General features: G+C 39.4%; 2 protein-coding genes across 2 annotated transcripts; one reads left to right on the top strand and one right to left on the bottom strand.

The window, feature by feature from the left end:
* The first annotated feature begins 50,112 nt into the window (after positions 1-50,112).
* Positions 50,113-50,427, top strand: LOC127672383 (60S ribosomal protein L36-like). The gene has a single exon (XM_052167539.1). The coding sequence runs from the start codon at positions 50,113-50,115 to the stop codon at positions 50,425-50,427; it is 315 nt and encodes a 104-aa protein (XP_052023499.1).
* A 13,679-nt stretch (positions 50,428-64,106) lies between these two features.
* Positions 64,107-136,720, bottom strand: LOC127672289 (STAM-binding protein-like). Its single transcript, XM_052167428.1, has 6 exons — positions 136,708-136,720; positions 71,705-71,829; positions 70,817-70,954; positions 67,385-67,497; positions 66,255-66,354; positions 64,107-64,163 (listed from the first exon to the last, which is right to left on the bottom strand). The coding sequence occupies exons 1-6, from the start codon at positions 136,718-136,720 to the stop codon at positions 64,107-64,109; spliced, it is 546 nt and encodes a 181-aa protein (XP_052023388.1).
* Positions 136,721-144,179: the final 7,459 nt, after the last annotated feature.

Genomic DNA, 144,179 nt, shown 5'->3' with positions numbered 1-144,179 from the left:
AGACTGCTTTCCAGAGTGGTTGTACCAATTTGCAACCCCACCAGCAGTGGAGGAGTGTTCCTCTTTCTCCGCACCCTCTCCAACACCTGCTGTCTCCTGAATTTTTAATCTTAGCCATTCTGACTGGTGTAAGATGAAATCTTAGGGTTGTTTTGATTTGCATTTCCCTAATGACTAATGAAGTTGAGCATTTTTTAAGATGCTTCTCCGTCATCCGAAGTTCTTCAGGTGAGAATTCTTTGTTTAACTCTGTACCCCATTTTTTAATAGGGTTGTTCGGTTTTCTGGAGTCTAACTTCTTGAGTTCTTTATATATATTGGATATTAGCCCTCTATCTGATGTAGGATTGGTGAAGATCTTTTCCCAATTTGTTGGTTGCCGATCTGTCCTCTTGATGGTGTCCTTTGCCTTACAGAAACTCTGTAACCTTATGAGGTCCCATTTGTCAATTCTTGCTCTTAGAGCGTACGCTATTGGTGTTCTGTTCAGAAACTTTCTCCCTGTACCGATGTCCTCAAGGGTCTTCCCCAGTTTCTTTTCTATTAGCTTCAGAGTGTCTGGCTTTATGTGGAGGTCCTTGATCCATTTGGATTTGAGCTTAGTACAAGGAGACAAGGATGGATCAATTCGCATTCTTCTGCATGCTGACCTCCAGTTGAACCAGCACCATTTGTTGAAAAGGCTATCTTTTTTCCATTGGATGTTTTCAGCCTCTTTGTCGAGGATCAAGTGGCCATAGGTGTGTGGGTTCATTTCTGGATCTTCAATCCTGTTCCATTGATCCTCCTGCCTGTCACTGTACCAATACCATGCAGTTTTTAACACTATTGCTCTGTAGTATTGCTTGAGGTCAGGGATAATGATTCCCCCAGATTTTCTTTTGTTGCTGAGAATAGTTTTAGCTATCCTGGGTTTTTTGTTGTTCCAGATGAATTTGATAATTGCTCTTTCTAACTCTGTGAAGAATTGAGTTGGGATTTTGATGGGTATTGCATTGAATCTGTATAGTGCTTTAGGCAAAATGGCCATTTTAACTATATTGATTCTACCGATCCATGAGCATGGGAGGTTTTCCCATTTTTTGAGGTCTTCTTCCATTTCCTTCTTCAGAGTCTTGAAGTTCTTGTCATACAGATCTTTCGCATGTTTGGTAAGAGTCACCCCAAGATACTTTATACTGTTTGTGGCTATTGTGAAGGGGGTCATTTCCCTAATTTCTTTCTCAGCCTGCTTATCCTTTGAGTATAGGAAGGCCACTGATTTGCTTGAGTTGATTTTATAACCTGCCACTTTGCTGAAGTTGTTTATCAGCTGTAGGAGCTCTCTAGTGGAGTTCTTTGGGTCACTTAGGTAGATGATCATGTCGTCTGCAAATAATGATAGTTTGACTTCCTCCTTTCCAATTTGTATCCCTTTGACCTCCTTATGTTGTCGAATTGCCCGAGCTAGTACCTCAAGTACAATATTGAAAAGATAAGGAGAAAGGGGGCAGCCTTGTCTGGTCCCTGATGTTGGGAGGTATTTGAAATAATGCCTATGTGGAGGAAACTGGAGACTTATGGATCTCCCATGCCAGGGTCTTTTGAATCCTATTTTTTCCTTCTCATATTTGACCCTATATAATATGAGGAATATTTATTCTCAGTTATGCTGTCCTAAAATATATTCTTTTCAGGTCAATGGGCAGTTGACCAATTAATAATGATTCAGAAATTCAAATACTGAGAGTCAAAATAAACATTTATTACCAGTACTGTAAAAGTTTTGATATTTTAGTATAGTTTTTGAAAGGCAAATAGAAAATGGTACTCTATAATTTCTCTAAACCAATCATAACCAGCATCAAGAGGCCACCGGTATATTTAACCACACTAATTTTATATTGCCTTTCTTTGGTTGAAGAAAGCACATTGAAAATGAGTATAATTTCACACATTCTACACTAATTATATCAGAATTCAGTCTTGATTGCTGAACTCAGTACCCAGGATTTTTGATCATTTCACAGCATTTTTATCATTGGTTTAATCTAAGGATATTCTATATCAGAACTGACAAAACACTGAGTCATTGAGCTCAAATACTCATTTATATTTTTCTTACTTAAAATCCACCAATGATTTTTCCTCTCCAGACGAACACCATTTACAGTTTTACTTATTTTACAAAATGAAACAAAAGCAAAATCAAAACCATCATCAACAACAAAATAGCCCAGAGTCTCAGAATAATCCCACATTCCTATCTCATTGTAAAGGCTTCTCAAAGCCAGGTTTAAATTTTATGCCTAATTACCCTTTAGGCAATAAAAATTTCCAGGACTTTATTGTGATAGCTAGGAAGCCATGAGATATATGGTGCTATATCAGCATATAGATGGTAAGGTAGCATTTGCTTAATAGAAGAATTTCATGCAATTTTATATAAAATCCTAAAATGTTGTCCCAGAAGAGCAGCATTTGGTTCTCGGAGATTATCTAAAAGATTGAACAAAGAGGCAGTTATTTTAAAACAAGCTTACTAGATTTGTAAATATGAAGAAAGCAGACAGAGTAATTGCATCTTATGTATGGACCTCCATGAATAAAATCAAAGTAAGAATAAGCACTCGAAATATTGCTTAAAATGTTTCCCTAGATTCAGGGGGAAATGAAAAATGTACATGGAATAAAAAGATGATAGTCATAAGGATGATCCACTGTGACTCACCAAGTCATACTTCTGTTTCAGGATGTCTTCCATGTTTGTGAACAATTGAAACTTTTGTTGTCAGTCACTATTTTTAGTGAATATTTCTGGGATACATAATCTCTAATGTGTGCAAGCAAATATAACTTCTATTTTGTTGATATTGTTCACATATTTGACCACACATTACCTCTGCACTGCTGCTAAGTTCTCTTTGTCATTGATCTTTTGGGTTATAGCAAGTCACTGGTTATATAATTTAGAAGTCAGCAGACTTCCTTTAATAGTTCAAACAACGCAATGCCCATCAAAATCCCAACTCAATTCTTCATAGAGTTAGAAGGAGCAATTCTCAAATTCTTCTGGAATAACAAAAAACCCAGCACAGCTACAACTATTCTCAATAACAAAAGAAATTCTGGGGGAATAAGTATCCCTGACCTCAAGCAATACTACAGAGCAATAGTGTTAAAAACTGCATGGTATTGGTACAGTGACACACAGGTGGATCAATGGAACAGGATTAAAGATCCAGAAATGAACCCATACACCTATGGCCGCTTGATACTCGACAAAGGGGTGGAAAACATCTAATGGAAAAAAGATAGCCTTTTCAACAAATGCTGCTGGTTCAACTGGAGGTCAGCATGCAGAAGCATGCAAATTGATCCATCCTTGTCTCCTTGTACTAAGCTCAACTCCAAATGGATCAAGGACCTACACATAAAGCCAGACACTCTGAAGCTAATAGAAAAGAAACTGGGGAAGACCCTTGAGGATATCAGTACAGGGGGAAAGTTTCTGAACAGATCAGCAATAGCATATGCTATAAGATCAAGAATTGACAAATGGGACCTCATAAAATTACAAAGTTTCTGTAAGGCAAAGAACACCATCAAAGGACAAATCAGCAACCAACAAATTGGGAAAAGATCTTCACCAACCCTATATCAGATAGAGGGCTAATATCCAATATATACAAAGAACTCAAGAAGTTAGACCCCAAAGAACCAAACAACCCTATTAAAAATGGGGTACAGAGTTAAACAAAGAATTTTCACCTGAAGAACTTCGGATAGTGGAGAAGCATCTTAAAAAAGAGATAGAAGCCAATAAAGAAGAAAGGCAAAAAAATCTTAAAGAAATGCAGGAGAACTTGAGTCAACAGGCAGAAGTCATGAAAGAGGAAACACAAAAATCTCTTAAAGAATTACAGGAAAACACAAACAAACAAATGATGGAACTGAGCAAAACCATCCTGGATCTAAAAACAGAAGTAGAAACAACTAAAAAATCACAAAGGGAGGCAACTTTGGAGATAGAAAACCTTGAGAAGAAATCAGGGGCCATAGATGCAAATATAAACAACAGAATACAAGAGATGGAAGAAAGAATCTCAGATGCCGAAGATACCATAGAAACCATTGACTCAACTGTCAAAGAAAATGCAAAATGCAAAAAGCTTGTATCCCAGAACATCCAGGAAATCCAGGATACAATGAGAAGACCAAACCTAAGGATTATAGGTATAGATGAGAGTGAAGATTTACAACAGAAAGGGCCAGCAAGTATCTTCAACAAAATTATGGAAGAAAACTTTCCTAACTTAAAGAGAGAGATGCCTATGAATATACAAGAAGCCTACAGAACTCCAAACAGACTGGACCTGAGCAGAAATACCTCCCGTCACATAATAATCAAAACCCCAAATGCACTAAACAAAGAAAGAATATTAAAGGCAGTAAGAGAGAAAGGCCAAGTAACATATAAAGGAAGACCTATCAGAATCACACCAGACTTCTCACCAGAGACCATGAAAGCTAGAAGATCCTGGGCAGATCTCATGCAGACTCTAAGAGAACACAAATGTCAGCCAAGACTACTATACCCAGCAAAACTCTCATTCACCATAGATGGAGAAAGCAAGATATTCCACGACAAAAGCAAGTTTACCCAATATCTATCCACAAACCCAGCCCTACAAAGGATAATAGGAGGAAAACAGTAATACAAGGAAGGAATCTTCACCCTGGAAAAAGGAAGATAGTAGCCTTCTTTCATCAAACCCAAAAGAAGTTAACCAATCAAATTTAAAAAATGACATCAAAAATGACAGGAAGTAATAATCACTATTCCTTAATATCTCTTAATATCAATGGACTCAATGCCCCAATAAAAAGACATAGACTAACCGACTGGATACATAAACAGGACCCTACATTTTGCTGCATACAGGAAACACACCTCAGGGTCAGAGACAAACACTACCTTAGGGTAAAAGGCTGGAAGACAATTTTACAAGCAAATGGTCTCAGGAAACAAGCTGGAATAGCCATTCTAATATCAGATAACATTGACTTTCAACCCAAAGTCATCAAAAGAGACTCTGAGGGACACTTCTTGCTGGTCAAAGGAAAAATACATCAAGAAGCACTCTCAATCCTGAACATCTATGCTCCAAATGCAAGGGCACCTTCATTCATAAAAGAAACTTTATTAAAGCTCAAAGCACACATTGCACCTAACACAATAATTGTGGGTGACTTCAACACTGCACTTTCCTCAATGGACTGATCAGGAAAACAGAAACTGAACAGGGACATAATGTAACTAATTGAAGCTTTGGACCAATTAGATTTAACAGATTTATATATATATAAATAACATTCTGTCCTAAAGTAAAAGAATATACCTTTTTGTCAGCACCTCATGGTACCTTCTCCAAAATCGACCATATAATTGGTCACAAGACAAATATAACAAGATATAAGAAGATCGAACTAATCCCATGCCTCCTATCAGATCACTATGGAGTAAAAGTGGTCTTCAATAGCAACAAAAACAACAGAAAACCCACATGCACGTGGAAACTGAATAATATTCTACTCAATGATACCTTGGTCAAGGAAGAAATAAAGAAAGAAATTAAAGACTTTTTAGAACTTAATGAAAATGAAGACACAACATACCCAAATCTATGGGACACAATAAAAGCAGTGCTAAGAGGAAAACTCATAGCCCTGAGTGCCTCCAAAAAGAAAATGGAGAAAGCATACACTAACAGCTTAATGACACATCTGAAAGCCCTGGAACAAAAAGAAGCTATTTCACCCAGGAGGAGTAGAAGGCAGGAAATCATCAAACTCAAGGCAGAAATCAATCAATAGGAAACAAAGAGAACCATAAAAAGAATCAACAAAACCAGGAGCTGGTTCTTTGAGAAAATCAACAAGATAGATAAACCCTTAGCCAGACTAAACAAAGGACACAAAGACAGTATCCAGATTAACAAACTTAGAAATGAAAAGGGAGATATAACAATAGATACTGAGGAAATTCAAAAAAATCATTAGATCCTACTACAAAAGCCTATACTCAACACAACTGGAGAATCTGAAGGAAATGGACAGTTTCCTAGACAGATATCCTACACCGAAACTAAATCAGGATCAAATAGATCATCTAAACAGTCCCATAACACCCGAAGAAATAAAAAGGGTCATAGAAAGTCTCTCAACCAAAAAAACATGGGACCAGATGGCTTCAGTGCAGAATTCTATCAGACCTTCATGGAAGACCTAACACCAATACTCTTCAAACTATTCCACAAAATAGAAATAGAAGGAACTCTACCCAACTTGTTCTATGAAGCCACAATTACGCTGATACCAAAACCACACAAAGATCCAACAAAGAAAGAGGAATTCAGGCCAATTACCCTTATGAATATTGATGCAAAAATACTTAATAAAATTCTCACCAACCAAATCCAAGAACACATCAAAACGATCATCCACCATGATCAATAGGCTTAATCCCCGGGATGCAGGGATGGTTCAATATAAGGAAATCCATCAATGCTATCCACTACATAAACAAACTCAAAGAAAAAAATATGATCATCTCATTAGGTGCATAGAAAGCATTTGACAAAATCCAGTATCCTTTCATGCTAAAAGTATTGGAACGAACAGGAATTCAAGGCCCATACCTAAACATCATTAAAGCAATATACAGCAAACCGGTAGCCAACATCAAACATCCATTTAGGAGAGAAACTTGAAGCAATCCCACTAATATCAGGGTCTAGACAAGGCTGTCCTCTCTCTCCATATCTTTTCAATATAGTACTTGAAGTTCTAGCTAGAGCAATTAGACAACATAAGGAGATCAAGGGGATACAACTTGGAAAGGAAGAAGTCAAATTATCACTATTTGCAGATGACATGATAGTCTACTTAAGTGACCCAAAAACCTCCACCAGAGAACTCCTACAGCTGATAAACAACTTCAGCTAAGTGGCTGGTTATAAAATCAACACAAGCAAATCAGTTGCCTTCTATACTCAAAGGATAAGCAGGCTGAGAAAGAAGTTAGGGAAATGAAACCCTTCAAAATAGCCACAAACAATATAAAGTATTTTGGTGTGACTCTAACCAAACAAGTGAAAGGTCTATATGACAAGAACTTCAGGTCTCTGAAGAAGGAAATCGAAGAAGACCTCAGAAAATGGAAAAATCTGCCATGCTCGTGGATTGACAGGATTAATATAGTTAAAATGGCCATCTTGCCAAAAGCAATCTACAGATTCAATGCAATCCCCATCAAAATCCCAACTCATTTCTTCACAGAGTTAGAAAAAGCAATTCTCAGTTTCATCTGGAATAACAAGAAACCCAGGATAGCTAAAACTATTCTCAACAACAAAAGAAATTCTGGGGGAATCAGTATCCCTGACTTTAAGCAATACTACAGAGCAATAGTGTTAAAAACTGCATGGTATTGGCACAGTGACAGACAAGTGGACCAATGGAATAGAATTGAAGACCCAGAAATGAATCACACACCTATGGTCACTTGATCTTCGACAAAGGAGCCAAAAACATCCAGTGGAAAAAAGATAGCCTTTTCAACAAATGGTGCTGGATCAATTGGAGGTCAGCATGCAGAAGAATGCGAATTGATCCATTCTTATCTCCATGTACTAAACTTCACTCCAAGTGGATCAACGACCTCCATGTAAAACCAGACACACTGAAACTAATAGAAAAGAAACTGGGGAAGACCCTTGAGGACATGGGTACAGGGGAAAAGTTCCTGAACAGATCACCAATAGCTTATGCTTTAAGATCAAGAATTGACAAATGGGACCTCATAAAATTACAAAGTTTCTGTAAGGCAAAGGACACTGTTAAAAGGACAAAACGGCAACCATCAAATTGGGAAAGGATATTCACCAACCCCACATCTGATAGAGGGCTAATATCCAATATATACAAAGAACTCAAGAAGTTAGATCCCAGGGAACCAAATAACCCTATTAAAAATGGGGTACAGATCTAAACAAAGAATTTTCACCTGAAGGAATTTGGATGGCCAAGAGGCACCTTAAGAAGTGCTCAACATCATTAGTCATTAGGGAAATGCAGATCAAAACAACCCTGAGATTTCACCTCACACCAGTCAGAATGGCTAAGGTCAAAAACTCAAGAGACAGCAGGTGTTGGGGAGGATGTGGAGAAAGAGGAACACTCGTCTACTGCAGGTGAGGCTATAAGATGGTACAACCACTTTGGAAATCAGTCTGGAGGTTCCTCAGAAAACCGGACATGAGACTTCCAGAGGACCCTGCTATACCTCTCCTGGGCATATACCCAAAGGATTCGCTGGCATGCAATAAAGACACATGCTCCATTATGTTCACAGCAGCCTTATTTATAATAGCCAGAAGCTGGAAAGAACCCAGATGTCCCTCAAAGGAGGAATGGATACAGAAAATGTGGTATATTTACACAATGGAATACTACTCAGCAATTAGAAACAATGAATTCACAAAATTTTTAGGCAAATGGTTTGATCTGGAAAATATCATCCTAAGTGAGGTAACCCAATCAGAAAAGAATACAGATGGAATGCAATCTCTGATAAGTGGATATTAATTAGCCCAGAAGCCCTGAATACCCAAGGCACAAATCACATAACAAATGATTCCCATGAAGAAGTATGGAGAGGGTCCTGATTCTGGAAAGGATCAATCTAGCATTGGAAGGAAATATAAGGACAGAGAAAAAGGAGGGAGGTGATTGGAGAAGGGATGGAGAGAAGAAGGTTTATGGCACATATGGGGAGGGGGGATCCGGAAAAGGGGAAATCATTTGGAATGTAAACAAAGAATATAGAAAATAAAAATATTAAAAAAAAAGAAGGGTGGATTTTGTCTGTACCCCTCAACCTACACCAACACAAACACACACACACACACACACACTCACACTCATACTTGTGTGAGTGTGTGTATATATAAACATACCTATGTGCATATGTATATATAAATATGGATATATATGCATATACATATATACACATACTTTTATATACGTATATATACAAACATACATATCTGCATTTATATACATACATTATACATATATGTATATATACATGCATATGTGCACGTGTAAATACTAATCTATATGCACTTATGTGTATATGTACATATATACATACATACACATATACATATATATACATACATATACATACACACACATATATATATAACACATCACATATCACTAAAATAAAAAGTGACACAAGTGGAAACCTCACAGGTGCTTGGTGATATGTAGGGGTGGGTTCCAACACTTTGATCAGGAATCTGCATGTGAACCCTGAAGGTCCTGTTACCTAACTGGCTCTTCATCTATCAATAAAGATCCTATTGGCCAATGAGCTGGTTGGACTAGTCAGGATTTCCAGCTTCACTACAGTAAGGCTAGCAGATTCAGGGGAGGAGCAAAAGATTCACCAGCTACAGAGGGAGAAAGAGTCACCAGCCATGTGAGATCTAAGGAGTATTGGCCATTGGCTACTCCCACACCTGGTATGAGGTTGCAGGCAGGAGATTAGAAACATAATTAAGCTGAGGGTAGATTTAGGGTGCTGAGCTTGGACTAAGGTGACTGAGCACAAAAGCTGAGGGCAGATTCAGAGGTGTGAAGCTGTGGGAGAAAAGTCGGGAAGAGGAGTGAAAAGTGAGGAAGGCTTGGAAGAGCCTGGCCATTGAGCTAAGGCAGATCAACATGAGCTCATCTGAGGATCTGATGGAACCTTATCCCTTGACCTTTATCCTTATCAATCGACAATATGCCACCAGTGATGGTCTGCTACACAGACCTTCAAATACTTGAGCATTCTATGAGTAACCATTTTTATCTGTTCAATTAAATACTATTTTTATGGAAATTAGCTGGGGAGTATCAGAGGTATTTGTTAAATTTAGCTATTCTATGCAGTATTATTGGAGAAAAATCAATTTGTTTATTTTCAAAGCCTAAATAATACCAGGCATTATGGAGCAAAGAAAGTGGAGGATATGTTTTGCTTTGTTCTGTTTTGTCCACATCCTTCTTAGAAGACAATGTTCCTCCATTTGTCTTTTTGAATCTTTTGGAATCCTGATGAACATCACAGATCAAAAACTAAGGTATATCCTTAGATGTGAAATGTATGTTGTGGAAATTATAGACAAAATGGGGTCATCATAGAAGGGTAAAGTTGGAGTTGTCACCTTGTATAAAATCAAACTAAACTGGATTTTGTAAACATCCTGGTTAATTGGCTTGATCTGTGAATTAGGAAGCATTAAGTTGCCCAACAATTTCTACAGCTCTCTTCCTGTGAATACTGGTCCAGAGTGTTGGTCTTACAGAAAGGTGGCCAAAAAATTTCCAGTGGGCAGAAAAGGTTCTTGCAAGGACAGGTTTGCTTGTTTTCTGACTAGGTCCACATTATCCACAGCCCACAGGTTATCCAGTGGGATGATACATTTTATATTAAACTTGTTCTTACTCCTAGAAAAAGAATCAAGTATCTCTGTTAGTTTGATTTACATTGTAGTTGGTATTGCTGGTGGAAATAATCAGTTGCTCCTGCCCCAGAACAGAGAACTTCAGGCACAGTTCAAGCCAGGGTAGATGGAATTCAACAAAGCATGTGTGAAAGACGGTACTGGATATGAGCTTCTCAGTGCTCACAAACAGACATAGCCTGATTGTTTTCTGATTGAAGAAGGTTGAAAATGAATATACTGTGAATATGGCCATATATATATATCTATATATATATATATATATATATATATATATATATATGGCATTTTTAGAAAACTATGTATCAAGATTTCTTCCTTAAATATTGTGAATTAGTAAGCATTTTTATTTATTTCCACAATGACCATACCATAAAATATTAGTTAAAATTTTGTACTTTACTTAACCACATTAAATAATTTTTCTAAAATAAATGATATAGAAATATTGTCTAACTGGATAAAATTCATTTTCCATTGCCCTTCTTTGTATGCTAAGAAGTAACGTCAGCTCACTACAATGGCTCCTTTAGTAAACACACAAAGCATATCTCATACAAGTGTCCAAAAAGATGATTATTTATCTCAATAATTTAAACAAGTAATTAGAAATATGTCTTCCCATCAAGCATTCTGATCTTATCACGTGTTTATAAGAAACAATAATCTTGGAAGCAAATCAAATCTTGATTTCCTGCTTTCATCATTCCTTTTCTATAAAATTTGTCCTTTGTAAAATTGACATACGTAATAGTTCATAATTATTTTTTGTTGTGGTTGTTCTCTCTTTTCCCTTCTAACTTTTGACAGAATACTTCCCAGATGTGTGATGTTCTATTACTTCATGATAGGGTGAATATTACCTCTTTGTGTATGAATGTGTATATATGTGTGAGTGTGTGTGTGTTTGTGTGTGTGTGTGTGTGTGTTCACTTGGGTATATAAATCTGTATTGGACACTGTTAAGCTAATATGTTGGTCCAAATCTGAAGATACTTACTGTCTCGGATCAGGAGGCAAATGACACACTATAAACCCTGAATCAAAAATCTTGTGTATATACATATACATATATATATACATATACACATACTCTTCAAATGTGTGATATTTTTGAAACATGATGCTACAGAGAAAATTTCCCACACTATTTCATGTACCATATAACACTCAAAATACGGGAATATATAATATTTACTAAAGGATACACATGCACACTCATAAACAAACAACAAACAAATGTCAAATCAAATGAAACATTTGTACTTATATTTTCTTTTCACCTCAAGACATCTAATTGTAAACATACATATATATCTGTATATATGAACCAAAATTCAGAAGAAATACATAAAACTGAAATCTCCAATTTAAATGTCTGATAAGTAATTACCTTCCTTGCAAATGGAAATAATGATGATCATCTCCTATGAAACTAATAATGCTCTTAACATAACATGAAAGACATCCTCAAAATAATTTAACTTTTTATTCACTAGACAGCAGAATCAGGACACATATATGGTCTTTCAAGAAAAACATTCATTTTAGTTTTCTTTACTCTCAAAAATTAAAGTAAATTTCTCTTACATATACCAACTACACTTGAAAGGCACACTATGAGTATATAAACATATAAATATATATTTATATATATATTCATTCTTCATTCAAATGAGTTGATTACTATCTTCTAAAAAATGTGAGTATTTTCAAGTGTGGACTGAAAGTGAGTTGAGTAGAAATAACAAGAAGGATGACAGATTGACAGACAGCCTGGACATTCACTTATTTTGAGCCTGCATCAGTCAGACACTAACTAATATTTTCTATGCTGGGAGCTTACAGTGACTGATCAGGGGTGAAATCCAAATTTGCCCTATTATTCTCTTCTAAACATTTCATTTTTTCACAATTTTTGAAGTGGATATTCAGGAATAGTATTTATGGATGACCAGAAAATTTATCCCCCCAAACTGAAAATATTGTATCATTGATATCTGTCCTCAAAACGATTGACGAACTTATGAGAACATACCTTAAATTATTTAATTGATAATGTCAGTATCAACTTCATACCTTCTAAAATAATATGAAGGCTATGATCATGGGCAGAGGAGAATATATGTGATGTGGTCCCAGAAAATACCTCCATGGTCATAAGTTAGAGTGCAACCTTGTATACTGCTTCATTTAATCACAGCACTTTTCTCTAGTATGTGCAGAATCACCAACCAGGAAGAACTCAGTGCCTGCAGTTTCCCCTGATTAGTAGCTGCTGTTAGGAGGGACCAACTAACACCAGAGATGGACAGATGGTGAGAGGCAAAATAAGAACATTATCAACAGAAAGCAAGGCAGCATGGCAACACAACAGGAAGTCCTAGATACTCCAACCCACTTGAAAAGAAAGATTTGGATTTAAATTCACAGCTCATGATGCTGATAGAGGACTTCAAGAAGGACATAAATAACTCCCTTAAAGAATTACAGGAAAACATAACCAAACTTGAGAAGGAATTGAACAAAACCATCCAGGATATAAAAATGGAAGGAGAAACAATAAAAAAAATCACAAAGGGAAACAACTCTGGAGATACAAAACCTAGGAAAGAAATCAGGAGTCATATAAACAAGCATCACCAACAGAATAGAAGAGATAGTAGAGAGAATCTCAGGTGCAGAAGATACCATAGAAAACACTGACACAACACTCAAAGAAAATGCAAAATACAAAAATCTCCTAACCCACAACATTCAGGAAATCCAGGACACAATGAAAAGACCAAACCTAAAGATTATAGGTATAGAAGAGAATGAAGATTTCCAGCTTAAAAGGCCAGTAAATGTCTTCAACAAAATTATAGAAGAAAACTTCCCCAATCTAAAGAAAGAGATACCCATGAACATACAAGAAGCCTGCAGAACTCCAAATAGATTGGACCAGAAGAGAAATTCCTCTTGACACATAATAATCAAAACACCAAATGCACTAAAGAAAGAAATAATATTAAAAGCAGTAAGGGGAAAAGGTCAAGTAACATTTAAAGGCAGACTAATCAGAATTACACCAGACTTCTTGACAGAGACTATGAAAGCCAGAAGAACCTGAAAAGATGTCATACAAACCCTAAGGGAACACAAATGCCAAACCAGGCTGCTATACCCAGAAAAACTTTACCATAGATGGAGAAACCAAGGTATTCCATGACAAAAACAAATTTACACAGTACCTTTCCACAAATCCAGTCCTTCAAAGGATAATGAATGGAAACCTCAAAAAGGAGGGAACTGCACCCTAGAAAAAGAAAGAAAATAATCTTCTTTTAACAAACCGAAAGGAAGAAAGCCACATAAACAAAACTCCACCTTTAATAACAAAAATAACAGGAAGCAACAATCACTTTTCCTTAATATCTCTTAATATCAATTGACTCAATTCTCCAATCAAAAGACATAGACTAACAGACTGGATACGTAAACAGGACCCAACATTTTGCTGCATACAGGAATCCCACTTCAGGCACAAAAACAGATACTACCTCAGAATAAAAGGCTAGAAAACAATTTTCCAAGCAAATGTTCCAAAATAGACTTTCAACCTAAAGTAATCAAAAAATGTAAGCAAGGGTACTTCATACTCATCAAAGGAAAAAATCTACCAAGATGAACTCTCAATTCTAAACATCTATGCTCCAAATGTAAGAATACCCACATTCATAACAGAAATTTTACTAAAGTGCACATTGCACCTCACATTATAATAGGGAGAGCCTTCAAGAGCCCACTTTCATCAATGGACAGATCATGGAAATAGAAACTAAACAGAGACAGAGTGAAACTAACAGAATTTAGGAACCAAATGGATTTAACAGATATCTATAGAACATTTTGTCCTAAAACAAAAGAATATACCTTCTTCCCAGCACCTCATGGTACCTTCTCCAAAAGTAACCATATACTCGCCTTGGACACAAAACAGACCTCAACAGATATAAGAAGATTGGAATAATCCCATGCATGTACCCTATCAGATCTCCAGGGACTAAGGCTTGTCTTCAATAACAACAAAAAACAAGAGGAAGCCCACATACACATGGAAACTGAACAACATTCTACTCAATGATAACTTGATCAAGGAAGAAAGAAAGAAAGAAATTAAAGACATTTTAGAATTTAACGAAAATGAAGGCACAATATACCCAAATTTATGGGATACAATGAAAACAGTGCTAATAGGAAAACCCATAACTCTGAATGCCTCCAAAAAGAAACTGCAAAGAGCATACACTAGCAGCATGACAGCACATCCGAAGGTTCTAGAACAAAAAGAAGCAAATATACCCAAGAGCAGTAGAAGGCAGGAAATAATCAAACACATGGCTGAAATCAATCAAGTGGAAACAAAAAGAAATATACAAAGAATCAACCAAACCAGGAGCTGGTTATTTGTAAAAACCAACAAGATAGATAAACCCGTGCACAAACTCACCAGCGGTCACAGAGACAGTATCCAAATCAACAAAATCAGAAATGAAAAGGGAGACATACAACAGATACTGAGGAAATTCAAAAAAATCATCAGATCCTATTACAAAACCTATACTCAAGAAAACTGGAAAATCTAGATGAAATGTATAATTATGTAGAAACATACCATGTACCAAAGCTAAATCAGGATCAGATAAATTATCTAAACCATCCAAAACCCACTAAAGAAATAGAAGCAGTCATTCATAGTCTCCCAATCAAAAAAAAAAAAAAAAAAAAAAAGGAAAAAAGCCCAGGATCAATCAGATGGGTTTAATGCAGAGTTCTATCAGATCTTCAACAAAGACCTAATACCAATAACCTTCAATGCCACACCAACACCAGAAGAATCTGTTTGACAAGTTCCACAGACTGAGAATTCAACTTCAAAAGAAAGAGGTCTACTGGAGCCAGTTGTGGAACTCTCCCCTGGAGCAAACATACTGAGCCCTAGTTCTCATGACAACATTCCTGTTCTGTTCTCTTTCATTCCTTAGTTACAGGTTCCTGGGAGCCTAGACCATGATCCTAAGCAAGAACAATGGGTATGAAACTATCCCTTGAGATGGGATCACTAACATGACTGTATCTCCAGGTAAAGCAATGCTTTACTTTTTAAATCATTTATAAAATTATTATGATAGATGAAAACTTTCCCAATAATAAAATTTCATATGGCTACACTTATGACATTGGAGAGCACTGAACATATAGATTTATTAACCTGTTCTTGGGAATATGCCATTAGCCTTGGATGACCGTCCTATTGAATACATCCTTTTAGAATTGTTATATTTTAATGATTTATATTAATAATAATGATGTTACCTGTCCTGTTTCTGATTCACTACACTGATGTACTTTCAGAGTTGTAATGCTCAGATGATGTTTGTATTTTACTGTGCCAAATGACTTTTGTTGGTGTTAGTCATTGTTTCACTGGATATGGATTCTAAGGGTTGCTACATTTGATTTTTAATGTATAAAAACCCCTGCTTGAGAGCTGCAAAATACCCCCAGATTCAAGCTGCCTCTGTGTTTCTGTTTCTCACAGCTGAATCCTTACCCACCTGGACATCAAGGACCCTCATCCCAGGGACCCCCATACCCAGCTGGGGTGACCGTGGCACTTCAAACTATTCCACAAAATAGAAACAGCTAAATATCATAATCCTTACTTGCCCCCTCTTCTACCTCCTAGGCCTAAGAAGATGGACAAGAAAAGGACACCCCCTCAGTCCCATATTCTACAAACAGTACAGAAGGCTGGAGAACAATGGGAAAATTTGACGCTTTTCCCAATTGTAAGCATGGATGATGGAGATCCAGAATGGGAACCAATCTCCTTTAAACTTCTTAAGGAATTAAAAGACAGATAGAATAAAAGGAAGTCATCGAGTGAATGCAGCTGATTCCAACCTTCCTAAGTCTTTCTGATTCTCCTGCCTCACTTACATTTATTTATCTAGTTAGTGTATGTATGCAGGTATAGGCATTTCCCAGCTCACAAGTACAGAACACCTCTGTCCAGACTAAGGCTTCACAGACAGTGCCTAACCCAGCCATTTCACTGGTCCAATACAGCATTTTTAAGATGCAGGAATAGAAGCTGGAGAAACAGCACAACTGTAGGTTGCTTGCCTAAAGTATGCACAAAGCCCTGGGTTTGGCTTCCAGTACAGGAGAGCCAGCCATGAAGATGCAACCTATAATCTCAGCACTCACAGGCAGAGGCAGGAGGGTCAGAAACTGAAGATTATCCTTGAATAGGGAGTTCAAGGCCAGTCTGAGATATATGATCCTCTATTTCCCAACAATAAAAGGCACCGAATATTAACAAAAGCAGAACAAAACAAAACACTATTTCTCTAATCTGTAAGATAAGTGGAGTCTAGTAACTGGCAAGGAATATACTCTATAAAACTACTCTCAAGTCTTGACAAACTACTACTAAAGAGGGCATTTATACACTTCTGAAACACTGTGAACGAGATCAGTACTTACTTGATAATCATTTCTCTTAATATTTGGAACATCCATGTTGTGAGTAGAGGGACAGATATCTTCATGTTTTCTACCAGTGAAAATGTTAATTCCAACAAGGCGGATCTGACAGAGGCAAGAACAACAGGAAACATGGTTAATCTTATTTAAGTACACTGTAGCTGTCTTCAGACACTCTAAAAGAGGGAGCCAGATCTCATTATGGATGGTTGTGAACCACCACTTGGTTGCTGGGAATTGAATTCAGGACCTTAGGAAGAGCAGTCAGTGCTCTTAACTGCTGAGCCATCTCTCCAGCCCCCTTTCAACTCTTTCAAAGGCATCTTACTTTCTTTGAAAAAGTTGCAGGGGCACAGAACTGAGATTTGTTAAGTATCCAAAACCTGAACAGTTTGGTGGCATCAAAACTCAACACACTAAGTAACTCAGGACTTCAATTAACAAGAGTCCCCAAAAAGTGAAAGCCAAGTCTCTTAGAATTATAAGAACTGGATTGCCTCAACTAAACAAAATGTTTTAGACCACCAGGGCCGGCAGCCCTTCCAAGGAGGTGGGGAGGGAAGAGTTAGCAGTAGAGTGAAGGCAACACCAGCGCCTGGCCAGCAGGTCCAGTCCCCACCACCCTACTCAAGAAGAGCCCACGACCTTCCTGTGCAGGAATGCGGGGCCCGGCGCCTCCCCCTACCCCATCCCGGCTGCCAGGGCATCAGCCAGGCCGCAGGTTCAGGGAAAACTGGGACCCGAGCACAGGCAGGCTCAACCTGGCCCTCAGCAGGCCTAGGACCCGCAGCGGCGCCGCCCTGGATCCCGGTTCCGCCCAGCGGGGAAGGGCCAGAGCCGGGCGGTCCTGAGCTCTCCGCCCTCTAGTTCCTGTGCATCTCGGCTCCTCGCCTCGCCCGGACCCCAGCATCACCTCCTGCATTTCCCGCCGCCCCGCCCCCAGGCCTGGCCGCAGGACTTCACCTTCCAGCCCACACCACACCACTCTGTTGTGATCTCCAATCCCTGCGGCTGCAGCAGAACCCGTGTCCTCTGCTGGTCCAGGAGACTGGGCGGGGCCGCCAAGCTTCCCACACCCAGCTTTCAGCCCTGGCCCGCCCCCACGGGGCCGCCCCTCCCGCCGCACACACTCCAGGATAGGACCTGGAGCTCCACGGGCCCCGCCTCCAGACCTCCCATTGGCTTAAAGCTTCCTGAGGTCCCGCCCCATCAGGTGAAGCTTACCCAGGAAACCCCAAGTGCTACAGAGTAGTGCACTCTTGATATACTAAAGATTTTGTTTAAAATAGGGTTAATGTTAGAATATATATGAATAAGGTTTCAGAGTTTTGAAAAAGAAAATCAGATATACAGTCACCCCCATAATCAAGATACAGTAGAATATTTTCACATCCCGAACTGTGCCTCTTGGTCATAAACCCTGTTTCCACTCCCACTTTACACCCAGCCAGACCTTCCCAACCATTAACAGTTAAACTTTTTTAATCCTCATTTTGAATTATGGGAAAAGGCCAGGACAGTGAAGCAAGTTCCCCTGAATCATATCACTTGTAAAAGTCAGTCAGAATTAAAGTTAAAATCACTTTTTTGTCTATCACCATATTCACATAAGATTTGTTTTTAAACCAAATGACTATTTGACAAATACAGTGACTTCTGAGGTGTCTAGAACACTGAAGTAGCAAATTGTGAGCCCTTGATTCTAGGAGAGTTACAGGATTAGGTTCCTTGTGGGTCCCTGTGGCCACATTCCATGGGGAACAAGTGAATGATATGTTTATTTCTATAAGAGGCACATTACTTCATATGGATTTGCTAATTTGGGTGTGTGGCTGATAGCACTATGATGTAAGCTTGAAGGTATTTTATCTACACACTTGTCTTCTCTATTTGGCACAACAGAACCTTGTGCATAGGAACACCAGAAAACTTTTCAGCATGGTATTTGGGGGGGGCATTTCAAGCAGGGAAATCAACAGATGGCATAAGGTGCAAATCAGAAAACAAAGCTCTGAAAAACATAGTAAATAGACTGGAAAGAACATGTGTGTGCAGTTTGATAGCTGAAACCATAAAAGAGAATACTGCTGTGTTTGGCCTCAGTTAAGATCTCAGCACATGCACAGATGATACAGGAAGCACTGTTATTTGGAGATTTTCTTTTGTGTCTTTCTGTCAACCCACAAATGTAGAATCCAAAAATAGTGAGGATTGATTATTTTGTTCATTTATTTCTTATAATTTGTTGACTATTTATTTGAGCATTCCTACTTCTGGAATTTCCAGGTAGTTAGAGCCAGCTCCTTGTCCATAAGCTGCTTGCAGTCTGTCAGTCTTGTAATTTCCACAGATAAATAGTCCAGTCACAAGTACAGACCACTGACTACAGGAGCTCCTCCTGCTGAGCCTGGGTGTTGGTCAAAGGGACCCTAAGGCAGTCTGCATGTAACTTTGAGTTTTCTACAGAGAGGCTGAAAGGTTTTTTTAAAAGCTGAAATTAATTCCTATTAATATGTTTAGTTTAACTTAATATGTTGAAATGTTCTTTCACATGTAATTATAAAACTATTACTAAGCTATTGCATATGTGTGTGTTTATTTAAATTAATACTAACTTTTTACAATAACGTGTGTACTTTTTGTTTAACATCTACGTTCACAGGAACCACATTTCAGGTGCACTGTAAGCTGTATACGGCTGGTGCCTTGTCTATGAACACCACAGATTGGAAAGTATAGCTATAACTTCTCTGGAGGTGACGATCTAATTTGAGATTCGAAGTTTGCGTAGAAGCTGGCAGTAAGAAGCTGTTAAAGTTTGGATGTGCAGTTTCTCCCAAAAGAAAGACAGGCTGAGCCCTTGCGTTCTCAGCTGGTGGCACGATTTTGGGAGACTTCTAGAAACTTTAGTGGATCCTGGCTGGGGTAAGAAGACCACAAATGATGTGTATCTGACATTATCTCGTTCCTCGCATCTTTCTGTCTTCTCTGTTTCCCACCATAATGGGGAGAAGATGCTTTCTGATAGAACTCCCAGGCTGTGATGTTGTCCAAGTACCTGGGGCCAAATCATGAGTCAAAATAAGTACTTACTCTCTTCAGATGTGTATGTCAGGCATTTGGGTGACAATAAAATGTTAGCCCATAAAGTGTTTAGAAAATGCATTTAAACCAAAGGCAGCAGTATAAGAGCCCAAATGACAGAATTGTGGTTTTATCTTGCAAATAGCTTAGCATGTGCCATAAAGAGATGGGTGAATTTTTAGTTTATTCTAAGAGCAGTAAATGAAAGAGCAATGCAGTGATGAAATGATAACTATTTTTTAAATTTAGAAAGACCACCCAGTATGATACCTTTATAGGGGAGAAAACTACTAGAAGTAGGAAATTAATTATCAGCAAAATAAAGTTTATTTTTGAGAACAAGTAGTGACTGTGAAGATACAGTATCAAAAGAGTTTTAAAGGAGGAATGGAAAAGTGGTCATAATTGAATGTTGACAGTAAAGATGAGGAGGCACAGAGTGTAAAGAATTTAACTAAGACACAGGGTTTGTTTATTTTTTAAGATTTCTGTATTTATGACTTGATAGTACACTGTAGCTGTCTTCAGACAGCCCCAAAGAGGGCATCAGATCTCATTCCAGAGAGTTGTGAGCCACCATGTGTTTTCTGGAATTTGAACTCAAGACCTCCAGAAGAGCAGTCAGTGCTCTTCCCCACTGAGCCATCTCTCCAGCCCTAAGACACTGTTCCCTGGCATCGATATGCCATCTAGTGACACAGAAAATTCAGAAGAAGCAGGTTTGAAGAACTGAGTTCACTTTGGAAAAAGTGAGTGAAAATTCCTGTGGCCAGTGGGATCTCTGCCAAGGAGAGGGTTTCATTGGTGACTCATTGGTTTGCGTGTGATGGATGAAGCTTAGAGCTATAACATAGCTTGAATGATCTGGGAACAAGTAGGCACAGTTGTCTTAGTGCCTCTGAGGCTTGGCAAAACACTATGATCAAAAGCAACTGGGAGAGGAAAGGGTTTATTTCAGCTCACAGTTTGTAGTCCATCCTCAGGGAAGTCAGGGCTGAAAGTTGTCAGGGCAGGAACCTGGAAGCAGGAACTGAAGGCGAGGCAGTGGAGTAATGCTGGTTACTGGCTTCCTCTTCATGGCTTGCTCAAACTGTTTCCTAATGGTACCCAGGACCACCGTCCCAGGTGTGGCCTACATACACTTATCTGGGTTAATATCTGCTTATCAGTGGGTGCATACCATGTCTGTTCTTTTGTGATTGGGTTACCTCACTCAGGATGATATTTTCTAGTTCCATCCATTTGCATAAAAAATTTCATGAATTCATTGTTTTTAATAGCTGCGTAGTACTCCATTGTGTAATTGTACCACATTTTCTGTATCCATTCCTTTGTTGAGGGACATCTAGGTTGTTTCCAGCTTCTTGCTATTATAAATAAAGCTGCTATGAACATAGTGGAGCATGTGTCCTTATTACATCTTGGAGCATCTATGGTAGTACTGAATCCTAGTTTCTGAGGAATGGACACACTGATTTCCAGAGTGGTTTCCAGGTAGCTTTCAATCCTACCAGCAATGGAGGAGTGTTCCTCTTTCTCAACATCTGCTCCAGCATCTGCTGTTACCTGAGGTTTTGACCTTTGCCATCTGACTGGTATGAGGTGGAATCTCAAGGTTGTTTTGATTTGCATTTCCTGATGACAAAGGATGTTGAACATGACTTTAGGTGCTTCTCAGCAATTCAGTATTCCTCAGTTCAGAATTCATTGTTTAGTTCTGTACCCCATTTTTAATAGGGTTATCTGGTCCTCTGGAGTCCAGCTTCTTGAATTCTTTGTATATATTGGAGAGTAGTCCTTGAATTTAGAATTGGTAAAGATCTTTTCCCAATCCTTTGGTTGCCATTTTGACTTATTGACAGTGTCCTTTGCTTTACAGAGTCTTTGCAATTTTGTGAGGTCCCATTTGTCAATTCTTGTTCTTAGAGCATAAGCTATTGGTGTTCCATTAAAGATCGTTTCCCCTGTGTCCATGTGCTCCAGGATCTTGCCCGATTTCTTTTCTATTACTTTCAGTGTATCTGGTTTTATGTGGAGGTCCTTGATCTACTTAGACTTGAGCTTTGTACAAGGGCATAAAACTAGATCAAAATAGACTTGAAGTTCTTGTCATACAGATCTTTCACTTGTTTTGTTAGAGTCACACCAAGGTATTTTATATTATTTGTGACTATTGTGAAGAGAGTTGTTTCTCTAATTTTTTTCTCAGTCTTTTTTATCATTTGAGTAGAGGAAGGCCACTGATTTCTCTGAGTTAATTTTATATCCAGTCACTTTACTGAAGTTGTTTTTCAGGTTTAGGAGTTCTCTTGTGCAATTTTCTAAGTGAAGGTATTTCTGGGAGATCACTCTGTCCTGCTGGCAGTGCACAAAGGGAGGTGGAGCCACCTGGCTCCTTGGGGCAAAATCTTACTTATCATTACTTAATGTGGCACTTAAGTAATTTACTTGAGGTAATCCTATCATAGCTGGATGCATAAATGAGAACATGTTGCTTTCTTCCTTTGCATTTTAATATGTAATCGAAATAAATATTTGTTGACAAGAAGTTTTGTGGGTTTAATTATGCATATATCTATAGGATACTTGGTTTCAATATATATTACACAATAACAAAAATTCTACAGAAAATTGAGTCTTTACTTGTATAATGCATGAGAATATGATATAATTTATTTGTCTGAATTTCCCAATTTTGATACATTTATAATAAGTTCATATGCTTATCTCCTTAGATGCTAAAAAAGCATCTAATTCTGAAAAAAATACAACACCCCTTCTTGTTAAAAGTGTTGGAAAAATCAGGACTTCAAGTCACATACCTAAACATAATATGGCCAATATACAACAAACCCAACAGATAACCTCAAATTAAATGGAGAGATATTGAATCGACCCCACTAAAATCAGGGGCAAGACAAGGATTCTCACTGCCCCCATATCTACTCAAAATACTACTCAAAGTTCTAGCTAGAGTTCTAAGACCACAAAAGGAGATCAAGGGGATACAAATTGGCAAAAAATCTAACGTATCACTATTTACAGATGATATATAGTATACACGAGCAAACCCAATCAATCTCTCAAAGAACTTTTAAAGCTGATACACAACTTCAGCAAAGTGACTGAATATAAAATTAACTCTAACAAATCCGTAGCCTTTCTTTATACAAATGATAAATGGGCTGAGAAGGAAAATAGGAAAACAGCACCCTTCACATTAGTTAAAAATAATATAAAATACCTTTGGGTAACTGTACCCAAACAAGTGAAGTTATTTTATGATAGGACATCAAGGATTCTAGAAAGAAATCAAAGAACTCAGAAAATGGAGAGATATCCCATTATCTTGGATTGTCAAGATTAACACGGTAAAAATAGCTATCCAATCCCAAAGACAACTAGATTAAATAAAATCTCCATCAAAATTCCAAATAATTCTTTAAAGACATAAAAAGAGCAATTCTCAGTGTGTGTGTGTGTGTGTGTGTTCACAAGTGCGTGCCAGACAGAGCAAGCTCCACTAGGCAGTAATGAGGGGCAAAGGGGTATCTCCAGCAGCCGCCCCCTGTAAGGTTATGATCACTGCTGCAAGTTGGGAAACTTGATAAGAAACACACCAGCTGCCTCTCAGGCAGGATGTACTCCCCACCACCACCATCCTGAGCTGTCCAATGAGCAAGACCACAGCTTCCATATTCACCCATCCTCACCCTCTGCACCCTGCAAAATTCCCTCCCTGGAGCCCCAGAATCCCAGGCAGGGTGTTGAGGCTGAGTAGGGGGCTATAACAGCAGCAGACACTTTTCAGGGTGACTTTCCTGCATTCCCCAGTGAAAGCCTGTGCGCCCAAGCAGAAGCTGTAACCTGCTATTTAACCCCCAGGTGACACTGAGTTCTGGCCCAGCTGACCAACGGATTTTGGTCCCTTTGAGGGGTTCTTAAAAGATGCTGCAGTGACTGGGAGTGCTAAGGGGCTGCTTCTCATCCCTAATCCAAGTCACTGGCCCCTGCCTGCTTCAAAGAGGAAGTGGTCTTGGTCCTTCTGACTTGGAAGGGATGCTGGGATCGCAGCTGACTAAAGAGCACACTTTCCATGGCTATCTCCAGCCCCCCTTCAGCAACTCCTGTCCCTCACCCCCAAGCCAGGCCTCTTTCCCCTAGGCTACCTTCGGGTTCTACCTACCCCAAAGAGGAGTCAAGAAGGAGTTAGAAAATCGGGGCTTCAAAGTAAGAGTGGGTGGTGAGAGGATCATGTGGAGTCTCAGATTTGCACCAGAGCCTCAGTGAGCTCCTCTGATGCCTCTGGCAGGGCAAGGAGCCCACTTAAATCCCAGAGCCTGCTGCTAGGATGGAAGTTAAGGTTGCAACCAGCTGCTTCTAGGTGATGTGAGAACCAGAAAAACCAGAAAGCCTGTGTTTGCCCCTCTCCACCTTTGATTTTGCTTCCCTCTGGGGAGGTGATTTCTGCCCTGAGGACACCCAGTGGTTTCTGTTTGAAGACAGAAACTTTATAGGTGCGGATGTGCATATTGATGAGATAGTTGCAGCCACTCAAAACTTACTGGAAAACCCAGAGGAGAGAGAGGTGTCAGCTGCTGTTAGCAGACTGAGGTTTCCTGAGGGCAAGGATGCTCAGTTGATTATGTGGCTCAGGCAGCACCTACTCAGCAGGGAAACCCTGGGGGAAATTCTGTCACACAGGCTTTTATGATGTAAAATGTCTTCTTTGTTTATCTTCCTTGTCTTTCTCCTGCTTCCTGCTTCCTTACTTTCTAAAATGACATTTGAGGTCATTATGTGGGCATTACATTTTGCTTACATTTCCCCTTAGTATGAAAGAAGTTATTTATAAAGGTGTAGCTCTATAAAATACATGGAAGAGCAGACTACAGGGATGAATTCATGTCTCCTACGATGGGCACTAGGTGGCCCTTTTTATAGGTGTACATCTACATTTAGAGGACCTTGCTTGCACAGGACTTTTCTTAATGAGATCTGGAATCAGAATGATATCAATCTGACTTGGTTCAGAGACTCAGCCACAGAGTGGCAGCCTGATGCTGTGTTAGAGGTAGAGTTAGGAGAGGCTTAGACAAGTGGACCCTGTCAGCTGACTCAGTGTGGGAGGAAACACATTAGCTCATGTTCTTTGGGATATATTCCAGGGAAACATTGACATGAAATCACAGCAATTGATCAGTGCCTCTGGACTCAGCACACGGGCCTTAAACTCAAGCCTGTAGGAGTTGCAGTAAGTTAAAATGCTTCTTCAAGGGAAAAATGAGAGAAAGGAAGAAGGAAAGAAGGAAAGGAAACAAGGGAGCATTTTATGAGAGTTGCCCTGGTCCGCGGGGATTTTCGACAGGGGACCCTAGAAGAGAAGGGCAGAGAAACAGAGACAGGAGACGTGAAGAACGAGGTCAAGTCAAATTAACTGCTCAAGACCTAGTAAACTGTATTTTCTCAGGGAACTTATACAGGCAGGGAAAGAAGTGAGCGAGTGGGATTCTTCACGTGGAAGGAAGGAAAGAAGGGAGGGAGGAAGGAAGGAAGGAAGGATGAATTACAGTGTTAATGCTTCCATTATCCCTGAAGAAACTCTGTGATAAGATGATAAGAGAGCAAACTGGACCAGCCCTGTTGTGCTCATGGTTTATCGGTGTGTATGCAGGTGAGAGTTACTGAAAAGTATTTCTTCTTACCTGGTTGTAAACTTGCCTCTCTATAGGTGAATGATTAAATTATGAATCATAAAAGATGTGTCATCCCCCTTTCTGGATGATCTGGCTTTTCAATCATGTTTGCTGTGTGTGGCTATTATAGGAATGGAGATCAAGGGGAAATAATCATTAACCAAGGCTGCTAATTACAAGATGCATTAATAAAGTATTTTATTATGTAAAAGTTCAAAGTTCACAAGACTAGTTCAGTGGACTCCTGTCTACCTGACAGGCTGATGCTGGAGTTGTCCACTCAGGACCAATGAGTTCTTGTCTGCGGTGTAGCCAGATTCTCTGATTATCCAGTCAGGATCAGTGGGTTCTTATCTACCCCATAGCCAGATGCTATGGTTGTACAGTAAGGGCCATTTTAACTTCACCTGTAGTCTCCTGCACTTTCTAGTCTCCTTGGAGTGTGGGACCAAATGATAGAAATTATATCCAAGGAAGTGTAGCTACAAATGATGACTTACCTGGGCTGTGCTCACCGTTCTTCCCCCTTTAGTTGGTTGGTCTTGTCTCCTTCTTATCTCATGCAACAGTGGGAGTGAGGAGCAATGGTGGGCAGTGAGTCGGAATGTAATGGGGCCGTTCTGCCCTACTAGACTCCTTTATCATTTCCCACTCATTATTTCCCTGATTAAAAGTGTTGTGAGGTCCCATTGACAGAAATAATGGACAAGTGGGGTCTAAAGAGGTTGGACGTGCTGCCCAAATCAGCATTGTTAGCATTCTATAGCTCTTTCTAGAATTTTCTATGATTCTCTTATAATGATTATAGTGCATTTGTGGGTGTTTCTTTTGTTTTTTCTTTTTAAATTTAAAATTCTCTCCTTCAAGCTAGCTTAGATACTGATTAACACTTGTTGTGTGCAAGGTACTCTGCTAGGCTATGTTCTGTTTATATCAGTGAATAACAAAGATGGCTGCTTTCCCCAGGCTATCAAACACATCACACTGAAAAATTGTTCCTGTAGAAGCTTATTAATGTTATTAATATTAATGTTATTAATATTAATAAGGAGTGGCTCATTAGGTCAAGGTGCCTTATGTACAACAGTGAGGACTGACAGAGTTTGTATGCCTGGAGCCCATGTGCAAGCTAGACACATAGAGTAATTGTCTACAACCCCAACACTACTGGGGAGATGGGAGGCAGAGACTGAATCCCCAGACCCCATGGTCCAGCTAGCCTGGCATACACAGCAGAAAAATTATCATATGACCCTGCCTCCAAAATGGTGGAACATGAAGGCAGATACTCTAGGTTGTCCTGTGATTTTCAGATGCACATTGTGGCATGCACCAGCATCCACACATATGAATACACATCACACACACACACACACACACACACACACACACACGCACACACACTCACACACACACACACACTCATTCATGCAAAACACTTATGCTTATATAACCAAGAAAGACATAATTATTTTTAATATCTTGACTGAAAATATGCCACAGCAATAGTGACACAAAAGATGTGGGAGTAACTAAACAATCTGAGTTCAGGCCATGTCATATGAGATGGAACCCCCTGTACATGTTACAACAGGGATAGAAAAGTAACCTGGCAATCAGAAGGCAAGGGATTCTATAGAGTCACACAGCTCAAAAATCACACACCAAAGTTTATTTGGGAAGGAAAAACCCAGAGGGCTGTGTGGAGAGAATATCTTCTATCTGTATGGATGAGGCACCTGCCAATTAAAATCTGATGGCCTATAGCTTAGGCACAATGAAGGAGGCGGGCATACAGGAGGCAAAAAGAATTCTGGGAGAGTGCTGGGTGGAAGATGTGCCTGGGAAACTGAAAAAACAGGCCCATGTTAGCTGAACAAAGGTAAACAGACACACAGCTGAATATCAATTAGAATAAATGGATTAATTTTTGTTATGATCAAGTCAGAAATGAGCCTAACTATATGATGAGTGTATTTATAAATATATTTTGAGTTTGAGTCTTCTTCCTGGGAGAATGGGGCTGGGAGAAAGAACCGAACTTAACTTCCTCTGGTGCATCTGCCTCTGCTCAAATGCAAAGCAACAAAGAATTTAATATACGACAGGGATATAAACCTGTTCGTGGGGTTGGGCACAGAGCTTCCCAGGGTAGGGATGGCTGCGATTTCGACTTCTGTGCTTGGGCTACTCTGTAAGGATGGAGTGTAGATGGGGAGACTGAGGCCAGCCTGTAGGGCAGTTAGAGTGTTCTCTCTGTGGAACCTGGCAGTTGGAGGAGCTCAGGGGGGAGGGGCTTAGGGACCAAGGACCTCTCCTGCCACTGATGACCAACAAGGCATTCTTCTGCCACATTTTTGGCTGGAACCATGTGTACTTCTGGGTTGATGGCTTAGTCTCTGGGAGCCCTGGGGTGTGTGGTTGACCAAATCATCATTCTTCCCATGGGGCTGCAACCCTACCCCACTTCCTCCAGTCCACCCTCCAACTCCTCCATTGTGAACCTCATGCTCAGTCCAATGGATGGCTGCTAGTTTTCTCATCTGTATCTGTCAGGGCCCCTCTAGAGACAAGCATAACAGGCTCTAAATCTCATCCTAATCCCATACATTGACCAAGAGGAAACAAACAAATGCTATTTTGGACATGTCAGTCTCCTTCCTGAATGTGGTTATGTCCATAGATTAGTGCTACTTTTCCCATTGGTCACAGAAACTCCTTTTGCATCTGTTAATGTATAGATTTATTTACTCCTTATATTGTAGAGACTAAATGTTGAGTGTTTGATCCCAAATAAGTAATTTATAGAACACAGATAAACACCAGACCTCACCACTCAGAGGGTATGGTGTAACATAACCCAGAAACAGTATAATAGAAGGAGGGTGGGGAGTATTGCTGTGTTAACCTCTGTTCTGGACAGGACAAGCAATTGCATTCATAAAAGCCCAGCAGCTGTGTTTACTTCCATTCCAGCTTTAAAACGTAAAGGCTTTTCAGTATTCTATCATGCATATGAAAGAAGCTCCTGCTCTAGCCTTAGCAGAAGAGCTATTAATAGCAACTGTTTGGGGGTATGAGGTGGGATTTTGCCCAGAATTTATAGGATGTCACAAGAAGATGTGCAAGACACCCTGATTAAACAAGGCAGGTTTTTTAAATGATACAGGCCCCTTGGCTTCCAGGGAGACAGCCCTTGCAACCATGCCTGATAAGAAGAGTTTGATCTTGGGATCCCACATGATAGTAGGAAATACCTGATGCCTGAAAGTGCTCCTTAACTCCAGAGAACATCTAGCATAGGTGTTTCTCAGGATAGAAACACACAGTAAACACATATAGAGAAACAAACACTCATGTACAGAGAGGAGGAGAGAGAGGGAGGGGGAGAGAGAGAGAGAGAGAGAGAGAGAGAGAGAGAGAGAGAGAGAGAGATATGTGCATTTCTTTTTTTATATTTTTATTTTTTTATTCTTTGTTTACATTCCAAATGATTTCTCCTTTCCCAGATCCCCCCTCCCGATATGTCCCATAAACCTTCTTCTCTCCACACATTCTCCAATCACCTCCCTCCTTTTTCTCTCTCCTGATACTCCCCTCCAATGCTAGATCAATCCTTTCCAGGATCAGGGCCCTCTTTCATGGGAGTCATTTATTATGCTATTTGTGCCTTGGGTATTCAGAGCTTCTGGGCTAATTAATATCCACTTATCAGAGATTGCATTCCATGTGTATTCTTTTGTGACTGGGTTACCTCACTTAGGATGATATTTTCAAGATCAAACCATAAGAGGAGAGACTTCCTCTTTTTTTAATTGGGGAAGCATGCAAGAGGGCAGCGAGGACTAAATGTCATCAAGATACATTGTAGATCACTCTCACATGGAAATCTGTTAGTGCATAGCCTTATTTACTCTCTGAGTGTTGCAAACAAGTGCTGAGTCAATGTGAAAGGATAAATGTCAAAGTTTCCAGCCATAGTACCCAAAAAGTCTTTAATCACAGCACCTGGGAGGCAGGAACAGATGGTTTTTTTTCTAAGTTCCCTGTCAGCCTGGACAACATAAGTACTACCGGGCTTCAGGACAGACATTGTTTCACACAGAAATCCAGTCACAAGGAAAAAGAAGGGAGAAGGAAAAGGTGGAAAGGAGAGAAAAGAGAAATAAATAACCAGGACAAGGTTGTCCACCATCACCTGCCAATCCTATTTCCTGACAGTCAGGCCTCTCATTTAATGTGCTTTTGGGAAACAGGAATAGGCACAAGACTCGAGAGTTTGAATCAAAGTTAACTTTTACTATAGAATTAAAATAACTTTTTAAAGAATCTAGGAATCTCTTTGAGCATTCAATTATGTAAATAAAAGAAGGGATTCTGTGAAATTTTAGGGAAACATCAATGTGTTCTGATTAGTTTCACTTGTGCACAGGGCCAAAGTCAGAGGCATTGAAGAGAATAGTTGTCCACCCTCAGGTCATAGTGAGCTTCTTTCTGCCAGTCTGTCAGCAACAGTGAGTTTGTCGTGTCATCCCTTGTTCACGACAGTAACTTTGTGTGAGGTAGACACAAACTCTATCCTCAGTGGACAAGTCATTAGCAATTCATGGAAATCACATGCTGTAGAAAACATGTTCAGGCAAGGTCTTTACTGTCTCTAGGCCAGATAGATTTTCCTGGTATATTATGATGTGTTTTGTGGCTAGATTGGTCAGTCAGGAATATGACCATCAGGACAACTTGGTTGCAGGACTGGACAAACTGGAGCAAGTGACATGGCGTATGAGGAGTGGAGAAAGTCTTCCTTTTCCTATTTATTTTATATAAATGTAACAACTTCCTCAGGGCTGTAGTCATCTCCTCTTGTATTCCAGGGTTTGAGAGGTGGTCACTGTGTTATCAAAGTTCTTTTCACATCTATGATGAACTGCAAATTCAATATGAAGTGAAAATCAAAGTACAGCTGTCACTACTTTAATGGTATAAGCCTCAATTGGCATCCACAAAAGTGCTTCTGGGAACCTAGCAGAAACACTAGCATCTTTTCCTGGAAATACATCTTTTTCAGTTTCCCATGATGGGGTACCAGACTATAAGGAAGAGTGTCATGAGGAGAAACATCATATTATGCAGTTTGTATTAGAAACTGAATATTGGTGTAGACTCATCTCAGATTAAAGTCAACCCAAAAGAAAGTAAGTATCTCTTGAGTCAGAAAATTCTCTTAATTATTCAAAAATCAATTTGTTATTCAGGGTTACATTTTGAGTAGATGAAAAATATAGACCAATATCTGGGACCATTGAGATATGTTTCTTTGGCAGTAGGTTATTGTTGGAATTGCAATCTGTCCCATATTGACCCTGCATCAGGTAAGGCAGACTAGATTTGGGTGCACTGGAGCCTTACACGCATACTGGTGCATGGTCAAAAATTTTGTCTTAAGCTCTTAATAAATATGCTATATAAAATAATTAATTTCTAATTGCTATGAACTCGTCATATACCATTCTATCTTTAAATAAAACTTATATAGACTATATTTATATATAAAACTATATATATATATAACTATATATAACTATATATACAACTATATATAACTATATATATAACTGTATAATTATATAAGAATGTAACTATAACTATATATATATATATATATATATATATATATATATATATATATATATATATATATATATATTTCCTTCTGGGCACTGTATATGATAATAGTATGCCTTCCATTCACACCAGTGCACATAAATGACATAGATACAATATGCATGACATAGAAACAACATGCATAACACCCATTGAACAGATATTAACACTACACTACATACAAATATATAATACATTCACATATATAAAACACACAGAGACATATATAGGTGCATATGCAGACACACACAAACATACTTAAACTTTCACACACACACACTCCCACAACAGAAGGTAAGTGAGATTTGATTCATCTCAAATATGTGACAGTTACCTTGATGTTCCAGGTGGTGACATGACTGCAGTCCTGCAATTGGAGAAAAGGAAATGTTGATAAGTCATGGAAAACTCCCATTTTGAAACAACTTATACATTTTATATTATACTAAAGGAGAGTCTCATGTGATCTAGGCTACACCATATATCCTAGAGAGCACAGAAGGATCTTGGAATTATCCTCCTGACACCTGCTCTCCAGTGCTGTGTTAAAGGCAAGCAGCACCTTGGCAGATTCCAGAAGTGCTGGGAACTAGATCCAGGGCCTAAAGCTTGAAAAACAAGCACTCTCCCTACTGAGCCCTGTCCCCAACCTCTAATTAAAAAGCTCACTGTAGGGCAATAGTTCTCAGCCTAGAGAGTGTGATTGCAGTGTTGGTGGCAGCTATGGGAAAGGGTCTAGGGACCAGTACTCCTACATAGTTCTCCTTATGGTCAGAGTAGGTGTGTCACGACCACGTACCTTGGCACATTTTATCCAGAGTCACTTGCAAAATATTGCTTTATTACAAGGACCAGTAAGTGCAGTGTCATATTGGAGTCATGATATAAATCACATAGTAAAAGTTACCTAATAATTTTTGAGGGATGCTCAAATATGGCATACAGAAACGGAAGGATTAATCAGTCTATCACAGTTTGTCTATGTAGGGTCAGATAGCTTCTTACTCATGATTCACCTGCTATAGCTGCCCTGCTGCTGGCATTACAGGCATGCTTTACATTGGCCAGAACTAGAAAGGGTCTTTACAACAGAGAACCTTTGGATTGGAGTTCTCAGCATTTTTATAATCGTGCAATCTTTTTAACATCCCAGTACCTAAACATTATTGTCTCCCAAGATAGGGCTATGTAGTTTAGATCAGATCTGCAAGAAAAGTCTTTCTCACATTCAACTAAAAATCATTCTCTGCTTTTGATCCATGAGAGTACACAAAGGGAATCTGGGGAAATCTTACAGTGTGTAACAGTATCCACTGATCGTGCAGGGAAGCAAGCACTTCACAATAACCTGACTCCAGATCTAGGGCATCTGCCAAACTCTTCTCACCACAACAGGTACTGAAACCACAGATAAAGGCATAAACTAAAAATAGTATCTGTTTTCACATGTCTACACAATGATGCTACAGAAGGAAGATAATAAATGTGTCTTATAAAAGAAATCTTAAATTTTATTAGGTCTCAGTATTTTTGATAAGGAGAATAATGCAAAATGTATACACATATACATTTATAAGTATATAGAAGCACACACACACACACAGAGAGAGAGAGAGAGAGAGAGAGAGAGAGAGAGAGAGAGAGATAGTATCTTAGATTACTTTGGATCTCTATGACTGAATTTCTGGTTCTTATCTATTTCATGGGACACGTTTTGGTCCTTTCCCTATGTTGCTGCATCTCCTCTGAATCTATACTCAATGGAAGAGTCCTGGCTGATAGGCAGTAAAGAGATAGAATCTTACTATCTGGGTCTGATCGGACACGCAGAGATCTGATCATACTAAGTGTGAGATCACAGACCACAACATAGGAGAAGAAACCACCTCCCTAGATGGTGAGAACCATACACTTCTAGAAAAAATTCCAGAACAAGATTTGCATAATTTACCTTTTGTGCAAGTTTGTCCTTTGCATACAGATCTCTGACTGAAAGTTTGTAACTGACATTGATAAAGAACAAAGTAACAGGGAATAAGCATTAAATAAGCTAATGAGTTTCATACTTTGTTCTTTTCCTCATGTTACTGGGAATGGAATTCAGAGCCTCAAGCATGCTGCTCTCACACTCTGACTCTGAGGTACACACATGTCCTCTTTCCTTAATCTTTTTCTGAGAGTATTAGTATCCTCAGATATCAGGATTATGGGGCAGAAAGGAATAGCATCTCAGAGACCGTGAATGATCAGATTTCAAATATGAGAAAACGTACATTCACTAATCCCAGAATCATAGATATTTGGTTACTATGGATTTCTAAGAAGGGGGTGATGAAGCTGAACTGCCAGGAGGGTAAGGAAAAAATGATAAAAACCAATCAGCACTGTGTCCTGACTGAAAACACGGCCTTGTTTACTTGCACAAAGATACATACACAAAAGAGAGCTGTGTCCTGTCTGTGGGCATGGAGCCCACTCTGTAGATAATTGGGTATTTATTTTAATCCAGTAGGTACCAGTGTGAAAATTTCAATTCTGAAATGAGAAAAGGCAGACTCACAGTTGCACACATTTGCCTCCAAGTCCAAGTTTCCTGTCTCTCATCTCCACCTTTCTCTCCACCTTCCTCCTTTCATTCAATTTTCCATTCCTCATTCCTCTTCTCTTCTTTCTCATATGTCTCTCCCTATCTCTCCCTTTTCTCTTTCCCTTCTTATCTCTCTCTTTTCCTCCCAACTCTCGTCTCATCTTCTCTGAAAAATGTTGCCATTCTCTTAGAAACTGTGAACTTATCTTCCTTTTGCAATTCATCATTGTCATCTTTGTCCTCCTTCTAGACCTTGTCATCCCTGTCCAATCTTAATTGCCCTCTAGTTTCTTATTTTTGTCCTTTCTTGTCTTTGATTTCTTTCCCCTTCTCTTCCATCTACATTCTCTCTCTCTCTCTCTCTCTCTCTCTCTCTCTCTCTCTCTCTCTCTCTCTCTTCCTTCCTTCCTTCTTTGTATTCTTTCTCTCGATATTCATTTTCCTTCTATTTTTCATAGTCCTCCTCCTTCTCCTAATCTTCTCAATGTCCTCCACTCTGTCATCTGTGTCCTCCTTCTCTTTCCCCTGTGTGTAAAAAATTCTCTGTCTCACTGTCTCTGGATCCCTTTCTTGCACAATGAATTCTTGCCCATTGATTGTGAGGAACAAGGGACAATAATATAAAACTGGGGTTAGCTTGTTTCTTTAGGACATCAAGTGACAAAATAAAAATTAATCATATTCATTGCTTACCCAACACTACTTTGCCTGAAGAATTCAGAATACAGCCTTGGGAAGGAAGAGACATGGAACTCCCATATAGTTTTTCCTGTTGAATTTCTTCAATCTCTGCCTCTTAAAGTTACTTCTTAAAAGGTTGTCTTAAAAACCAGCAGTGGTGTCATCCTGTCTTTTAAGAGTGGTTGGTGATCATTAGAATATGCACATAAAAGGAAGGCATTCATAGCAATCAGTCAAGACATTCTGTACAAAGACAGTTTTTAAATAGTTTTGAGACATTGGTGATTTTGTATTGTAAATTCCAGACTTGAATCTCACATACTTACTATTTATACTTGGGGGCACACACCACAGCAATGGATTCAGGGAGCACCACTTGATATCCAAAATGTGTGTGCAGTTCTGCACTTGAACAGAAGGCTGTCTGGGTTGGATGGGTCTGAGAAGACAAAAGAAGCAAAGAATTCTAAGTTAGCCCAGCCAGCTATGCTTGATTCACCAAGGAAGGGAGGCACAAGGAACATTAACAATCTGTTCTCTCCTGTGATTTCCAAAATAATCCTTGAATGTAGACTGCCATCTGTCATGTGCAGCAGTAATGTGGAACCATCTTCTTTGTCCTCCTAATTCATAATGTTCAAAATGTACTGCATTTTTCTCATTTAGTGCCTTAGTTAGTGTTTTCATTCTTGTGAATCAACATCATGGTTAATCCAACACTTATAAAGGACAACATTTAATTGGGGCTGGCTTACAGGTACTGAGGTTTGGTCTGTTATCGACATAGCAGAAAGTATGATAGCATTCAGGCAAACATGGTGCCTGGTGAGCATAGAGTTCTATATCTCGTTTGAAAGGCAAAAAGGAGAAAAATGACTCCTCCTCTCTCAAGGAGGACCTCAAAGTTCATGCGCAAAGAGACACTTCCTCCAACAATGCCAATGCTAGTCCATCAAGGCCATACCCCACAATACCCTGCCTGGGACAGGAGAATTCCAACCACTACACTTACTTTTAGCTTGTCCCTCAGTTAGGACAAGGCCCTTTTGGTCATCCCTGCTTAGTTAAACCTGATGTCTAGACAGTAACTATTCCAAGTTTTGTCTTCACTTCTAACCCATCTCTGCTTCCTTCCTGACAACAGCAGACTGATTGCTTCATCAATATTTCTGATAACTTCTTCAACAATCTCTTTGATAATGCAGCTGTTTTTATTGTATCCTGCCCCTGAGACCCATGGGATTTCTCCCTATGTGAGAAGGAGCTACTTCTGTCCTTCTGATGTGGTATAGTATTACTGTCATATGATCATACTATGTCTTTTTCCATTACTTTTCTTCTTCCTTCACTGGGTCTCCATATGTAAAAACCCACCAAACAATTGCTTGCATGAATGGTGATAAATCTTGCAGATGTTAAGCCCCGCAAGCCAGTTGTAAAAGTTACATTTCTACCCATTGCAATTGAATCACTGTTAGAATGGAAGTGGTGCACATGTAAAATGGAGGAAGACATGGTGAGAGCAAGAGGGGTTTCATTCTTCGAGGGAGAAAGTGAGATTTCGAGCAGGCTTCTAGCACATTCTCGTTTCTTTCTCTAGGTTGTGTATGAACACAGAGGCTTCCCACATGAGCCATTAAACAACTGTGTTTATGTATGTATACTCACACCTAAGCTATCATTTAAAACATCAAGCTTTTGGAAATCTAAAGTGAAATCAATGAAAAAGCAAAAAATTAAAAAAAAAAAACAATAAACAAGAAGAAACCATGTCCAAACTATTTCACAGCTCCTACATGACAGTAATCTGCTAACCCATTGCCAAAGAGCAGCCTCCTCTTCAAATTCCCCTAGATTCTAGGGCCTAGATGCCAGCTTCAGTATGACAGTTATAACAGAATCCACAATGGCCAATTTCTCATCAAATGACTTTTGTTTTGAGGCACAATATTACTGTTCACTCAACGTGGCACCAAATTCACCAACTTGCACTCTATCCTTCTGAATGCTGGGGGGTCCAGGAGAGTGACAGTATAACTAGATTTTATGACATTACTGGACATTGCATTATCTGCCTTCCATGGTTTAAAATACATTAAGTCAATATCCCCAGAACTCCAGCAGGTTCCATCCTGAATTCCTGCTTCCTGTGTCCCCATCCTATGGCTTCTGTGAACCTCATATCCAGTGCCCTTTCAGCCTTGTTGTTCCTTCATCCCCACTGTGGTCCCTGATTTCCTCATTAGACATTCACCTAAGCTGCAAGGAATTGTTTCTCTTGCAGCCAGTTCTCCATATTTACCGAGTTCATGAGCCGCCTGCATGTTTAAGTGCCTCAGGTCCCTCTCTAGCCTTCTCACTTCATTCTCCCAATGTTGATGTAGTTGTAATGTCTCACATGTGCCTTCTATTACAAACTTTATAACTACATCTCACTTTCATGTTCTGTCCTCTTATACAAATCCTACTCATGTTTATGAGATGAACACTGCCCTCACCATGATCCTAACTGGAATCCTGCCCTGTCTCAGATTCCTCAAACTTTATCCCTATTACCTGGATATCTGAATTCCCCTGATCACTCCTCCACACACACACAAGACTATCACCCCCCTTATCATCATTCCATGGTATCAGCTCCCAAACCTCACCTGACTTTCCCTAACCAAGCAGCTTTGCATCTCCTTCATTTTAACTTCTAGAGTATGGCTTTGATCACACCATAATTTTGCTCAGAATAGTCCACAATGTTTTCCCTCTACTCAAAATCACCACTACTTTTCCAGTCCATCCAAGACAAGGGATGGCATGGTTCTGATGGCTGATATCAACACATATCAGGCATTCTTTTCCAATACATACCATAAATCCCAGCCAACAGAAATGCTCACTGATACAGGAGGTCAGTGTATCAATCTCCAATGCTATCCCCCTCCCCTATATACTGTTTTGGACTCCTCTTCCTAAGTTATCATAAGTTGCCTTACGTGTGGCAGTTCTTCCTCTGCAACCCACACTGGCCTATATTTTTCTCCGGCAGTATATTGTGCTTTTTGCCTCATGTGCCTTACTCATTTTCTCTATAATCTCCCTTTTGAGTCCCAAGACACAAAAGGCCAAATTTCAATTGGGCATATTATATTATTGAAGTAGGCATTGCAGTAAGAATAGATGCAATTGGATGGAAGAACACGAAGTCACAGGAGACTGCCTCACACATCAGCACTTCTCAAGGTCTGACTCCAAGATCTTACAAAACCTAAGAGCAAACCACCTTGTTGTGGCTTATATTTAGCAAGTTACAAGAATTTCAATTGTTTTGTGAGCAGCGGTCTTTGAAAATGAGATACTCATCCAAAGGACTCTCTAGGCAAATAGTGTGTTCCCTTGAAAATCAAAAGATGTATGTTCTGCATGTGCAAATACTTGTAAACCTAGCTTGTAGGATCTCTTTGGTTGGGCACAAAGGAAGTACTTCTTCATAAATACAAAACATAATCATTAGAAAGGACACTCTTGGCATACTTAAGTTTCATTTTTACATCTTTTAGGTATGTGGTCTGTACAGACTGTTTTAATACATCCTTGCAAGCAACCGTTTTTCATGCAGATTCGTATCAAGTTGGAACACTGAAGAATTACTCCGAGTAAGACATAAAATACAAGGAGCTGTAAAAGTACTAGGAAATGCTCCTTTAACTCGAACTGCTCACTATTGACTGTATATGGTCAGTGAAGAAGATCTGGAATGGATTGACTCTGTGCAGAGCACTATTTAGGCTGGCTGTTTCTAAGAGAGAGACAAGAGGTCCCCTCAGTTACCGAGTTCCATTTGCTTACATGAATCCAACCCAATGTAAGAAGACCCAGTTCTTCTTATCTGAGGAACTGATACTTCTCATTTTGTGCATAGCAAAAATCTTGGGCTCCTTTCTGGAGGGGAATGATGATGTAGGTAACACAACTCTTGGAGGACTTAGACCCATCCTCTCATACACACATGACGCAGGCCACACCAGTGCATACATCTCATTGTTCCTACTCTCTTTGTTTTTTTGGGTGCTATTGTGCTTTGTTGAGATACAGTAAAAAGGAAAATATGTTGAGTGGAACTGGAGATATTCATCCTGACACCTCCTGGTCCTAGGCTCTTTCCTGTAGCAGTCAGCAGGTCTGCTCAGGTGTCCTGAGGTGTCTTGATAATTTATACTCCAAAGCTTACCAGAGTAGGTACGAAGTCAAGGACACAAAAGCAGTTGCCTTTTCTCTTTGCAACTAGGCACCATGTCTATTCCTGCTTTATGCCTCCCTGGCTGCCTTATGCTTTCGGGCTGCCTTCTTTATCCTTTAGGTAATATGACACTCAGACTGTGGAGCTGATTTGAGTTTGTAGGAAGCCTTTGGCTTCATTTTGTGAGTGACTAGAATTACTGGCTCTAGCCCCCAACTACCATGAAAATTTCTAATTATAGTGTTCATTTCCATGGACTCTGAAAAGCAACCAAATACAGTCATCAAATTCAAGATGGCCAGTCCTTGTCACACATAGTTCCCTCTGGAGGGTGATGTGTGTGGATATATACTCTAAATATGTTCCCTGGCAGTCATGTAAAATCAAGGAGAAAGAAATGGCCCCAGATCAGAAGTGTTCATATCTTTTCCAAGGCTTCACATAATACACCACATTTCCCGATTCTTTTCTTGGTGTTTTGCCTTCCTGAGGGGAGGAATTTCTCACATAAATCCTGAGGGAGGACCAGCAGGTGCAGGTCTCTTCTGAACTGTAATGAAAAATTTAGAAAAGTCTGAGGTGAGAGGGCCTGGTATCTCTGAGCAGTACTCAGTCTGGCAGCCTGGGAGAGAAATTCAAAGTCATTGGGATTCTTTCCTTCATTCTGCTCCTCATCATGGGCGGGAAGTATTACTCTGAGTTCTGGGTATTGGTGTCTGGGAGATGGGGCCTTGGACTTTACTGTCAGCTTAAGCGGATAGAGCAATATTTTTGGTTGTGAATCTGGGCTGACTATAAAATATCTATGTGTGTGGAGGGATTCATTGGACAAAGTCTTCTAACTGAGGTATGGACCATATGTCTCCAGGGATCTAAATTGTAAGAGAATAGGAAAACTTCTGCTGTGTTTCCCCAGGCAGAGATATGTCTTCTCTATTCTTAGTTCATATCTCCAGATTTTTTGGCCTCTGGATTCTAAGATCTGGACATGTATTTTCCTGTGTCCTGCTGGGATTTTCCTTAGGCACAGTCTCACACAAGTGACTTACAAGTCTGTGACTTCCAGACATAGAGTCAAACTGCAAGTATTTCATAGAGTCCTCCTTTAAGAAGCCAGCTGTGGGCATGCTCAATCATATGGAGCATTTACACTAGAGCTGTGAGCCTATGAGAAACCCCATCAGGTATTAAGAGGCTGCACACAGCAGAAAGACAGTCTATTCTCAAGATCAGACCATCAGGGGATATCCACAATAGTACAGTATTGTAGGGAAAGAGAGACCCTTGTGGCCTCAGAACTGCAAGGCAAGCTCAGAATTTTTCTTTCTTACCATCAACTCACAGACACATCCAGAAATATTGCTAGGTCTGCACAAGCTGACAAGACAGATTGTCAGGACGGAAAAAGGCAACACTCAACACAGGAGGTTCTGTTACCAGAGGAAACTAAATTGATCCCTGATAGCAAAATATCGAACACATGGCTGGAGATTCAGTATTCTCTATGGGGTCCAGTTCTCCAGACTTGAGACACCTGTCCAGCATCTCTGCCTTACCTTACTTATGAGCTTCAGTTGCACTCATGTGTGACTGATCCAGAAGAAATTGGAACCACTTCTACACAAGACTTGTCCAAGTCAGAAACCTGTGGTGACTCACCTGGGCTTTCCAAGGTGCATGTTTCTGCAGCCTCTTTGGAAGCTGGTGATGTGGCTGGGGCTGCTTCTTCACAGTCTTCCTTTCCTGAAGACACCACTGGTGGGCTGAGGGTCCTTGTTGTTACTAAAGAAGGCTGAGCTTTCTTTGATGTTAATGGTGCTCCAGAGCCCACCTCCCCAAAGTTGTTTCCTTCAGAACCATACATTTTTCCAAATGGCTAGGAAGCCCATTTGAAAAATCCTGATGTTACTAGAATGTTTCTTATCTCCTCCCAGAAGGCTACTTTTTGGGCAAGTTCCTCTTTATTCTTCTTCTGTGGGAAGGGAAAATCATTTAGGCCACTGCTTCAAACCTTGGAAGCAAATTCTTGTCAGCCAAGATATTAACCAAATGTAGTTCTGTTAAAGTCTGACATCTCAGTGTAGGGCCTGTATCCCTGGTGTGTTGAAAATCCATTATTCTACTTTACTCATTTCCTGTTTTCAGTAAGCTAGGTCTAAGTCTTCTCAGTATGCCACTCCATTGTGTGTGTGTGTGTGTGTGTGTGTGTGTGTGTGTGTATTTGTGTGTTTGCTTCATATGCACATTGCATGTGGAGCACTTTTATTAAATAACACACTCCACTGAGACAGCACAAGAGAGTCCTGGAAACAGACTGAGTAGGTGACACAAACTTCTCCTGTCTCCATGCTTCTCATACTGACTTTCTTTGCCAAGTAGCTTAGATATTCTTCCAAGTATTCCTTTTGTAATTCCTTTTTCAGCTCCTCGTCTCTCTTAAAAACTAACTTATTTTGTCCTCTGCAATACCAAACCAAAATGGATAATTAGAACAGTTCTAATGTCAGCAAAAAGACAAAGAAAATAAGTTGGCAGGGGCATCAGTATCCCAGGCATGACTTGAACCCCATTCCCTGCCACCCTGTCCTCTGTACTGAAATCCTGAAGGAATATTTCCTTCATTCAATCTAGTATCTTCATCTGTGCCTTTTCTGTGAGTAGCCTTGTACTACTCTGTAGATTTTTGGTCCCCCACATTGAGAATGAAAACGTACCTTGAAGATATTTGATCTTCTAAAATTCTCTAAAATCTCTTAGTACTTTTTTTCTGAGGGGATTTTTTTCGACAGAGTCTTAACAGAATAGAGCAGAGAGAAAGCTGTGCAAAGAAAATTATATGTCTAAATGAGGACCTAAGGAAATCTGGCCTCTGTATACTTGGTTTCACATGTTTCTCATATTTAAAAAGGCACACGCTGACATCCCACATCCATTTCCATACCTTGGCCTGGAAAGAGAATATCCACAGTCTTCCATTAAAATGGCACATTCAGCAAACATTCAACTGTCAATGGGCATTGCTAAAGTGGCCTAGTGCCACTCTCACCTCAGCACTCAAGAGGAACCAGATGGATCCACAGAAATTTGAGGAAACTGGTTGTCCTCATAAATTTGAAACTAGAAAATAAAGACAGTGTTCACAATCTTCCATTCCCAATCACAATATGAATCTTTGTCCACATAGAAGTTTTGTATATTGCTTACCAGGAGTGCACAACCTCATTAGATGTCATTAGGTAATGACATTAGATACCGAGGGTGATTAGTTCCTGGAAGTGCTGTGCTGTTGGCACCTAGTCAGATGCTACACTGAAAGGTGCTGGTGAACTGCTTCAACCCTCAGGTCTGTCCAAGATTCAAAACAGATTCACAACCCTGCCAGAAACTCTGCTTAAGAAGAGGATAAACTCAGACTTGGAAACCTGATGTCTGGGAATTTATATGACTCCTTAGCAAGAGTGATTTATTTTTGGAAAAGAAAAGAAATAATGGGAGATTTACTATGATCTCAAGAGAATGCCTTTATTTTGCTGGAAAGCACCAGTGGAAACCCAAAAGAAACTTTGTTCTAGGAGGTATAAAACAAGGATAATGCAAACTGTGGAACCTGAGCTCATCTGTAAACCTGAGCTTTATCTTTGTAGCCAGGAAGTGTTATATCTGCTCATCACACAGGCTTCAGAAGGTCAATGAAATCATATCCATAAAACACCTCCCCAGTGTCTGAGCTCCTCAGAGTCACGTGTATCTATCTCCTTATATTCTGTTTCACCATTCAGGGCCTCTTATGGTTGGTGAGACTTTTCTACCATCCCCTTACTATAGGTAAAGCACACTTGTCATTGAGGCTGTAATAGTTATTTCCTGGTGACAGCTCTGCTTTCTACTTTTTATTCTGCCTACCCAATATGATGACCATTTTGAAAAAAGCCTAACTGTCCTTAACCACACTGACCCCAAGTAGTCCACAATTCTCTGGTGATTGTGGAGCTCTAGGAAGCCCTACTTCTCTCCCATGGAATTCACTGAGTTTGGCTACCAATCAGAGACAAGCCAGTGACTTCTTGAGAGGAGATTTGGAAATCAAAATACCTACCAGGTCAGATACACCCTGTTTTCTGGTCCCCTTTTTCTTCCACTATGATCTGGATCATGTGTGCACAGGTTCAAGAACTAAGTCTACTACCAATAATATTCCTTATTCATGATACCACCACCTTTGGTCCTCATGTCTTTGAATTACAAGAAAAAGCCTGTGTGTGAGCTGCCAGAAATCTGATAAAGAGATGGCAGCCTCAAGTTCCATAGCTGTCAGCCAAGGAGAGAACCCTTAATAGAACAGCAGGTTGAACAAGGGAAGAGTTCCAGGAAAGGAGTAGAAACCGTGGGTTCTCATGTGAGGAATTTGTGAGAGAGCACAAAGGCAGCTTCTCCTTGTCCACATTTTTCCAGTTCGGCTGCCATTTAGAAGACGTTTTTCCTCAGGCTCTTGTAAGAAGCCAACAAAGAATCGTTGTTGATTTCATTGCTCTGCTCTAGCACACTTAAGATTTGGAATCTCTCTTGTGGAGGTAGAGTGACATCATGGTGTCTGAGGATGTTCTAAGACAGAAAAAGAAAGACAGGAAAGATCAAAATCATTGGTCGGGCCTGCTGCCATTCCAGATCTCTAGCACACGTGCACATGCATGCACATAAACAGACACACACACAAACACACACACAGGTCTGTGCATCTGTATTGATGCATGTTTGTATTGGATTCACAGATCTCTTTTGCTAAAGAAATTAGAGTGAATAGAACCTCACATGTGGTGATTGAGTTTTATGAATTTGGTAAATAATCCCACCATGGGATTTCCTTATAATGGTAATCAAGTGGTAGGCTTGGGATTGGGATGTCTCTCCCCATTAAAAATGTAATGCACAAGAGTTTTTAGGGAATGTTCAACTTTAGGAGCTGTCTTACAAATAGCCTATTTATTGAAATGAGAAACAAAAAACTTCGCATAGCTATGAGTGGATTTTTTACACATAGGAGGGTAATGCATTTTCATGACCATGAGGAAGGAAAACTCAGTTTCTGCTCTCTAAGAAGTTCAGAGGAATGGATACGGAAAATGTGGTACATTTAATGGAGTACTGCTCAGCTATTAAAAACAATGAATTCATGAAATTCTTTTTTTAAATTTTTTTATTCGATATAATTTATTTACATATCAAATGATTTCCCTTTTCTAGCCCCCCCACTCCCCGAAAGTCCCGTAAGCCCCCTTCTCTTCCCCTGTCCTCCCACCCACCCCTTCCCATTTCCCCGTTCTGGTTTTGCCGAATAATGTTTCACTGAGTCTTTCCAGAACCAGGGGCCACTCCTCCTTTCTTCTTGTACCTCATTTGATGTGTGGATTATGTTTTGGGTATTCCAGTTTTCTAGGTTAATATCCACTTATTAGTGAGTGCATACCAGAATTCATGAAATTCTTAGGCAAATGGTTGGAACTAGAAAATATCACCCTGAGTGAGGTAAAGCAATCACAAAAGAAAACACACAGTAATCACTTGCTGATAAGTGGATATTAGCCCAAAAGCTCCCAATACCCAATATACAACTCACAGACCACATGAAGTTCAAGAAGAAGTAATACCAAAGTGTGGGTACATTGATCCTTCTTGAAAGGTGGATCAACACACGATGGCTTACAACCAACCAATAGACCGAGCATAGGTTCCTCAAAGGAGCAGTTGGAGAAAGGACCCAAAGAGCTGAAGAGATTTTCAGCTCCACAGGAGGAACAAGTACCAACAAGTATCCCCAGAGCTCCCAAAGACTAAAACACCAAACAAAGAGAACCCATGGCTCCAGCTACTTATGTAGCAGAGGATGGCCATTTCAGACATCAAGGAGAGGAGAGGCCATTGCTCCTATGAAGGCTCAATGCCCCAGTGTAGGGGAATTCCAGGTCAGGAAAGTGTGTGGGGGATTGTTGGTAAACGGGGAGGGGAAATGGGATAGGGTGTTTTTGGAGGGGAAACAAGGAAAGCGAATACCATTTGAAATATAAATAAAGGAAATATCTAATAAAAAATAAACAAAAAACAAACAAAAAAGTTCAGAACCTAATCCTGAAATTCCTCAGTAGGTAATAAAACCTTTGAGTAATCTGAGCACCTTGGACCTCAGCATTGTACATGACTTTCTTGGGTCAGTGTTTGAGCACAGAGTACAATGCAGGCTAAAGACTAACTGATAAGGGCATTGACCTGTGTTATCTAATACCAGTGGCAATAAAAAGAAAAAGTGATATATGACCACTTGGGTGAAAACATTTGAGGATCATTAGTATAAACACAAAAATAACATTTACATTTTTAATTTGTCTCTCATAATTCCATGTAAATTACCTTCATTTGAAACTGCATTGAGACTTACCATATTTGTTGTTCCAGTAGAGAAAGATCCTTTCTTCCCTAGACTCCCTTGGTCTGAGTGCCTAGGTATCACTAGGTTCCCACCTGTCACAAGATAAACAAGAAGCTAGGAAATTTATATTATTTAGGAAATAGTGTGTAAATTTATTTATTCATGATATTGTATCTCACTATTATTTATAATTGATAATTTTCATTTAAAATATTTTTTAAAAAATGAATATTGAAGTATGAGTACCAGAAATTCTAATTTTGTACTTTTGATACTCTAAGGTGTACCAAGCAATAATTAAAGTGTAACTGAAATATTTTAAATAAATTCTGTTAGTAGATTGGCACATTTTATTACATGTATATTGGAACATTTCATGTCCTTCAGATAATTGTCAGCTCGACCCATTCTATTTCTTGTTTCGTTGAAGCATTGCAGCAATTAACATATATGTTCAAGTATTAGTGTGGAATTACTTTGCCTTTGGGCCAGGAATTGCAGCTAATGGGAATTTCTTCCTGGGATGATTAAATTCCCTGAGTACTCTCTTTGCAAACAAAGTGGAAGAAATGTATATAATAATAAATAGACTGTTAAATGTTTTGATGGTTTATACACTTTCAAGTTGACTGAAATCATCTAGGAAATCATAGAAGCATATTTCTGGTTGTGTTAGATATTTTCCAGGTGGGATTATCAAATGGCAGGTGTTCCACTCTGAATGTGGGAAGTGTGTGTCCTTTGACCTGGAAGCTGAGGTTGAATAAACAGTAGCAAAGGAGATGGCCACCAGAAGAGTGCACCCCTTCTTCTTTGTTGCCTTTCTGCAAGGCTAAAATGCTGTGCTCCAGCATACTCTACTCCCAGCCATGATGAACAGAATCTTCTGCAGCAATGAGCACTGTTTTTGCTGGCTGAATCCCAAGCTCATGCTTAGTTGCCCAGGACCTCCTTCCAGGGAATGGTGGGCAATGTCCACAGTTGCATGGGTCCTCCCCTATCAATTAACAACCCCTCACAGACATGCCTAAAGATCATTTTCATCTTGGTGATCCATAGTTGCTACACTCTTCTCAGGTGAGGCCAAGATATCACTCAAGGTTAACTGAGATATTCTAATAAGATTATTTAACATGTGCATATTTTATTTCAGTTTTCTTCATATGATGGTCAGCTATGCTCAAACTTCTACATGACTCCTTGAAACATGACATCAATAAACACATATGTGTAAGTATATTTGTGTATTGCTGACTTAAAGTCCTTTCAGTATCATCTATACTGAGAAGTTGTATACCTGGAACAGATTTCATCTTTATTGCTAGTTTCTTCAATAACCACCATATGCATCTCCAGTCTATATCTCCACTGATCATCAGCAGTCTACTGATATTTTTCACAGATCTAGGGGGGAAAATGTAAAATTCCAATTGAAGCTCAAAATACCCTGAAAGTTAAAGTAATTTGGGGAAAAACATAGTAACTAGAAATGTGCAGCACTGAAAAATAAAAGGGAAGAATTATGAAGTTAGTGGAATCTCAGGCTCTTTTACACTCTTTAGTTCAGAGGAACTGCACACTCAGAAAGTTGTCCTTTTATTTTTATATGACTCATCAGAAAATTTTATATGATTGCACAAAATCACATTAAGTTATTTTCCACTCACTTTGTGGCAAATGACACGATCTCTCCTATATACCCATGATTATATACCTATTCAATGATCCCAGGTCCTTGTCCCCTGCTTTCTGCTGGATTTTCCATTGGGAGGGAGTGTGTAACTGAGTCTTCTGGGTTCACTTTCTACATAGTTCTCTTTTACACAGCCTCCTGAATTGTTCAGTTTATGTATTGACAACTCTTCTTGTCTCTTTCATACAGTTGATTTTTTTTACCTTTTTTCCTTAATTGTTTTTAGTTATTTTATTTACATCACAATTGTTATCCTCTTTCCTAGTTTTCCCCTCCAAAACTCCCTATCCTATCTTCACTCCTCTTGTTCCCCAACCCCTCAACACCCGCTTCCCTGTCCTGCCATTCCCCCACACTGGAGCATCCAGACTTCACAGGACCAAGAGCCTCTCCTTTCTCTGGTGTCCAACAAGGCCGTCCTCTGCTACATATGGTACTGGAGCCATGGGTCCCGCCATGTGTATTCGATTGATGGTGGTTTGGTCCCTGAGAGTTCTGGGGTTACTGGGTGGTTCATATTGTTCCTCCTCTGAGGCTGCAAACACCTATAGCTTCTTGGGTTCTTTCTCTAGATCCTCCATTAGGGTCCCTGTGCTCAGTCCATTGGTTGGCAGTTAGCATCCACTTCTGTATTTGTCAGGCACTAGCAGAGCCTCTCAGGGGACAGCTGTATCAGACTCCTGTCAGCAAGCATTTGTTGGCATCCACAATAGTGTCTGGGTTTAGTAACTGTATGTGGGATGGGCTCCAGGTATGGCAGTCTCTGAATAGCTTTTCCCTTAGTCTCTGCTCCACAATTTGTCTCTGAATCTCCCCCCATGGGCATTTTGATCCTTCTTCTAAGAGGATCAAACTATCCACACTTTGGTGTTCCTTCCTCTTGAGCTTCACACTGTCTGTGAATTGTATCTTAGGTATTCCAAGATTCTGGGCTAATATCCACTGATCAGGGAGTACATACCATGTGTGTTCTCTTGTGATTCCGTTACCTCTCTCAGGAAGACATTTTCTAGGTCCATCCATTTGCTAACAATTTCATGAATCTATTGCTTTTAATAGCTGAGTAGTACTCCATTGTGTAATTGTACAATGTTTTCTGTTTCCATTCCTCTGTTGAGGGACATCTGGGTTCTTTGTTGCTTCTGGCTATTGTGTATTCGGCTGCTATGAACCTAGTGGAGCATGTGTCCTTATTACATGTTGGAGCATCTTCTAGGTATATGCCCAGGAGTAGTATATCTGGGTCCTCAGGTAGTGCTATGTTCAATTTTCTGAGAACTGCCAAACTGAATTCTAGAGTGGTTTTACCAGATTGCAATCCCACCAACAATGGAGGAGTGTTCCTCTTTCTCCACATCCTTACCAGAATCTGCTGTCACCTGAGTTTTAGATCTTACCCATTCAGACTGGTGTGAGGTTGAATCCCAGGGTTGTTTAGATTTTCATTTCGCTGATGATTAAGGATGTTGAACATCTCTCTAGGTGCTTCTCCGCCATTCAGTATTCTTCAGTTGAGAATATTTTGTTTAGCTCTGTACCCAATTTTTATAGAGGAGACATGGAAAGGGGAAAACAGTAGAAATGTAAATTAAGAAAATATCAATAAAAAGAGGAACAAAATATTATTAAATCAAGCCTGGTGAAACATGTTCTGCATATAATAAAACTGTATGTTTGCTTTTTATATAAAATCTTAAGTTTACTGATGCCCCCCAATACACAATACAGCAGGTTTGAAATATAGTTTGTAGGTCCATTTATTCCTCAATGTTTATAAGCTTAAACATCAATTCCATAGTTCCTTTTCAAGTTGTAAGTGTCTCATCAAAGTAGACCAAGATTTACAAGGCTCTGTTACTGAGATGGCAAAATATTTTCTTTCACTATAAGTCCATAATATTCTTCATAGGAGGTATATAGTGAGGGTAACATCCAGGAGAGAGAATGTCTTAGCTTAGTGGTTTCCACAATAACATAAACTCCTTCCTTACTCTACTCTATCAAAGTAAAGAACTGTTAAACACTTTCCAATTAATGTGATTCTCTTATACTACCCTCAAGACACTATTAGAAATTATCAATTCAAAAAGCGAAAACTGGAAAAATGAGTTTACTGATTTCAACTAATTTTATCAAAGATGCTTAAATCAAGAGGGGAAATAAATCTATAAAAATTATTTTAGTTCAGCACAAAGACACATGAATAGATTTTTTTAAATGTTTCTTGAGATTTTTAGTAGTTTTAGTAATAAAAATGTAAATGTTCACTACTTTTGTTTTATATAACAGACTTTTTACTTATTTAAATGAATACGTATAATGTAACTTTTTTCCTTTGAATCATATGAAACTTTATTGGTTTGCATACAAAAACAAAAAAGTTTATGATTTCAATTTCATAATATTAATTGCAAACTATAATGTCCTCACATATAAATTAATGTAAAGTATAGCCAATTAAATGACAGTCATATTTATCTAGTGCAAAGTTTAAGATGAACCTAAATGAAATGCAGTTTAATATTGTTTTCTCTTCATTGCCCTAGAAACAAAATTGATTTAGAAGTGATATGGTGACCACCAGTGACTGTGATGTTGTTTTAGCAATTAGCCTATTTAGGCAATATGTTGTTGCACTTCATAAAAATGTTCTCTGGATTAAACACACATGTGTATCAAGATTAGAGACAAAGAAGTATAATGTCTATTTGCAATAGACTAATAAATAGAAAACCTGTTTATTTTTTCTATTGTTGTCTATGCTATATTATTTATAGAAAATAATGAAATAAACCTAGTCCTCCACAAACCATGAAGTGCACAATATATGATAAAGGTAAACGGATGGAGCCTGGATAATCGAGTAGAAGGAACTAGCAACTTCCAGGAAAGTAGGTTAGAGAATAAGCTTGAAATAACAAACTGGGCTTCCTGTCCTGGCTGTGGTAGGAGAGCAGCAGCCATGGCCCTGCGCTACCCCATGGCCATGGCCTCAACAAAGCCACAAGGTGAAGAAGAACATCAGGGAACCAAGGCACAGCCGGCCTTGGGGCACCTCACCAAGCTCACCAACTTCGCGAGGGATGCGATCCAGGAGGTGCAGGGCTTCGCTCCCCAAGCGCAGCGCGCCCTGGAGTCGCTCAGTGTCCACAGACACGCGCGCACTCTAGTTCATCAAGAAGAGGGTGGGCGCGCACATCTGGGCCACGAGAAAGCGGGAGGAGCTGGCAATATCCTGGCCGCCATGAGGAAGGCAGTCGCCAAGGAAGATTTATGAACCATCCCCCATAAAAGATAGTTCCAAAAAAAGAAAAAAAGAACAAAATGGTAGTCTGCAGAGTTTCAGCAGGTGCACATGTTATTTTCTTTCCTATCACTGCAGTTTACCTGTCTAGACAACTGTCATGGAGGTTTTTATCCTTTAAAAGAAGCAAATTCACTTGCCTAAATGGGCAGGATAATTTGTTTATAAACATTAATATTTGATTTGCCATATGTTCATTTGCTTCTTTGGGCAGGAAACCCTGTAGCACAGGGTGACATAATAAGTTATATAAGATGATACAGGATTTCTGCTCTACTTTTCACTGGATCTGGATACTGAGATTGCAAAGATTCAGCACCAGCAAGTTTTATGCAGTGCTGAGGACAAATATCAAAACTTAGTGTCTGTTAACCCAGTAATTTACCAACTGAGTTGTACTATGAATTCTGTGTATTTCATTTAATCGGAGCAAAATGCTTCTCATTATTTAAAAATGTGTGTCACAGCAGAACTGAAAAAAATTAGAATACCATAGATGCAAAGTTGTGCTGACAGATCTAGTTCAGGCCTGTGTTCAAAACTAGGAAAAGAGAGAGAAGAGAGATGAAGACACCAAGAGTGATAGAGTGAGTAGAATTTTATCTCAGAAATTAAAATAATCTGCACATGATTGGGGTCTGGGATTATGCTGGTTAATATTTTGTCTAACAGAGTCAAACAGGGTGACATTACATATATTATATTCATCTCACATAATGAAATCATGACCCCCAAACACATGTTCTTTACAGTTGCAGTTCCTAAAATTTCAGGGACAATAATATCCAGTCTCAAGGCTGAGGTGAGAAATTGTGCTCATAATGATTGCTTCGTGCTGGGGATTTGTGAGAACACATTCTCAGATACTGTAATAGGGCCTCACAAATGAAAAGAATAAGATTCCTTAACAATGAAAATAAATGTATTAGTAAGAAGCCTTTGAGATTGAACAACCCTACACTGACCTGAGCCTTCTGTTCTTTCTTTGAGCTATTTTCCAGAGCTCTGTAAAATGTAAAAAGGCCAGAGGCTGAGGCACTGATCCAGGAAGCTTTGCCCTGTAGCAAAGAGGAACTACACCTGTGACAGGGCAGATTCTAAGGTAATAAGTAAGGTTGTGTGTAAGGAAGTTTGAATGTCTGTGAATTTGTAGCACAGCAAACGTGCCCCTTATGCCACAAATACAACATTTTGTTCAGGTAGAATGTAATAGGCATTGGATTTCTGAAACCATACAGAAAACAGGATTGTAAACTACCACAGTAACTCTGCATATATGGTAATGAACAGCAGTAACACAAAGTTGTCCATAATTCTTTCTTTGTTATTAAAGAGCCTGTTATAGTAGTGAGGTAATCTGATTTCTGATGTTACGTTTACTTAGCTTTACTTGAGTTAACAAGTTTTGGATATACATGAGTTTATAGTGTGGATGCTCATATGCACTGCACATGTGTTGGCACTCACTACACATGTGTACACTTGCTAATGTTTAGGGAAGCTGAGGTTGACAAGACTCTCTTCCTTGACTCTCTGTCTTATAAATTAAGCTTGCTGCATCGTCCAGATCAGCTAGCTGCTTGCTCCTAAGTTTCTGTCTGTGCCTCTGAGAGAGAATTACAGGCCAGCTTATATGCCTAAAACTCTGTTCATCTGCAGTACATTATTTACAAGAAAGAGTAATTATGCTGTCTTCTTAGTCACTTTCCATCACAGTGCACCCTTCACATTCATCTCCACACAGTTTTGTAGTAGTGATTCCCATCAATATGTACTTGGTATGTTTTACAACAATATTCAGGAACAATATTCATTATTTTGAATTCAGTCATTTTCTTAAAGTTCTGTATTGAATCTCGAGATTACAAAGTCCTAAAAGGAAAACAATAGACAACCTTCAAATAATGTATTCAGCTATTTCTTCTCATGTGTGCTTGTAAGTTTTTTTCTTAGATCCACATATCTTTTCCTCGGATTCTTCGACTATTCTCTTTGAAAATAATTCAATTAAAGTAAATGAGTGAAATGTATTTGTTTAAGATTTATATTGCATACTATTTCTCTATAGCATACCATTGTATAAACAATATACTGTCCCATATTTTAGCATACATTTTCCTACAGAAAAAATATTCTATTTGATTTGGCATGATGAGATTAATGAGCTTACAGGTTGTTTTTTTTACTGTAACTTATGTCTGTTCTATTTATGACAACATTAGAAACCTATATTACTTGCATCACACTTACAACTTTCTATAAACATCGATCATTTTCTATATGACATGGAAATGATGTCAAGATTGTTATGGAGATAAATACAGTTTCTTTCACATGTTGTTATTTTAAATATAATGTTTATTATGCAATGTAATATGTGTTCCCCTATAAATGAAATTAATTATCTTTCCCTTTTTGCTCTTAGAGTTTGAAGATATGATTTTCAAGTCATCTTGAATTCCAGATCTTCTTGGCATAGCTGCCTAAGTGTTGGAATTAAAGGTATGTCCTATCATGCCCATGCGGTGATCCTGTTAAAAATGCAGTGGATTAACTTACTGGGACACTTAGAACATTTAAACAATAAATGTTGATTTTTGTCCACAGTTTAGACATCCAGGAGCAGGTCAGGTGTTCTGAGGCATAGAGATATTGAGGAGAAGATGGAAGTGATGGCAGTTTGTTTGCATGACTGCCTTCATATTGAGGCTTGATTGTAGCTGTAGAGTCTAAGCTTACTACAGGGATTCTTGGGAGGCCTTGATTCTTAGAGGCTTGCAGCAGAGTTCTTCCCTACCATCCCAGGCAGACATATTCCCATATTCTTTTCAACTACATGTTTCCTTTCCTACCATGAGGGTAAACTGAGGTACAGTGTCTTTCATAACCTAAAATCATCATTTTTGCCATATGCTGTCAGATACACAAGGCTGCAGTACAGTGCTGGAAGGGACTACATAATCAGTACTCAACATTCTGTCATCTGTTTCCACACTGTACAGTTTAGTTCATTATGACAAGAATCCATATCACTTGCCATACTGTGCCAGTGCCTAGGAGTCTGTCACTAACTGTGGCTTAGACCACAGCAGGAGAGTTTCATTTTGCTTAGAGTTTAAACTGACACAGCCCATCTTGGTTTAGGAGATATGGGTCAGCTAGCCACTTTACATCTACTCATGAATCAGAGAGGGATGAAGGGCAGTGCTCAGCTTATTTTTTCCTTTTTAATCTGTCAAGGATCACAGCCCCTGAGAGCATGGACCCACATTCAGGGTGTGTTTTCTCTCCCCAGATAAGCTTTCCTGAAAACATACTGAAAGATATACCTAAAGATATGTTTCTACGGTAATTTTAAATTCACTCAAGTTGATAGTTGATATTTACCATTGTAGAAGATATCGAAGAGTTACTAGTCAGTGACAATTCTGAAATTATATTTAGCCACAATTAACTACTTCGAAGAGGCTGAAATTCCACCCTTACATCTTATTACTAAGGCCTTAGGCATAGCTGTATAGAACTCTACTCTAGATGTTTCCAATATCATAAGAAAAGAAGCTACATATATTTAGCAATCATATAGCCTGCTATATTAATAAGTATGTTTGCTGTCCAAGTTATAGGGAAACGACGTCCTCTCATAATTGTGCTTCCCATTATGACACTGGCTAGATTAACTGATTAGTCATATAATCAATGTTTGCTATTTTTGAGAAGGCATTACTCTTATACATATAAATTTGAGCTACTTAAATAAAAATAATTTTCATTTTATAAAACTTTGAAGTTTGTTAGAAATAAAAATTCCTAATCAAATATGAAAAAGAAGATAATGAAAAGAAATCCTGTATGCCTGAACATGATTTTAGCCCTGCCTCTTGTAAGGCAGGAGGAGGGAGATCAACCCAGGTCTGAGACTGTCTTGACACAATAGTGAGATCATGTTGCAAAGCTAATGATATAAACTCCAAGGAAAGTGGTTAAAAAATGATTGCATATTGAAGCTCCATGTCCATAGAAAGACCTTAAAGTCTTAGAGGATGGCCATTCCATTGCAGATAGACACCATGAAATTATGGAAGGGAAAACAATATGATCCTTAACGCCTTTCCCATAAGCTACCAGTCAGCACACACTCCCTTTCCTCAACTTCAACCATTGTTGCATCTTCATTTTAAATGCATGTACAATCATAACTGGTTGTTTCTCTTTCACATTTCCTTTTTAATTAGGTGTTTTCTTTATTTACATTTCAAATGTTATCTCCTTTCCACATTTCACCTCCCCAAACGCCCTATTCTCTACCCCCTCACCCTGCTCACTAACCCACCCACTCACATTACTCTTACTACATCACCTACACTGGGGCAATGATCCATTACAGGTCCAAGTGCCTCTCCTCTCATTGATATCCAACCAGACCATCCTCTCCTTGTGTACTCTTTGGTTGGTGGTTAAATAGCTGAAAGCTCTGAGGGTACTTGTCAGTTAATATCATTGTTCCTCCTATGGGGATGCAAACCCCTACAGCTCCTTGGGACCTTTCTCTAGCTCCTGCATTGGGCACCCTTTGCTCAGTTCAATGGTTGGTTGAGAGAATCCCCCACTGTATTTGTAAGGTACTGGCAAGGCCTCTCACGAGACTGCTATATCAGGCTCCTGTCAGCTAGCACTGTTGTCATGCACAATAGTGTCTGTGTTTGGTAACTGTATATGGAATGGATTCCTATTTGGGGGCAATCTCTGTAAGGTCATTCCTTCCCTCTCTGCTCAACACTTTGTTTCTAGTCTTTGATTGCTGCTTCCTGGTATTGTTGTTGTTAAAAGTGGAGTTATGTTTATGTGGCTACCGTCTTATTGGTCTGTTAATGGAAGATTACATTATTGCTTTTTCTAGTGTAGTTTCCATCATTCTGTTGGAGTTTTCTATGTATTATTCTTTGAAGGGCTGGATTTGTGGAAAAATATTGTATAAATTTGGTTTTGTCATGGAATATCTTGATTTCTTCATTACGGTAATTGAGAATTTTGCTGGATAGAGTAGTCTAGGCTTTATTTGTGTTCTCTTAGGGTCTGAATGAGATCTGTCCTGGATGTTCTAGCTTTCATTGTGTCTGGTAAGAAGTCTGGTGTAATTCTGATAGGTCTGTATTTATTGTTTTTTTAGAATATACTTAATATTTTAATTGAGGATACATGATTAAATTACATAAAATTTGGTCTATTAACACCACAAATAAGAAAAGTAAAACAAAATATAATGTAAACAAATGCAAAACAGAACAAGGTAAATATGTAAGAAATAAAAATAATGGTACTTATTAAAACTACATTACAAGGAATTTTAAATGTGGTCACATTATTCTTTAAAAACATAAAGCTTTCCTGATCTATGAAAAAGAAAGTTCTCATAATACATTGTCTATAAGAAACATAGGCTAAAGGGTTCTGGAAGGATGTACCAAGTTGACAGTGAAAGACACAAAAATGAACTAGGGCAGCTACATCAGTTTCAGACAAAGTGGATGTCATTAATATAATAAATTGTCATTACTTAAATAGGGTTTGTAACATAAATGCTTTTCTTACATTTTGAAGGTTTACAGTTCCATGATGGAATCACTGGAAGTGTTGATTTCACGATCTCACTTATGCAAGGCAGCTTCTTGCTGTCTTTCTACAACCATGAAACAAGCTCCTTGTCCCTCTCTGCACTGTTATTGGAGGGAAAGTGACCCAGAAGTGACATCACTGCTGGAATCCCAGCTCTCTCTTGGCAGGCTGTGCTCAGAGGGCAATGAAACCACCCAGCTCCAGGGTGCAGATGTCGAGTGGAAGGATCCTTTCCCAGATGCTCTACTCATCTTATGTCCTGTGTCTCTCCCACAGTTCTTATTTTAGATTCGCTGTCTTTATCCATTTGTTACCCTATGTTCTAACAAGGAGTCTTGGAAAGGCTCCTATTCTCCCACCATTATAGTACTTTGAACTTTGAACCAGAAGTTATCTGTGATCCCAATATGAAATACCATTCTCAATATCCATTCACAAAATATTAGACAGTAGTGTGGGCCAACTGCATTTCTAATCAGACAAGTATGAAGTTTTCATTGCCTGTTGACATTTCTGGGATCTGAAGTGTTTGTCACTACTTATAGTATTACCCTTGCACTCAAAATCAGCCTGCAACTACATGTGTTCCTGAAGCAGTCTGTTCTGAACAGCCGCTCTAAAAATCAATCTGTCTATAAAAATCCAGCCTTGCTAAGGGTAATGGCAGCATTGGCATTTCTTTCCCTAGCTGAATGAGAGAACGGAGGCCTTCAGTGTCCAATTCTTTAAAGAAAGTAAATATACACATATTAGAAGCTCCAAATGCATCATTATTTATATCTTTACATTTTACATTTTTTACCATTTTAAAAGGTACAGTGAAGTCATTAATTGAATATATATTATGTTCAGGAACTTTCCCCCTGTGCCCATGTCCTCAAGGATCTTCCCCGGTTTCTCATACATCTGATGGGAAAAAATGCAAAGATAGACAATCAGACATTATGCATGCAGAGGGACTGAGATACAGAATGTCCGACAGACAGACACACACACACACACACACAGAGAAAAGAGATAGAGGCAGAAAGAGAGAGAGACAGAGAAAGAAAGAGCCAGAGACAGAGAGACAGAAAGAGAGAAAGAGCAGCACCCAACTCCATATGAGATTTCTCCATTAAATACCTCTCCTCAGAGCTCAAGGAATCCTGAAGTAGAAAAATAAGAATAAATAATATACATACCATAGGATAGACTAGACACAAGGAGAACAAAGCCTTCTAAGTCAACTGATCAAAACTTATTTGTACACATAGACGGTGAGGCAGCAGACATTGGGTGTATTGGTATGTGCAAAGTCTTCCCAAAACCTATCTTTCAGTTTAGTATTTTATAGGACTCCTGAATGTGTAAAAATATGTCTCAGTTTCTTGAGCTCTTTTCTTCTGTTGGTTTGCCAAATCTTACTTTGTTGAGCTTTTCTGTGTGGTAACCTAAGTTTCATTCTTAAATTCAATATACAGATCTAAAAGAAACCACCTTCCTGAAATTATCTGCTGACCTCCAACCATTTATCCCTTTATGATCAATATCGAACACACAAACAAACAAATGTGAAGTATCTTAGGTGAGGGTTAGATAGATGCTTTAGTGATTAAGAGCATGCACTACTCTTTCAGAAGATCCGACTGTAGTTTTTAGTACTTCATAAGCTGGCTCACAACCGTGAAAGTAGAAGGTAACATAAAGCAACATCTGAAATTGTCTTGTGACCTTCACATTTGCATGCTGTGTGCACATATCCATCCATTGTTCAGGTGACATTCCTTACTGTATATGAAGGTGCATCTCTGTATTTTCAATTGTTAAATCTGTACTGATAAAGAGCTAAGTGATGGCAGGAGTTTGATACTGTCGTTTCTGAACCATCACTGTGCTTTAGATTTTAAATTTTGCTGATTTAAAGTTTGCTGACTTTGCTCAAAACATGAATGTCATTGCCTGATGGCAATCCAAGAGATATTCTGGCACTGTCTTACTGCTAATTGCTAATTATAAATATCTGACAGCCAATAGAAAGGTCAAAACTACTGGGGTTGACCAGGGCAGGAGACAGACAGAGGGGACAAAAGCAGATGCAGGAGTATGAAAAAATACTGATGGAAGCAGAAGATAGGGAACAGAGCTGTAAACAGTGAGAACCAAATGGGTAGGTAGATTGTTGTACAACTTGAAGTAAGTTGAAATGAGCTCTCCCATCAAAATGCCTACAGCTTTGACCTAAACAGAAATCTATGTTTTATTTATGCTGTAAGCTGCTCTGTGAAAAGCCCTGTTTTCACCTATGCTCACAACAATACACACCTGCAAAACAGTATGTGATGCAGCTTCTTGGGTGTATGGATAATTAAACTGATGGACAATCTCATGGTTTCCTACACAGAGGAATCCAGAGAAGCTTCCATCCCTCTTCCAAACACAATTGACCTTCCTGCCTAACAAGTGTAGCCCAGCCTTCTCACATTTCTCTCTTGCTCACATACCCTTTGAGCCTTGGTAACAGGCTCTCAGGGCAACAATAGAGACCCTGAGAACAAAGTCTTTGATTTATTGCTTGTGCTGTATGCATAGAGGCAGAGAAGGCCCACACAGAACTAAGTACACATGTATGAATGCTCACATCTACAAGCATAATCTCTCACTCATGGAGACCCTCATCTCTGTACATACTCATGTATCACACACAATTGGAGAAACCTCCCATGACAGAGAGGCACATGTAGACACACATACTGCAGAATGGTTGTTTACAATTGTATAGCCATTTACTCTACTGTACACTTGAGAAACTGCCCTGAGTCACCATGAAACCAGACTTGTATGTTAGTTCATGATAACTGTGGCATCCACTGCTTCCTCCTTTTCCTGGACTTCCATCAACCACTGTTTAATCATGTTCTCTTTCAGATATCTCTGGATAAAATAGCTAATGGTCCTGGAATGCAAACTGTATGACCAGTGTGGTTGCCAATCTTTCAGCCTTTTACATCTATCAAGATAGCAGTGTCACAGATGGAGGTAGATGCATAGTGCTCTCACAAGGCAGAGAGGGGGGAGGCATTCAACAGAAAGCAACAGGCATGCCACTTACTTCATTCAGCTTAGAATCTCTGTCTCCTCAGTTGGCTCCAGTCAGTCTGTGGAGAACTTCATCCCTCTGCTCCCTCGGAATCTCTCTTGACCAATTAAAGGTAAGTTGTCTAAGAGACATGGCAACACAGCTTGTGAGCAATGAGTATTTCTTTATGGTCACCTGTCCCTTTGCCTAACTGTGAAGTATCTTTTAGCCTCTGGTTCCTATATTGATGATTTGTGAGGTTTGGTTCTCCAGAACTTGAGCATGCTATATTAGTAACTCAGGTCTAAATAGAACATCAACATCACTGTCACTCAAACCTCACTGAAGCTGAGGCAAGAAAATCATATGGCTAGCCTGCCTTATATGGAAATTCTACCTCAAAAAATGCATGATTGTCATTCAGAAATGTCACTGTACCTGACATCTCATAGACTACAAATGCCTCTTACTATGCTAACAGGAAAATGTCAGCAGCAAGGAGGATAAACTGCTCTTTAAGTGTGTTAATGAAATCACCTGAGAGGTTCTTTGCTTGTTGATGGAGAATCACCAAAATATCAACACATTCCTCTTCTCCTCTCTAGAATTGCCTTTACTTTCGATCAGGTCTAACTATGTAAACCAAACTACCTAGATATCTTGGTATATTTCTGTCTCTATCCCAAGAAGCAGGACTTGAGATGTCTTCTGGGTGACTTACCTGATTAAACAATAGGAAAATTGGCAAGATTTCCTATCTTCCAATATCTCCAACAGGTCTTCAACTTGTAGCCACAAGGTCTCCCCAGAAAACACATTCAGAGTCTACAACATAAATACTATTATTCTTTCTCTGGTTCAAATTAAGGAGAGCTAATGGATGAGTAGGAAGTCCTTACCCAACTGGTTAAAATGCTCCATGTTCTCCTTCTCTTGCTGTCTTGGGTTTTTCGGGGACTTTAAGCTTCCCCTAGAACTCCACACTCTCTACTTCCCCATGGGTTCTCTGCCTGATCCCCCACCCGACATCCAGGTACATGCATCAAGACTGAGGAAATCCAGGCAGGCTCTTGAGCAGGTAAATGCTTATAGAGTTCTATGTTTAAGGATTTCTATTTATTTTGTTTCTCAGAAGACTTTGTGCATGTGAATTTTTGGTCTATATGTAGGTATATGAATTCATTACTAGAGCCAAGGTTACCCAAGAAAATTAGGAATTGAGTAGAGAACTTATGAGCAAACATATGGGAGATGAGATCAAATAGGATCCATATTGAATGAGTTTTTTTGGAATGAGCCATGTCTGGATCCTCATGCACTGTCCATAAATTAATTTGTACTCTGTAGAGCATTGGAGATCAGAATGCTTTGTGTCCTCCTCATGTTTTGATCTAGGAACGTTTACAAGTGATGACCTGGCCCCTCAGCCTAGTCCTGTACTTCTAGTACCACCTCACTTACAACTCTGCACTGGCTAGCAGCAAGTCGGTCTGGGGATTGGGTTGTGTCTATGTGTACAGGGCCAGCTGTGATATGGAAAGACCTAAACTGTGTCTTCATTTAGACCAACAAGCAAGGAGAGGTGAGAATAATAGGGAAGGATCTAATAGGAGAAGTGAAGAAAAAGTGTGTGTCTGGGACAGATGTGGAATGGAATGTAAGTATTGCAAAAAGGACACTTAGAGATTCACTTTTTGTCCTCATCTAGGCACAGACATGCAAAGGGACCAGTGGTAAGACAACCTCGTGCTGTAGTGATGTAACAGTTATCAGTGTGGCATCCTTATATGATGCATTTGCTGAGTGCGGACTTGTGGAAATAATTGAGAGTTCAGTATTCTCAGATAGCAATGGTTAGTGAGACCCTGGCTGCTCTTAAGGATCCAATAGGAATCACCCTGTCCACAGGCTTCAATATCCAAGCTGGAGACCATGAATCTTAAGTTAAAGGGAGGACCCTCTGCAGTGAACACTTGCAGCTTGTTTCAGCAACTGATGATTGTGATCAAAAAATTCAGTCCCAGGAGTGAGAAACCCACCTTGTACTTTTATTCAGTGAAGCCTGAAGCTACATAAATAATATAAGCTAGTACTATTTCTCTTGGTTACATACCAGAAGTAGATGGTAAGAACCTACTGTTGAAGAAACCACAGTTCAGTTTTGGTCCATAGAGAAATGAACTGAGTCTGGCAGACATCTGACTGCTGCCTTGCATTCTCTGTGAAGTGTGGTGCTATACATGGGAGAGAAGTCATGTTCTGACTACTAGTGGATTTTATCTGCTATTATTCTAACGTGCTTGGTAGGGTATGCCTACAGATTCAATCATGACAGTCTTGCTATAACAGTAACCAAAACGGTCTGGTTAAAATTTTGGCCATTAGACAAGATGAAATCCATACCTAGATCTTTAACCTGGTCCTAAACCCACACTCTGGTACATAACAGATCATGAAAAGACATACTGCTGTCTTTTTGGACATACTTTCAAACTGCTTCCTCAATGTGTCCATGTTCATAGATTAGTGCTACTTTTCCCAAAGGTCAGAGAAACAACTTTTGCAGGGTGATGTGTTAAGGTATAGACTAATTTACTCTCATTGGTTTTTTATTATTATTACTTGTATTTGTACTACTCTAATTATCCTTATCATTACTATCATTACTACTACTATTATTATTAATATTATTATTTAGACGTATACCTATTTCCTTAATTACCTCGAGTTGCTGAGAGCAAATGTTAAGTGTTTGACCCCAAATGAGACATTTAAATCACACAAATACACACCAGATCTAACTACTCAGAGGCCATGGTATAACATGACCTAGAAACAGTATAAAAGGTGGAAAATAGGAGAAGCGCTTTGAAAACGTCTGTTCTGGACAGGATAAGCCATTGCACTCATAAAAACCCAGCAACTGTGTTTACTTGCACTATACCTTTAAAAAGTGAAGCCCTTACAGCATGCTATCATACATATTAAAGAAGCTCCTAGTCCAGCTTTATAAGAACAGCTAATAATATCAAGTGTTTTGGGTATGAGGAGTCATTTTTCTTTAGGGGTATAGAGAGAAGAATTTTTCCAGCATCCATGGGACACCACAGGGAAGACATGCAACACACCTGATTGAACACAGCAGGTTTTATGTTTTTTGTTTTTGTTTTTGTTTTTAAATGTTACATGTCCCTTGGCTTCCAGGGACAAGGACCTTAGCACCATGCCTGACAAGCAGAGTTTGATCATGGAATCTAACATAGTAGTAGAAAATACCTGATGCCTTCAAGTGCTCCTGAACTCGAGAGAACCTCTAGCATATGTCCTCTAGAAGCAAAACAATAAACACATATACAGAAACACACACACACACACACACACACATACACACACACACACAGAGAGAGAGAGTGAGAGAGAAAGAGAGAGAGAGAGAGAGACAGAGAAAGAGACACAGAGAGAAAATAAATGTACATTTAAAGGAGACATGATAGTTGGAGAGATTTTTCTTTTTAAATTGGATTCTGTGCAATATGAGGGAAACATCAATGTGTTGTGATTAGCTTCACTTCTGAACAGGACCAAAGTCAGGAGCATTGAGTAGAATAGTTGACCACCCACAGGTCATAGTGAGCTTCTTTCTGCCAGTATGCCACCAGCAGTGAGTTTGTCCTGCCATCTCTTGTTGAGGACAGTATCTTTGTGTGAGGTGAATGCAAGTACTAGTCTCATTGATTAGGTCATTAAGAATTCAGGGAAGTCACATGCTGTAGGAACCATGTTCAGGCGAGCACATTACTCTGTGTAGGTCAGACAGATTTCCCTGGTGTATTGTCTTGTGTTTTGTGGCAAGATTTTTCAGTCAGTAGTATATCCATCAGGACAACTTGGTTGTAGGACTGGACAAACTGGAGCAGGTGACATGGTGTATGAGGAGTGGAGAAAGTCTTCCTCATCTTATTTATGTTCTATAAATGTGACAAATTCCACAGGGCTGTAGTCATCTTCTCTTGTCTTCCAGGGTTTGAGAGGTGGTCACTTTGGTACCAAAGTTCTTTTCACATCTGTGATGAACTGAAGATTCAATATGCAGTGAACATCACAGTACAAAGTCAGCACTTTAATGGTGTAAGCCTGACACAGCATCATCAAAGGTTCTTCAGGGAGCCTAGCAGAAACACACATCCCTAGGATATTTTCTGGAAAATACATCTTTTTCGGTTTTCCATGATGTTGCAGTACCAGACTATAATAATCTCATGTAGGGAGACATCATATCATGCCGTTTGTACTAGAAACTCAATACCGATGGTCGACTCATTTCAGATTAAAGTCAATCCAAAAGCAATGAAGTTTTTATTGAGTCAGAAAATTCTTTTTTGTCTTCATTAATCCATTTCTCTCAGAGCAACATTCTGAGTAGATGAAAAATGTAGGCTGATGTCTGGGACCTTTGAGATGATTCCCCTCTGCAGTTGGTTAGTGAGTCTTGGAATTATAATCTGTCCCACATCTACCCTGTGACAGATGATGCAGACCAGTTTTGGGTGTACTGAATCCTTATATACAATGTATGCTCATGGTTCATGGCCAAAAATATTGTCTTAACCTCTTAATAAATATGTTTTATAACAAAATCAATTTCTAATTGTTATGAACTCCTAATACACTCTCCTAACTTTAAATAAACCTCATATAGAAAAGATAGGTTTTCTTTTGGCCACCAAGTATAACCATCCAGACTGGTACACATACATGATGTAGATTAAACATTCAAGAGATAGAAGCAACATGTATAACATATTGAACATAACAGATATGTATACCACCCTACATACATACATATAACACATTCATATGTATAAAACACTCAGAGAGAGAGACATACATGTGTACAAGTACTCATGCATACACACACACACACACACACACACACACACACACACACACTCACAACTGAAGGTGTTTGGGATTTGACTCATCTCAAATCTGTGACAGTCACCATGATGTTCCGGGTGGTGACATGACTGCAGTCCTGCAATTGGAGAAAAGGAAACGTGGATAAGTCGTGGTAAGCTCCAATTTTGAAACAACTTATACTTTTTATATTATAGCAAAGGAAAGTCTCATGTGATCTAGTCTACACTATATATCCTAGAGAGCACAGACCAATCTTGGTGTTAAACTCCTGACACCTGCTCTCCAGTACTGTATTATAGGAAAGCAGCACTTAGCAGATTCCAGAAGTGGAAATGCTGGGAACTGAATAGAGAGCCTAGAGTTTAAAACACAAGCAATCTCACTGCATAGCCCTGTCCCAATCCTCTAATGTAAAAAGCTAACTGTAGAGCAATAATTGTCATCTTAGAGGTGAGATTATCTTGTTGGTGGCAGCTATGGGAAAGGGGCTGGGACCCAGTACTCCTCCCTAGTTCTCCGCATGATCAGAGTCAGTGTGTCACCATATATCTTGGCACATATTTTTCAGAGTCACTTGCAAAATATTGCCTTATTAAAAGGATCAGTAAGTCTAGTGTATTATTGGAGTCATTGTATAAATCAGATGATAAAAGTTATCTAATAGTCTTTGAGGGATGCTTAAATATGGCATACAAAAACATGAGGAGTAATCAGTATGACTCAGTTTGGCGACATAGTGTCAGATAGCTTTAAACTCATGATTCACTTGCTATAGCTGTCCTGCTGCTGGCTTTGTCAGTATGTTTTACATTGGCCAGAAATAGAAAGTGTTGTTGCAACTTGGAACCTTGGGATTAGATTTCTAGGCATTTTTTTTATAATCATGCAATCTCTTTCAACTTTGCAATACTTAACATTGTTATATTACAAGACAGAGCTATGCAGTTTAGAACACATCTGTTTGGATCTTCTTCCTCCCATCTGACTGAAAAATGTTCTCTGCTTTTGATCCATGAGAGTACTCAACTGGGAACAAGGGAGATGATAAAATGTGCAACAGAATCCACTGATCTTATACGGAAGCAGGCACTGCACAATCACCTGACTCCAGATCTAGGACATCTGACAAACTCTTCTCAGCACTAAAGGTACTGAACCCACAGATAACAGGCTTAAAGTGAAAATGGTATCCGCTTTCACTAGTCTACACAATGATGGTACAGAAAGAAACATAGAAATATACATGTTTTACAAAAAAAATCTTAAATTTTATTAGGTCTTAATTTTTGTTATAATCAAGACTATAATGATATATATATATATATATATATATATATATATATATATACACACATGTATTATGACATATATAAAGCACACATACACAGAGAGACAGAGATAGAAAGACAGATTGACTCTTGGAATTAGCAGTCTGCTATAGGATCTTAGATTACTTTGCATCTCTGTGACTGAATTTCTGGTTCTTATATATTTTATGGGACAGGTTCTGGTCCTTTCACTATGTTGCTACATTTCCTTTGAATCTAAACTCAATGGAAGAGACCTGGCTGATATGCAATAAAGTGAAAGAATCTTGCTATCTGGGGCTGATCTGACACACAGAGATCTGATCATACTAAGTGTGTGACCAGAGAAAATAATATGGGAGAAGAAACTACCTCCCTAGAGAGTTAGAACCATACTCTTCCAGACAAAATTCCTGGTCAAAATTTGCATAATTAACATATCTTGCATATTTTCCATTTGCATTCAGATCGCTGACTGGGAGTTAGTTAATGACATTGATAAAGCATTAAATAAGCTAATGGATTTAATACTTTGTTCTTTTCCTCATGTTACTGGGGATGGAATTCAGAGCCTCAAGCATGCTGCTCTCACACTCTGACCCTGAAGTACACTCAAGTTTTGCTTCCTTAATCTTATCTTGATGTTATTAGTTACCCCAGATATCAGGTTTGAGGGACAGAAAGGACTAGCATCTCAGAGACAGTCAATGACTAGATTTCAAATATGAGAAAACTGATATCCACTGATACCTGCATCCTAGATATTTGGTTATTGTGAATTGTTAAGAAGAGGGTGGTGAAGATGAACTGCCAGGAGGGTAAGGAAAAAATGATGAACCCAATCAGCACTGTGTCCTGCTTGAAAACACGACCTTGATTACTTGTACAAAGATACATACACAGAAGAGAGCTGTGTCTTGTCTGTGGGTGTGGAACCCTCTCCGTGGACAATCAGATATTTCTTGTAGTCCAATAGGTGTCAGTGTGAAAATTCCAGTTCTGAAATGAGAAAAGGCAGACACAGTTGCACACATTTGCCTCCAAGTCCTAGTTTCCTCTGTCTCTCTTTTCTACCTTTCTCTCTACCGTTTTCTTTTGTTTGTTTTCTTTTACTCATTTCTCTCTTTTTCTTAGATGTCTCTTTTTTCTTATATGTCTCTCCCTCTTTCTCTTTTACCGTCTCATCTCTCTCAAAACCGCCTATCTCTCTTCTCGTCTTCTTTGAACAGTGTTTCCCTTCTATTTTAGTAACTGCGGACTATGTCTGCCTATTGTAATTGATCATGGTCCACACTGTCCTCCTCCTAGACCTTGACATCCATGTCCTAGTTTTAATTATCCACTAGTTTCTTAGTGTTTCTCCTTTCTTTTTTTCTTTGATGTCTTTCCCCCTGATCTTCCATCTACACTTTCTTATTTATTTATTTATTCATTCATTCATTCATTTATTCACTTTCCTTCCTTTTGTCATATATAAGCATCTCTGTCTCTCTGTCTCTGGATCCCTTTCTTGCACGATAATCTAAGTGGGCAGAGGAAGTCAACAGTAGAAATATGTAGGAAGAACAACGTAGCAATGAGTTAGGTCTGTTTAAACCAATAAATTTGAGGCAGAAGGGACAAAATTCTAAAACCAGAGCAATCTTATTCCTGTAGCACATCAAGTGTACAAAAATATTATAAAAGAAAGCAGGATGATTCATTGCTTGCCCAATACTACCTCTCCTGAAGAATTCAGAATAATACAGCATTGTGAAATAAAAGACATAAAACTCTTATACAGTGTTTTCTGTGGAATTTGTTCAATCTCTGCCTCTTGAGTAAATTTCTTGAGAGGTTGTCTTAGAAAACCAGCAGTGGTGTCATCTTATCTTTTAAGAGTGGCTGGTGATCATTAGACTATGCACCTTAAAGGAAGGCTTTCATAGCAATCAATTAAGACATTCTGTACATAGACAATTTTTAAATAGTTTGGAGCCATTGACAATTTTGTAATTCTAAATTCCAGACTTGAATCTCACATACTTACTGTTTATACTTGGGAGCACACACCACAGCTATGGATTCAGGGAGCATCGTTTGGTATGCAAAATGTGTGTGTAGATCTACACTTGACAAAAAGGCTGTCTGGGTTGGATGGGTCTGAGAAGACAAAAGAAGTCAAGAATTGTAAGTTAGCCCAGTCAGCTATGGTTGATCCAGCAAGGAAGGGAGGCCATGGATCATTAACAATCTGTTCTCTCCTGTGATTTCCAAAATCTCTCCATGCAGACCCACATCTGTCATGTGGAAAAGGAAAACTGAACCATCTGCCTGATAATACTATGACTCTTTCCTTTACTTCCCTCCCATTCTCACTGGGCCACCAGATGTAACTACCCATCAGACGAATACATTCATGAGTCCACACTTACAGATAGTAATCACATTTCTGCACAATGAACACAAAGTACTGCTAGAATTGAGGAGGTTCATATATAAAATGGAGGAAGACATGGTGAGTTCAAGAGAGGATTCAATTTCAGAGGAAGGAAGTGAGAAATTTGGAGCAGGCTTTTAGCAGATTCTCATTTCTATCTCTAAGTTGTGTATGCATATAGATGCATCCACCTTGAGATATTTAACAACTCTATTTATGTATGTACACTCACAACTATGCTATAACTTATTTTTCCCTTTTTTTATTCGATATATTTTTATTTACATTTCAAATGATTTCCCCTTTTCTGGCCCCCCAGTCCCCAGAAGTCCCATAAGCCCCCTTCCCTCCCCCTGTTCTCCCACCCTCCCCTTCCCACTTCCCTGCTCTGGTTTTGCCCTATACTGCTACACTGAGTCTTTCCAGAACCAGGGGCCACTCCTCCGTTCTTTTTGTACATCATTTTATCTGTGGATTATGGTTTTGGTATTCCAGTTTTCTAGGTTAATATCCACTTCTTAGTGAGTGAATACCATGATTGATCTTTTGAGACTGGCTTACCTCACTTAGTATATGATGTTCTCCAGCTCCATCCATTTGCCTAAGAATTTCATGAATTCATTGTTTCTAATGGCTGAATAGTACTCCATTGTGTATATATACAACATTTTTTGCATCCATTCTTCTGCTGAGGAATACCTGGGTTCTTTCCAGTTTCTGGCTATTATAAATAGGGCTGCTATGAACATAGTGGAGCATGTATCCTTATTACATGCTGGGGAATCCTCTGGGTATATACCCAGGAGTGGTATAGCAGAATCTTCCGGAAGTGATGTGCCCAGTTTTCTGAGGAACTGCCCAACTGATTTCCAGAGTTGTTGTACCAATTTGCAACCCCAACTCTTTTTACATATGTACACTCACAGCTATGCTATAATTTAAAACATCAAGCCTTTGACAACTAAAGTGAAATCAAAGAAAAATTGAAGAAAACAACAAACAAGAAGATACCATGTCCAAACCATCTCACAGGTCCTACAGGTCAGTAATCTGCTAACCCATTTCCTAAGAGCAGCCTTCTCACTTCAAATTCCCCTAGATTCTAGGTCCTAGATGCCTGCTTCAGTATGACCGTTATGACAGACTCCACACTGACCAATTCCTAATTAAGTGACTTCTTGTTTTGAGGCACAATATTACAGTTCAATCAACTTGGCACCAAATTCTCTACCTACAAGTCTTATCGTCCTGAATGCTGGGGGTCCAGGAGTGTGACAGTACAACCAGATTTTATGACATTATTGAACATTGCAATCTCTGCCCACCATGACTTAGAAGGCATTAAGTTAATATCCTCAGAGCTCCAGCAGGTCAAATCCTGACGTCATTCTTCCTGCATCCCTGTTATGCGGCTTCTGAGAACATCATATCCAGTTCTCCTTCACCCTTGTTTCTTCTTCATCCCTATATACCCTGCTTTCCTCATTAGACATTCACCTAATCAGCCAGGGAATTGTTTCTCTTGCAGCCAGTTCTCCCTATTTACCAGGTTCATGAGCCACCTGCACGTGGCTCAGGTCCCTCTCTAGGCTTCTCACAACATCCTCTCAATGTTGATGCAGTTGGAATATCTAACATGTGCCTTCAATTCCAAACAGTATAACTGAACCCTGCTGTCAAGATCTGTCCTCTTCTGCAACCCTATTCATGTTTATGAGAGGAGCACTTCTAACTCCATGAGCCCAATTGAAATCCTGCCCAGCCTGACTCCTCAGCCTCTACCCCTATTGCCTGGGTATCTGAATTACCCTGATCCCCCCTACACACACAAACAAGACTATCACCTTCTTATCCTCATTCCATGGTATAAGCTCCCAAACCACACCTGACATTCCCTTCCCAAGGAGCCCTTCAACTCCTTAATTTTAACTTCTGGAGTATGGCTTTGGTTACATCATTCTTTTGCTCAGAATAGTCCAGAGTTTTCTCTATATTCCAAATCACTCTCCATTTTTACCTCCATCCTAGACAAGGTATGCCAGGGTTCTCTTTGGTTATATATGTGAAGATCAGGCATCCGTTTCCAAAACAAACCACAAATCCTAGCCAACAGAAATGCTCACTGATATAGGATCTCAGTGTATCTCTCTCCAATGCTATCCCCTCTCCCATAAATTTTTTGGGCTCCTCCTCCCAAGTCATCATGTAACTTTACATGTGACAGCTCTTCCTCTGCAACCCTCACTGTCCTATATTTCTCACCTGAAGTATACTGTGCACTTTGTCTCATGTGACTTGGTGCTCATTTTATGTGTGATTTCCCCTTTGAGTCCCAAGCCACAAAAGGCCAATATCAGTTGGCCATAATATATTGTTGAATTTGGCACAGCAGGAAGAATTTATACAATTGGAATGAAGAGCATCAGCACTTCCCAAGGTCTGACTAGAAGTTTTTGATCTCACAAAAAACACAAGTAATACTCCTTCTTGTGGCTTATATTCATTGTTAGAATAATTTCAATAGTTTTGTGAACTTCAGTCTTTGAAAATAACAGAATCATCCAAGAGACTCTCTCGGCAAGTAAATGTGTTTTCTTGAAAGTCAAAAGATGTGTGCTATACATGTTCAAACACTTCAAAATCTTGCATGTAAGATCATTTCAGTGTACACAAAGGAAGTACTTCTTCATAAATAAAAAACACAATCATTAGAACAGACACTCTTGGCTTACTTAAGTTTCATCTCTACACCTTTTAGGTATATGGTCTATATACATTTTCTCATATATCCTGGCAAGCTACCATTCTCCACGCAGATTAACATAAAGTTGAAAGTTTGAACAATTACTCCTAGTAAACATAAAATACAAAGAGCTGTAAAAGTGCCAGGAAATGCTCCTTTGATTTGACCTGCACACTTTGGTTATATATGCTCAGAGCCGATGATCTGGAATGAATTGCCTCTGTGCACAGCAAGTTTTAGGTAGGCTGTTTTGAAGAAACAGAAAAGGAACCCTCATTCCCAGAGGTCCTTTTGCTTACATGTATCCATCCTAATGTAATAAGTCCCAGTCCTTCTTGAATAAAGAAGAGGTCCTCCTCATGCTTTGCAGAGCAATAATCTGGGCCTCCTTCCTGGACAGGAATGAGGATATGGCTGATGTGATATTCCTCTCCAACCTGCCAGGAGAAAACAACTTGTCACAACTCTTGGAGGTCTCAGACCCATTCTCTCATACACACAATAGGCCCCAGACCAGACAGTACATGAATCTCATTTTTCTTTCTCCCTTTGTGGTTTCAAATCCTTGGCTGCTCTTGTGCTTTGCTAAGATACAGCTAAAAAGGAACAGATGTTGAGTAGAAATGTAGATGTCCAGCTTGACACCTCCTGGGCTTAGGGTCTTTCCAGTAGCAGCCAGTAGGATTGCTCAGGAGTCTAGAGATGCCTAGGAAACTAGTGCTCAAAAGCTTACCAGAGTAGATACTCAGACCAGGACCTAAAAGCCATTGATTTCTGGTTACAACGAGGCAACTTGTCTGTTTCCGTGACTTATGCCTGGCTACCTGCATTTCTGCTTTCTGTTTGCATTCTTTTACCTTTAGGTAATATAGAACTCTGACGCTGAGGCTCATTTGAACTTGTAAGAAGATTCCAGCATCAGTTTTCCAGTGCCTGGAATTTCTGGCACTAGCCCCCAACTAGAATGAACATTTCTATCTATAGCATTGAACCACATTGTTCATTTCAAAAGACTCTCTAAACCAACCAAATACAAAGTCATCCAATACAAGATGGCCAACCTTGTCAACCATAGTTCCTTCTGGAAGGTTATGTGTATGGATAGAGACCCTAGATATGTTCCCTGAGAGTCATGTAAAGTCAAGGGGAAAGCAACACCCTCAAATCAGAAGTGTTTATATCTTTACCAGGGCTCCACATAGAACACCACATGTCTCTATTTTTTTCTTGGTGTTCATTCCTGCTGCAGTGAGGAATTTATCGCACAAATCATGAGGGAGGACCACCTGGCGCAGGCCTCTGCCTTTCTCAACTGTAATGGAAAAGAGAGAAAAGTATGAGGAGACAGGGCCTGGTATCCCTGAGGAGAACTCAAGTCTATCACCGTAGGAAAGTAATACAAAGTCATTGAGATCCTTTTCTTCATCCCCCTCCTCATGATAGGCAGGGAGTTTTACTCCAAGCTCTGGTTACTGGTGTCTGGGAGAAGGGGCCATGGGCTTTACTGTCTGCTTAAGTGGATGGAGCAATATTTTTGGATGTGACTCTTAGCTGATATAAAATTTCGCTGTGAAAGTCCTCATTGGACAAAGTCATCTCCTAACTGAGTAGAACACCATAAGCATTCAGGGAGCTATACTGTCAGAGAAAAGCAAAACTTCTGCTGTGTTTCTCCTGGCAGAGACAGGTATCCTTGGATCTTCATTCATATCTCCAGATTTTTTGGCATTTACGCTCTGAAGTCTAGACTTGTATTTTCCTGTGTCCACCTGGACGTTGCCTTAGATCTTGACTCACACAAATGACTTACAATCTGTGACATCCTGGCATGCATTGAGTCAAACTACACTTATTCCATAGAATCCACCTTGATGAAGCCAGCTGTGGTTATGCTCAATCATATGGAGCATTTATGATAGATCTGTGAGGCTGTGAATAAATCCTTCAGGTAATAAGAGGATGCAGAGAGCACAAATACATACACAGTATCTTATCTCAGGGTCAGACTACCACAATCTGTCCACAATCTTGCAATGTTTTAAATATGAGGGAGACCCATGTGGTTGCTGAACTGCAGGGAAAGTTCAGAAATTTTTTAACAACATCTGACAGATACATATGGAAATATTGCTCTGTCTCCACATGCTGACAAGACAGTCAGGTTGTCAAGACAGATAAAAGCAGCACTCATCTCATGAGGTTCTGTTACCACAGCATAGCCAGCAGATCCATGGAAGCAGAAGACTGAGCACATGGCAGGAGATTCAGGATTCCGTGTGGGGCCCAGTGTTCCAGACTTGAGGCACCTGTCCAGCACCTCTGCCTTACCTTACTGGTGAGCTTCAGTCTCACTCCTGTTTTCCTGACCCAGATGCAATTTGATCAACTTCTATACAAGGCTTGTCCAAGTAAGAAAACGATGATGACTCACCTGGCCATTCTAAGGTGCCAGTTTCTGCAGCCTCCTTGGCAGCTGGTGATGTTGTTTGAGCTGCTTCATCACAGGCTTCCGTTCCTGAAGGCACCACTGTTGGGCTGAAAGTTCCAGTTGTTACTGAATAAGGCTGAGCTTCCTTTGATGAAATTGGTGCTCCAGCGCCCACCTCCCACCTTGTTTATTTTTCTTGAGAACCATACCGTTTTAGAAAAGGAAAGGAAGCCCATTTTGAAATTCGTGTTCTGGTCTTCTTTTCTTCTTTCAAGAATGATGCCTTCTTGGACAGTTCTTCTTCCTTCTTCTTCTGTAGGAAAGGAAAAGAATTTAGGCCACTACTTCAAATTTTGGAAGAAACATCTTTTCAGCCCAGATATGAACAAAGTGTAGTTCCGTTAAAGTCTGACATTTCAGCCTAGGGCATGTATCCCTGGTGTTTTGGAAAATCCATTCTTCTACCTTACTCTTTTCCTGTTTTTAATAAAGTTAGGTCTCAGTCATCTTAGTATGCCATGACATTGTGTGTGTGTGTGTGTGTGTGTGTGTGTGTGTGTGTATGTGTGTGTGTATGTGTGTGTGTGTGTGAATGTTCATGTGTGTTGATTGGATTACAGAGGGAGCCCTTTCATTGACTCACACTTCAAAGACACTGCACAAGACAGTCCTGGGATCAGACTGTGTAGATGTCACACAGTCCTCCTATATCCATGCTTCCCCTCACACTGACCTTTTCTGTCAAGTAAACGAAATGTTCTTCAGAATATTCATTTAACAGGTCTCTCTTCAGCTCCTCAGCCCTTACAAAAATCTGTTTTATTGTCTGCAATACAAAACCAAAATGGATAATTAGAACAGTGCTAATGTTAGAAAAGAGAGAAAGAATAGAAGATGGCAGGGGCAGCAGTATCTCGTGCATGTCTTGAATGCAATTCCCAGCCATACCCTCTGTACAGAATTCCTGAAACAGCACTGCCCACCCCCCCATGCCCCCACCCCCCCCTTCCTTCTAGTGTCATCATCTGTGTCTTTTTGGTGAGCAGTTGTGTTCTGCTTTGGAGATTTTTGGTCAGTCACATTGAGAATGAAAACCTACCTTGAGGATATTTGATTTTTTGTAAATCTCCACAACGTCTTTGTACTTTTTATCTGCAGGGAGCTTTTCCACATAGAGTCTAAAGGAACAGAGCAGAGAGACTAAGCTGTGCAGAGAAACTAAAATGTCTAAATGAGTCCCTAAGGAATCTTGGACTCTGTAGTCACTGCTTCAGAAGTTACTGGTATTTAATAAGGCACACCCTGAGATCCCACATCAATTTCCATTACTTAGACTGGAGAAAGAATATCAAAATTCTTCCATGATACTGGCACATTCAGCAAACATTAGTTGTCAATAAGCATAGTTAAAGTGATACAGTGCCAGTTGGTCATTTCAACACCCAGGAGGCACCAGATAGACACACAATCCTTGAGGAAACAGGTTGTAATCCTGGACTTCATACTAGGAAATAAACACAGTCGTCTGAGTCTTTCATTCCCAATATTAATCTTTGCCCACATAGCACTTTTGTTTATTGCTACCTGGGAGTGTACCACCTTACCTCAGACATCACTAGGTAATGAGAGGAGATACTGAGGGTGCTCAGTTCTAGGTGGTGATGTTCCCTGGGTACCTAGTCTCATGATGCTAGTAAACTGCTTCAACCCTTATGTCTGTCCAAGATTCAAGATTCACTGCCTTGTCAAAAACTCTTCTTGAGAAGAGGATATGACCAGAAACTCAGTCTGGGAAGCTGATGTATGGGAGAACTTGTGACTTTTTGGTAAGAGAGATTTGTTATTGGAGAAGGGAAAAAATGAGAGTAGATTTTTTATGATCTCAAGAGAATGCCTTCATTTTACGGGAAACCACCAGTGGAAAACCAAGAGAAACCCTGTTGTAGTATTTGTACAACAAAGGGAATGCAAACTGTGGTACCTCAACTCATCTGTAAATCTAAGCTCTCTAGTTGTGGAACAGTAATTGATGTACCTACTAAACATTCAGTCTTCTGAAGATCAATTAAATCATGTCCAGAAAACCCCTCCCTATACTATATATATATATATATATATATATATATATATATATATATATATATATATAAGATATATATCCTTATATTCTGTTTCACAAAATTTAAGGCCAACTAGGATTAGTGAGACTTTTCCATCTTCCCCTTACTAAAGTCAAAGCACCCTTGTCACTGAGGCTGTAAGAACTATTTCATGGTGACAGCTTTACAATCTATTTTTCACTCTTCTTATGCAATACAATGAATAGTTTGGAGAAATTCCTAAGGATGGTTAACCACACTGAAGCTAGGTAGTCAACAATCCTCTGGTGACTGTGAAGCTACAGGAATGCCTACCTCTCTCCCATAGAACTCAATAAGTGTGGCCACCCATCAGAGACAAATCTGTGACTGTTTACATCAGGGGAGATTTGAAAATCAAAAATAGCTATCAGTTCAGATACACACTGATTTTCAGCCCTCTTTTCTTCCACTATGAGCTGGACCTTGTGTGCCATTATATTTCCTTATTTATAACACCACCACCTTTGTTCCTCATATCTTTGAATCACAAGAAAAAGTCTGTGTGGGCAGTTCCAGAAATCTGATGAAAAGATTACATCCTCAAGTTCTATAGCTGTCAACAAAGAAGAAAACCCTGAATAAAACAGCAGACTGAGCAAAAAAAACGAGTTCCAGAAAAGGAGTAGAAACTGCAGGTTCTCACGTGAGGTACTTGTGGTAGAGCACAAAGGCTGCTTCCTTTTGTCCACATTGATCAAGGTCAGCTGCCATTTTATAGAAGTTTTTGCTCAGGCTCACGTAAAATGCCCACGAAACATTGTTGTTTATTTCAATGTTCTGCCCAAGAGCACTTAACAGTTGGAACCTCTCTTGGGGAAGAAGAGTGGCATTATCATGCCTGGCGATGTTCTAAGACAAAAAGGAAAAGACAGGAAACATCAAAACACTTTGTCTGGCATGCTGGCATTTCAGCTCTCTAGCACATTAATGGCTTTGCCCACAGACACACACACACACACATACACACATATACACACACACACACACAATTGTGTATGTATATCTGTGTCAGATTCACAAACCTCTCTCCCTGAAGAAATTAGAGTGAATAGAACACCCCTTGTGTCAATTCAGCTTCATACATTTAGTGAATAATCCCACCTTGGGATTTCCTATTATGCTGGTAAAGTGGTAGATTTGGGATTAGGGATGCCTGTTACCATTGAAAAACATATTGCAAAGGAGCTCTGAGGGAATGTTCAACTTAAGAAGCCGGCTTACAAATAGGTTATTTATTGAAATCAGGACCAGAAGACTTCACATAGCTGTGAGTGGTTGTGTACAAATAGGAGGGTTATGCATTTGCATGATCATGAGGAATGAAAACTAAGTTCCTGATGTTTAAGAGGTTCAGAAATTAAGGCTGAGAATCTTCAGTAGGCCATACAGGCTTTGGGAACTCTGAGCACCTTGGACCATAGCATTGTACAAGGCTGTCTTGGGTTAGAATGTTTCAGAGCAGTATTCAATATAGTGTAACGACTAACTGGACAGAGCATTGACCTGTTTTCTCTGATCCCAGTGGCAATATAAAGAAAAATTGATATATGAGGAGTTGGGTGAAAACATTTGAGGATTACTAGTCTAAACACACAAAAAAGACATTGAGATTTTAAATTTGCCTCAAAGAATTCCATGCAAATTACCTTTATTTGTAACTGTGTTGAGACCACACTTGTTGTTCCTGTACACAAAGACTCGTCATTGCATAGACTCTGTTGGTCTGAGTGCCTAGGGTTCAGGAGGTTCCCACCTGTCACAAGATGAACAATAAGTTAGGAAAGGAGATACTTTGCTTCTCTGTGAATTAATGTTATATTACATTAATATATGCATTGCTAAATAAACCACTGTGCCATAGTAAGTCAATCTCCATTGAAAATTCCTGGTAATCCCCTACAATGCTGCATAAAGCCATTCCAGGACCAGGGCTCTCTTCTTCCTCTCCTAGTTTCTTCTTGGGAATGATTTGATATGTGACAGGACAGAGAAGTGGGAGGGGGTTGATTGGGGAACAGTCAAATGCAAGAGGGCTTATGGGATTATGCTGAGGGGCAAACAGAGAAAGGGAAAATCATATATAATATAAACAAAGAATATAGAAAATAACAAAAGAGAAAATTCCTATAAATGATAAGTTTCAATTTATTTCTTTTTTAATTTTTTTATTCGGTATATTTTTTATTTACATTTCAAATGATTTCCCCTTTCGTAGCCCCCCCACTCCCAAAAAGTCCTGTAAGCCCCCTTCTCTCCCCCTGTCCTCCCACCTACCCCTTCCCACTTCCCTGTTCTGGTTTTGCTGAATACGGCTTCATTGAGTCTTTAAAGAACAAGGGGCCACTCTTCCTTTCTTCTTGTACCTCATTTGATGTGTAGATTATGTTTTGGGTAATCCAGGTTTCTAGGTTAATATCCACTTATTAGTGAGTGCATACCATGATTCATCTTTTGAGTCTGGGTTACCTCAGTATGATGTTCTCTAGGTCCATCCATTTGCCTAAGAATTTTATGAATTCATTGTTTCTAATGGCTGAATAGTACTCCATTGTGTAGATATACCACATTTTTTGCATCCACTCTTCTGTTGAGGGATACCTGGGTTCTTTCCAGCATCTGGCAATTATAAATAGGGCTGCTATGAACATAGTAGAGTATGTATCCTTATTACATGGTGGGGAATCCTCTGGGTATATGCCCAGGAGTGGTATAGCAGGATCTTCTGGAAGTGAGGTGCCCAGTTTTCGGAGGAACCAACAGACTGATTTCCAGAGTGGTTGTACCAATTTGCAACCCCACCAGCAGTGGAGGAGTGTTCCTCTTTCTCCGCACCCTCTCCAACACCCGCTATCTCCGGAATTTTTAATCTTAGCCATTCTGACTGGTGTAAGGTGAAATCTCAGGGTTGTTTTGATTTGCATTTCCCTAATGACCAATGAAGTTGAGCATTTTTTAAGATGCTTCTCCGCCATCCGATGTTCTTCAGGTGAGAATTCTTTGTTTAACTCTGTACCCCATTTTTTAATAGGGTTGTTTGCTTTTCTGGTGTCTAACCTCTTGAGTTCTTTATATATATTGGATATTAGCCCTCTATCTGATGTAGGATTGATGAAGATCTTTTCCCAATTTGTTGGTTGCCGATTTGTCCTCTTGATGGTGTCCTTTGCCTTACAGAAACTTTGTAATTTTATGAGGTCCCATTTGTCAATTCTTGCTCTTAGAGCATACGCTATTGGTGTTCTGTTCAGAAACTTTCTCCCTGTACCGATGTCCTCAAGGGTCTTCCCCAGTTTCTTTTCTATTAACTTCAGAGTGTCTGGCTTTATGTGGAGGTCCTTGATCCATTTGGATTTGAGCTTGGTACAAGGAGACAAGGATGGATCAATTTGCATTCTTCTGCATGCTGCCCTCCAGTTGAACCAGCACCATTTGTTGAAAAGGCTATCTTTTTTCCATTGGATGTTTTCAGCCTCTTTGTCGAGGATCAAGTGGCCATAGGTGTGTGGGTTCATTTCTGGATCTTCAATCCTGTTCCATTGATCCTCCTGCCTGTCACTGTACCAATACCATGCAGTTTTTAACACTATTGCTCTGTAGTATTGCTTGAGGTCAGGGATACTAATTCCCCCAGAATTTCTTTTGTTGCTGAGAATAGTTTTATCTATCCTGGGTTTTTTGTTATTCCAGATGAATTTGATAATTGCTCTTTCTAACTCTGTGAAGAATTGAGTTGGGATGCCGATGGGTATTGCATTGAATCTGTAGATTACTTTTGGCAAAATGGCCATTTTAACTATATTGATTCTACCGATCCATGAGCATGGGAGGTTTTCCCATTTTTTGAGGTCTTCTTCCATTTCCTTCTTCAGAGTCTTGAAGTTTTTGTCATACAGATCTTTCACATGTTTGGTAAGAGTCACCCCAAGATACTTTATACTATTTGTGGCTATTGTGAAGGGGGTCATTTCCCTAATTTCTTTCTCAGCCTGCTTATCCTTTGAGTATAGGAAGGCCACTGATTTGCTTGTGTTGATTTTATAACCTGTCACTTTGCTGAAGTTGTTTATCAGGTGTAGGAGTTCTCTAGTGGAGTTTTTTGGGTCACTTAGGTAGACTATCATGTCATCTGCAAATAATGATAGTTTGACTTCTTCCTTTCCAATTTGTATCCTTTTGACCTCCTTATGTTGTCGAATTGCCTGAGCTAGTACCTCAAGTACAATATTGAAAAGATAAGGAGAAAGGGGGCAGCCCTGTCTAATCCCTGATTTTAGTGGGATTGCTTCAAGTTTCTCTCCATTTAGTTTGATGCTGGCTACCGGTTTGCTGTATATTGCTTTTACTATGTTTAGGTATGGGCCTTGAATTCCTGTTCTTTCCAAGACTTTAAGCATGAAAGGATTCTGAATTTTGTCAAATGCTTTTTCAGCATCCAATGAAATGACCATGTGGTTTTTTTCTTTGAGTTTGTTTATGTAGTGGATTGCACTGATAGATTTCCGTATATTGAACCAACCCTGCATTGCCAGGATAAAGCCTACTTGATCATGGTGGATGATCGTTTTTGATGTGTTCTTGGATTCGGTTGGCAAGAATTTTATTGAGTATTTTTGCATCGATGTTCATAAGGGAAATTGGTCTGAAGTTCTCTTTCTTTGTTGGATCTTTGTGTGATTTTGGTATCAGCATAATTGTGGCTTCATAGAAGGAATTGGGTAGTGTTCCTTCTGTTTCTATTTTGTGGAATAATTTGAAGAGTATTGGTGTTAACTCTTCTTTGAAAGTCTGATAGAATTCTGCACTGAAACCATCTGGTCCTGTGCTTTTTTTCGTTGGAAGACTTTCGATGACTCCTTCAATTTCTTTAGGCATTATGGGACTGTTTAAATGCTCTATTTGGTCCTGATTTAATTTTGGTATTTGGTATCTGTCAAGGAAATTGTCCATTTCCTCTAGGTTCTCCAGTTGTGTTGAGTACAGGCTCTTGTAGTAGGATCTGATGATTTTTTGGATTTCCTCAGTTTCCGTTGTTATATCTCCCTTTTCATTTCTAAGTTTGTTAATTTGGATACTTTCTCTGTGCCCTTTGGTCAGTCTGGCTAAGGGTTTAACTATCTTGTTGATTTTCTCGAAGAACCAGCTCCTTGTTTTGTTGATTCTTTGTATGGTTCTCTTTGTTTCTACTTGATTGATTTCCTGCCTTCTAATCATCTAGTTTGATGATTTCCTGCATTCTACTCCTCCTGGGTGAAATAGCTTCTTTTTGTTCCAGGGCTTTCAGGTGTGTCATTAAGCTGGCAATGTATGCTCTCTCCATTTTCTTTTTGGAGGCACTCAGGACTATGAGTTTTCCTCTTAGCACTGCTTTCATTGTGTCCCATAGATTTGGGTATGTTGTGTCTTCATTTTCATTGTGTTCTAAAAAGTCTTTAATTTCTTTATTTCTTCCTTGACCAAGGTATCATTGAGTAGAATATTGTTCAATTTCCACGTGCATGTGGGTTTTCTGTTGTTTTTGTTGCTATTGAAGACCACTTTTACTCCATAGTGATCTGACAGGAGGCATGGGATTAGTTCGATCTTTTTATATTTGTTGAGGTCTGTCTTGTGACCAATTATATGGTTGATTTTGGAGAAGGTACCATGAGGTGCTGAGAAAAAGGTATATTCTTTCGCTTTAGGATAGAATGTTCCATATATATATGTGTTAAATCTAATTGGTCCAAAGCTTCAATTAATTTCATTATGTCCCTGTTTAGTTTCTATTTTCCTGATCGGTCCATTGAGGAAAGTGCAGTGTTGAAGTCACCCACAATTATTGTGTTAGGTGCAATGTGTGCTTTGAGCTTTAATAAAGTTTCTTTTACGAATGAAGTTGCCCTTGCATTTGGAGCATAGATGTTCAGGATTGAGAGTTCTTCTTATTGTATTTTTCCTTTAACCAGCAAGAAGTGTCCCTCAGGGTCTCTTTTGATGACTTTGGGTTGAAAGTCAGTTTTATCTGATATTAAAATGGCTACTCCAGCTTGTTTCCTGAGACCATTTATTTCAATTATAATTGTAAGTGTATTATTCTGCAATTTGGGTTGTGTCTACCATCCTACTTCAGTCACTTAATAGTAGGATTAAAAGCCTGTATCTCCATGGCCCCCTAGTGCTAAGGTGGCATATCGTCACAAGTAGTGCTGGCACTGGCACTTCTTTTAAAGATTTTGCCTGGAGGACCATAGTATGTAATATAGTTTCTTTGTGTCCTAGACATGACACACAGTCACATTTTCTGTCCTGAAATTTCCATTCAAACCATAAAGATCTGGTCCATGAGGGTTATACTCTGAGTCCCCAGTAGGACACAGCTGCCAATCCTGGCAGGCCAGACAGGACAACCCTTTCCATAGAGGGTTGGCAGTTGTGGCAGCTAGTTTCCCTCCCATCACAACACTGCTACTGAAGAGGTTAATGTGGAAACTGAGTGCAGGATAGCTACCACAATGAGACATCTTGGCTTTGAGTGTTCCTGTGAACACCCCAGCTCTCTGTCTGCTTCTCTGGAAGACCTCTCATGAACTACCTGGGTGTGTTATCTACACTGTTCTCTCCTATGCACTCTACCTCTAGGTGGGCTCAGAACCCAGCCTGTTAGTTTTGCTACTATGGAATGTGAAGATACTTTAGTGGAAGATAGAATGCTCTGTCCAAAATCATGAGCTCAGATATATCAGAGCCAAAACTAACACTAGGGCACCAGATTCTAGTTCAGTACATTCCCTATGCTTCCACACTTTCTGGACTTCTCAAAATATATGGGGATATCAGCTAAAGAAATGTGTAGATTTCTTTCCTCTCCAGACATTTTAAGGTTTGTAATATGAGCAAAGTTTGGGAAAATAGGTTTGTCCTTATCATAAGGACCCCAAATTGATTCAGGTGTTGATTGGCTAGTAGGTAGAATAGTATCATGAAACTGGTAGTGATGTCCAAAAATATAAGAAGGGACAATTCATACTGCTCAAAGGAAAAGACTTATGCTCTGAACATAAGGGCACCCACATTCATAAAAGCAACTTTAATAAAGCTCAAAGCACACATTGCACCCAACACGATAATAGTGGGAGATTTCAGCACCACACTGCCAAAAATGATCAAATCATGGAATCAGAAACTAAACAGAGATACTGTGAAACTAACTGAAGTTATAGACCAACTGGATCTAACAGATATTTATAGAACATTCCACCATAAAGCAAAAGAATATACCTTCTTCTCAGCACCTCATGGTACCTTATCCAAAATTGACCATATAATTGGTTACAGAGCAGGTCTCAACAGATATAGAAATATTGAAATTATTTCAGGTATCTTATCAGATCACCATGGCCTAAGGCTGGTCTTAAGCTCAAACAACAACAATGGAAAACACACATATACATGGACTTTGAACAATGCTCTTCTCAACGATAGCTTGGTCAAGGAAGAAATAAAGAAATTAAAGACTTTTTAGAATTCAATGAAAATGAAGACACATCATACTAAAATTTATGAGACACAATGAAAGCAGTGCTAAGAGGAAAGCTCATAGCTCTAAGTGCCTCCAAAAAAGGAATGGAGAGAGCTTACACTAACAGTTTGACAGCGCACTTGAAGGCTCTAGAAGAAAAGGAAGCAAATACCCCCAAGAGGAGTAGACTGCAGGAAATAATCAAACTTAGATTCAAAATTAACCAAGCAGAAGTAAAAAGAGCTATACAAAGAATCAACAAAACAAAGATCTGGTTCTTTGAGAAAATCAAGATAGATAAACCCTTAGCCAGACTAACCAGGGGGCATGGAGAAAGCATCCAAATTAATAAAATCAGGAATGATTAGGGAGACATAACCACAGGAGCTGTGGAAATTCAAAAAATCATCAGATCCTAGTACAAGAGTTTATACTCAACAAAGTTTGAAAACCTGGATGAAATGGATAGCTTTCAAGATACATACCAGGTGTCAATGTCAAAACAGGATCAAATAAACCATATAAATAGTCCCATAAGCCCTGAAGAAATAGAAGCAGTCATGAGTATTTTCCCTTCAAAAAAAGGCCCAGGACCAGATGGGTTTAGTGGGGAATTCTATCAGATCTTCAAAGAAGAATTAATTCCGATAATCTTCAAACATTTCCACGAAATAGAAACTCAAGGAACACTACCGAACTCATTCTATGAAGCCAAAATCACACTTATACCTAAACCAAACCAAAAATATTGAACAACACCCTGACCAACGGAATCCAAGAATGCATCAGGACTATATAATTAACCATGATCATTTAGGCTTCATCCCAGTGAGGCTGGGATGGTTTAACATACAGAAATCCGTCATTCTAATTTACTACATTAACAATCCAAAGGAAAAAAAAACAATGATTATTTCATTAGATGCTGAAAAGGCTTTTGACAAAATTCAGCATCCCTTCATGATAAAAGACTTGGAGAGATTGGGAATCCAAAGCCCATACCTAAACATAGTGAAAACAATATACTGCATACTGAAGAATTGAAGACCCAGAAAAGAATCCACACACCTCTAGTCACTTGATATTTGACAAAGGAGCTAAAAAACATCCAGTGGAAAAAAGACAGCATTTAAAAAAAAATGGTGCTGGATCAACTGGAGGTCTGCATGCAAAAAAATGTAAATTGACCCATTCTAACTAATCAACATCAAACTAAATGTAGAGAAACTTAAAGCAATCAGACTAAAATTGGGGACCAGAAAAGGCTGGCCACTCTTTCCCTATCTATTCATCTTAGTACTTGAAGTCTTAGCCAGAGCAATCAGGCAGCAAAAAGGGGGCAAAGGTATACAAATTGGAAAGGAAGAAGTCAAACTATCAATATTTGCTGATGATATGATAGTATACTTAAGCAACTCCAAGACTTACACCAGAGAACTCCTAAAGCTGATAACTTCAGCAAAGTGGCTGGATATAAAATTAACTCAAACAAATCAGTAGCCTTCCTCTACTCAAAGGATAAACAAGATGAGACAGAAATTAGGGAAATGACACCCTTCACAATAGTACCAAATAATATTTCACACCTAGGTGTGAACCTGACGAAGCAAGTGAAGTGTCTATATGAGAAGAACTTTAAGCCTCTGAAGAAAGAAATCGAAGAAAGTCTCAGAAGATGGAAAGATCTCCCATGTTCATGGATTTGCAGGATCAATATAGTAAAAATGGCCATCTTGCCGAAAGCAATCCACAGATTCAATGCAATCCTCATCAAAATTCCAAATCAGTTCTTCATAGATCTAGAAAGAGCAATTCACAAATTCATCTGGAATAACAAAAAAAACCAGGATAGCAAAAATTATTCTTCACAAAAAAAGATATTCTGGGGAAATCACCATCCCTAACCTCAAGCTCTACTACAGAGCAATAGTGATAAAAACTGTTTGGTATTGGTATGCAGACAGGCAGGAAGATCAATGGAATAGAATTGAAGACCCAGAAAAGAATCCACACACCTATGGTCACTTGATATTTGACAAAGAAGCTAAACAACATCCAGTGGACAAAAGAGAGCATTTAAAAAAAAATGGTGCTGGATCAACTGGAGGTCTGCATGCAGAAAAATGCAAATGGACCCATTCTTATCTCCTTGTCTAAAGCTCAAATCCAAGTGGATCTACAGATAAATCCAAGGATCTACAGATAAAATCAGACACACTGAAGCTTATAGAGAAGAAGTGGTGACAAACCTTGAACACATGGTCACAGGGGCAAAGTTTCTGAGCAGAACACCAATGGCTTATGCTCTAAGAACAAGAATCAACAAATGGGACCTCATAAAACTGCAAAGCTTCTGTAAGGCAAAGGACACAGTCAATAGGACAAAATGGCAACCAAAAAAATGGGAAAAGATCTTTACTAACCCTGCATCGATAGAAGGCTTATATCCATGTATACAAAGAATTGAAGACTTTAGTCTCCAGAGAATCAAATGACCCTATTAAAAAATTGGGTACAGAGCTAAACAGGGAATTCTCAACTGAGGAAACTCAAATGACTCTAAAGCTCCTAAAGAAATGTTCAGCATCCTTAGCTATCAGGGAAATGCAAATCAAAACAACCCTGGGATTGCACCTTACACCAGTCAGAATGGCTAAGATGAAAATCTCTGGGGTCAGCAGATGCTGGAGAGGATGTGGAGAAAGAAGAACACTTCTCCATTGTTGGTGGGATTGCAAGCTGGTAAAAACACTCTGGAAATTAGTTTGGTGATTCCTCAGAAAATTAAACATAGTACTATCTGAGGACCCAGCTATACCACTCTTGGTCATGTACCCATAAGATGTTCCTACATGTAATATGGACACATGCTCCAATATGTTCTTAGCAATTTTATTTATAATAGCCAGAACCTAGATAGAACCCTGATGCCCCTCAACAGAGGAATGGATACAGAAGATGTGGTATATATACACAATGGAGTACTATTCAGCCATTAGAAACAATGAATTCATGAAATTCTTAGGCAAATGGATGGAACTAGAACGTGTCACCCTGAGCAAGGTAACCCAGTCACAAGAACACACATGGTATGCACTCACTAATAAGCCGTTGCTAGTCCAAAGCTCAGAAGAAACAATTTACAATTCACCTAGCACAGGAAGCTCAAGAAGTAGGAGGGCTTAACTGAGGGTGCTATGGTTCCTCTGAAAAAGGGAACATAATACTCACAGGAGCAATAAGGGAGACAAGACATTGAAGTAAAGGCCACCCAGAGACTGCCCTACCTGGAGATTCATCCTATAAACAGTCACCAAACTCCGACACTATGACAAGAAGTATGTACAAAAGGAGCATGCCATGGCTGTCTCCAAGGGGCCCTGCCAGAGCCCTACTAATACAAAGGCAGAAACTAGCAACGAACTACTGGACTGGGCATGGGGTGTCCGATGCAGGATCTGGAGGGTGGTCTGGAGGAGCTGAAGGTGTTTACACCCCAGGGGAAGAACAATGACTTCAGCCACCCAGACACCCCAAGACTCCCAGGGACTGAACCATCAACCAAGAGGTACATATGGTTCCAGGCAAAAATGTGGCATAGGAATGTGTTGTTGGGCATCAGTTGCAGGAGTGGCCTTTGGTCAGGTAAAGGCTCAATAGAGGCCCCCCAAAAGGGAAACCGACAGAGGTGAGGAGGAGGTGGAAGTATGTCAGGTAGAGGGGCATATACATGGAGGCAGTGGGTGGGAGGAAGGGTTGGGAATCTTTGGGGAGGGAGCTTTTGGGAGGGTAGAAATTGGGAAAGGTTTTATCATCCGCAGCGTAAATGAAGAAGATACTCAATTTAAAAAAAGAAATTGAATTTGAGCTGATGCATGCCTGAAACCTTTACCCTTATGTCCTTGTTTCTTTGTTATAGGAACATACTCTGTTGGCTACTGAAACAGAAACAAATACCAACTCAGCCACAAACCCCTTGACCTACAATATTTTCTGTTGAAAGTCTGTTATTCAGTCTCATTGGCCAGTTATACCTGTCAGATATGCTAGGGCAGTGGTGTCAGAGAACCTCTAGGAATAATATAAAATGTCTGATTTGACTTAAGGCCCAATTAATGAGACAGAATATATACAAGACACTGCTTATGTGACAAAAACATAGAGTCTAGATGGCCAGAGATCTAGTTTAAAATCAAATCCTACTGGTCTAAAAAATTAAATAAAAGAAACAATCTAGCAGTCCAATTCTTCTAATCCCAATGTTCAATGCCCTATTCAGCCATTATAAGAAAAGATTCCTTCTGCATCAAGTGTGAACATAGTGTCCAATACCAAGATATTATGGAGAAAGACAGACAGAGAGAGAGAGAGAGAGAGAGAGAGAGAGAGAGAGAGAGAGAGAGAGAGAAACAGAGACAGAGACAGAGAGACAGAGAGAGAGGTAAAGAGAGAGGCAGACAGACACAGACAGTGACAGAGACAGACAGAGCAACAAAAACAGAGAGAAACACTCAGACAGAGACAGGGAATGAAAGACACAGACCTATGTGATGTGTCTCCATCAATCCCCCTATCAGTACCATTCGTATATCAGGGAACTGTGCAGAATAGGAGGACAAAATAATGTCAAAGCAGACAGAATGAAAGAAAAGAAGAACAGAGCCCTACAATTGATCTGAGCAGAGCTAGCATGAACTGGGAGAAGCAGAAAGCACTGGGCCTATACAGATCCTTTGCAGGACAGCTGCAAAAATATGTAGCTTCCTTTTTTCTTTTTTTTCTAGATAGTGTTTCTCTGTATATCCCAGGCTCTCATAGAACTCACTCTGTAGACCAGGCTGGCCTCCAACTGGGAAATCCACTTGTATTTGCCTTCCAAGTACTGGGATTAAAAGTGTGTGCCACCACTGCCTGCTTCTCTGCAAAACCTCCCATGAGCTACCTGGGTCCTTTCTCTATACTGTGCTCCCTTAAGCACTCTGCATCTACTTGTGCTCACAGGTCAACCTGTTAGTTTTGCTGCTATAGAATGTGAAGATCCCTATAGTGGAAGAGGAAATGCTCTGTCCAAAATCATAATCTCAGATATATCAGAGCCAAAACTGACACTAGGTCACCAGATTTTAGTTCAGTACATTCCCTATGCTTCTACACTGTTTGGACTTCTCAAAATATGGGCATATCAGCTAAAGAAATGTTCCCATTTCTTTCCATACAATACATTGTAAGGTTTGTAATGTGAACACAGTTTGGGGAAACAGGTTTGTCCTTATCATAAGGACCTCAACATGGTTCATATTTTGATTGGCTAGTAGGTGGAATAGTATCATGAAACTGTACTGGTAGCTCTGGTCCAAGAATTCCTGGTTGGAGAGACACAGTCTCATTGTGATGTACAACCAAGTCTTTATTGATTCCTGTCTTATTTTTGTAGCTTTATAATTCCTTGTGGTTATAAAGATTATACCGTGTCTAGTAAGGTAAATGAGTATAAAGCTTGGAAATTCGATTTAGCTTGATCCCTAACACTAAATAGAATCTAGAATACCACAATGACTCCAGCTGAAAGTCAGAGTAAAACAAAATCCCTAGCACATTTGGCACCTGTCAACCACAAGTGCTCAGAAAAATTTCTATTTCATTGTAATAATAATTTGACTTTATAGCCAGAGATTGCCTATAATTCATCATTCTTTCTAGAATGGGTATAAACTAGCATCAATCCCTCTCCCTATGCCACCTGCGTGCTAGAATTTTACTCTTGAACCCAGACATTGCACTAAGATTTGGTTCTACAATATATGCATAGAATGCTTATTTTCTAATTGTAAAGCATCATCAGTGTTTAGGGACTCAGAAGATGATAAACATGAAAGGTGTTTTTCCTGATAAGCTGGCCCTCCTAGTAACATCCTGTGCCAGCCTAGGGATCCTTCCGGATCTCTTGACCTATATGTTCATTAAACCACAAGCAGAAGACTGATCACATGGCAGGAGATTCAGGATTCTCTGTGGGGTCCAGTGTTCCTGACTTGACCTGTCCAGCACCTCTGCCTTAAATTACTGGTGAGCTTCAGTCTCAATCCTGTTTTCCTGAGCCAGATGCATTTGGAACCACTTCTATACAAGGCTTGTCCTAGTGAGAAACCTGTGGTGACTCACCTGGATGTTCTAAGGTGCCAAGTTCTGCAGCCTCCTTGGCAGCTGGTGATGTTGTTGGAGCTGCTTCATTGCAGGCTTTCTTTCCTGAAGGCACCACTGTTGGACTGAAGGTTCCAGTTGTTACTGAATAAGGCTGAGCTTCCTTTGATGAAATTGGTGCTCCAGGGCCCTCCTCCCCACCTTGTTTATTTTTCTTGAGAACCATACCGTTTTTGAAAAGGAAAGGAAGCCCATTTTGAAAGTCGTGTTCTGATCTTTTGTTTTTCCTCCAAGAATGATGCCTTCCTGGACAGTTCTTCTTCTTTCTTCTGCAGGAAAGGAAAAGAATTTAGGCCACTACTTCAAATTTTGGAAGAAACGTCTTTTCAGCCCAGATATGAACAAAGTGTAGTTTCGTTAAAGTCTGACATTTCAGTCTAGGGCCTTGTATCCCTGGTGTTTTGGAAAATCCATTCTTCTACCTTACTCTTTTCCTTTTTTTTAATAAAGTTAGGTCTCAGTCTTCTTAGTATACCATGACATTGTATGTGTCTGTCTGTGTGTGTGTGTATGTGTGTGTTTGTGTGTGTGTGTGTGTGTGTTCATGTGTGTTGATTGGACTACAGAGGGCATGTGGAGCCCTTTCATTGACTCACACACTTCAAAGACACTGAAGAAGACAGTCCTGGGTACAGAGTGAGTAGTTGTCACACAGTCCTCCTATATCCATGCTTCTCCTCACACTAACCTTTTCTGTCAAGTAAACAAGATGTTCTTCAGTGTATTCATTCATCAGGTCTCTCTTCAGCTCCTCAGCCCTTACAAAAATCTGTTTTGTTGTCTGCAATACAAAACCAAAATGGATAATTAGAACAGTGCTCATGTCAGAAAAGAGAGAAAGAAAAGAGGTTGTCAGGGGCAGCAGTATCTCATGCATGACTTGGACCCCATTCCCAGCCACCCCCTCTATACAGAATTCCTGAAGCAGCATTGCCCCCCATTCCTTCTAGTGCCATCATCTGTGGCTTTTCTGTGAGCAGCTGTGTTCTGCTCTGGAGTTTTTGGTGAGCCACATTGAGAATGAAAACCTACCTTGAGGATATTTGATTTTTTGTAAATCTCCACAACGTCTTTGTACTTTTTATCTGCAGGGAGCTTTTCCACATAGAGTCTAAAGGAATAGAGCAGAGAGACTAAGCTGTGCAGAGAAACTAAAATGTCTAAATGAGTCCCTAAGGAATCTTGGACTCTGTAGTCACTGCTTTAGAAGTTACTGGTGTTTAATAAGCACACCATGAGATCCCACATCCATTTCCATTACTGAGACTGGAGAAAGAATATCAAAATTCTTCCATGATACTGGCACATTCAGCAAACATTAGCAGCCTATAAGCATAGTTAATGTGACACAGTGCCAGTTGGTCATTTCAACACCCAGGAGGCATCAGATAGACCCACAGATCCTTGAGGAAACAGGATGGACTCCTGGACTTAAACTAGAAAAAAAATACAGTGATCTCAGTCTTTCATTCCCAATATTAATCTTTGCTCACATAGCACTTTTGTGTATTGCTTACTGGGAGTTTACCACCTCACCTCAGACATCACTAGGCAATGAGAGGAGATACTGAGGGTGCTCAGTTCTAGGTGCTGATGAGCCCTGGGCACCTAGTGTCATGATGCACTGAAAGATGCTAGTAAACTGCTTCAACGCTCATGTCTGTCCAAGATTCAAGATTCACTGCCTTGTCAGAAACTATGCTTGAGAAGAGGATATGACCAGAAATTCAATCTGGGAAGCTGATGTATGGGAGAAAATGTGACAGTTTGGTAAGAGAGTCTTGTTTTTTGAAAAGGGAAGAAATGAGAGGAGATTTATTATGACCTCAAGAGGAAGCCTTCATTTTACTGGAAACCACCAATGGAAATCCAAGAGAACCCCTGTTGTAGTATGTGTACAACAAATGGAATGCAAACTGTGGTGCCTCAACTCATCTATAAATCTAAGTTTTGTAGTTGTGGAACAGTAATTGATGTACCTACTAAACATTCAGTCTTCTGAAGATCAATGAAATCATGTCCAGAAAACCACTCCCTAGTAGCTGAGCTCCTGTATATCTCCTTATATTCTGTTTCATTAATTTTAAGGCCAATCAGGATTAGTGAGACTTTTCCATCTTCCCCTTACTAAAGTCAAAGCACCCTTGTCACTGAGGCTGTAAGAACTATTTCATGGTGACAGCTTTACAATCTATTTTTCACTCTTCCCATGCAATACAATGAACAGTTTGGAGAAATCCCTAAGGATGGTTAACCACACAGAAGCCAGGTAGTCAACAATCCTCTGGTGACTGTGAAGCTACAGGAATGCCTACCTCTCTCCCATAGAACTCAATAAGCATGGCCACCCATCAGAGACAAACCTGTGACTGTTTATATCAAGGGAGATTTGAAAATCAAAATAGCTATCAATTCAGATACACACTGATTTTCAGCCCTCTTTTCTTCCACTACGAGCTGGACCTTGTGTGCCATTATATTTCCTTATTTATAACACCACCATTTTGGTCCTCATATCTTTGAATCACAAGAAAAAGTCTGTGTGGGCAGTGCCAGAAATCTGATGAAATAATAACATCCTCAAGTTCTATTCCTGTCAACAAAGAGGAAAACCCTGAATAGAAAAGCAGACTGAACAAAAAAAAGTTTTGGAGAAACGGAGTATAAACTGCAAGTTCTCACGTGAGGAATTTGTGGTAGAGCACAAAGGCTGCTTCCTTTTGTCCACAGTGATCAAGGTCAGCTGCCATTTTGTAGAAGTGTTTGCTCAGGCTCGTATAAAAAGCCAGTGAAAAATTCTTATTTATTTCGATGTTCTGCCCAAGAGCACTTAGAAGTTGGAACCGCTCTTGGGGAAGAAGAGTGGCATTATCATGCCTGGCGATGATCTAAGACAGAAAAGAGAAGACAGGAAACATCAAAACACTTTGCCTGGCATTCTGCCATTCCAGCTTTCTAGCACAATAATGCTCCCCCCCACACATTTATGTTTGTATATCTGTGTCAGATTCACAAACCTCTCTCCCTAAAGAAATTAGAGTGAATAGAACACCCCAAGTGTCAATTCAACTTCATAAATTTAGTGAATAATCATACTTTGGTATGTCTTATTATGCTAGTAAAGCGATAGATTTGGGATTAGGAATGTCTCTTCTGATTATAAACATAATGCAAAGGAGCTCTGAGGGAATGTTCAAGTTAAGGAGTTGGGTTACAAATAGGCTATTTATTGAAATCAGGACCAGAAGACTTTACATAGCTGTGAGTGGTTGTGTACACATAGGAGGGTTATGCATTTGAATGATCATGAGGAATGAAAACTAAGATCCTGATGTTTGAGAAGTTGAGAAACTAAGGCTGAGGATCTTGAGTAGGCCATACAGGCTTTGAGAACTCTGAGCCCCTTGGACCACAGCTTTGTACAAGGCTGTCTTGGGTTAGAGTGTTTGAGGGCAGTGTTCAATATAGTTCAATGTAGACTAATTGGACAGAGCATTGGCCTGTTTTCTCTGATCCCAGTGGAAATATAAGGAAATAATGATATACTACCAGTTGGCTGAAAACATTTGAGAATCACTAGTCTAAACACAGAAAAAGACATTGAGGTTTTAAATTTGCCTCTAAGAATTCCACGCAAATTACCTTTATTTGTAACTGTGTTGAGACCACACTTGTTGTTACTGTACACAAAGATTCATCATTGCCTAGACTCTGTTGGTCTGAGTGCCTAGGGTTCAGGAGGTTCCCACCTGTCACAAGATGAACAATAAGTTAGGAAAGGAGATACTTTGCTTCACTGTGAATTAATGTTATATTAATATATGCATTGCTAAATAAACCACTGTGCCACAGTAAATCAATCTCCATTGAAATTCCTGGTAATCCCCTACATTGCTGCAAAAAGCCTTTCCAGGACCAGGGCTCTCTTCTTCCTCCCCTAGTTTCTTTTTGGGAATGATTTGATATGTGCCAGGACAGAGAAGTGGGAGGAATTGATTGGGGAACAGGCAAAGGAAAGAGGGCTTATGGGACTTATGCTGAGGGCCAAACTGGGAAAGGGAAAATCATATATAATATAAACAAAGAATATAGAAAATAAAAAGGAGAAAATTCCTATATATGATAAGTGTTGACTTAAGTCCATATTTCAATTAAAATTGTAAGTTTATTACTCTGCAGTATGGGTTGTGTCTACCATCCTGCTTCAATCACTTAATTGTAGAATTAAAAATCTATATCTCCATGGCCCCCGAGTGCTCAGGTGGCATATCTTCACAAGTAGTGCTGGCACTTTAAAAATCTTTTAAAGATTTTGCCTGGAGGACCACAGTAGGTAATATAGTTTCTCTGTGTCCTAGACATGACACACAGTCACATTTTCTGTCCTGAAGTTTCCCTTCAAACCATAAAGATCTAGTCCATGAGAGTTGTGCTCTGAGTCCCCAATAGGACACAGCTGCAAATCCTGGCAGGTCAGCAAGGACAACCCTGTCCATAGAGGGTTGGCAGATGTGGCAGCCAGTTTCCCTCCCATCACAACACTGCTACTGAAGAGCACTGCAGTTCAAAGGTTAATGTGGAAACTGAGTGCAGGATGGCTACCACAATGAGACATCTTGGCTTTGCGTGTTCCTGTGTACACCCCAGCTTTCTGCTTCTCTGGGAATCCTCCCATGAACTACCTGGGTGCTTTCTCTACATTGTGCTCTCCTAAGCACTCTACCTCTAGGTGTGCCCAGAGCCTGTTACTTGCCTACTATGGAATGTGAAGATCCTTATAATGAAAGAAGGAATGCTCTGTCCAAAATCATGAGCTCAGATCAATCAGGGCCAAAACTGACACTAGGGCACCAGGTTTTAGTTCAGTACATTCCCTATGCTTCCACACTGTCTGGACTTCTCAAAATATATGGGAATATCAGCTAAAGAAATGTTAAATTTCTTTACTTACCAGATATTTTCAGGTTTGTAATATGAACACAGTTTGGGAAAATAGGTTTGTCCTTACCATAAGTACCCCAAGGTGATTCAGGTTTTGATTGGCTAGTATGTAGAATAGTATCATGAAATAGTACTGGCAGTTTTAGCCAAAAAATTCCAGCTTCAGGTGACACAGACATATCAGTGATGTAAAAGAGAGTCTTTAGGGATTCCTGTCTCATATTTGTAGCTTTATAATTCCGTGTGGTTACAAAGATTATATTGTGTCTAGTGAGGTAAATGATTATAAAGCTGGGAAACTGCCTTTAGCATGATGCCTAATACTGAAGAGAATCCAGATCAAGATGATTTCTCCAGTTCCTGTGTATGCTCCAGGTCAGAGTAAAAGAAAGTCTCTAGCACACACAGTCTGACCCATTTGTCACCGGTGAACAACAAGTGCTCAGAAAGAATTCTATTTCTTTTTATTAATGATTTGACTTCATGGCCAGAGTTTACTTATATTTCATCATTCTTTCTAGAATGGACATAAACTAGCATCAATCTCTCTGCCTTTGCCACCTGGGTACTAGAACTTTACACTTGAGTCCAGACATTGCACTAAGAATTGGTTCTACAACATATACATAGAATTCTCATTTTCTTAATTGTAATGTATCATCAGTATTTAGGGTCTAGGAAGACAAAAACTAAACATGAAAATGGTTTTTCCTGATAAGCTGATCCTCCTAGTCAAACCCTGCCCCAGCCTCAGGTTTCTTCCTGATCTCTTGACCTATATGTTCATTAAATCCTTCAATGTTTGCCATGTACTCAGCGATTTGTACCCACTGTTCCTTTTAAAATGTATTTTTAATATCATTTGGCTGCCTTGAGTATTCAGTGCTGAGCTTCCTGTGTTACATGGTTAATACCTCTATATTCTGTCCTCTCCTTTCATCTATTCTTTCATATTCTCTTCTCCTTCAGTTTTGGCCCTTTTTTTATTTTCTTCACCATCTCTATGTAGGCGGTGTGATCTTTATATAAATGGTCCCTAGCTTGCCTTCTCAAGAGTATCCTTACTGGCCTGTGATCAACCCTTCGGTCTCAGATGTTTTCAGACATAAGATTCCAAATACTGAGAATGCTAATTTTTAAAATGGATTTCATTTTATTTCTGGAGTAACTGTACTATAGCCCCAGACTGGTTCTTTTGAAGTTACTGTCCAATAGACACTCTCATGTTCTCCTTGGTCCTCATGCCTCTGGTTCCCAAGGACTGATATTAAGACTATGGGAGACTACTCTAGCTAATCACATTAGGAGTTTGTTTGTGCTAACAATCATGGATATGTAATTGTCTTAACCATTACCAAATTTGAGTGGCAACCTACTCCATCAGTAAGGTACCCTTCATTAACCCCGTGTGTAGCACCAAGGAGAACACAGCTGTTCCTGTGCCCTGGAATGTAACAAACTGTTCTTTTGTCAGAGAAATACTTTTTTCCTCATGTTTTCCACATGACAGCATGAGAGAAAACAAATGTGCAACCATGGAGGAGAAAAGTTCATCTACCCAGTTGGCAAAAATTAGTCAATCTAAGTTGCTAATTGAACAGTGGAAGATGTCTTATTGAATCTCCTCATTTCAACATTACTCTTAAAGAAGCCAACTTTGCAATACTATTGTGGAAAACTATGTAGTCTGTCAACAAAAGAGAAGCATCTTGGGCCTCAGTACTCCTGTGTCTATACACAGTTCTCTCTCTGCTTCAGTTGAAACAGCCCAAGAACTATCTGGATTCCTTGCCTATCACCTCCTCCTAAAGACTCAATTCCCTAGAGAGCCCTAGAATCTGCCAGCAAGTAGATAAGTAAAGGTTCAGTTACAAAGTTACAACCCTAGGAAATGTCAGAGCCAAGACCTTAGTTAGGGCACAGTCTTGTCCTTCAATACTTTCTGAACAATTCTACCTTACTTTAATGGTTCCTTATTTGAGGGACTGTCAAATACACACGTTAGTTTCTTTTCCTCCCTGACATTGTGGAGGCATGAAGATGAGTAGAGGTATAGGATTTGGATAAAGGGATGATAAACAGGTTATTGGGATTCACAAGCAAAATTCACATGTGCCTGTTGAAGCAGTTCAACTAAACACTGAGCCAGACTTGTTTACTCAGCTCCATGGTAATCTCAAGATTCTATTAGGAGCTGATGGGATGAGAGGGAATCTGATGTGATTAGGCAGATGAAAGACAACAGTAATCTCAGAAATTAGAGAAATGACACCCTTCACACTAGCCACAAACAATATAAAGTATCTTGGTGTGACTCTAACCAAACAATGGAAAGATCTATATGACAGGAACTTCAAGTCTTTGAAGAAAGAAATTGAAGAAGACCTCAGAAGATGGAAAAATCTTCCTTGCTCTTGGATTGGCAGGATTAACATAGTAAAACTGGCCATCTTGCCAAAAGCAATCTACAGATTCAATGCAATCCCCATCAAAATCCCAACTCAATTCTTCATAGACTTAAAAAGAGCAATTCTCAAATTCATCTGGAATAGCAAAAAACCCAGGAGAGCTAAAACTATTCTCACCAGTAAAAGAAGTTCTGGGTGAATCAGTATCCCCAACTTCAAGCAGGAATACAGAGCAATTGTGATAAAAACTGCGTGGTATTGGTACAGTGACAGGCAAGTAGATCAATAGAATAGAACTGAAGATCCAGAAATGGACCCACAGAATTATGTTGACTTGATTTTTGATAAAGGAGCAGAAAATATCCAGTAGAGAAAAGATAGCCTCTTCAACAAATGGTGCTGATTCAATTGGAGGTCAGCACGCAAAAGAATGCAAATTTATCCATTCTAAAAAACTTGTACTAAGCTCAATTCCAAGTGGATCAAGACTCTGAAGAAGGAAATGGAAGAAGACCTCAAAAAATGGGAAAACCTCCCATGCTCACGGATCGGTAGAATCAATATAGTTAAAATGGCCATTTTGCCAAAAGCAATATACAGATTCAATGCAATACCCATCAAGATCCCAACTCAATTTTTCACAGAGTTAGAAAGAGCAATTATCAAATTCATCTGGAACAACAAAAAACCCAGGATAGCTAAAACTATTCTCAGCAACAAAAGAAAATCTGGGGGAATCAGTATCCCTGACCTCAAGCAATACTACAGAGCAATAGTGTTAAAAACTGCATGGTATTGGTACAGTGACAGGCAGGAGGATCAATGGAACAAGACTGAAGATTCAGAAATGAACCCACTCACCTATGGCCACTTGATCCTCGACAAAGAGGCTGAAAACATCCGATGGAAAAAAGATAGCCTTTTCAACAAATGGTGCTGGTTCAACTGGAGGTCAGCATGCAGAAGAATGCGAATTGATCCATCCTTGTCTCCTTGTACTAAGCTCAAATCCAAATGGATCAAGGACCTCCACATAAAGCCAGACACTCTGAAGCTAATAGAAAAGAAACTGGGGAAGACCCTTGAGGACATCTGTACAGGGAGAAAGTTTCTGAACAGAACACCAATAGCGTATGCTCTAAGAGCAAGAATTGACAAATGGGACCTCATAAGGTTACAGAGTTTCTGTAAGGCAAAGGACACCATCAAGAGGACAGATCGGCAACCAACAAATTGGGAAAAGATCTTCACCAATCCTACATCAGATAGAGGGCTAATATCCAATATATATAAAGAACTCAAGAAGTTAGACTCCAGAAAACCAAACAACCCTATTAAAAAATGGGGTACAGAGTTAAACAAAGAATTCTCACCTGAAGAACTTCAGAAGGCAGAGAAGCATCTTAAAAAATGCTCAACTTCATTAGTCATTAGGGAAATGCAAATCAAAACAACCCTAAGATTTCATCTTACACCAGTCAGAATGGCTAAGATTAAAAATTCAGGAGACAGCAGGTGTTGGAAAGGGTGTGGAGAAAGAGGAACACTCCTCCACTGCTGGTGGGGTTGCAAATTGGTACAACCACTCTGGAAAGCAGTCTGGCGGTTCCTCAGAAAACTGGGCACCTCACTTCCAGAAGATCCTGCTATACCACTCCTGGGCATATATCCAGAGGATTCCCCACCATGTAATAAGGATACATGCTCTACTATGTTCATAGCAGCCCTATTTATAATTGCCAGATGCTGGAAAGAACCCAGGAATCCCTCAACAGAAGAGTGGATGCAAAAAATGTGGTATATCTACACAATGGAGTACTATTCAGCCATTAGAAACAATGAATTCATGAAATTCTTAGGCAAATGGATGGAGCTAGAGAACATCATACTAAGTGAGGTAACCCAGACTCAAAAGGTGAATCATGGTATGCACTCACTAATAAGTGGTTATTAACCTAGAAAACTGGAATACCCAAAACATAATCCACACATCAAATGAGATACAAGAAGAAAGGAGGAGTGGCCCCTGGTTCTGGAAAGACTCAGTGAAACAGTATTCTGCAAAACCAGAACGGGGAAGTGGGAAGGGGTGGGAGGGAGGACAGGGCAAGAGAAGGGGGCTTACGGGACTTTCGGGGAGGGGGGGGTAGAAAAAGGGAAATCATTTGAAATGTAAATAAATTATATCGAATAAAAAAAATTAAAAAAAAAAAAAGAACCTCCACATAAGACCAGACACACTGAAACTAATAGAAATGAAACTGGGGAAGACCCTTGAGGACATGGGCACAAGGGAAAATTTCCTCAATTTGCTCTAAGATCTAGAATTGACAAATGGGACCTCTTAAAACTACAAAGTTTCTGTAAGGCAAAGGACATTGTCAAACGGACAAAACATCAACCAATAAATTGAGAAAAGATCTTTACCTACACTGTATCTGACAGAGGGCTTCTATCCAAGATATACAAAGAACTCAAGAAATTAGACTCCAGAGAGCCAAATATCCCTCTTAAAAATGGGGTACAGAGCTAAACAAAGAGTTTTCACCTGAGGAATATTGAATGGCTGGGAAGTAACTAAAGAAATATTCAACATCCTTAGTCATGAGGGAAATGCAAATCAAAACAACCCTGAGATTTCACCTCACACCAGTCAGAATGGCTAAGACAAAAAAGTTAAGAGAAAACTGGTGCTGGCATGGACTTTGAGAAAGAGGAACACTCCTCCATAGCTGGTGAAGTTGCAAGCTGGTACTACTGCTCTGGAAATCAGTCTGGCAGTTCCTTAGAAAACTGGGAATGATACTTCCAGAGGGCCAACTATAACATTACTAGGCATATACCGAGAGGATTCCAAAGCATGTAGTAAGGATACATCCTCAACTATGTTCATAGCAGCCCTATTTATAATAGCCAGAAGCTGGAAAGAACCCAGAAGTCCCTCAACGGAGGAATGGATACAGAAAATGTGGTATATATACACAATGGAGTACTATTCAGCCATTAGAAACAATGAACTCATGAAACTCTTACACAAATGGATGGAACTGAAGAACATCATCCGAAGTGAGGTATTACGATCTCAAAAGAACACTCATGGTATGCACTCACTGTTAAATGGATATTAACCTAGAAGCTTGGAGTACCCAAGACACAATGCACATATCAAATGATGTCCAAGAAGAAGGAAGGAGTGGCCTTCGGTCCTGTAAAAGATCAGTGCAGCAGTGCCTGGGAATACCAGGACAGTCAATTGGGAAGTTATGGATTGTGGAACAGGGAGAGAAGGAGGCTTATGAGGTTTTTGGGGAGGGGGGATCCAGGAAAGGGAAAAATCAATTGAAATGTAAATAACAAATATGTCAAATTAAGGGAAAAAAAGTGTGTGCCACCACTGCCTGCTTCTTTGTGAAACCTCACATGAACTACCAGGGTGCTTTCTCTATACTGTGCTCTCTTAACCACTCTATATATGTGCTCACAGGTCAGGCTGTTAGTTTTGCTACTATGAAATGTGAAGATTCTCATAGTGTAAGAGGGAATGCTCTGTCCAAAATCATAATCTCAGATATATCAGGGCCAAACTGACACTTGGCACTAGATTCTCATTCAGTACATTCCCTATGCATCCATACTTTCTGGACTTCTCAAAATATGGGGATATCAGCTAAAGAAATGTTCCGATTTCCATCCATACCAGACATTGTAAGGTTGGCAATGTGAACACAGTTTGGGAAAACAGCTTTGTACTTATCCTAGGGACCTCAAGAAGATTCAGGTTTTGATTGGCTAATAGGTGTAATAGTATCATGAAACTGTACAGTTACTCTATCCCAAGAATTACTAGTTGGGGAGGCACAAGTTTATTAGTGATATACAACTGTGTCTTTATGGATTCCTGTCTTATCTTCGTAGATTTATAATACCTTGTTACAAAGATTATACTGTGTCTAGTGAGGTAAATGGGTATAAAGCTGGGAAATTTGCTTTAGTTTGATCTCTAATACTAAAGAATATCTAGATCACCATGATTTCTCCAGATCCTGTGTATGCTCAAGGTCAGAGTAAAACAAAATTTCCAAACAGAAGTTCTAAAAAATATTCTAATTCTTTTTAGTAATAATTTGACTTCATGCCCAGGGTTTGCCTATAATTCATCATTCTTTCTAGAATGTGGATAAACTACCATCAATCCTTCTGCCTATGCCACCTGGGAGCAAGAATTTTACTCTTGAGCCCAGACATTGCACTAAGAATTGGTTCTACAATATATGCATAGAAAGCACATTTCCTAATTGTAAAGCATCATCAGGGTTTAGGGACTCAGAAGACAATATCTAAACATGAAATGTGTTTTTCCTGATAAGTTAGTGGTTCTAGTCATATCCTGTCCCAGCCTCAGCATCATTCCTGAACTCTTGACCTATATTTCATTAAATCTTTCAATGTTTGCCATGTACTCAGAAATTTTTAGCCAGTGTTCCTTTGAAAATGTATTTATTAATATCATTTGTCTGCCTTGAGCATTCAGTGGTGAGCTTCCTGTGTCACATGGCTAACACCCCTATGGTCTGTCTTCTCCTTTCATCTATTCTTCATATTCTCCTCTCCAGCAATCTTGCCCCAGTTTTTTCATTTTCTTCACTGTCTCTAGGTAAAGGTGGTGTGATCTTTTTATAAATGGTCCCTAGCTTGCCTTCTCAAGAGTATCAGTTTGCTTACTGCCCTGTGATCCACCCTTCCTTCTTAGTGGGTGTCAGATGTAAGATAGCTACTACTGGGAATGCTAATTTTTAAAATCCATTTCCTTTTATTACTCGAGGAACCGTCTTATAACCCTGAGTGACTCTCTTGAAGTTACTGTCCAAGAGAAACTCTCATGTTCACATTGGTTCTCATGCCTCTGGTTCCCAAGGGTGGACATTAAAGGTGTATACCACCATACTCTAGCTATTCACAATAGGAGTTTGTTTGTAATGACAATCAAGGAATCTAATTATCTTAAACCATTTGCCAAAATTGAGTGGAAACCTCCTCCATTAGTAAGGTGCCCATCTTCAACCCAGTGTGCATCACCAGGGTGGACACAGCTGTTCCTGTGCAGGTGAATGTAACAAACTATCCTTTTGTCAGGGAAAGACTTGTTTCCACCTGACATCTTCAGAGAACACAAATGTGAAACCATGTAGGAGGAAAATACATCTAGCCAGTTGGCAAAAACTAGTCAATCTAAGTTGCTAATTGAACAGTGGAAGATGTTTTATTGAATCTCCTTATTTCAACATTACTGTTGATCAGGTAATCTTTGAAGTACTATTGTGTAATACTCTGTAGTCTGTCATCAAAAGAAAAGCAACTTGGGCCTCAGTTCTCCTGTGTCTATACACAGTTCTCTCTCTGCTTCAGTTGAAACAGCCCCAAGAACTATCTGGATTCCTTCTCTATCCCCTCCTCCTAAAGACTCAATTCCCTAGAGAGCCCTAGAATCTGCCAGCAAGTAGATAAGTCAAGGTTGAGGACAAAGGTAAAACCATAGGAAAGGTCAGATCCAAGACCTTAGTTAGGGCACAGTCTTGTCCTTCAATACTTTCTTTCCAATCCCACCTTATTTTGATGATTCCCTATTTGAGAGAATTTCAATTAAATAAACATTTTAGTTTCTTTCCTACCTGACATCGTGGAGGCAGGAAGACAAGTAGAGGTATAGGATTTGGATAAAGGGATGGTAAACGGGTTATTGGTATTCACAAGGTAAAGGGGTTATTGAGATTCACAAGCACAAGTCACGTGTATGCGTTGAAGCAGTTCAACTGAACACTGAGCCAGACTTGTTTACTCAGCTCCATGGTAACCTCAAGATTCTATTAAGTGCTGATTGGCTGAGAAGGAATCTGATGTCAGAAGGCAGATGAAAGCCAACAGTAATCTCAGAAGCCATGTTTTAAAAGGGACAGACTTGACACCATGCTAGAAAGCAAGCCTAGGGCAGCCCGACATGGCTGAAATGATGGCAGCTATAAGCACAAAACCCAAAGATGGTAGTTCCTATTTCCTGGGCTCTTAGTTAAGAAAGAGTGTCACACATTTCTTGCAAGTGTTAATAAGACACTTATCATTGAAATGTTATTATACATCCAGATAATATTAGTGTATGTTACAGTCAAAAATATGTCCTCAGTGGGTGTTTATTTGCTGTTTAATTGCTGTGAAGAACCACCAGGACTGGGGAATTTCTTTGAACAGCAAGTATTTAATTGGGGCTTCCTTATTGATTTACAGATAGAATCACTGATGTCGTATTAGAGTTTTACTGTAAAAAACCAGAGTACAGAGGCAGAGATAGAGACAGAGAGAGAAAGAGAGAGTGAGAGAGTGAGACAGAGAGACAGACAGACAGACAGACAGACAGACAGAGAGACAGAGGGACACAGAGAAAGAGAGAGAGACAGACTGAGAGAGATAGACAGAGAGATAGAGACAGAGACAGACAGAGAAAAAGGGAGACAGAAACAGGATAGAATGAGATAGACAGCGACTGACAGAGAGAGATGGAGACAGAGACAGACATAAGGAGAAACAGAGTTACATTCAGGTCCTGTTACTGGTATCTTAAATCTCAAAACCTACCCCCAGTGAAACACTTCCTCCAAGAGTCTCTCCTAGTGACCTACCTCCTCTAATATATACTTCCAGACTCCCATTGACACATCCCATCCTACAGTACCCCAAGTTTCATTCTTATTCAAATAAGCACCATAATTTCAACTGGGCCATACCTTCTGACCTTCCATACAGTTCATTACAGGAGACTAATGATGCAAATATATAAGTCTGTGGGGCTGTTCTCATTCAAATCATCAGGAAATGGAAGAAGAACGAGAGAGACCGCTAGGCTGAACAAAGATATTACTGTTGAAAGTTTGTCATTTAATCTCACTGTGCAATTTCCAAGAATCAAAGCATGGTCCTAGATTGAGAAGATCCTTTAGGGAAAATGTTATATATTTACATAGTGGCAGATTAGATATTTTAAAAAATAATGACATTATGACATTTGCAGAAAAAACTTTGGCAATAAAAAAAAACATCCATAGTGACATAACCAAGATCCAGAAACATACATATTATATGTATTCACTTACATCTGGATAGTAGTCACTAAAGGATACTAACCAACCTTTAATCCAAACATCCAGAGATAGGATATGAAGAAATGAACTAGGATGGATACATGCATCTCCATGGAAGTGAGAGATTGATTAGATTTTACAGGTGACCTATGTGAAAGAAAATGGACACAGTCCTTGAGGAATAGGAAGGGAGCTAAGGGAAAGGAAGAGAATCCTGGGAGATATAGGTTCAGTTGCAGTGGCATTTGAGGCATAACGTGGAAACCCAGTGTACTGGAAATCCTAAATTATAAGAAGGCAATCTTAGTGATTTCTACTGATGGGGGATACAGAGTCTCTACTGGCCACTTTTTGTCACCAATAAGGCTTCCATGAAAAGTGACTGCATTGCATTCATTTGAGTTGTTCTGCAAGGTCATCCCATGGAAATATACAAACAACCCAGGCTGTTGCTAAGACAACTGTTTACTCTTTGCTAACTGAGAGTAGAGTTCAATTGCTTAGGCTAACACCTACTCAGCACATTGAAATTGAAGTTGAGCAGATTCATACTTCAAACCTTTGCCCTTATGTTCTAGTTTCTTTGTTGTAGGAGAGTTCTCTGTTGGCCACCAAAAGAGAAACAAATACCAATTCAGCCACAAAACCCTTGACCTACAGTATTTTCTGTTGAAAGTCTGTTATTCAGTCTCATTGGGCAGATATGCTAGGGCAGTAGTGTCAGAGAACATCTAGGAATAATATAGAAATATCTGATTTGACTTAAGGCCCAATTAATTAGATAGAATCCATACAAGACACTGCTTAGGTGACAAAAACATAGAGTGTAGATGGACAGAGACCTAGTTTAAAATCAAATGCTACTGCTCTAAACAATTAAATAAAAGAAACAATCTAACAGTCCAATTCTTCTAATCCCACTGATCAATTCCCTATTCAGCCATTATAAGAAAGGCTTCCTCCTGCAGCAAATGGGAATATATATAGAGTTCCATACCAATATATTATGGGGGTAGAGAGAGAGAGACAGAGACAGAGTCAGAGAGACAAAGAGACAGAGACAGAGAGAGTGACAGAAACAGAGACACAGAGATAGAGAATGAAACACACAGTCCTTTGTGATGTGTGTTCATCCATCTCCCTACACAGACCCATTCATACATTAGGGAACTGTGCGAAATATGACGGCAAGATACTGTCAAAGCAGACAAAATGAAAGAAGAACAATGCCCTCCAATTCACTTGAGCAAAGCTAGCATGAACTGGGAGAAGCAGAAAGAACTGGGCCTACACAGATCCTTTGCAGGACATCTGCAAACAAATGTAGCTTCCTTTTTCTTTATTTTTCCAGATAGGGTTTCTGTGTGTAGCCCTGACTGTCATGGAACTCACTCTTTAGACCAGGCTGGCCTTGAACTCAGAAATCCACCTGTATTTGCCTCCAAAGCACTGTCATTAAAAATATGTGCCTCCACTGCCTGCTTCTCTGTAAAAATTCCCATGAATTAGCTGGGTGCTGTCTCTATACTGTGCTCTCTTAAGCAGTCTATATCTACTTGTGCTCACAGGTCAGCCTGTTAGTTTTGCTACTATGAAATGTGAAGATCCTTATAGTGAAAGGGAGAATGCTCTGTCCAAAATCATAATCTCAGATATATCAGGGCCAAAATTGACACTTGGCACTAGATTCTCATTCAGTACATTCCCTATGCATCCATACTTTCTGGACTTCTCAAAATATGGGGATATCAGCTAAAGAAATGTTCCCATTTCTTTCCATACCAGACATTGTGAGGTTGGCAATGTGAACACAGTTTGGGAAAACAGCTTTGTACTTATCATAGGGACCTCAAGATGATTCAGGTTTTGATTGGCTAATAGGTGGAATAGTATCAAGAAACTGTACTGGTACCTCTATCCCAAGAATTACCTGTTGGGGATGCACAAGTTTATTAGTGATATACAACTGTGTCTTTATGGATTCCTGTCTTATCTTCGTAGATTTATAATTCCTTGTTACAAAGATTATACTGTGTCTAGTGAGGTAAATGAGTATAAAGCTGGGAAATTTGCTTTAGTTTGATCTCTAATACTAAAGAATATCTAGATCAACATGATTTCTCCAGATCCTGTGTATGCTCAAGGTCAGAGTAAAACAAAATCCCCAAACACAAGTTCTCAAAAAAAAATTCTAATTCTTTTTAGTATTAATTTGACTTCATGGCCAGGGTTTGCCTATAATTCATCATTCTTTCTAGAATGTGGATAAACTACCATCAATCCTTCTGCCTATGCCACCTGGGAGCTAGAATTTTACTCTTGAGCCCAGACATTGCACTAAGAATTGGTTCTACAATATATGCATAGAAAGCTCATTTCCTAATTGTAAAGCATCATCAGGGTTTAGGGACTCAGAAGACAATATCTAAACATGAAATGTGTTTTTCCTGATAAGTTAGTGGTTCTAGTCATATCCTGTCCCAGCCTCAGCATCATTCCTGAACTCTTGACCTATATTTCATTAAATCCTTCAATGTTTGCCATGTAGTCAGTAATTTTTAGCCAGTGTTCCTTTGAAAATGTATTTATTAATATCATTTGTCTGCCTTGAGCATTCAGTGGTGAGCTTCCTGTGTCACATGGCTAACACCCCTATGTTCTGTCTTCTCCTTTCATCTATTCTTCATATTCTCCTCTCCAGCAATCTTGCCCCAGTTTTTTCATTTTCTTCACTGTCTCTAGGTAAAGGTGGTGTGATCTTTTTATAAATGGTCCCTAGCTTGCCTTCTCAAGAGTATCAGTTTGCTTACTGCCCTGTGATCCACCCTTCCTTCTTAGTGGGTTTCAGATGTAAGAGAGCTACTACTGGGAATGCTAATTTTTAAAATTCATTTCCTTTTATTACTCGAGGAACCGGCTTATAGCCCCTGAGTGACTCTCTTGAAGTTACTGTCCAAGAGAAACTCTGATGTTCACATTGGTTCTCATGCCTCTGGTTCCCAAGGGTGGACATTAAAGGTGTATGCCACCATACTCTAGCTATTCACAATAGGAGTTTGTTTGTAATGACAATCAAGGAATGTAATTATCTTAAACCATTTGCCAAAATTGAGTGGAAACCTCCTCCATTAGTAAGGTGCCCATCTTCAACCCAGTGTGCATCACCAGGGTGGACACAGCTGTTCGTGTGCAGGTGAATGTAACAAACTATCCTTTTGTCAGGGAAAGACTTGTTTCCACCTGACAGCTTCAGAGAACACAAATGTGAAACCATGTAGGAGGAAAATACATCTAGCCAGTTGGCAAAAACTAGTCAATCTAAGTTGCTAATTGAACAGTGGAAGATGTTTTATTGACTCTCCTTATCTCAACATTACTGTTGATCAGCTAACCTTTGAAGTACTATTGTGTAATACTCTGTAGTCTGTCATCAAAAGAAAAGCATCTTGGGCCTCAGTTCTCCTGTGTCTATACACAGTTCTCTCTCTGCTTCAGTTGAAACAGCCCCAAGAACTATCTGGATTCCTTCTCTATCCCCTCCTCCTAAAGACTCAATTCCCTAGAGAGCCCTAGAATCTGCCAGCAAGTAGATAAGTCAAGGTGGAGGACAAAGTTACAACCCTAGGAAAGGTCAGATCCAAGACCTTAGTTAGGGCACAGTCTTGTCCTTCAATACTTTCTTTCCAATCCCACCTTATTTTGATGATTCCCTATTTGAGAGACTTTCAATTAAATAAACATTTTAGTTTCTTTCCTACCTGACATTGTGGAGGCAGGAAGACAAGTAGAGGTATAGGATTTGGATAAAGGGATGGTAAACGGGTTATTGGTATTCACAAGGTAAAGGGGTTATTGAGATTCACAAGCACAAGTCACGTGTATGCGTTGAAGCAGTTCAACTGAACACTGAGCCAGACTTGTTTACTCAGCTCCATGGTAACCTCAAGATTCTATTAAGTGCTGATTGGCTGAGAAGGAATCTGATGTCAGAAGGCAGATGAAAGCCAACAGTAATCTCAGAAGCTATGTTTTAAAAGGGACAGACTTGACACCATGCTAGAAAGCAAGCCTAGGGCAGCCCGACATGGCTGAAATGATGGCAGCTATAAGCACAAAACCCAAAGATGGTAGTTCCTATTTCCTGGGCTCTTAGTTAAGAAAGAGTGTCACACATTTCTTGCAAGTGTTAATAAGACACTTATCATTGAAATGTGATTATACATCCTAACAGATAATATTAGTGTATGTTATAGTCACAGATATGTCCTCAGTGGGTGTTTATTTGCTGTTTAATTGCTGTGAAGAACCACCAGGACTGGGGAATTTCTTTGAACAGCAAGTATTTAATTGGGGCTTCCTTATAGTTTTACAGATAGAATCACTGATGTCGTATCAGAGTTTTTCTGTAATAAACCAAAGAGTACAGAGGCAGAGATAGAGACAGAGAGAGAAAGAGAGAGTGAGAGAGTGAGACAGAGAGACAGACAGACAGACAGACAGACAGACAGAGAGACAGAGGGACACAGAGACAGAGAGACAGACAGACTGAGAGAGATAGACAGAGAGATAGAGACAGAGACAGACAGAGAAAAAGGGAGACAGAAACAGGATAGAATGAGATACAGAGAAACACAGACTGACAGAGAGAGATGGAGACAGAGACAGACATAAGAAAAAAAAAGAGTTACATTCAGGTCCTGTTACTGGTATCTTAAATCTCAAAACCTACCCCCAGTGAAACACTTCCTCCAAGAGTCTCCCCTAGTGACCTACCTCCTCTAATATATACTTCCATTGACACATTCCATCCTACAGTCCCCCAAGTTTCATTCTTCTAAAAATAAGCACCATAATTTCAACTGGGCCATACCTTCTGACCTTCCATACAGTTCATTACAGGAGACTAATGATGCAAATATATAAGTCTGTGGGGCTGTTCTCATTCAAATCATCAGGAAATGGAAGAAGAAGGAGAGAGACCTCTAGGCTGAACAAAGATATTACTGTTGAAAGTTTGTCATTTAATCTCACTGGGCAATTTCCAAGAACCAAAGCATGGTCCTAGATTGAGAAGATCCTATAGGGAAAATGTGATACATTTACATAGTGGCAGATTAGATATTTTAAAAAATAATGACATCATGACATTTGCAGAAAAAACTTTGGCAATAAAAAAAAAACATCCATAGTGACATAACAAAGATCCAGAAACATACATATTATATGTATTCACTTACATCTGGATAGTAGTCACTAAAGGATACTAACCAACCTTTAATCCATACATCCAGAGATAGGATATGAAGAAATGAACTAGGATGGATACATGCATCTCCATGGAAGTGAGAGATTGATTAGATTTTACAGGTGACCTATGTGAAAGGCAATGGACACAGTCCTTGAGGAATAGGAAGGGAGCTAAGGGAAAGGAAGAGAATCCTGGGAGATATAGGTTCAGTTGCAGTGGCATTTGAGGCATAACATGGAAACCCAGTGTACTGGAAATCCTAAATTATAGGAAGGCAATCTTAGAGATTTCTACTGATGGGGGATACAGAGTCTGTACTGGCCACTTTTTGTCACCAATAAGGCTTCCATGAAAAGTGACTGCATTGCATTCATTTGAGTTGTTCTGCAAGGTCATCCCATGGAAATATACAAACAACCCAGGCTGTTGCTAAGACAACTGTTTACTCTTTGCTAACTGAGAGTAGAGTTCAACTGCTTAGGCCAACACCTACTCAGCACATTGAAATTGAAGTTGAGCAGATGCATGCTTCAAACCTTTACCCTTATGTTCTAGTTTCTTTGTTGTAGGAGAGTTCTCTGTTGGCCACCAAAAGAGAAACAAATACCAATTCAGCCACAAAACCCTTGACCTACAGTATTTTCTGTTGAAAGTCTGTTATTCAGTCTCATTGGGCAGTTCTACCTGCCAGATATGCTAGGGCAGTAGTGTCAGAGAACATCTAGGAATAATAATAGAAATGTCTGATTTGACTTAAGGCCCAATTAATTAGATAGAATCCATACAAGACACTGCTTAGGTGACAAAAACATAGAGTGTAGATGGCCAGAGACCTAGTTTAAAATCAAATGCTACTGCTCTAAACAATTAAATAAAAGAAACAGTCTAGCAGTCCAATTCTTCTAATCCCACTGATCAATTCCCTATTCAGCCATTATAAGAAAGGCTTCCTCCTGCAGCAAATGGGAATATATATAGAGTTCCATACCAATATATTATGGGGGTAGAGAGAGAGAGACAGAGACAGAGACAGAGTCAGAGAGACAAAGAGACAGAGACAGAGAGAGTGACAGAAACAGAGACACAAAGACAGACAGAGAATGAAATGCACAGTCCTTTGTGATGTGTGTTCATCCATCTCCCTACACAGACCCATTCATACATTAGGGAACTGTGCGAAATATGACGGCAAGATACTGTCAAAGCAGACAAAATGAAAGAAGAACAATGCCCTCCAATTCACTTGAGCAAAGCTAGCATGAACTGGGAGAAGCAGAAAGAACTGGGCCTACACAGATCCTTTGCAGGACATCTGCAAACAAATGTAGCTTCCTTTTTCTTTTTTTTTTTCCAGATAGGGTTTCTGTGTGTAGCCCTGACTGTCATGGAACTCACTCTTTAGACCAGGCTGGCCTCGAACTCAGAAATCCACCTGTATTTGCCTCCAAAGCACTGTCATTAAAAATATGTGCCTCCACTGCCTGCTTCTCTGTAAAAATTCCCATGAATTAGCTGGGTGCTGTCTCTATACTGTGCTCTCTTAAGCACTCTATATCTACTTGTGCTCACAGTTCAGCCCGTTAGTTTTGCTACTATGAAATATGAAGATCCTTATAGTGAAAGGGAGAATGCTCTGTCCAAAATCATAATCTCAGATATATCAGGGCCAAAATTGACACTTGGCACTAGATTCTCATTCAGTACATTCCCTATGCATCCATACTTTCTGGACTTCTCAAAATATGGGGATATCGGCTAATGAAATGTTCCCATTTCTTTCCATACCAGACATTGTGAGGTTGGCAATGTGAACACAGTTTGGGAAAACAGCTTTGTACTTATCATAGGGACCTCAAGATGATTCAGGTTTTGATTGGCTAATAGGTGGAATAGTATCAAGAAACTGTACTGGTACCTCTATCCCAAGAATTACCTGTTGGGGATGCACAAGTTTATTAGTGATATACAACTGTGTCTTTATGGATAACTGTCTTATCTTCGTAGATTTATAATTCCTTGTTACAAAGATTATACTGTGTCTAGTGAGGTAAATGAGTATAAAGCTGGGAAATTTGCTTTAGTTTGATCTCTAATACTAAAGAATATCTATATCACCATGATTTCTCCAGATCCTGTGTATGCTCAAGGTCAGAGTAAAACAAAATCCCCAAACACAAGTTCTCAAAAAAAAATTCTAATTCTTTTTAGTAATAATTTGACTTCATGCCCAGGGTTTGCCTATAATTCATCATTCTTTCTAGAATGTGGATAAACTACCATCAATCCTTCTGCCTATGCCACCTGGGAGCAAGAATTTTACTCTTGAGCCCAGACATTGCACTAAGAATTGGTTCTACAATATATGCATAGAAAGCTCATTTCCTAATTGTAAAGCATCATCAGGGTTTAGGGACTCAGAAGACAATATCTAAACATGAAATGTGTTTTTCCTGATAAGTTAGTGGTTCTAGTCATATCCTGTCCCAGCCTCAGCATCATTCCTGAACTCTTGACCTATATTTCATTAAATCCTTCAATGTTTGCTATGTAGTCAGTAATTTTTAGCCAGTGTTCCTTTGAAAATGTATTTATTAATATCATTTGTCTGCCTTGAGCATTCAGTGGTGAGCTTCCTGTGTCACATGGCTAACACCCCTATGTTCTGTCTTCTCCTTTCATCTATTCTTCATATTCTCCTCTCCAGCAATCTTGCCCCATTTTTTTCATTTTCTTCACTGTCTCTAGGTAAAGGTGGTGTGATCTTTTTATAAATGGTCCCTAGCTTGCCTTCTCAAGAGTATCAGTTTGCTTACTGCCCTGTGATCCACCCTTCCTTCTTAGTGGGTTTCAGATGTAAGAGAGCTACTACTGGGAATGCTAATTTTTAAAATTCATTTCCTTTTATTACTCGAGGAACCGGCTTATAGCCCCTGAGTGACTCTCTTGAAGTTACTGTCCAAGAGAAACTCTGATGTTCACATTGGTTCTCATGCCTCTGGTTCCCAAGGGTGGACATTAAAGGTATATGCCACCATACTCTAGCTATTCACAATAGGAGTTTGTTTGTAATGACAATCAAGGAATGTAATTATCTTAAACCATTTGCCAAAATTGAGTGGAAACCTCCTCCATTAGTAAGGTGCCCATCTTCAACCCAGTGTGCATCACCAGGGTGGACACAGCTGTTCGTGTGCAGGTGATTGTAACAAACTATCCTTTTGTCAGGGAAAGACTTGTTTCCACCTGACAGCTTCAGAGAACACAAATGTGAAACCATGTAGGAGGAAAATACATCTAGCCAGTTGACAAAAACTAGTCAATCTAAGTTGCTAATTGAACAGTGGAAGATGTTTTATTGACTCTCCTTATCTCAACATTACTGTTGATCAGCTAACCTTTGAAGTACTATTGTGTAATACTCTGTAGTCTGTCATCAAAAGAAAAGCATCTTGGGCCTCAGTTCTCCTGTGTCTATACACAGTTCTCTCTCTGCTTCAGTTGAAACAGCCCCAAGAACTATCTGGATTCCTTCTCTATCCCCTCCTCCTAAAGACTCAATTCCCTAGAGAGCCCTAGAATCTGCCAGCAAGTAGATAAGTCAAGGTGGAGGACAAAGTTACAACCCTAGGAAAGGTCAGATCCAAGACCTTAGTTAGGGCACAGTCTTGTCCTTCAATACTTTCTTTCCAATCCCACCTTATTTTGATGATTCCCTATTTGAGAGACTTTCAATTAAATAAACATTTTAGTTTCTTTCCTACCTGACATTGTGGAGGCAGGAAGACAAGTAGAGGTATAGGATTTGGATAAAGGGATGGTAAACGGGTTATTGGTATTCACAAGGTAAAGGGGTTATTGAGATTCACAAGCACAAGTCACGTGTATGCGTTGAAGCAGTTCAACTGAACACTGAGCCAGACTTGTTTACTCAGCTCCATGGTAACCTCAAGATTCTATTAAGTGCTGATTGGCTGAGAAGGAATCTGATGTCAGAAGGCAGATGAAAGCCAACAGTAATCTCAGAAGCTATGTTTTAAAAGGGACAGACTTGACACCATGCTAGAAAGCAAGCCTAGGGCAGCCCGACATGGCTGAAATGATGGCAGCTATAAGCACAAAACCCAAAGATGGTAGTTCCTATTTCCTGGGCTCTTAGTTAAGAAAGAGTGTCACACATTTCTTGCAAGTGTTAATAAGACACTTATCATTGAAATGTGATTATACATCCTAACAGATAATATTAGTGTATGTTATAGTCACAGATATGTCCTCAGTGGGTGTTTATTTGCTGTTTAATTGCTGTGAAGAACCACCAGGACTGGGGAATTTCTTTGAACAGCAAGTATTTAATTGGGGCTTCCTTATTGATTTACAGATAGAATCACTGATGTTGTATCAGAGTTTTACTGTAAAAAACCAGAGTACAGAGGCAGAGATAGAGACAGAGAGAGAAAGAGAGAGAGAAAGAGAGAGTGAGAGAGTGAGACAGAGAGACAGACAGACAGACAGACAGACAGACAGACAGACAGAGGGACACAGAGAAAGAGAGAGAGACAGACTGAGAGAGGTAGACAGAGAGATAGAGACAGAGACAGACAGAGAAAAAGGGAGACAGAAACAGGATAGAATGAGATAGACAGCGACTGACAGAGAGAGATGGAGACAGAGACAGACATAAGGAGAAACAGAGTTACATTCAGGTCCTGTTACTGGTATCTTAAATCTTAAAACCTACCCCCAGTGAAACACTTCCTCCAAGAGTCTCCCCTAGTGACCTACCTCCTCTAATATATACTTCCAGACTCCCATTGACACATCCCATCCTCCAGTACCACAAGTTTCATTCTTATTCAAATAAGCACCATAATTTCAACTGGGCCATACCTTCTGACCTTCCATACAGTTCATTACAGGAGACTAATGATGCAAATATATAAGTCTGTGGGGCTGTTCTCATTCAAATCATCAGGAAATGGAAGAAGAACGAGAGAGACCGCTAGGCTGAACAAAGATATTACTGTTGAAAGTTTGTCATTTAATCTCACTGTGCAATTTCCAGGATCAAAGCATGGTCCTAGATTGAGAAAATCCTTTAGGGAAAATGTTATATATTTACATAGTGGCAGATTAGATATTTTAAAAAATAATGACATCATGACATTTGCAGAAAAATCTTTGGCAATAAAAAAAAACATCCATAGTGACATAACCAAGATCCAGAAACATACATATTATATGTATTCACTTACATCTGGATAGTAGTCACTAAAGGATACTAACCAACCTTTAATCCATACATCCAGAGATAGGATATGAAGAAATGAACTAGGATGGATACATGCATCTCCATGGAAGTGAGAGATTGATTAGATTTTACAGGTGACCTATGTGAAAGACAATGGACACAGTCCTTGAGGAATAGGAAGGGAGCTAAGGGAAAGGAAGAGAATCCTGGGAGATATAGGTTCAGTTGCAGTGGCATTTGAGGCATAACATGGAAACCCAGTGTACTGGAAATCCTAAATTATAAGAAGGCAATCTTAGTGATTTCTACTGATGGGGGATACAGAGTCTCTACTGGCCACTTTTTGTCACCAATAAGGCTTCCATGAAAAGTGACTGCATTGCATTCATTTGAGTTGTTCTGCAAGGTCATCCCATGGAAATATACAAACAACCCAGGCTGTTGCTAAGACAACTGTTTACTCTTTGCTAACTGAGAGTAGAGTTCAATTGCTTAGGCTAACACCTACTCAGCACATTGAAATTGAAGTTGAGCAGATTCATACTTCAAACCTTTGCCCTTATGTTCTAGTTTCTTTGTTGTAGGAGAGTTCTCTGTTGGCCACCAAAAGAGAAACAAATACCAATTCAGCCACAAAACCCTTGACCTACAGTATTTTCTGTTGAAAGTCTGTTATTCAGTCTCATTGGGCAGATATGCTAGGGCAGTAGTGTCAGAGAACATCTAGGAATAATATAGAAATATCTGATTTGACTTAAGGCCCAATTAATTAGATAGAATCCATACAAGACACTGCTTAGGTGACAAAAACATAGAGTGTAGATGGACAGAGACCTAGTTTAAAATCAAATGCTACTGCTCTAAACAATTAAATAAAAGAAACAATCTAACAGTCCAATTCTTCTAATCCCACCGATCAATTCCCTATTCAGCCATTATAAGAAAGGCTTCCTCCTGCAGCAAATGGGAATATATATAGAGTTCCATACCAATATATTATGGGGGTAGAGAGAGAGAGACAGAGACAGAGACAGAGTCAGAGAGACAAAGAGACAGAGACAGAGAGAGTGACAGAAACAGAGACACAGAGATAGAGAATGAAACACACAGTCCTTTGTGATGTGTGTTCATCCATCTCCCTACACAGACCCATTCATACATTAGGGAACTGTGCGAAATATGACGGCAAGATACTGTCAAAGCAGACAAAATGAAAGAAGAACAATGCCCTCCAATTCACTTGAGCAAAGCTAGCATGAACTGGGAGAAGCAGAAAGAACTGGGCCTACACAGATCCTTTGCAGGACATCTGCAAACAAATGTAGCTTCCTTTTTCTTTTTTTTTCCAGATAGGGTTTCTGTGTGTAGCCCTGACTGTCATGGAACTCACTCTTTAGACCAGGCTGGCCTTGAACTCAGAAATCCACCTGTATTTGCCTCCAAAGCACTGTCATTAAAAATATGTGCCTCCACTGCCTGCTTCTCTGTAAAAATTCCCATGAATTAGCTGGGTGCTGTCTCTATACTGTGCTCTCTTAAGCAGTCTATATCTACTTGTGCTCACAGGTCAGCCTGTTAGTTTTGCTACTATGAAATGTGAAGATCCTTATAGTGAAAGGGAGAATGCTCTGTCCAAAATCATAATCTCAGATATATCAGGGCCAAAATTGACACTTGGCACTAGATTCTCATTCAGTACATTCCCTATGCATCCATACTTTCTGGACTTCTCAAAATATGGGGATATCAGCTAAAGAAATGTTCCCATTTCTTTCCATACCAGACATTGTGAGGTTGGCAATGTGAACACAGTTTGGGAAAACAGCTTTGTACTTATCATAGGGACCTCAAGATGATTCAGGTTTTGATTGGCTAATAGGTGGAATAGTATCAAGAATCTGTTCTGGTACCTCTCTCCCAAGAATTACCTGTTGGGGATGCACAAGTTTATTAGTGATATACAACTGTGTCTTTATGGATTCCTGTCTTATCTTCGTAGATTTATAATTCCTTGTTACAAAGATTATACTGTGTCTAGTGAGGTAAATGAGTATAAAGCTGGGAAATTTGCTTTAGTTTGATCTCTAATACTAAAGAATATCTAGATCAACATGATTTCTCCAGATCCTGTGTATGCTCAAGGTCAGAGTAAAACAAAATCCCCAAACACAAGTTCTCAAAAAAAATTCTAATTCTTTTTAGTATTAATTTGACTTCCTGGCCAGGGTTTGCCTATAATTCATCATTCTTTCTAGAATGTGGATAAACTACCATCAATCCTTCTGCCTATGCCACCTGGGAGCTAGAATTTTACTCTTGAGCCCAGACATTGCACTAAGAATTGGTTCTACAATATATGCATAGAAAGCTCATTTCCTAATTGTAAAGCATCATCAGGGTTTAGGGACTCAGAAGACAATATCTAAACATGAAATGTGTTTTTCCTGATAAGTTAGTGGTTCTAGTCATATCCTGTCCCAGCCTCAGCATCATTCCTGAACTCTTGACCTATATTTCATTAAATCCTTCAATGTTTGCTATGTAGTCAGTAATTTTTAGCCAGTGTTCCTTTGAAAATGTATTTATTAATATCATTTGTCTGCCTTGAGCATTCAGTGGTGAGCTTCCTGTGTCACATGGCTAACACCCCTATGTTCTGTCTTCTCCTTTCATCTATTCTTCATATTCTCCTCTCCAGCAATCTTGCCCCATTTTTTTCATTTTCTTCACTGTCTCTAGGTAAAGGTGGTGTGATCTTTTTATAAATGGTCCCTAGCTTGCCTTCTCAAGAGTATCAGTTTGCTTACTGCCCTGTGATCCACCCTTCCTTCTTAGTGGGTTTCAGATGTAAGAGAGCTACTACTGGGAATGCTAATTTTTAAAATTCATTTCCTTTTATTACTCGAGGAACCGGCTTATAGCCCCTGAGACCTACAGTATTTTCTGTTGAAAGTCTGTTATTCAGTCTCATTGGGCAGTTCTACCTGCCAGATATGCTAGGGCAGTAGTGTCAGAGAACATCTAGGAATAATAATAGAAATGTCTGATTTGACTTAAGGCCCAATTAATTAGATAGAATCCATACAAGACACTGCTTAGGTGACAAAAACATAGAGTGTAGATGGCCAGAGACCTAGTTTAAAATCAAATGCTACTGCTCTAAACAATTAAATAAAAGAAACAGTCTAGCAGTCCAATTCTTCTAATCCCACTGATCAATTCCCTATTCAGCCATTATAAGAAAGGCTTCCTCCTGCAGCAAATGGGAATATATATAGAGTTCCATACCAATATATTATGGGGGTAGAGAGAGAGAGACAGAGACAGAGACAGAGTCAGAGAGACAAAGAGACAGAGACAGAGAGAGTGACAGAAACAGAGACACAAAGACAGACAGAGAATGAAATGCACAGTCCTTTGTGATGTGTGTTCATCCATCTCCCTACACAGACCCATTCATACATTAGGGAACTGTGCGAAATATGACGGCAAGATACTGTCAAAGCAGACAAAATGAAAGAAGAACAATGCCCTCCAATTCACTTGAGCAAAGCTAGCATGAACTGGGAGAAGCAGAAAGAACTGGGCCTACACAGATCCTTTGCAGGACATCTGCAAACAAATGTAGCTTCCTTTTTCTTTTTTTTCCAGATAGGGTTTCTGTGTGTAGCCCTGACTGTCATGGAACTCACTCTTTAGACCAGACTGGCCTCGAACTCAGAAATCCACCTGTATTTGCCTCCAAAGCACTGTCATTAAAAATATGTGCCTCCACTGCCTGCTCCTCTGTAAAAATTCCCATGAATTAGCTGGGTGCTGTCTCTATACTGTGCTCTCTTAAGCACTCTATATCTACTTGTGCTCACAGGTCAGCCTGTTAGTTTTGCTACTATGAAATGTGAAGATCCTTATAGTGAAAGGGAGAATGCTCTGTCCAAAATCATAATCTCAGATATATCAGGGCCAAAATTGACACTTGGCACTAGATTCTCATTCAGTACATTCCCTATGCATCCATACTTTCTGGACTTCTCAAAATATGGGGATATCAGCTAAAGAAATGTTCCCATTTCTTTCCATACCAGACATTGTGAGGTTGGCAATGTGAACACAGTTTGGGAAAACAGCTTTGTACTTATCATAGGGACCTCAAGATGATTCAGGTTTTGATTGGCTAATAGGTGGAATAGTATCAAGAAACTGTACTGGTACCTCTATCCCAAGAATTACCTGTTGGGGATGCACAAGTTTATTAGTGATAAACAACTGTGTCTTTATGGATTCCTGTCTTATCTTCGTAGATTTATAATTCCTTGTTACAAAGATTATACTGTGTCTAGTGAGGTAAATGAGTATAAAGCTGGGAAATTTGTTTTAGTTTGATCTCTAATACTAAAGAATATCTAGATCACCATGATTTCTCCAGATCCTGTGTATGCTCAAGGTCAGAGTAAAACAAAATCTCCAAACACAAGTTCTCAAAAAAAATTCTAATTCTTTTTAGTAATAATTTGACTTCATGGCCAGGGTTTGCCTATAATTCATCATTCTTTCTAGAATGTGGATAAACTACCATCAATCCTTCTGCCTATGTCCCCTGGGAGCTAGAATTTTACTCTTGAGCCCAGACATTGCACTAAGAATTGGTTCTACAATATATGCATAGAAAGCTCATTTCCTAATTGTAAAGCATCATCAGGGTTTAGGGACTCAGAAGACAATATCTAAACATGAAATGTGTTTTTCCTGATAAGTTAGTGGTTCTAGTCATATCCTGTCCCAGCCTCAGCATCATTCCTGAACTCTTGACCTATATTTCATTAAATCCTTCAATGTTTGCCATGTACTCAGTAATTTTTAGCCAGTGTTCCTTTGAAAATGTATTTATTAATATTATTTGTCTGTCTTGAGCATTCAGTGGTGAGCTTCCTGTGTCACATGGCTAACACCCCTATGTTCTGTCTTCTCCTTTCATCTATTCTTTCATATTCTCCTCTCCAGCAATCTTGCCCCATTTTTTTCATTTTCTTCACTGTCTCTAGGTAAAGGTGGTGTGATCTTTTTATAAATGGTCCCTAGCTTGCCTTTTCAAGAGTATCAGTTTGCATACTGCCCTGTGATCCACCCTTCCTTCTTAGTGGGTTTCAGATGTAAGAGAGCTACTACTGGGAATGCTAATTTTTAAAATTCTTTTCCTTTCATTACTCGAGGAACCGGCTTATAGCCCCTGAGTGACTCTCTTGAAGTTACTGTCCAAGAGAAACTCTCATGCTCACATTGGTTCTCATGCCTCTGGTTCCCAAGGGTGGACATTAAAGGTGTATGCCAACATACTCTAGCTATTCACAATAGGAGTTTGTTTGTAATGACAATCAAGGAATGTAATTATCTTAAACCATTTGCCAAAATTGAATGGAAACCTCCTCCATTAGTAAGGTGACCATCTTCAACCCAGTGTGCATCACCAGGGTGGACACAGCCGTTCTGTTCGTGTGCAGGTGAATGTAACAAACTATCCTTTTGTCAGGGAAAGACTTGTTTCCACCTGACAGCTTCAGAGAACACAAATGTGAAACCATGTAGGAGGAAAATACATCTAGCCAGTTGGCAAAAACTAGTCAATCTAAGTTGCTAATTGAACAGTGGAAGAAGTTTTATTGACTATCCTTATCTCAACATTACTGTTGATCAGCTAATCTGTGAAGTACTATTGTGTAATACTCTGTAGTCTGTCATCAAAAGAAAAGCATCTTGGGCCTCTGTTCTCCTGTGTCTATACACAGTTCTCTCTCTGCTTCAGTTGAAACAGCCCCAAGAACTATCTGGATTCCTTCTCTATCCCCTCCTCCTAAAGATTCAATTCCCTAGAGAGCCCTAGAATCTGCCAGCAAGTAGATAAGTCAAGGTTCAGGACAAAGTTACAACCCTAGGAAAGGTCAGATCCAAGACCTTAGTTAGGGCACAGTCTTGTCCTTCAATACTTTCTTTCCAATCCCACCTTATTTTGATGATTCCCTATTTGAGAGACTTTCAATTAAATAAACATTTTAGTTTCTTTCCTACCTGACATTGTGGAGGCAGGAAGACAAGTAGAGGTATAGGATTTGGATAAAGGGATGGTAAACGGGTTATTGGTATTCACAAGGTAAAGGGGTTATTGAGATTCACAAGCACAAGTCACGTGTATGCGTTGAAGCAGTTCAACTGAACACTGAGCCAATCTTGTTTACTCAGCTCCATGGTAACCTCAAGATTCTATTAAGTGCTGATTGGCTGAGAAGGAATCTGATGTCAGAAGGCAGATGAAAGCCAACAGTAATCTCAGAAGCCATGTTTTAAAAGGGACAGACTTGACACCATGCTAGAAAGCAAGCCTATAGGGCAGCCCGACATGGCTGAAATGATGGCAGCTATAAGCACAAAACCCAAAGATGGTAGTCCCTATTTCCTGGGCTCTTAGTTAAGAAAGAGTGTCACACATTTCTTGCAAGTGTTAATAAGACATTTATCATTGAAATGTGATTATACATCCAGATAATATTAGTGTATGTTATAGTCAAAGATATGTCCTCAGTGGGTGTTTATTTGCTGTTTAATTGCTGTGAAGAACCACCATGACTGGGGAATTTCTTTGAACAACAAGTATTTAATTGGGGCTTCCTTATAGTTTTACAGATAGAATCACTGATGTCGTATCAGAGTTTTTCTGTAATAAACCAAAGAGTACAGAGGCAGAGATAGAGACAGAGAGAGAGAGAGAGAGAGAGAGAGAGAGAGAGAGAGAGAGACAGGCAGGTAGAGCGACAGAGGGACACAGAGACAGAGAGACAGACAGACTGAGAGTGATAGACAGAGAGATAGAGACAGAGACAGACAGCGAAAAAGGGAGACCGAAACAGGATAGAATGAGATACAGAGAGACAGAGACTGACAGAGAGAGATGGAGACAGAGACAGATATAAGAAAAAAAAGAGTTACATTCAGGTCCTGTTACTGGTATCTTAAATCTCAAAACCTACCCCCTGTGAAACACTTCCTCCAAGAGTCTCCCCTAATGACCTACTTCCTCTAATATATACTTCCAGACTCCCATTGACACATCCCATCCTCCAGTCCCCCAAGTTTCATTCTTCTAAAAATAAGCACCATAATTTCAACTGGGCCATACCTTCTGACCTTCCATACAGTTCATTACAGGAGACTAATGATGCAAATATATAAGTCTGTGGGGCTGTTCTCATTCAAATCATCAGGAAATGGAAGAAGAAGGAGAGAGACCTCTAGGCTGAACAAAGATATTACTGTTGAAAGTTTGTCATTTAATCTCACTGGACAAATTCCAAGAACCAAAGCATGGTCCTAGATTGAAAAGATCCTTTAGGGAAAATGTGATACATTTACATAGTGGCAGATTAGATATTTTAAAAAATAATGACATCATGGCATTTGCGGAAAAAACTTTGGCAATAAAAAAAAATCCAGAGTGACCTAGCCAAGATCCAGAAATATACATATTATATGTATGCACTTACATATGGATAGTAGTCACTAAAGGATACTAGCCAACATTTAATCCATACATCCAGAGATAGGGTATGAAGAAATGAACTAGGATGGATACATGCATCTCCGTGGAAGTGAGAGATTGATTAGATTTTACAGGTGACCTATGTAAAAGACAATGGACACAGTCCCTGAGGAATAGGAAGGGAGCTAAGGGAAAGGAAGAGAATCCTGGGAGATATAGGTTCAGTTGCAGTGGCATTTGAGACATAATATGGAAACCCAGTGTACTGGAAATCCTAAATTATAGGAAGGCAATCTTAGTGATTTCTACTGATGGGGCATACAAAATCTCTACTGGCCACTTTTTGTCACCAATAAGGCTTCCATGAAAAGTGACTGCATTGCATTCATTTGAGTTGTTCTGCAAGGTCATCCCATGGAAATATACAAACAACCCAGGCTGTTGCTAAGACAACTGTTTACTCTTTGCTAACTGAGAGTAGATTTCAATTGCTTAGGCCAACACCTACTCAGCACATTGAAATTGAAGTTGAGCAGATGCATGCTTCAAACCTTTAACCTTATGTTCTAGTTTCTTTGTTGTAGGAGAGTTCTCTGTTGGCCACCAAAAGAGAAACAAATACCAATTCAGCCACAAAACCCTTGACCTACAGTATTTTCTGTTGAAAGTCTGTTATTCAGTCTCATTGAGCAGTTCTACCTGCCAGATATGCTAGGGCAGTGGTGTCAGAGAGCATCTAGGTATAATATAGAAATGTCTGATTTGACTTAAGGCCCAATTAGTTAGATAGAATCCATACAAGACACTGCTTAGGTGACAAAAACATAGAGTGTAGATGGCCAGAGACCTAGTTTAAAATCAAATGCTACTGCTCTAAACAATTAAATAAAAGAAACAATCTAGCAGTCCAATTCTTCTAATCCCACTGATCAATTCCCTATTCAGCCATTATAAGAAAGGCTTCCTCCTGCAGCAGGTAGAATCACTGATGTCATATCAGTGTTTTTCATGATAAACCAAAGGATGCAGAGAGACAGACACAGAGACAGAGACAGAGAGACAGACAAACAGAGAGACAAACAGAGGGACACAGAGACACACAGAGAGAGACAGAGACAGAGACAGAGACAGACATTCTGAGAGAGATAGACAGAGAGATAGAGACACAGACTGAGACAGAAAGAGAGAAAGTGAGACAGAAACAGGATAGAATGAAATACAGAGAGACAGAGACAGGCAAAGTGAGGAGATAGAGACAGAGAAAGACTAACAGAGACAGACAGACTGCAAACAGAAGGCAGACAGACAGAGACAGATTATGAAAAACACAGCCCTATGTGATGTGTCTCCATTAATCCTCCTACCCAGATACATTCATATATCAGGACACTGTGCAGAATGGGAGGGCAAAATGATGTCAAAGAAGACCGAATACAAGAAAAGAAGAACAGAGCCCTCCAATTCATCTAAGCAAAGCTAGCATGAAATGGAAAAGAGAAGCAGAAAGCACTGGGCCTTTTTCTTGTTCCATTTAGCTTTGAATTTCATAATTTATTCATTCATGTAAATGTCTATGTAATGCTCTATAGTGTAAATGTACCACATTTTGTTTACCTGCGTTTCAGTTGAGCACCATATAGGTTGTTCCAAACTTCTGGTTACTGTGAACGCTGTAGCACTGAACAGGTTTGAATAAGTGTATCTGTGATAGGAAGAAGTATCTTTTGGGTAGTATAACTGCATCTTGAAATAGAGAAATCCACATGTTCTTGAGTTATTGCCACTGTGTGGCTCAGTGTTAGAACACCCATTTTCTGGCTTTAGAAACAGCAATCACAGTACGCATTGTGTAGCACCTGGGCAGACAAGATATAATTCCTATTAACTAAACCCTGAGTGAGTTTTATACTGTAGATCATAGAAGAGGAAGGTAATGGAGGCTTCTTCCTTCTGATTGCTACCAGTACACACTCTAGGGGGTTTGGTAATTCTAAGATTCAATATGAACAGGAGGAATTGGTATGAGTTGCTTCCCAGGCTAATAATGTGAGTTACTCCCGGACTCACATGGTGGAGAGAAAGGACTGATCTTTTTACCTCTATATGCATGCTGTGGTGCCTGTTCACATATATACCTGCAGATACAAAGTAAGTAAAAAGTACCTCAAACAAGTTTATTTAGTATACATTTAGCAAGTAATATTAAATATGATAACAAGTTGCATCAATTTAATAACAGTTTCATAGTTTTTGATAATTGTGATATATGATAATACAGAATCCACTACCTTGGTCATTTATTTTGGAAAAGGATTCCACTTAATTCTTTACCTCAGAAAGGTACACACTCCTGACCCCTTTTCTCAGATGTTTATTACAATGTAATTGGGAAAATGTTTGAGCCTAGATTCTATATTATGTTCCTTGCACATCAAAAGATTTAGGCTGAGGTGCCTATGAACACGGCAGACACATGTCACAGGCAGGATGTGGATGAGGCAGGTGGAAGTCATTCAGTCATTTTTATCTCAGAGTCATTTGAAACCTCCAGGCATAGATAAATGCAGAAAAATATTCCTTTGCAGGATGAGATGTAAAAGGACTTCAACCTGATTGCTGTCAAATTCTCCAGCCTTCACTGTCTACACAGCTGTTGCCATTGGTTTCTGAGATCTCACTAGATTACCCATTAAGTCGTGCTTATTGGATCATAGGGTTTTTCCGTGCATCCCTCCAACTAATTCTAGATTTGGCCTATAATTCCATTTTTAAAGGGTAAGAAATACAAAGTCAAATATAGTTCCAATAGCCACTTGCATCCTGGTTCCAATTTTCAATATCAGATGCAATTTTTCTGCATCTTTTGGAGCAGTCCTCATCTGCCTCCCAAGGCCTGGAGGAATCATAGGTATCCCCTGGTCTTCAGTCCTTCAGTTGGACGTCAGATGCAGCTGGGACTCATTGGCAGTGCATGAGTGCCATATTTCCTGAATGTGTTTAGAATTAATAATGTCAAAAATCAATATTATCTGTCATAGGTTATGATGTATTAATTAGAAAATAGATATTCTAACTTGTATTGAACTGTGGATTAACTGTATAGTTAATAATGACTCATATGTTTATTTGAAAATAATTAGAAGATTAAAGTGTTTTAACAGAAACCAATGAAAATGCTTGAAACAATGGATTGATTACTGATGCTAATTTGGAGTTTCCATAATGTAGATTATTTATTTACACAAGATATAATATCTCACTGATGTTTAGAATTGGTAAAATTCACTGAAAAGCATTTTCTTAAAAAAGCCTGAATATCAGGCGGATCAATGGAATAGGCCTGAAGATCTAGAAATGAACCCACACACCTATGGCCACTTGATTCTCAAAAAAGGGGCTGAAAACATCCAATGGAAAAAAGATAACCTTTTCAACAAATGGTGCTGGTTCAACTGGAGGTCAGCATGCAGAAGAATGTGAATTGATCCATCCTTACCTCCTTGTAGTAAGCTCAAATCCAAATGGATCAAGGACCTCCACATAAAGCCAGACACTCTGAAGCTAATAGAAAAAAAACTAGAGAAGACCCTTGAGGACATCAGTACAGGGGGAAAGGCCCTGAACAGAACACCAATAGCTTATGCTCTAAGATCAAAAATTGACAAATGGGACCTCGTAAAATTACAAAGTTTCTGTAAGGCAAAGGACACCATCAAAAGGACAAATCAGCAACCAACCAATTGGGAAAAGATCTTCACCAACCCAACATCTGACAGAGGGGTAATATACAATATATACAAAGAAATCAAGAAGTTAGACCCCATAAAACCAAATAATCTTATTAAAAATGGGGTACAGAGCTAAACAAAGAATTTTCACCCAAAGAACTTCGGATAGCTGAGAAGCATCTTGGAAAATGCTCAACATCATTAGTCATTAGAAAAATGCAAATCAAAACAACCCTGAGATTTCACCTCACATCAGTCAGAATTGCTAAGATTCAAAACTCAGGAGACAGCACATGTGGGCGAGGATGTGGAGAAAGAGAAACACTCCTCCATTGCTGGTGGGGTTGCAAATTGGTACAAACTTCTGGAAATCAGTCTGGCAGTTCCTCAGAGAACTGGGCATGTCACCTCCTGAGGACCCTGCTATACCACTCCTGGGCATATACCCAGAGGATTCCCCAGTATGTAATAAGGACACATGTTTCACTATGTTCATAGCAGCCCTATTTATAATAGCCAGAAGCTGGAAAGAACCCAGGTATCCCTCAACGAAGGAATAGATAAAAAAAATGGAGTACTATTCAGCCATTAGAAACAATGAATTCATGAAATTCTTACACAAATGGATGGAGATGGATAACAGCATACTAAGTGAGGTAACCAAGTCTCAAAAGATCAATCACGGTATGCACTCACAAATAAGTGGATATTAGCCTAGAAAATTGGAATACCCAAAATATAATCCACACACAAATGATGTCCAAGAAGAACAGAGGAGTGTCCCCTTGCTATGGAAAGACTCAGTGTAGCAGTATAGGGCGATACCAGAAGAAGGAAGTGGGAAGGGGTGGATGGGGTGTAGGGGAAGGGAAGAGGGCTTATGGGACTTTCAGGGTGTGGGGATCCAGAAAAGGGGAAATCATTTGAAATGTAAATAAAAAGTATATCGGAAAAAAGCCTGAATATTGAGTATTGAAATATGAGTATCAGAAAATCTAATTTTGTGTCTTTGATGCGTTAGGGTGTATCCAGCAATCATTCAAGATAACTGAGACCTTTTAATACAATTCTGTTATGTATTTTGGCACATGCTATTTTAATGTTCTTTGGATGATTGGCTGCTAGACCCATTCTATTTCCTGGCTCTTTGAAACAATGCAGCCATAATCATGCATGTGCAAGTATTTGTGGGGAATTGTTTTGACAAGAGTTCTCTTGCCTTTTGGTCAGGAATTGCAGCTACTGAGAATGTCTCCTTAGGCCTATTAGAATCTTGAAGCACTTGCTTTTCAAAGCAAAGATGAAGAAAGGTATACAGTAATTAATAAATAGGGATTGAGAACTATGGTTTCATGATTTATACAGTGTCAAGTTGACCGGAATCATCTATGAATTCAGAGACACTTGCTTCTGGTTTATGTGTTAGAGGTTTTCTAGATGGAATGAAAAGATCCAAGTGTTCCAGTCTGAATGTGGGAAGTGTGTGTTCCTTGACCTGGAAGCTGAGGTTGAATAAACAGTAGCAAAGGAGATGGCCACCAGAGGAGTGCACCCCTTCTTCTTTGTTGCCTTTCTGCAAGGCTAAAATGCTGTGCTCCAGCATACTCTACTCCCAGCCATGATGTACAGAATCTTCTGCAGCAATGAGCACTGTTTTTGCTGGCTGACGCCCAAGCTCATGCTTAGTTGCCCCGGAACTCCTTCTAAGGATTGGTGGACAATGTTCACAGTTGCATGGGTCCTCCTTCATCAATTAACAACCCCTCATACACATGCCTAAAGACCATTTTCATCTTAGTGATCCATAGCTGCTATACTTTTCTCAGATGGGGACAAGATATCCTCAAAGTTAACACTGACATATTTTAATGAGATTCTTTTAAGTACACGTGCACATTTTATTTCAACATTCTTCATATGATGGTCAACTATGCTCATTCTTTTACCTGACTCTTTTAAACATGGCAACAATAAATATGTATGTGAAATTATGTATTGCAAAGCTGACTTAAAGTCCTTCCACTAGAGATGGGGAAGTTGTATATGTAGACCAGATTTCATTTTTATTGCTAGTTTCTTCAATAACTACCTTATAGATTGCCATTCTATACTCTACTGATCATCAACACAATGGCCTTTCCTTCAAATCCCTGCCCTGTGTTTTGTCTCTGTTTCTCCTGGCTTGGGTATTTTGATATCCCTTCTAAGAAAGACTGGAGTATACACACTTCGGTCTCTCTTCTTGAGCTTCATGTGCTCTGTGAATTTTATGTTGGGTATTCTGAGATTCTGGGCTAATACCCACTTATCATGGAGTACATACAATGTGTATTCTTTTTTATTGTGTTAGCTCACTCAGGATGAAATTGGCTAGTTCTAGCCTTTTGTTTAAGGCTTTCATGAATTCACTGTTTTTAATAGCTGACTAGTGCTCCATTGTGTAAATGGACCACATTTTCCGCATCCATTCCTCTTCTGAAGGACAATTGGATTCTTTTCAGCTTCTGGCTCTCATAACTAAGGCTGTTATAAAATTAGTGGAGCATGTGTCCTTATTACAAGTTGGAGCATCTTCTTGGTATATGCCTAGGAGTAGTATTGCTAGGTATGCTGGTAGTACTTTGTCCAATATATTAAACGAACCTCCAAACTGATTTCCAGAGTGATTGTTCTGGCTTGCAGCCACAGCAGCAGAGGAGGAGTGTTCCTCTTTCTCCATATCCTTGCCAGCATCTGCTCTCACCTGAGATTTGCTCTTAGCCATTCTTACAGATTTTGAGGGAATCTCAGGGATGTTTTGATTTGCATTTCCCTCATTATTAAGTATTTTGAACATTTCTTTAGGTGCTTTTTAGCCATTCAGTATTCCCCCCTCAGCAAGTCTTTGTTTAGCTCTGTGCCTCATTTTTTAATAGGGTTATTTTGTTCACTGGATTCTAAGTTCTTGAATTCTTTGTATATATTGGATATTAGCTCTGTATCAGGTGTAGGACTGGTAAAGATTTGCCTAATATGTTGGTTGCCATTTTGTCCTATTGCTAGTAGGTGATGGGGGAGCACCATCATAGAGGCAGGGGCAGGGGGATAGGACAGGGATTTTATGAGGAGGAGACATGGAAAGGGGAAACATTAGAAATGTAAATATAGAAAATATTAAAAAAGAACAAAAGCATTATTAAATAACACTGGATGAGACATGTTCTGCATATAAGAAAACTGTATAAATGTTTGCTTCTTATATAAAATCATAAGTTTAATGATTCCCCCCCCCCAGTGATAAGAATACAACAGTGTGGGTATCTAATTTATAGGTCTGTTTATTACTCAAAGTTTGTAAGCTTAGACATCAAACCAGTAGTTCCTTCTCAAGTTCCATGTGTCTGACAGAAGGACAAAAAGGCTACAAGGCTTTGGTAGTGAGATGACAGAAAATATTTTCTGTTACAGTAAGTCCATTATTTTCTTCTTAGAAGGTATCCAGGAGAGTGAATGTCATAGCTTAGTGGCTTCTACAATAATACAGACTCCTTCCTTACTCTATACTACCAAAATAAAGAATTGTAAAGCATTGTTCAACAAATATTATTCTTTCATATTACCCCAAGACACGATTAGAAATTATGAGTTCAAAAAGTGAAAATTGAGACCCCTCACACCTGTCTCTGATTCTGGTTACATCACCACTGCTGTACAGCACCTCAGAAGATCTACTTCAAAATTGCCCACTTTTAAGATCATCTTTGCCCACACACTTACCTTTTATCTGCATCTGTAATGTGATGACTGGGATAACAAGTTTGCAAGGTCAGATGAGCTGTCTCGCCACCACAGAACTCACATTGGAGGGAAGAAGCTGGTATGTCCTGTGTGTGACTGGCACTACATACAGTGTGACCACCTGACAAAGCATGCTCATCCACACATGACAACCAAGAAGATCCTAGGCTGGCAGGCGGAGGTGGGCAAGCTGAACAGAATCCCCTTGGCAGAGAGGACCGGGAGCATCCTCGAACCCTTGCCGGTCTTTGGCTGAGGCACCCTGTGACATCCATCACCTTCAGGCTTCTTCTAAAGCCTCTTCAGGAATGGAATCTATGTTCCTCTCCACAAATAAACATGGCCTCTGGTTTTTTTTTTAATTTGGGGGACTGTTTCTGATGGAAGTATGTTAATTTTACCTTTCTGACGGGAACTCTGTTCGGTATCTTTTCTACTTTTAGAACTTTGTCTCTGTCTCTCTATATGTGTATCTCTGCTCTGTCTATCACTCTATGTCTCTCACTCTTGTAAGGAAATGGAAGAAAATTTGCTCTAAAAGCTCAGCATTCAAACAAATATTTCTGCAATAAAATTTACAAAATCTGGAATTTTTGTACCTTTCTGTTCATGTTTTGTAGAAATGTGACAGTATACTTATATTTATAGTTTTATAACAATATTTATATTGTACTCAAATTACCCATTTGTGGATAGACAATTTCACAGCCTTCTTTGCCATGCTTTGTAACAAAGTTTATTTATTAGCCAGCTTGAGATTAAGCCTGGTAGTTAGTCAGAAAGAAACAAAATAACAAGTATGATACCAGCCTTGTATAGTGATTATTTTAGATCAGAACTGGTTGAATAAAGAAGCCTTAAAAAGTCCCAGTACTCTGGGAGGCAGAGGCAGGCAGATTTCTGAGTTCAAAGCCAGCCTGTTCTACAGAGTGAGTTCCAAGACAGCCAGGGATATACAGAGAAACCCTGTCTTGACAAAACCAAAACCCAAAAAGAAAAAAAAAACTTGCCTTAAAATGGAAAAAAAAAACTTTGTGGTTCGTTTCGTGGGGGGTGGGGGGGGGGATTCTAGCAAACAACCTTGTTTCCCAGAGAATTATAATTGTGGTTGAGTAGAACTAATCATGTGAGTCTGACCATCCATGGAGGGTGTGCCCAGGTCTGCCTGGGCTGCTTGTTGGGCAGTTTAGCAGGATCAAATGTGGAATGGCAGCGCAGAGCAAATGATCCCATGTCCTGTCTGTACTTAAGCAATGAAACCATGAATGCAGACACAGAAAGTTTTAGATTGCACGTTGGCTTTTGTTGTGGTTTTACACTGCATGCTGGATTGATGACCACACAGAGAAAAGGAAATGTTTTATTGGTTGGTTAAACTTTCCACCAGAGTGCAACTTCCACAAAGTAAGGCCTTTGTGCAGAGTTGGCTCTGCAGTTCAGATGGATTTCTCATGGACAAAATACTGAGAAATGTGTCACTAAATGGCAGTGACTGTCACCCAACTGCCTTTCCAGTCATTGTGTGTGAAGGAAATTATTTTGTTCAAACAAGAAAATGTGGAAAGACTATTTTGTAGCTTGCCTGAAAACAGATCTTAGGCACTGCTTTTATGCCTCAGGAGCATGTGTCCTGTATCCAGGTGATCAGACAAAAAACGTGCTTTTAGTTAAACTTTTAAAAGCTCAGGAAATACAGTAAGAGTGAGAACAGGCATATGGCACTGTTTTGGCAGCCTGAGAATATTTTTGTGAGGTATGAATTAGGTTTTGTGTTTACCTATTAATCATTGGTGTTTAACTTTACTAACTGATGGCAAGGTTGAAATATTAAACAATTAGATAAAATAAGGTTTTTGTGTTCAGATCTTTGAGTGTTATATAACCATTACATGGTCATACATTGTATGCTACTTGATCCCTGTAAGGTGCCTCTGCCTTTGGTAGATGAGTTCTGTATGTACATGAGTTTAGGAACTGTGCAGACAGCTCTCCAGGCAGTGTTGGTATTGTCTTTCAACATAGTGGAGTGCAGGAGAACTAACTGTATCTATAGCTCATGTGTGTCGCAGCACCCTGAGCCTGTTCATCTGCCTTAAGTTAGCATCTATGACTGTGTAAGCTGTAATGACATCTAATTTAATGTTTTTGTCATTGTCACATGTAGAGGGATGTTCCATGTCCTGGCATTTCTCCAGGTAACAGAAGCCCCTGAAATGTTTGGTTGCTCATCACAGAACTTTCTCTAACTAGCATTGTTTCCAAATGACTGAAGTGTTTCTAGATTTATCAGCCATATTTCTGAAAGAGGTCCCAACATTTGTCTAATGAAAAACCAAGGTGGAAAACAGTTCCTATCTGAAAAGGACACCTGAGCTCCAGAGCCATGGGATTGGCCGCTCCCTTCAAGGCCTTCCGCAACTCCCCATGTCATGGTGGTGACCCCAGTGCCCCTTATTGCTTGAGAAGTTCTTCATTTGATTATTTTCACCTTGTTGAACCTTTCAATAATTTTAGTAATAAAAATGCAAATGTTAACTACTTTTGTTTTATATAACAGGCTTTGTCTTATTTAAAAGATTATGGGTAATGTAACTTTTTTCTTTTAATCATGTGAAACTTTCTTGCTTCTCAGACAAAAACGAAGAAAAGATTTCAATTTCAGTAGTTGTGATACTGCAAAGTTGTACCTACTACAGGCTCCTCTCTCTGACCCTGTCTTTCTGCTGGAGGTTTTATTCTTTCAGACACCAGCCACGGTTTACCACTCTCATTGCTTTTTTATATTCCTAGGTATAAAGAAAAAATAGGGGAAAAAACAACTAATTTTAGGTTTGATAAGAGTGTCCAGCAAGTTGGCAGAAAACCTTCTGTCTTTGAAAATAAGCCAATTAAAGTAAATGAGTGAAATGTATTTGATTAAGTTTTGTATAGCATACTATTGTCTCCATAGCATAAGCAATATGCTATTTCATATTTTAGCATAAATTTTCCTATTTACATATAAACTCCTCAGATCCATGTTTTCCATGATAGAAAAAAAATAGACTATTTGACTTGTCATGATGATTTTAATTAGGTTCTTGATTTTGTATTTTAACTTATATTTGTTCAATTTATGAGAACATTAGAAACACATATTACTTGTTTTACATACACATCTTTCTGTAAACATTGAATATTTACTATGAAATATGGAAATTTTTTTATTCGAAATGTATTTTATTTACATTTCAAATGATTTCCCCTTTTCTAGTCCCCACTCCCCGAAAGTCCCACAAGCCCCCGTCTCTCCCCCTGTCCTCCCACCAACCCCTTCCCACTTCCCTGTTCTGGTTTTGCCGAATACTGCTTCACTGAGTCTTTCCAGAACAAGGGGCCACTCTTCCTTTCTTCTTGTACCTCATTTGATGTGTGGATTATGTTTTAGGTATTCCAGTTTTCTAGGTTAATACCCACTTATTAGTTAGTGCATACCATGATTCACATTTTGAGTCAGGGTTACCTCACTTAGTATGATGTTCTCTAGCTCCATCCATTTGCCTAAGAATTTCATGAATTCATTGTTTCTAATGGCTGAATAGTACTCCATTGTGTAGATATACCACATTTTTTGCATCCACTCTTCTGTTGAGGGATACCTGGGTTCTTTCCAGCATCTGGCAATTATGAATAAGGCTGCTATGAACATAGTAGAGCATGTATCCTTATTACATGGTGGGGAATCCTCTGGGTATATGCCCAGGAGTGGTATAGCAGGGTCCTCTGGAAGTGTCATGCCTAGTTTTCTGAGCAATTGCCTGACTGATTTCCAGAGTTTTTTCTGGCTGACTCCCAAGCTCATGCTTAGTTGCCCCGGACCTCCTTTCAAGGAATGGTGGACAATGTCCACAGTTGCATGGGTCCTCCTTCATCAATTAACAACCCCTCACAGACATGCCTAAAGACCATTTTCATCTTAGTGATCCATAGTTGCTATACTTTTCTCAGGTGGGTACAAGATATCCTCAAAGTTAACACTAAGATGTTTAAATAAGATTTTTTTTAAGTACAAGTGCTCATTTTATTTCAACGTTCTTCATATGATGGTCGACTATGCTCATTCTTTTAGCTGACTCTCTTAAACATGGCAACAATAAATATGTATGTGCAGTTATGTGTGTGAAAAGCTGACTTAAAGTCCTTCCACTAGAGAGGGAGAAGTTATATACCTAGACTAGATTTCATTTTTATTGCTAGTTTCTTCAATAACTACCTTATAGATCGTCATTCTATATCTCCACTGATCATTAACACAGTACAAATATTTTTCACAGATGTACAGAAATAATTGTAAAATACCTATTGAACCCAAAATACCCTGAAAGCTAAAGAAATCGTGGGCAAAAAAATAATACCAGATGCCTCACAGAAACATAGTAACAAGAATGAATTGTGTAGCACCCAAAAACAAAAGGGAAGAATTATGAACAAGGTAGAATCTCAGACTCTTTTACAGTCTCCAGTTTAGATTAATTGCACTCTCATAAAGTTCTACTTTTATTTTGATACTACACATTGGATATTACACTGAATCACACTAAGATATGTTTTCCACTCACACCTCACTATAGATGAGAGAGAGTCCATTTCTCTTGTGTACCCACTGTTATGTACCTATTAATTGATCCAAGGCTATTGGCCATTATTTTTTGCTGATTTTTGCACCAGGAAGCAGTGTGTAACTGAGTATTCTCAGTGCAACTTCTATATAGTTCTTTTTTACACTGTCTCCTGATTAGTTTAATTCATTTATTTTCAACTCTTCTTGTCTCTTTCATACAATTGATGTATTTATTTTATATTTTATGCTTTTTATTTCTTTTTTATTAGATCTTTCCTTTATTTACTTTCCAAATGTAAACCCAAAGGGTTCCAATGCATGTAATAAGGATACATTCTCTGCTATGTTCATAGCAGCCCTATTTATAATAGCCAGAAACTGTAAAGAACCCAGATGTCCCTCGGAAGGAGCAATGGATACACAAAATGTGGTATATATACACAGTGGAGTACTATTCAGCCATTAAAAACAATGAATTCATGAAATTATTAGACAAACTGCAGAATTCTTAGATGAAGCTGCAGAATATCATCCTAAGTGAGGTTACCCAATCACAGAAGAACACTCATGGTATGCACTCTCTGATAAGTGGATATTAGCCTAGAAGTTTGGAATACCCAAGACACATATCACAATTCACATATCAAATGAAGCCCAAGAAGAGGGAAGGAGAGGCCCCTGGTCCTGGAAAGACTCAGTGCAGCAGTGTAGTGGAATACTAGGTCAGGAAAGCAGAAAGAGTTGGATTGGGGGGGGAGGGGGAGGGTAGAGGGCTTATGGGACTTTCGGGGAGGGGGAATCCAGGAAAGGGGAAGCCATTTAAAATGTAAATAAAGAAGATATCAAATAAAAAATATTGTCCACTTTCCTAATTTCCCCTTCAAAAATACTCTATCCCATCCCCCCGCCCCTGCTCACCAATCTACCAACTGTATCTTCCCTGTCCTGGAATTCCCTACAGTGGGGCATCAAGCCTTCACAGGACCAAGGGCCTCTCCTCTCATTGATGTCTGACAAGGCCATCCTCTGCTATGTATGCTTCTGGAGCCCTGGGTCCCTCCACGTGAACTTGTTGGTTGGTGGTTTATTCCCTTGGATCTCTGGGGTTACTGATTGATTCATATCGCTTTTCCTTCTAGGGGGTTGCAAACCCCATCAGCTCCTTGGTTCCTTTCTGTATATCCTCCATTGCAGATCCTGTACTTAGTTCATTGGTTGGCTGTGAGCATCACTTCTGTATTTGTCAGTCACTGGCAGAGCCTCTCAGGAGACAGCTATATCAGACTCCTGTCAGCAAGCTTTTGTTGACATCCACAATACTGTCTGGGTTTGGAAAGTATATATGGGATGAATCCCCAGATGGGACGGTCTCTGGATTGCCTTTCATAAATTCACTGTTTTTAGTAGTTGCCTAGTGCTCCGTTGTGTAAATGGACCACATTTTCTGCATCCACTCCTCTCAGAAGGAGAAATGGATTCTTTCCAGCTTCTGGCTCTCATAAATAAGGCTATTATAAACATAGTGGAGCATGTGACCTTATTACATGTTCAAAGATCATCTTGGTATTTGCCTAGGAGTAGTATTGCTGGGTCCTCAGGTAGTATTTTGTCCAATTTTTTATAAGAATTTCCAAAATGATTTCCAGAGTGCTTGTACTGGCTTGCAACCCCAGCAGCAATGGAGGAGTGTTCCTCTTTCTCCATATCCTTGTCAGCATCTGCTGTCACCTGAGTTTTGATCTTAGCCATTCTTATACATTTTGTTGGAATCTCAGGAATGTTTTGATTTGGATTTCCTTCATGACTAAGTATTTTGAGCATTTCTTTAGACGCCTTTTAGCCATTCAGTGTTACCTCAGGTGAGAATTCTTTGGCTCTGTGCCTCATTTTTCATAGGGTTACATTGTTCACTGGATTCTAAGTTCTTGAACTCTTTGTATATATTGGATATTAGCCCTCTATCAGATGTAGGACTGGTAAAGATTTTCATAATCTGTTGGTTGCCATTTTGTACGATTGATAGTAGGTGAAGGGGGAGCACCATCATAGAGGCAGGGGCAGGGGGATGGGACAGGGAGTTTAAGAAGAGGAAACATTAGCTGGGTGGTGGTGGTGCACGCCTGTAATCCCAGCACTCTGGGAGGCAGAGGCAGGCAGATTTCTGAGTTCAAGGCCAGCCTGGTCTAAAGAGTGAGTTCCAGGACAGCAAGGGCTACACAGAGAAACCCTGTCTTGAAAACATCCAAATCCACCCCCCCCCAAAAAGAAGAGGAGACATTGAAAGTGGATTCATTAGAAATGTAAATATAGAAAATATTAAAAAAGAAGAACAAAAGCATCATTAAATAAAGCCGGTTGAATCATGTTCTGTAAATAATAAAACTATAAATGTTTGCTTCTTATATAAAATCCTATGTTTAATGGTTCCCCCCTCCCCAATGAAAAGAATACAGCAGTGTAGGTATCTAATTTATAGGTCTGTTTATTACTCAATGTTTGTAAGCTTATACATCAATCCAGTAGTTCCTTCTCAAGTCCCATGTGTCTGGTGACATCCAGGAGAGTGAATGTCATGGCTTAGTGGCTTCTACAATAATACAGACTCATTTCTTACTCTACCAAACAAAGAACTGTAAAGCATTGTCCAATAAATATTATTCTTTCATATTACCCCAAGACACGATTAGAAATTATGAGTTCAAAAAGTAAAAATTGGAAAGATGATTTTACTGATTTCAACTAATTTTATCAAAGGGAATTAAAGAGGGGAAATGAAACAAGAAAAACTATTTTAGTGCAATACAAAGACACATGAATAGATATTTTCATAATGTTTTCATTAAAAATTTATGACACTGATAACTCCTGGGCTGGTGGGGGTGGGAATAGCTGCATGTCAAGGAGATCAGAGGTGCATGCTGGGAACAAATGACACTGCTGCCTGCACATGTGCAGCCTCGGCGCCAGGCAGAGCTCCTGTTTTCCAGCACTGCTGCCTTCAGGCTGTATGGCCCCAGGCAATTGCCAGACTCCACCATTTCAGGGAGATGCACATGCAGCTGACCTCATGAACATTAGTGAGTCATCCTGGAGAGGAAGCAGCATAACAGAGAAAGTCCCACATGCAGCATCCTGGAGCACATCGAGACTGATGCTGTGGAAGCTCTGGTTTACATGAGTTCTTGGGGACAGAGGTCCCAGATTAGAGCCCTCACACCTGTCTTTGATTCTGGTTACATCACCACTGCTGTACAGCATGACAGAAGACCTACTTCAAAATTTCCCACCTTTAAGATCATCTTTGCCCACACACTTACCTTTTATCCGCATCTGTGAGGTGATGACTGGAACAACAAGTTTGCAAGGTCAGATGAGCTGTCTCGCCACCACAGAACTCACATTGGAGGGAAGAAGCTGGTGTGTCCTGTGTGTGACTGGCACTACATACAGTGTGACCACCTGACAAAGCATGCTCATCCACACATGACAACCAAGAAGATCCCAGGCTGGCAGGAAGAGGTGGGCAAGCTGAACAGAATCCCCTTGGCAGAGAGGCCCGGGAGCATCCTCGAACCCTTGCCGGTCTTTGGCTGAGGCACCCTGTGGCATCCATCACCTTCAGACTTCTTCAAAAGCCTCTTCAGGAATGGAATCTATGTTCCTCTCCACAAATAAACATGGCCTCTGGGCTGTTTAATGGGGGGGGGCTGTTTCTGATGGAAGTTTATTAATTTACTTTTCTGATTGGAAATCTGTTTGGTATCTTTCCTTGTTTAGAACTTTTTCTCTGTCTCTCTGTATGTGTATCTCTGTCTCTCTGTCTCTGTCTCTGTCTCTCTCTCTCTCTGTCTGTCTCTCACTCTTGTAAGGAAAAGGAGGAAAATTTGCTCTAAATCATCAGCATTCAAACAAACATTTCTGCAATACAATTTACAAAATCTGGATTTTTTGGTACTTTTCTGCTCATGTTTTGTAGAAATGAGACAGTGTTCTTATATTTATAGTTTTTTTTAATATTTTTATTTTCTACATTCTTTGTTTACATTCCAAATGATTTCCCCTTTCCGGGATCCCCCCTCCCCATATGTCCCATAAACCTTCTTCTCTCCATCCCTTCTCCAATCACCTCCCTCCTTTTTCTCTGTCCTTATATTTATACTGTACTCAAACTACCCATTTGTGGAGAGACAATTTTGCAGCCTTCTTTTCCATGTTTTGTAACAAAGTTTTGTACTTATCCTGCTTGGGAGTAAGCCTGGTAGGTAGTCAGAAAGAAACAAAATAACAAGTATGATACCAGCCTTGTATAGTGATTGTTTTAGATCAGAACTGGTTGAATAGAGAAGACTTAAAATGGAAAATAAACTTGGTGGTTAGTTTCTTTGTATCAGTTTCAGAGGGAATTCTAGCAATCAACCTTGTTTCCCAGAGAACTATAATTGTGGTTGTGTAGAAATAATCATGTGAGTCTGACCATCCATGGAGGGTGTGCCCAGGTCTGCCTGGGCTGCTTGTTGGGCAGTTTAGCAGGATCAAATGTGGAATGGCAGCCCAGAGAAAATGATCCCATGCCCTGTCTGTACTTAAGCAACGGAACCAAGAATGTAGACACAGAAAGTTTTAGATTGCACGTTGGCTTTTGTTGTGGTTTTACCCTGCATGCTGGATTGATGACCACACAGAGAAAAGGAAATGTTTTATTGGTTGGTTAAACTTTCCACCAAAGTGCAAATTCCACAAAGCAAGGCCTTTGTGCAGAGTTGGCTCTGCAGTTCAGATGCATTTCCCACATACAAAATACTGAGAAATGTGTCACTAAATGGCAGTAACTGTCACCTAACTTCTTTTCCAGTCATTGTGTGTGAAGGAAATTATTTTGCTCAAACAAGAAGACTTGGAATGGCGATTTTGTAGCTTGCCTGAAAACAGATCTTAGGCACTGCTTTTATGCCTCAGGAGCAGGTGTCCTATACACAGGTGATCGCAAAAAAAAGGTAGTTTTAGTTAAAATTTTGGAAGCTCAGGCAACACAGTAAGTGTGAGAACAGGTAAATTGCATTGTTTTGGCAGCCTGAGAATATTGTTGTGAGGTATGAATTAGGTGTTGTATTTGCCTTTTAATAATTGGCGTTTTTATTTAATTATATATTTTTATGTTCTATATTCTTTGTTTACATTACAAATGATTTCCCCTTTCCCAGTTCCCCCTCCCCATATGTCCCATAAACCTTCTTCTATCCACTCATTCTTCAATCACCTCTCTCCTTTTTCTCTGTCCTGATACTCCCCTCCAATGCTGGATCAATCCTTTCCAGGATCAGGACCCTCTCCTTACTTCTTCATGGGAGTCATTTGTTATGCTAATTGTGCCTTGGGTATTCAGAGCTTCTGGGCTAATTAATATCCACTTTTCAGAGATTGCATTCCATGTGTATTCTTTTGTGATTTGTTTACCTCACTTAGGATGATATTTTCCAGATCTAACCATTTGCCTACAAGTTTCGTGAATTCATTGTTTTTAATTGCTGAGTAGTATTCCATTGTGTAAATATACCACGTTTTTTGTATCCATTCCTCTATTGAGGGACATCTGAGTTCTTTCCAGCTTCTGGCTATTATAAATAAGGCTGCAATGAACATAGTGAAGCCTGTGTCCTTATTGCATGCTGGGGAATCCTCTGGGTAGATGCCCAGTAGTGGTATAGGAGGGTCACCTGGAAGTGTCATGCCCAGTTTTCTGAGGAATCGCCAGACTGATTTCCAGAGTGGTTGTACCATCTTACACTCCCACCAGCAGTGGAGGAGTGTGCCTCTTTCGTTTCTCTTGGTGTTTAACTTTACTAAATGTTGACAAGGTTGAAATATTAAACAGATAAAATAATGTTTTGTGGTCAGATATTTGAGTCTTATATAACCTAACTATTACATGGTCATACATTGTATGCTACTTGATCCATGTAAGGTGCCTCTGCCTTTAGTAGATGAGTTCTGTATGTACATGAGTTTAGGAACTGTCCAGACAGCTCTCCAGGCAGTGTTGGTATTGTCTTTCAACATAGTGGAATGAAGGAGAACTAACTGTATCTATAGCTCATGTGTGTCGCAGCACCCTGAGCCTGTCCACCTGTCTTAAGTCAGCGTCCATGACTGTGTAAGTTACAATGACATCTAATTTAATGTTTTTGTCATTGTCACATGTAGAGGGATGTTTCATGTCCTGGCATTTCTCCAGGAAACAGAAGGCCCTGAAATGTTTGGTTGCTCATCACAGAACTTTCTCTGACCAGTATTCTTTCTGAACGACTGAAGTGTTTGTAGATTTATCAACCCCTTTTCTGAAAAAGGTCGCAACACATTTCTAATGAAAAACCAAGGTGGAAAACAGCTCCTATCTTAAAAGGACACCTGAGTTCCAGAGCCATGGGAGTGGCTGCTCCCTTCAAGGCCCTCCCCAACTCCCCATGTTATGATGGTGACCCCAGTGCCCCTTATCCCTGAGAAGTTCTTCATTTGATGTTGTTCACTTTGTTTAACCTTTCAATAGTTTTAGTAATAAAAATGTAAATGGTAATTACTTTTGTTTTATATAACAGACTTCAAAGTCTTCTTTAAATGAATTTGGGTAACTTATTTAAATGAATATGGGTAATATCACTTTTTTTCTTTGAATCATAAGGAGATCTGACACCTGCTTCTAGAGTGTCTGAAGACAAATACAGTGTACTTACATATAATCTTCAAAACAAATGATATTACTATGGAATAAGGAATGAACAAAGGAGGATAAGCATGGATTTACGGAATGATATCCATGTGTCAATTTGACAGGGGATAAATTTGGCTGTTTCGTTTGTCTAAATGATTTAAACTTAAATATGTCGAGTAAGGAGGGAATTTCAACTAGGTAAATTCCTTTCTATAGCCATTTGAAATAGTCATATTTGGCTTGAAGGCTTCAGTATATATGTTTATTACCTTTAATATATTTATACTTTGTTTTGCATTGCATTACATATTCTTAATAAATTTTTAGTGTTATTTATCATTTCTTTTTTCATTTTCTTATTAGATAATTTCTTTATTTACATTACAAATGATATTCCCCTTTCTCATTTCCCCTCAAAAACCACCTATCCCATCCCCTCCTGCTGCTCACCAATGCACACACTCCTGCTTCCCTGTCCTTGCATTCCTCTAATCTGGGGCAATGAGCATTCACAGGTCCAAGGGCCTCTCCTCTCATTGATGTCTGACCTGACCCCCCCCAAAAAAAAAAACAGGAAAGAGAAAGTTATTGTTAAAAATAAAAGAGCATTTGTGGGAATCACCATCCCTGACCTCAAGCTATACTACAGAGCAATGTTTATAAAAACTGTACACTATTTGCACATGGACAGACTTGTCCATCATTGGAATAATATTGAAAACTCAGAAATATAATCATACAATTATGGATGCTTGCTCTTTGACAAAGAATCCAAATTATACAATGAACAAAGGAAAGCATCTTCAAGAAATGGTCCTAGAATAACTGGCAATCATTACGGAGATAAAAGAACCTTGTGACCTTGCAAAAAATTTAAATCCAAGTGAATCAAGGATCTCAGCATAAAACCCAATACACTGAATATAATAGAAGAGAAAGTGGGAAAGAACATCAAACTCATTGGCATGTGATAAAATTTCCTATATAGCACTCCAGTAGCTGAGGATCTAAGATCAAGAATTGATAAATGGGACCTCATGAAACTGAAAAGTTTCTGGAATGCAAAGGACATGGTTAATAGACATACCAGCAACCAGCAGATTGGAAAAAAAAATCTTCACTAACTCAACTATCCAAAATAAATAAGAACTCAAGAAGGTAATTTCCCATTCAACTCAATCAAATACAGGATATAGAACTAAACAGAGATCTCACAACAGAGAAATCTCAAATAGTTGAGAAGCACTTGAAGAAATGTTCAAAATCCTTAGTGATCAGGGAAAAGTGAATCAAAGTGATCCTGAGATTCCACCATACACCAATCAGAAAGGCCCGGAACAAAAGCTCAGGTGAGAGCACATGTTGGGGAGGAGGTGGAGAAAGAGGAACACTCTTCTATTGCTGGAAGGATTGGAAAATGGAACAACCACTCTGGAAATCAATCTGGAGCTTTCTCAAAAAATTGGAAATAGATCTAAAAGGAGATTCATCTGTACCACTCTTGGGTATATACCCAAAAGATGCCCCACCATGCGATAGGGGTACATGCTCCACTATTTTCAAAGAAGTGGTAATTTCCCCAGATGTCCCATATTGGAAGAATGAATACAGAAAATGTGATTCTTTTCCACAATGGAATACAATTCTGCTATTAAGAATGAGGACATTATGGATTTTCAGGCAAAGGTATGGAATTATAAAATATTGTCCTGAAGTAGGTAACTCAGACCCAAAAGGACATGCATGGTAGGAACTCACTAATAAGTTGATATTAGCCAAAATGTACAGAATACCCAGGATTCTGCAATCCACAGAACTCAAGAAGATAAGCAAGATGAGGGGCTCAAGTGAGATTGCCTCAGTCACACTTGGAAGAGAGCCGAAAGCAATCATGGGGAAGGTGAGACTTGGGAGACTTGTAGGAGGGAGAGAATCCAGGGAGGGAAAAGGGAACATGATTAACTATTTGTCGGGCAGATGGGGAAGCAGGAGTGAGGCTCTTTGGTCCAGAAGAAGGAATGCAAACAATCAACCTTGGAAGGTAAGAGGTGGGGGGCCTTCTAGAATGTAACAGAGACCTGTGGGCTAAGAAACCCCCAGGACTCATATGGAAGAATCTTAAATGTAATATATAACAGAGGGGAGAGGGAAGTTGTAGAGTTCGCTTCCAGGAGAAAGACAGGGGATCCAGTGAAGAGACAGGGAAAGCATCCCATAGTAAAAAATTTTGACCCAAAATTGTTCCTGTCTGAAAAATAATGACCCAAATTTTTCCTGAGGGAAAAAATGGAGAAGAATGTGAGGGAAAGAAGGTCCAGTAACTGGCCCAAAATGGGATCTAGCTCAAGGGCATGCTCCAAAGCCAGACACTATTTCAGATGCCATGGTGTGCTTACAGACAGGAACCTAGCATTGCTGGCCTCTGAAAGGACCAACAAGCAGCTTAAGGAGTCAGATGCAGATACTTAGACCAAACCAATGCACAGAAGCTGGGGACTCCTGTGTTTGAATTAGGGAAAGACTGGAAGAAGCTGAGGAGGAAGATGACACCAGAGGAAAACCAGCAGTTTCAACTGATATGGACCCCTGAGATCTCTCAGACACCTAGCCACCAACTTGGTAGTATATATTAGCTTATATGAAGACCCTAACACATATACATCAGAGGACTGCTTGCTCTTTCCTAGGTGAATGAAAATACACCTGACTCTTGAGAAACATGAGGGCCCAGGGAGTGAGTACACTTAGTTGGATGGGATGTAGAGGTGGGGACAACATCCTAGAGACTGTGGTGGACAGAGGAAGAATGGGAAGAGGAACTGTAGGAGGGTGGAGCAAAAGGTGATAAAGACTGGACAGTAAAAGATTAAAGATAATTTAAAAAGAGAGATAAATAAGGTAAATTCACACTTAAAAGTTGTATATCATTCAATCCTTTTGGAATATGTTTGTAATATATTTAGTATAAGTGGCTTTTCACTTGGCTTCTACCAACGACAATAATGAGTGACTCTGTGCTATGTGCTTATATAGGAGGATCGTTTTATCAAAACATGAAGGACTACTTCTCTAAGTCCACATAGTGTAAGTGTAAATTAGGCTGTATCCATCCTGCCTAAACCAGAAGCAGAGAAGATGCCTTGGGCAATTTTCATGCCAACATCACAACAACCTTCTTCAGGTGTTTCCTAGTGCTGCTCTTTTACCTGCAAATAACATAATTTCACTTTTCTCAATGGATGAATAGTGTTGGATTGTTTAAATGTGGCATATTATTACAACCTGTTCTTCAGGAGATAAACGTGTAGGCTGCTTCCAATTTCTAGTTATTAGAAATAGAACAGAAGTGAACCTATATAAGTAAATATCTGTTGTAACATATAGTGTCAATTGCATATATGCCCAATATTGGTATAGCTGGATCTTTTGGAATATCTATTTTCATTCTTTTGTGAAAATTCCACCCTGAATTTCACAGGGACTCTTCCAGTGTTCACTCAAATCAACAGCAAATGAGTCTTTTGCTGTTCCCATCATCCTTTCTATCATTTGCTGTCTTTTTAAACTAATCTTAGACATTCTGACTAGAGTAGGATAGAATCATATAACAATTTTCCTTTGCGTTTTGCTCAGCACTGACAGAGATGCCTTAAAATCCTCTCATTAACCTTCAGAATTTTATGTGGAAGAGGAAACAAAAATATTTACTCATGTATTCTAATAACAAAATAAGGCAATGCTTCTTTCTCAATTTTTCATTACTTATCATAAAAAGAGTGGAATTATATGAAATATTATCTCCTGCATGCACTGATATTATCATAATCATTTCTATTATATTATAAAATATAGTGAATCTTGACTAATTGACCTGAGGAAGGAGAATGAGTGCAAGGAGGAACCTGAGATTATGTCAAGCTAAAGAAACACATGTCATAAAACCACACTTTTTTGAACTTCCTGTCTCCTAAGTGTACTGGCTAGTTTTGTGTGTCAACTTGACACAGCCAGGAGTTATCATAGAGAAAGGAGCTTCATTTGGGAAAATATCTCCATGAGATCCAGCTGTGGGGCATTTTCTCA

The sequence above is a fragment of the Apodemus sylvaticus genome, chromosome 1 (assembly GCF_947179515.1).
Source record: "Apodemus sylvaticus chromosome 1, mApoSyl1.1, whole genome shotgun sequence".
In the NCBI taxonomy this organism is placed as follows: domain Eukaryota; kingdom Metazoa; phylum Chordata; class Mammalia; order Rodentia; family Muridae; genus Apodemus; species Apodemus sylvaticus.
Note: the sequence above shows the minus strand (reverse complement) of the source record. Positions and strands in the feature narration are given on the sequence as shown.

Bases quoted from the DNA above. Each gene is read 5' to 3' on its own strand.
- LOC127672383 (XM_052167539.1), top strand. From the start codon at position 50,113: ATGGCCCTGCGCTACCCCATGGCCATGGCCTCAACAAAGCCACAAGGT.
- LOC127672289 (XM_052167428.1), bottom strand. The intron at 67,498-70,816 runs GTAAGCAAAAGG...TTGTCTTCTCAG, and splicing joins TTACATTAGGATGGATACAT to ACCCATCCAACCCAGACAGC. The intron at 66,355-67,384 runs GTAAGTATGTGA...TTCTCATTTCAG, and splicing joins TGTGCTCCCAAGTATAAACA to AACTGGAATTTTCACACTGA.